Consider the following 125,551-nt stretch of genomic DNA (forward strand, 5'->3'; position numbering starts at 1 on the left):
TGATCTTGCAACCTTTCGGTTACCAGTCCAACACTAACCACTAGGCTACCTGCCACCCCAGAAGCACCCCGGAAGCAGTTTGTTCTGAGAAGTTAAGGCTATTCCATGTGAGAAATTGCTGTATGTATGTACTTGTCCTCTTGCTCAGTTGTGCACCGGGGCCTCCCTCACCTCTTTTTATTCTGGTTAGAGCTAGTTTGCGCTGTTCTATGAAGGGAGTAGTTCACAGCTTTGTACGGGATCTTCAGTTTCTTGGCAATTTCTCACATGGAGTAGCCTTCATTTCTCAGAACAAGAATAGACTGCAGAGTTTCAGAAGAAAGTCCTTTGTTTTTATCAATTTTGAGCCTGTAATCAAACCCACAAGTGCTCCAGATACGAAACTAGTCTAAAGAAGGCCAATTTCATTGCATCCTCAATCAGAATAGTTTTCAGCTGTGTTAACATAATTGCAAAAGGGTCCTCTAATGATCAAGTAGCCTTTTAAAATTATAAACTTGGAATAGATAACACAACGTGCCATTGGAACAGAGGAGTGATGGTTGCTGATAATGGGCCTCTGTACGCCGATGTTGATATTCCATTAATAATCAGCTGTTTCCAGCTACAATAGTCATTGCAACATTGAGATTGTCTGCTCTGTATTTCTGATCAAATGGATGTTATTTTAATGGACAGAAAATGTGCTTTTCTTTCAAAAACGAGGACATTTCTAAGTGACCCCAAACTTTTGAACGGTAGTGTACTTCAGCCATAGAGAGCGGTGACAGCGTGATGGGTTACTGAAGGAATGTGTGTCCTTTGTCCCTGCAGGGAATCTCTATTTTTCTCTCTCTCTCTTCTTTCTATCTTTCTCTCGCTCTCTCGCTTTTTCTCTCTCTCTGCTCTAGCTCTTTCTCTCTATCTCTTTATTTCTCTCTCTTTTTTGCTCTCTCAGCTCTCACTCTCTGTGTCTTTCTCTCTCTTGGCCCCTTCTCATCCCTGTCCCCAGTCACCTGTATTATTCATGGAGAAGCACTCTGCTAAGTCGTGCAGAAATGGTGATCATGATGATGTAATAATGGCTGTGTGTGGGTGGAGAGCATCAGTTGGGAAGGCTTCACATGATTGGAGGAACGTGGCCACTGTAGAGATGGTCCCTCTCTTACAATGATGGTGGCTAGTGTAGTTAGGCCCCTCTCCAATTATTCGCTAACATTTACAGCCGAATACTAAAGTATCTAGTTTGAGAAGGTCGAAAACTTGTCCAAACTCCTTGGCAGTCATCAAATTATTCACCAGCCAGGCATCAACATGTGTCCAAAGATGAAGATGGAAGTGATTTGGAGCTCCTGTGTGGCGCAGCAGTCTAAGGCACTGCATCTCAGAGCCAGAGGCGTCACTGCAGACCATTGTTCAATTATGGGCTGTATCACAACCGGCTGTGATTGGGAGTCCAATAGGGCGGCACACAATTGGCCCAGCGTCGTTAGGGTTTGGCAGAGGTAGGCTGTCATTGTAAATAATAATTTATTCTTAACTGACTTGCCTGGTTAAATAAATACATAAAAAAAAAATGTGTTGAGCAGCTCCCTATTCATCAGACTGATCCTTTATCCACAATCATTCACATATTATTTTATAACATTGGGGACTGCTAGAAGGAAACCAGGGCATGAATAGAATACAGTCCATTTTGTGAAGTTGGTACTTGATACAAAAAATGGCCGAAGGTTAGTACTGAACCCAACATGGCCAACCTATCAGGCCTAATGCAATGGTACTATACTACCATCTAGTGTTGGTGGCCTGTACTACAGATATTCCCTGCACAGTCCTGCAGTAGTCTGGTTAAATTACAATAATGAAACGTGGTGATAAATCAATATGGCAGAGTAATTTATATCCACTTGAAAAATCTTAGCAGTCAGTAAAGAAGGCGAGATAATAATAATTTATACTGTCTCTTTCCAGTGTCCACCTTCCTCTCCCTTAAGCATTCTTCTCTTGACGTCTATTATTTTAGTAAAACCTTCAAATAAACTTTGCATGACAACAACAACAAAAATATCTTTAGTGAGGGAATTCCATGGTCCTGCATGAACTGAACTTTTACAGCTTCGATTATAGAAATAATAGTCGGTGTTGTGACAGTTGGAAATATGGGAATTAACCAGTGATTTACATCTCAGTTGAGCTCTGCTATCCAAGACATTGTACATCGGGTTAGGGCCGTGTTGGGCCTGTTTTTCATCAATAACTGGGGTACACGCAGGGCTCAGAGATCACTAAATTGATCACTAACATTTTGAACCTGAGCCATTTACGTGTGCTCTGCTGCGCAGTACAGTCATAGCTGACTAAGTGTCACACCCTGATCTGTTTCACCTGTCCTTGTGATTGTCTCCACCCCCTCCAGATGTCACCCATCTTCCCCATTATCCCTTGTGTATTTACACCTGTGTTCTCTGTTTGTTCATTGCCAGCTCTTCTAGTTTGAAAAGTCAACCAGTGTTTTTGTTCTCAGCTCCTTCTTTTCCCAGTCTCTCTTTTTCTTGCACTCCTGGTTTTGACCCTTGCCTGTCCTGACTCTGAGCCCGCCTGCCTGACCACTCTGCCTAACCTGACAATGAGCCTGTCCACCATCCAGTACCATTGCCCCTCCTCTGGTTTACTGACCCCTGCCTGCCTTGACCTGTCTATTGCCTGCCCCTGTTGGAATATTAAACGATTGTCAATTCGACGTGTCTGGGTCTTACCTTGATTTCTGATGCTAAGATCATAACATGGTGTCAGAAGTGCTTCAACCTCGTCAAAAATAAGACAGGAGAAATGATTTCACCGAAAATAATATGGTTCCTTGAGTTTTGTCTGACTTTAGAGTGACAAAATGTAGCAAGCTGTTTACTGTTGTCTCATGTCTTTTAATTGAGCAGCCCAAGTGCAGCCATTGCTATGGATACTTATATACTCCGAGCCGACAAGAGCAGAGCACATGCAGAACGAGCTGAGTGCAGGGAGCAAGTGACAGATATAGAGGAGCAGTTAGAAGAATTACTCACTTTTTGATTTTGGGCTTCAGGTCGGGCCTTAAATTTGTCAGAAGCATTCGTGGCTGGGTAGGGTATCAGGGGCATTAAAATTTGTGCTCGCGCAGGGCAGGGCCCTATATCTCAGTGCTGTTGTCGTTTGCTGCTCTTCATTTTGCAATCTTTAGATAGCTATTGTAAATGACAATATACTGTAACTAAATGTTTCCATTTCAAATGCATCTATAACAACATGCTTATAAGCAACTCTGGCCCAAACACCCAAAGCAGCAAGCAAAGAAGACTTCAAGGACAAACTCCTCAAAAAGGAAGATTTCCTTCTCTAGTTGGCCAGGTATAAGTAATATATAACCATCAAGACCAGATCAATGTAGATTTCAATGTACATAAAAAAAAATGTAGGATTTGTATGTATATTGACTGATATAAACTGAATATAATGTATGCCACACTGTTAAAATGAATTGCTTTGTAACACTAAAACGTAACGTTATGACTATAATTAAAAAAAGACAGAAACAACATATGTAGTGTTGGTTGAATGATCAACTATCACACCTGACAAGGCCAATGAAATCCTTGCCTCGCGGGAAGCCCTGCCTTCCACAGGTGATAAGCGTGAGGCTCCAATTCATTCCTTCAATTTATTACGGCTCTTCACCAAGCACAGGAACGGGTGGTTCGGGGCCAAACAACCCCACGTCCAAGCAGACCAGATATTTGCTCCGACCACCCCAAACCATCTCCGCTTCCCGTGCATCGATCCCAGCCGAGGTACCGGCATCTGGGGAAAGTGGCCATTGGTAATTACAAGCTTCCTCAAGAATCCTACACGTCTTTCCAGGGAGTTTGCACGTAGTGCGTGGCAATGGGCACATGGACTGGTGCACAGGACTGGTTCAAGCGAGGACCACCTGAGCGTGATCCAAGCCAAGACAAACTGCTCATAGATTGGGAGTATCTTTCAGAGAAATGCTATAACCACATGACTGGGGGCACGTGCTTAACCCCAAACCCGTCTTAGGCAACACCGTCTCGGTCGTTTTCATAGCCATCTTACTCATTGCACCAGCAAATTTAATAATAACTAATTGTTTGTTTTAGTAGTGTGAATCGTTCCTGTTTGCACCGAGGCGAAGAGCGGAATAATTGAAGGACTGAATCTGAGCCTCATGCTTATCACCTGCGTGATTGTAGATCTTTCGACCGAAGTCGCAAGAGTGCGACTCCCCATAGTATGTTGTAATGAAGTTGACAGACTGAAATAGAACTAGTGGCAACTGAGCTGCCACCAATGTATAGGAGCGACTGACCCTATAAATCAATGAATCCTTTTGAAACAGCCTATGGGGCATCGTTATGAGTCAGAAACATTGATTCACGAGTCAAAATTGACTACAAAGTTTAAATAGGATAATTATAGTCATAAAGTCAGTATTGTCTAAAATGAAGTTTGGAACCTAAGTGTGTCACAACAAGTAAATTAAGGTTGGGTTTGGGTTACAGTTGTGTCAACAAATCATGCTCCCTTTTGCCAAGCTCCAAGTGCAAATTGCCCCTCTGCCCACTTCACTTCCCTTCATTGAATGGGGATCCTTTCTTTCATCGCCCCCATCCAACACATTCAAAGGATCACGGACATTTGAGACTAGCGAGCTGGCTAACATTAGCCTGCTTCAATATGACTTAGATTTGGCTTGGAAACACGATAACATTGCACAAGAAGGAAAATAATTAGTAAGGAAACCCTTTTCTTATGATTGTGATGTCGCCAGATTAACTTCAGATGCAGTATAACTTAAGCCAGCTAATTAAGATTGTGGGGACCTGTAGAGCCGGCTGAGGCGAGGGAACCTGTAGACCCGGCTGAGGCGCGTGAACCTGTAGAGCCGGCTGAGGCGAGGGAACCTGTAGACCCGGCTGAGGCGCGTGAACCTGTAGAGCCGGCTGAGGCGAGGGAACCTGTAGACCCGGCTGAGGCTTGTGAACCAATCAAGCCAGCTGAGGCATCCCCGATTGCTTCGGCAGCCGCCCTTGGACCCCAAAAAATTCTGTTCCTTCCCATTGGGGAGCCGTTATTCTGTAGCGTGTACGCTAATAATCGGGAAGCATGTACAAGGAGCGAATTTTATAAATAAACAAACATGGAACAAAACAAGAAACACGAGTAGTGTACAGACATGAAACAGAAACAATAACGCCTCAGGACAGAACCAAGGGGAGTGTCATATATAGGGGAGGTAATCAGGATGGTGATGGAGTCCAGGTGAGTCTCATAAGGCGCAGGTGTGCATAAAGATGTTGGCTGGTATGCGTAATAATGTGACTTCCGGCGCCAACAGAGATGGCCGCCACGCTTCGCGTTCATAGGAATCTATACGGTATTTTTTTTTTTACGTGTTATTACTTACATTGGTACCCCAGGTCATCTTAGGTTTCATTACATACAGTCGGGAGGCACTACTGAATATAAGAGCAACGTCAACTCACCATCATTACGACCAGGAATATGACTCTCCCGAAGCGGATCCTGAGTTTTGCCTTCCACCCAGGACAATGGATCGGATCCCAGCAGGCGAACCTAAACAACGTCGATGTAAAAGGGGCAAATGAAGCAGTCTTCTTGTGTCAGGCTCCGGAGACGGGCACATCACGCACCACTCCCTAGCATACTACTCGCCAATGTCCAGTCTCTTGACAACAAGGTTGATGAAATCCGAGCAAGAGTAGCTTTCCAGAGAGACATCAGATACTGTAACATTCTTTGCTTCACGGAAACATGGCTCACTCGAGAGACGTTATCGGAGTCGGTGCAGCCAGCTGGTTTCTTCACACGTCGCGCCGACAGAAACAAGCATCTTTCTGGTAAGAAGAGGGGGGTATGCCTTATGATTAACGAGACGTGGTGTGATCATAACAACATACAGGAACTCAAGTCCTTCTGACAATCAAATGTCGACTGCATTATACCCAAAAGAATTCTCTTCGATTATAATCACAGCTGTATATCCCCCCCAAGCAGACACATCGATGGCCCTGAACAAACTTTATTTGACTCTATGTAAACTGGAAACAACATATCCTGAGGCTGCGTTGATTGTAGCTGGGGATTTTAACAAGGCTAATCTGAAAACAAGACTCCCTAAATTCTATCAGCATATCGATTGTGCAACCAGGGCTGGTAAAACCCTGGATCATCGTTATTCTAACTGCCGCAACACATATAAGGCCCTCCCCCGCCCTCCTTTTGGAAACGCTGACCACGACTCCATAATGTTGCTTCCAGCCTACAGACAGAAACTAAAAAAAGAAGCTTCCGCGCTCAGGTCTGTTCAACGCTGGTCCGACCAATCTGATTCCACTCTTCAAGACTGCTTCGATAACGTGGATTGGGATATGTTCCGCATTGCGTCCAACAACAACATTGACGAATACGCTGATTCAGTGAGCGAGTTCATTAGAAAGTGCATCAGCGATGTCGTACCCACAGCGTCTATTAAAACGTTCCCAAACCAGAAACCGTGGATTGATGGCAGTATTCACACGAAACTGAAAGCGCAAACCACTGCTTTTAACTAGGGCAAGGTGACCGGAAACATGACCGAATACAAACAGTGTAGCTATTCCCTCCGGAAGGCAATCAAACAAGCTAAGCGTCAGTATAGAGACAAAGTAGAGTTGCAATTCAACGGCTCAGACACAAGAGGTATGTGGCAGGGTCTACAGTCAATCACCGATTACAAAAAGAAAACCAGCCCCAGACCAGGAAGTCTTGCTCCCAGACAGACTAAATAACTTCTTTGCTCGATTTGAGGACAATACAGTGCCACACAACCTTCGCAAGGCTGCAGGCCCAGACGGCATTCCCAGCCGCGTCCTCAGAGCATGCGCAGACCAGCTGGCTGGTGTGTTTACGGATATATTCAATCAATCCTTATCCCAGTCTGCTGTTCCCACATGCTTCAAGAGGGTCACCATTGTTCCTGTTCCCAAGAAAGCTAAAGTAACTGAGCTAAACGACTACCGCCCCGTAGCACTCACTTCCGTCATCGTGAAGTGCTTTGAGCGACTAGTCAAGGACCATATCACCTCCACCCTACCTGACACCCTAGACCCACTCCAATTTGCTTACCGCCCCAATAGGTCCAAGGACGACACAATCGCAACCACACTGCACACTGCCCTAACCCATCTGGACAAGAGGAATACCTATGTTAGAATGCTGTTCATCGACTACAGCTCAGCATTTAACACCATAGTAGCCTCCAAACTCGTTATCAAGCTCGAGACCCTGGGTCTCGACCCCGCCCTGTGCAACTGGGTACTGGACTTCCTGACGGGCTGCCCCCAGGTGGTGAGGGTAGGTAACAACATCTCCACCCCGCTGATCCTCAACACTGGGGCCCCACAAGGGTGCGTTCTGAGCCCTCTCCTGTACTCCCTGTTCACCTACACAGACAGCATTGTGTAGAAGGCGCAGCAGCACCTCTTCAACCTCAGAAGGCTGAAGAAATTCTACAGATTCACAATTCTATAGATACACAATCGAGAGCATCCTGTCGGGCTGTTTCGCCGCCTGGTACGGAAAACAGCTCCGCCCACAACAGTAAGGCTCTCCAAAGGGGAGTGAGGTCTGCACAACCCATCACCGGGGGCAAACTACCTGCCCTCCAGGACACCTACACCACCCAATGTCACAGGAAGGCCATAAAGATCATCAAGGACAACAACCACCCGAGCAACTGCCTGTTCACCCCACTATCATCCAGAAGGCGAGGTCAGTACAGGTGCATCAAAGCAGGGACCGAGAGACTGAAAAACAGCTTCTATCTCAAGGCCATCAGACTGTTAAACAGCCACCACTAACATTGAGTGGCTGCTGCCAATGTACTGACTCAACTCCAACTCACTTCAATAATGGAAATTGATTGAGCTGTCAAGGTTGTGTGGAGAGACGGACCAAGGCGCAGCGTGATTAAAGTTCCACATATTTATTGAAGCGAAACTTCCAAACAAAAAGAACCAAACAACGAACTGTGACATCAGAGGTGCCACATGCACTAACTCAAAACAATATCCCACAAAACATAGGTTGGAAAAAAGGCTACCTAAATATAATCCCTAATTAGAGGCAACGATTTCCAGCTGCCTCTAATTGGGAACCATACCAAGCACACAAACATAAATAAATATACTAGATCACCCCCTCGTCACGCCCTGACCTACTACACCATAGAGAAACAAGGGCTCGGACTCCGGTGCGGACTCCGGCCGCAATACCTGAAACAAAATGGGGAGGGTAGGGGGGTGATTAGTGTCGGAGGTGGCTCCGGTGCAGGTCATAGACCCCGCCCAGAACCCGGATCCAGCCATGGCACCGGGCTGAATGCCGTGCCTGGACTGAGCACCGGCGCAGAGGAATGCTCTGGCTATGGAGCTGGGTTGGCCGCCGGCACACCGTGCCGTGCCGTGCCTGTACAGGTAGCACCGGACTGGTGACACGCACTTCAGGGCGAGTGCAAGGAGGAGACACAGGACGTACCGGACTGGGGAGGCGCACTGGAGGCCTGAAGCGTGGGGCCGGCACATATGCGTGGGGCCGGCACAGAAGTTTGCGACTATCAAGATTCTTCCTAGAGCTGGCCGCCTGGCCAAACTGAGCAATCAGGGGAGAAGGGCCTTGGTCAGGGAGGTGACCAAGAACCCGATAGTTACTCTGAGAGAGCTCTAGAGTTCCTCTGTGGTGATGGGAGAACCTTCCAGAAGGTCAACCATAACTGCGGCACTCTACCAATCAGGCATTTATGATAGAGTGGCAAGACGGAGGCCAATTCTCAGTAAAAGGCACATTACAGACCGCTTGGAGTTTTTCAAAAGGCACCTAAAGAAACAAGATTCTCTGGTCTGATGAGACCAAGCTTGAACTCTTTGGCCTGAATGCCAAGCGTCACATCTGGATGAAACCTGTCACCATCCCTATGGTGAAGCATGGTGGTGACAGCATCATGCTGTGGGGATGTTTTTCAGCGGCAGGGACTGGGAGACTAGTCAGGATCGAGGCAAAGATGAACTGAGCAAAGTACAGAGGGATCCTTGATGAAAACCTGCTCCAGAGTGCTCAGGACCTCAGACTGGGGCGAAGGCTCACCTTCTAACAGGACAATGCCCTAAGCACACAGCCATAACAACGCAGGAGTGGCTTCGGGACAAGTCTCTGAATGTCCTTGAGTGGCCCTGCCAGAGCCCGGACTTGAAAATAGAGACCTGGAAATAGCTGTGCAGCAGTGACGCTCCCCATGCAACCTGACAGAGCTTGAGAGGATCTGCAAATACAAGTGCGCCAAGCTTGTAGCATCATACCTAAGTAGACTCAAGGCTTTAATTGCTGTAATCGCTTCAACAAAGTACACCTACTCTCTGGGTGTTGGCCCCCCTTCTCCCTGGGTTGTTCCCATCCCTCAATCTCCCTAGTGCAGGGAGCTAGGTAGATATAATGACCATAAGCTATCTAATCCCCTGTAAACACACACTTGACAGGTGAAAAAAGTAACGTGCATGTTTTTTTAACCGGCCGTGATTGGGAGTCCCATAGGGCGGCACACAATTGGCCCAGCATCGTTTGAGTTAAGCTTTGGCCGGGGTAGGCCGTTATTGTAAATGATAATTTGTGACTTGCCTAGTTAAATAAAGGTTAAATTTGAAAAAATAAAACATTTGACACTTGAATAAAGCAAGTGAAAAACTTGCATTACTAGTGTTTAAATCACCTGTCAACACACAATGGACAAGTGAAAAAAACACATGTAAAGAAAATGACATTTGACACTTGAAAAAAGCCAGTGAGAAATTATAATATGTTAAGATATGTTCCAGGTAAGACGATTTGAACTTTTTGGTTTCCATAACTCCTTGGCCAGAGCGTCCATTGTGTGCTATGAATGCTCTGAGAGTGAAACACTCTGAACTTACAAACAGACAATCTGACAATGCTCTGGATTCTCTCTGTGATTTGAAACTCCGGGCAGCTTCGACAATAGTCTTCCACGGCCCTCCTCATCCCGGGCCAGTGGAACCGGATGGCGATCCGTTCCCGGGTCTTCTCCATTACCAGGTGCGCACCCAACAGGTGTGGGCCAGCTGAAGAACGGTTCCCACGTACCGTCGGGGAAGCAACAGTACCTCTCGAAGTTCCCCCTGTTGGCGCAACAGCTGATACAAAAGGTTATTCTTGATTTGGAAACGGGGGTATCGCCAATCACTCACCCCCAGAAGTAGCTGTCCATCCACCGCTATCACTTGGGCTGCGGCGGCTTTCAAGTTTGTATCCTCCCAATGGGTCTCGACTGGTCCCTCGAAATCGAGGAGAGGGAGGATGGGCTCCTCCTCCAGTGGTTCACCAAGGTGGTCGGGCTCTGGCGCCCCGTTCCGACTCGGACTCCAGACACGTAGATCTGTGTTTGTCAACCGCTTGCTTCCAGGCCCTGCAGGCGACGGGTTGTCCGGCTCGTACCTTTTTCTACAGCTCGTGCCTCCACAGTTCCGCGAACAGCAACACCGGTACAGCACCCACCATCATCTTGCAGCTCCCTTGTGGTGTCACGATATTAGCTTGTACGGTTGGATACCACTTTGTGTCACAGTGGACACAGGAAATGGACATATCCCTACCACATTCGGTCCCCTGGTTCAGCAGGCTCGTGGTTACGAGCGTAACCATACTACCGTAGTCTAATAGAGCTTCTGTGTCGTGTCCGTCAACCTTCACCGGGACCATGGGTGCTGTTGGTTTGTGGTGCGCCCAACAGGAGGTGACGTAGTTCACTGCGGGACCCACCTTCGGGGGAGGGAGTCCTTGCTAGAAGCGGGACCGGTATCGTTTTTTTGACCATACAGACATACATACAGACAGGTCATATTATGTATTTTTCCATATCAAGTAATCTATGCATTAAGTTGATTGGAGAATCATTTCTTTGTTAGATATAAGAATAATAAACATTTTTGTTGCACCATATCCCTGGATGTCATTGAATGTTTGGCCTTTTGGAAACCTTGAGTGTGAACTGTATGCGTACCAAACAACCCCGCTTCAGGCCTTGAGAGTGGCTATGGTAAAGAGGAAAGGAAGCCACAACAAACTTGATCTGACCACGTTATCAGAATCAAATAAAATCACATTTATTTATAGAGCCCTTCTTACATCAACTGATATCTCAAAGTGCTGTACAGAAACCCAGCCTAAAACCCCAAACAGCAAGCAATGCAGGTGTAGAAGCACGGTGGCTAGGAAAAACTCCCTATAAAGGCCAAAACCTAGGAAGAAACCTAGAGAGGAACCAGGCTATGAGGGGTGGCAAATCATCTTCTGGCTGTGCCAGGTGGAGATTATAACAGAACATGGCCAAGATGTTCAAATGTTCATAAATGACCAGCATGGTCAAATAATAATAATCATAGTAGTTGTCGAGGGTGCAGCAAGTCAGCACCTCAGGAGTAAATGTCAGATGGCTTTTCATAGCCGATCATTAGGAGTATCTCTACCACTCCTGCTGTCTCTAGAGAGTTGAAAACAGCAGGTCTGGAACAGGTAGCATGTCCGGTGAACAGGTCAGGGTTCCATAGCCGCAGGCAGAACAGTTGAAACTGGAGCAGCAGCACGGCCAGGTGGACTGGGGAAAGATTGGAGTCATCATGTCAGGTAGTCCTGATCCATGGTCCTCGGAAGAAAGAGAGAAAGAGAGAATTAAAGAGAGCATACTTAAATTCACACAGGACACCGGATAAGACAGGATAAGTACTCCAGATATAACAAACTGACCCTAGCCCCCCGACACATAAACTACTGCAACATAAATACTGGAGGCTGAGACAGGAGGGGTCAGGAGACACTGTTAGAGGAATTAAATTCCTATATGTTTATTAACCAATTCAATTAATACACTCAGCCCATTTCTAAGGATTTGTAAGAAACTTATTTGCATAAAATGAGAGGAGACCAGTCTCAAAATCAAGCACTAGCGTTTATTCTCGAGAGTACTGAACATGATACAATTTACAACAGGTTATAAACTGAAAATGACGTCATTAGGTTTCAAACTGTCCAGTCCCTCCTCCATTCCGGTACAATGGCAGTATAGTTTATGACCAGGCCAAGGCCTTCCTGTGTAGATAAGCATTCTAGCCAGTCTGACAATAAGTTCATTAGTTTCTACCAAGGAACAGACAGTCATTGTTCTAATTCTTGATTATATTTACACACATACTAGGATTAAAATAAAATTCATACATGTATAAGGTAACAGAATAGTATTCTGATTAGTCAGTCCTGATTGAAATGTATACATAATTAGTCATTATTGATTAAAAAAATCCCTTAACAGACCCCCGGACAGGGCCAAACAGGAAGGATATAACCACACCCACTTTGCCAAAGCACAGCCCCCACACCACTAGAGGGATATTCAGTAGTTTAGTTGGAATAGGGTCCAGTATGCAGCTTGAAGGATTAGAGGCCATGATTATTTTCATCATTGTGTCAAGAGATATAGTACTAAAACACTTGACTGTCTCTCTTGATCCTAGGTCCTGGCAGAGTTGTGCAGACTTAAAGAGGAGTCCGTAATTTGCTTTCTAATGATCATGATCTTTTCCTTAAAGAAGTTCAAGAATTTATTACTGCTGAAGTGAAAGCCGTCCTCACTTGGGGAATGCTGCTTTTTAGTTAGCTTTGCGACAGTATCAAAAAGATTGTTCTTATTTTTCTCAATTAAGTTGGAAAAATAGGATGATCGAGCAGCTGTGAGGGCTCTTTGATACTGCACGGTACTGTCTTTCCAAGCTAGTCGGAAGACTTCCAGATTGGTGTGGCGCCATTTCCGTTCCAATTTTCTGGAAGCTTGCTTCAGAGATCGGAGATAGGAGATTTTCTGTATACCAGGGAGCTAGTTTCTTATGACAAATGTTTTTAGTTTTTAGGGGTGAAACTGCATCTAGTGTATTGCGCAAGGTTAAATTGAGTTCTCAGTTAGGTGGTTAACTGATTTTTGTCCTCTGACGTCCTTGGGTAGGCAGAGGGAGTCTGGAAGGGCATCAAGGAATCTTTGTGTTGTTTTATAGCACGACTTTTGATGCTCCATGGTTGGGGTCTGAGCAGATTATTTGTTGCGATTGCAAACATAATAAAATGGTGGTCCGATAGTCCAGGATTATGAGGAAAAACATTAAGATCCACAACATTTATTCCATGGGACAAAACTAGGTCCAGAGTATGACTGTGACAGTGAGTAGGTCCAGAGACATATTGGACAAAACCCACTGAGTCGATGATGGCTCTGAAAGCTTTTTGGAGTGGGTCTGTGGACTTTCCATGTGAATATTAAAATCACCAAAAATGTGAATATCATCTGCTATGACTACAAGGTCCGATAGGAATTCAGGGAACTCAGTGAAGAACGCTGTATATGGCCCAGGAGGCCTGTAAACAGTAGCTATAAAAAGTGATTGAGTAGGCTGCATAGATTTCATGACTAGAAGCTCAAAAGCGAACACCGCCATGTTTACCAACCTAGGTCGAGACACAGACACGGTCTCAATGGGGATAGCTGAGCTGACTCCACTGACTGTGCTAGTGTCAGACTCCACTAAGCTGGCAGGCTGGCTAACAGCCTGCTGCCTGGTCTGCACCCTATTTCATTGTGGAGCTAGAGGAGATAAGTAGATCATTTAGGTAGATAAGATGAGAGCACCCCTCCAGCTAGGATGGAGTCCATCACTCCTCAGCAGGCCAGGCTGGGTCCTGTTTGTGGGTGAGTCCCAGAAAGAGGGCCAATTATCTACAAATTCTTTGGTTTTCAACCAGCGATTGAGTTGTGAGACTCTGCTGTAGAGCTCATCACTCCCCATAACTGGGAGGGGGCCAGAGGGGGCCAGAGACAATTACTCGATGCCGACACATCTTTCTAGCTGATTTACACGCTGAAGCTATGTTGCGCTTGGTGACCTCTGACTGTTTCATCCTAACATCGTTGGTGCCGACGTGGATAACAATATCTCTATACTCTCTACACTCGCCAGTTTTAGCCAGCACCATCTTCAGATTAGCCTTTAATGTCGTTAGCCCTGCCCCCTGGTAAACAGTGTATGATTGCCGGATGATTCGTTTTAAGTCTAATACTGCAGGTAATGGAGTTGCCTATGACTAGGGGTTTCAATTTGTCAAAGCTAATGGAGGGAAGCTTCGGCGTCTCAGACCCCATATCGGGAGGAGTCTACTCCCTAGTCTCTCGTCTCTACTCTACAAGAGAAGCCTCTGCCTCTGACTGCGACTCTTTGCTTCAGGGGGAAAACCGGTTGAAAGGTTCAATATCTGTACTTACTGGTGGCACAGACGCTGTTTCATCCTTTCCTACACTGAAATTACCCTTGCCTAACGATTGCGTCTGAAGCTGGGCTTGCAGCACAGCTATCCTCGCCGTAAGGCGATCGTTCTCCTATATATTATGAGTACAGCGACTGCAATTAGAAGGCATCATGTTAATGTTACTACTTAGCTTCGGCTGTTAGAGGTCCTGACGAACCATGTCCAGATAAAGCGTCTGGAGTGAAAAAGTTTAATGAAAAAAGGTTGAGTGAGGGAAAAACTACAAATATAAACGGTAATTAAAAAGAAAAAAAAGAAAAGTTGTCAGGTAGCAAAGTAAGGTTGGCAACAAAACGCACAGCAACACGTAAACAAGTCTGCAAGTTGTGACCGGAAATGAGCGGAAATGCTCATGCAGAATACCCGAGTTCGCCACCACTTAAGGCAGACCAGGGGGTTTGGTCAAGACGTTTACACAGATCAGACACGGACAGAGTTGGGTTAGCTTGGTTTCAGGGGTGTTTATTTAAGTATCAAACAAAAAGAAAAGATAGGTCTCCCCCAGGAGACCTTCTCTGGGATACCGTCTTCTGGCCTCCGGGTCTTGCTGTATCCTGTGGGGAACAATACTGAACTCCTTCCGTTATCCCTGGGACTGAGCACACTATACAGGAGTAAACTCTCTTCCCCCAGTCCCCTCTCCCGTGTGCTGCCCTACCGGCAGCTTTATGGGACTCGTCCAGCTGGTGAGCGATCAGCCCCTTGATTACACACTAACCACAATCAGCCCAAATTAATCCAGGCCGGAGAGCCCATCGAGACCTGGCATGTCCAGTAGAGGGAGCCATCGCCTCGTGATGTAGACTCCGTCTGTCACAAGGCCTAGACGAGTCTTCCCCTGGTGGCTGACCTGCTGTATGCCACAATTAATTCAAATATTTTCTTAAAAATCATTGTCTATCAATATTTACACTATAAATCCTTTGCAATTTATAACCATTTGATTGTATGAGAGACTGCGGAAACATACTTTTTGTGTTTTGATGATGCCTTTTACATGCACTAAAACACCAACAACGGTTTTCACAGTCCTAACAAGAACATACCAACGTTCAGATTGATGGACCGCTGTCAGTGTTTCAGTGTACTTCCGTTCTGTTTCGAAATACATTCAGTGTATTATAACACTTACACTGGGGTTACATTCAAACACCCTCCAAACACCAGATCTCAGTTAAGGACACACTACTTTTCATGGTTTCACTACACCATCGTGGTGTTTTGAGTCTTTCTGTTTTCACATACAAGGACTATCTTTCTGAGAAGCACTATAAGTGATCCATCCACTGCTGAACTCTCATGGTGTCGTGCACTTCACACAGTAACTAGGACGACACAATATCTTCTCTATCTGCTTTATCTGTCGTTATCTGTCACTGTGCTTTCCATGGTTCCTCTTCCTTCCACCAGACACAAGACGAAAACAGAAGTATTCTCAGTAAAATACAAGACATTTATTATAGATGAAAAAATGTAACAGAAGCAACCAAAGTTAATGAATAAAAACATACAAAGTATGAATTTTCTGATGCTCTTGCAATGAGATCATAACCCTCTTGTATATATAAAAAAAATGTGTTATATTATAAAAATATCCTTCATATTTACAAAATATATTTACATAAAATCACCCCAGAAAATATAGAACTAAGAAGAAACAGGTAGCTGGGTCTTGTGACACCCGTGTCATTGATTTGGTTCTTGGTGCTGAGAGGAAAGATTAACAGTAGGTGTTGAGTTCAGTTTTTGACTGTGTACTATTCCTTTATATCCTGAGTTGTGATGACATCATTGGATTAGGCCTGTGAGGTCTTGATGTGAGACGCTTTGGTCCTAAAACAGATATAAAATGTCAAATGGATATCATTCATTTGTATTGTCACGGCTACAACCACACATTTAGTCTTACTGCTCTCTGCTCATGAGAATGATTCATACCCCAGTCGGATGACGTGCTCTATCACCCAGTTCTGATCAGGGTCTGCACACACATTATTACCCTTTTTTGTGTGGAACCTGGAAGAGACATAAAGCACAAGTTCATATTCAACTCTTTTTTTTTTACACGTACAGCATTATAGAATTGTTTGATTGCTAAAACTACAGTATAGTAGGCTATTTATAGTAGCTATAATGACATTCTTCTGGCTGTATTACTTGCCATACAATGCAATCAGATACTCCAAAGATACTCACATGATGGCAAAGATACGGCAGGTTTCTGATATGGTCTGTATGGTATAGCCTTTGATAACTGCGAAAGGTGTTTTACGAAGAGTATAACTCTCACAGCATCCTCTCCTACGACGTGCTGTCAAAAAGGAACAAATAAAGGATTTACGAGGAATGTTGAGGAACACAAAATACTACCCTATTTGTCCAGTTGTTTATTTCTGTTTTTCAGTAATTACACACAGAGACACACAGAGACACACAGACTAATATTTACGTCGTTTAGCTGCAGAAGTTTCCGTAGCAAAGAGCCCCAAAGCCAGTAGCACCAGCAGTACAATCACAGGGGCTCTCATCTGGGCCTTTTCTTCTTCTGTGCTGCTGTGGTTAGTGATGAGCTGAGTTGAGATGCTGTCTTGTCTTCAAAGAGAAAGCTTCAGTGGCTGTGTGAGGTCCTACTCTATATATATATACTCCGTCTGCAGGTGGAAACTTCCGCTTTGAGAGGTGAAATGGGCGTTCTTACCCACCCCTTAATGGCAACGTCCCACGAAAGAATTTCCCCATCACTATCCCACATTCATCAAAAAAAAAAGAACAACATTACTCGACAGAGGGACAACAAGGGATGTTTTAACACAACTTTTATTTGTTTATTCAAACATTTATCCTTAGATGGTTAAAATGTACTACAAAGTACAATGAGTTGATACTCTATCCCATGATCCTTTATGAGCTTGCCAAACATATTTCCAAGTGGCATTTTTTTTACAGTATAGACTATTGAGTGGTGCAGCGGTCTAAGGCACTGCATCTCAGTGCTAGAGGCATCACTACAGACCCTGGTTTGATTCCAGGCTGTATCACAACTGCCTGTAATTGGGAGTCCCATAGGGCGGCGCACAATTGGCCCAGCGTCGTTAGGGTTTGGCCGGGGTAGGCCGTCATTGTAAATAATAATTTGTTCTTAACTGACTTAAGAACAGTTAAATAAAGTTTAAATAACTTTGGAAGCTTTCAACTTTCCAGCTGAAATAATACATTTTATTAAAATATGATATACATGTCCTAAAGCTAAAATATACACAAATAATACATTATCTGATCAAATGGCTTTAGAAAGGGACACAAGACAGGGAAGTCCCCTCTCCCCCCTCCTGTTTGCACTGGCAATTGAACCGCTTGCAGAAGGAATTAGACAAACCCAAACCAAAGTATCAGTATTGGTAAAAGGGAATATAAACTAAACTTATTTAAAGATGATCTCCTGATATACCTGACAAATATTGGAAACTCAATGCCCCCTTTGCTAAAATTATTTTCAGAATACGTGGAGACATTTTTTTATTTTACAAGAACCAATATCACTCCCTAAAAACACAACCTTATGGAATAATCCTTGAATAGCTTTTCAGAATTCACAGTTAAATTGGGCCACATGGAAAACTATAGGCATAGAAACCATAAATGGAAATACATGTATTTCCATGAAAGCTTTAAAAAGCTATTTTGGATTGGCCATTGTAGATATATAGATGCAAATTAAATCACATTTTGACTTGAAAAAATTCCCAAATTTCAACTTGAATTTTTTTTGGACATAAGATCTTGAGGGAATTCTATTTGAGTCAGAAAAGGATATTCATATGATAGCTAAGCTATACAAAACTTATGCATTCAGTTTATCCAACTGACTCTTAGAAAAAAATGTAAACAAGACTTGAAAATAACTGACATTGACACAAGATGGAGAGAATGTTGGAACATAACTAACGAGATTATAGTTAAGGAAAATGTATGTTTAATACAGCATAAATGTATGTATAGAATTTATTATACAAAAGACACAATTCGCAAATTTTACAGCACAACGGCAGAGTCATGTCTGAAGTGTAAAACTAATAATGACGCAATAATCCATGCCTTCTGGGGATGTTAGAAAATCCAAAAGATATGGGTAGAGTTAGTGTAGGGACCAATGCTGGGAGACGAGAAGCAAGTATAGGGAGTGCACATTTAATGGATAATAGACAATAGACAAACAAGGACAGCGTCTGGACAGGGGAAAACGTAATGACATCAATGCAGACACGGGGAAGAAACTGAGGAAGTGACAGATATAGGGGAGGCAATCAATAAAGTAATAGAGTCCAGGTGAGTCCCATGAAGGGCTGATACGTGTAACGATGGTGACAGGTGTGCGTAATGATGGGCAGCCTGGTGCCCTCGAATGCCAGAGAGGGGGAGCAGGAGCAGGCGTAACAGTACCCACCCCCCCCCCAATGGGCGCCACCCGGCGTCCCACCTGGACGACTCGGCTGAGTCGGGTGAGTCCCATGAAGCGCTGATGCACGTAACGATGGTGACAGGTGTGCGTAATGATGAGCGCCAGACGAGGGGGTGCAGACGTGACAGATAGAAAGTTTACTTTTAATCCGTCTATCTGCGTCTATCTCCATATTTCAATACATGGCATATGATGGAACAGTGAGATACCCCATGACTTGGACGATACTTCTCATGTCAATCATCTTAAATAAACGTATACTTAAAAACAGGACATTAACCAATCCTCCATCAGTAACGCAATGGTAAGGTAAAATGCTTTATTATCTAAAAAAATGTAAGTTCGTGGGCTACCGTGAAAACAAAATGGTGGTGGTGGCAGTTTGAGGCCATGTGGTGTAAAGTGACGTGAGCATTGGATATGGGGATGTGTGCTAGTGGGTCTGGGCAGGTGTGATGGAGTTGATGTTTGTATGATGGTGTCGTTTGTATGTGTATGTTTTGTATTGTTCATAAAAACAATTACAAAATCTTACAACAACAAAAAAGTGTCACAGCACTTTTGGCCTCATAACCAAATCAAGGCCTATATTCAAACAGAACAACACTTTGGTCTGCAACGGTGTTGCAGTGATTTGTGTTCTACATGGAACCCAAAAGAGTTCTACCTGGAACCAAAGGGGTTTTTATCTGGAACCAAAAAGGTTTCTTCAAAGGGTTCTCCTATGGGGACAGCCGAATAACTATTTAAGGTTCTAGATAGCACCTTTTTTTTTCTAAATGTGTGTATACACATTTATCAGATGTTTCAGTTGATCTACCCCAGTGAGTAAGTAAGTTTTCTAAATGTGTGTATACACATTTATCAGATGTTTCAGTTGATCTACCCCAGTGAGTAAGTAAGTTTTCTAAATGTGTGTATACACATTTATCAGATGTTTCAGTTGATCTACCCCAGTGAGTAAGTACGTTTTCTAAATGTGTGTATATACATTTATCAGATGTTTCAGTTGATCTACCCCAGTGAGTAAGTAAGTTTTCTAAATGTGTGTATACACATTTATCAGATGTTTCAGTTGATCTACCCCAGTGAGTAAGTACGTTTTCTAAATGTGTGTATACACATTTATCAGATGTTTCAGTTGATCTACCCCAGTGAGTAAGTACGTTTTCTAAATGTGTGTATACACATTTATCAGATGTTTCAGTTGATCTACCCCAGTGAGTAAGTAAGTTTTCTAAATGTGTGTATACACATTTATCAGATGTTTCAGTTGATCTACCCCAGTGAGTAAGTAAGTTTTCTAAATGTGTGTATACACATTTATCAGATGTTTCAGTTGATCTACCCCAGTGAGTAAGGGTTCTGTAAGGCTATACAGTCATACCAAGGGATTGCCGCTGTTTGTGGCCTATGAAGTGGTGAATGGCAAATTTGAGATTGTGATATTGATCAGAAAATAAACTTAGCAAAAAAAGAAACGTCTCTGTTTCAGGACCCTGTCTTTCAAAGATAATTCGTAAAAATCAAAATAACGTCACAGATCTTCATTGTAAGGGGTTTATTAAACACTGATTCCCATGCTTGTTCAATGAACAATGAACAATTAATGAACATGCACCTCGTTAAGACACTAAACAGCTTACAGACGGGAGGCAATTAAGGTCACAGTTATGAAAACTTAGGACACTAAAGAGGCCATTCAATTGACTCTGAAAAACACGAAAAGAAAGATGCATGCTGCAAGGAGGCATGAGGTCTGCAATTGCAATTTCCGTACTGTGAGACGCCCAAGGCAGCGCTACAGGGAGACAGGACGGACAGCTGATCATCCTCGCTGTGGCAGACCACGTGTAATAACACCTGCACAGGATCGGTACATTAGAACATCACACCTGCGGGACAGGTACAGCATGGCAACAACAACTGGCCGACTTACACCAGACGAGGCACAATCCCTCCATCAGTGCTCAGACTCTCCACAATAAGCTGAGAGATGCTGGACTGAGGGCTTGTAGGCCTGTTGTAAGGCAGGTCCTCACCAGACATCACCAGCAACTACATCGCCTATGGGCACAAACCCACCGTCGCTGGACCAGACAGGACTGGCAAAAAGTTCTCTTCACTGATGAGTCGTGGTTTTGTCTCACTAGGGGCGATGGTCACATTCACATTTATCGTTGGAGGAATGAGCGTTACACCGAGGCCTGTACTCTGGAGCGGAATTGATTTGGAGGTGGAGGGTCCGTCATGGTCTGAGGCGGTAAACCAAATAAACAATAATAGCACCACAGAACCCGTAAGACTAGGAATTCAGGTTGAGTGTTGCACTGAAGATGAAGCTTACAAAAGGTATGACAACTATTGAACTGTTTACATAGACAAGATTACATAATGACCTCAGAGTTCTGATGTATGGTCCAAATTCCACACTACCGCCTCCCGAGTGGCGCACTGCTAGCTGTGCTTCTAGAGATCCTGGTTTGAGTCCAGTCTCTGTTGCAGTCGACCACGACCGGGAGACCCATGGGGCGGCGTCCAATTGTCCCAGCGTCGTCCGGGTTACGGGAGGGTTTGGCCGGCAGGGATGTTCTTGTCCCATCGTGCACAAGCGACCCCTGTGCCGGGCCAGGCGCAATGCATGCTGACACGGTCGCCAGGTGCATGGTGTTTCCTCCGACACATTGGTGCGGCTGGCTTAAGGGTTAAGCATTGTGTCAAGAAGCAGTGAGGTTGGCTGGGTTGTGTTTCGCGCAGCTCTCGACCTTCACCTCTCCTGAGTCCGTAGGGGATTTGCAGCGATGGGACAAGACTGCAACTACCAATTGGATGCCACGAAACTGGGGAGAAAAAGCTATAAAACATTTACAAAAATAAACAAATACAAAAAACAATAATTGTCCACACTATAGGATCCCTGCTAGAGCCTGTGGAGGATTGCGGAGTTATGAGGGACAATGTCATGTGTAACTTTGTTTGGGTAGTGCTGTAAATCTATACAGCACTGAAATACAATACACTGAAAGACAAAGAAAAGTAATATCTTATCTGTTCAATCTAATAGTCATGTCTGTGTGTGTGTGTGTAACTTGCATGGATGTGGGCTGTTGCATGTAGGTTGTCTTGAGGTTATTTTCTAGGTCAGAGGAACACATAGAAGTGATACTGTGACAACTAAATAGGGCATTATGAAGTGGTTTTGAGTTCTTCTTCATTTGTTGCATCATAGTTGTCCCTGTGACAACCACAACCTTTTTAACCATGCATATGTCACACAATGCTTTAATTGGGACATTTTATCATGTTCATATGAATACTGAAACATTTCAAATGTTGGTGTTGCTTTAGCACTACAAACATGTATTTGCATGGTTATTACAAGTTAAGCTGTTGTTACATACAACTTAACCTTAAACAACTACCATATAAAACTCAGCCTGGTCTCAATGACTAGACGTAACACAGTAAATGTAAATCCAGGACACTGAAATCAGTATGATATGTTGTGTTTGGTATGGTTACATAAGATAGAAGGCTATTTACACTCCCGTTCAAAGGTTTGGGGTCACTTATAAATGTCCCTTGTTTTTGAAAGGAAAGCACATTTTTGTCCATTAAAATAACATGAAATTGATCAGAAATACAGTGTAGACAATCTCAATGTTGTAAATGACTATTGTAGCTGGAAACAGCAGATTTTTAATGGAATATCTACATAGGCGTACAGAGGCCCATTATCAGCAACCATCACTCCTGTGTTCCAATGGCACGTTGTGTTAGCTAATTCAAGTTTATCATTTTAAAAGGCTAATTGCTAGCCCAGCTAGCCCAGCGGAAAACCGCTGTTCTGATTAAAGAAGCAATATAACTGCCCTTTTTTTGATTAGTTGAGTATCTGGAACATCAGCATTTGTGGGTTCGATTACAGGCTCAAAATGGCTAGAAACAAAGGACTTTCTTCTGAAACGCATCAGTCTATTCTTGTTCTGAGAAATTAAGGCTATTCCATGCAAGAAATGACCAAGAAACTGAAGATCTCGTACAACGCTGTGTAATACTCCCTTCACAGAACAGAGCAAACTGGTTCTAACCAGAATAGAAAGAGGAGTGGGAGGCCCCGGTGCACAACTGAGCAAGAGGACAAGTACATTAGAGTGTCTAGTTTGAGAAACAGATGCCTCACAAGTCCTCAACTGGCAGCTTCATTAAATAGTACCCGCAAAACACCAGTCTCAATGTCAACAGTGAAGAGGCGACTCTGGAATGCTGGCCTTGGGAATGTTTATCTGTTTAAAGGTCTTACTCACATCGGCTACAGTTAGTGTGATCGCACAGTCGTCTAAAACAGCTGGTGCTCTCATGCGTGGTTCAGTGTTGCTAGTCTCAAAGCGATCATAGAAAAGGTATTTAGCTCGTCTGGTACGCTTGCGTTACCGGACAGCTCGCAGCTGTGTTTCCCTTTGTAATCCATGATAGTTTGCAAGCCCTGCCACATCCGACGAGCAACAGAGCCCGTGTAGTATTATTCCATCTTGGTCCTGTATTGATCGTTTGCTTGTTTGATGGTTTGTCAACAGCGTAGTGGGATTTATTATAAACTTCCGGATTAGTTTCCCACTCCTTGCAAGCGGCAGCTCTAGCCTTCAGCTCAGTGCGGATGTTGCCCGTAATCCACGCGTGAGGTTTATCACGCGATTTTAACAGTGAGAAGGCAGAAGGCAACAAGGTAGAGCTGACTTTCTGCCCAGGGTGAGGGATTTTATTAGCAAAGGTGAAGATAATAGCCAGCGAAATGTACAAGTATTTACAAAAGAAAATAACTGGATCAAATAGCGTCCTTCAAACAAAATCCAGCAGCATGCCGACCTGTCTCTGTTTCCTTGTCTCCCTAAATGAAAATGACAGGTGCTTAAATAGGAATATCATGGGTAGGTGACTCACACAGGCTCACTAATCACAATGATCAACACTTTTTCTGTATAAATTGAACACTCCAGCTCATTTTAAGGTAACTGTACATCACATTATGTAACACAATCCTAACATTATGGAATCATCTAGTACAACAATAACTTCTTCCTTAAATTTGATCTGACACGCATCAACGTATAGTTGCTGTAAATTCTTGATGCAGACAAGAGTGGAAGGGGGTTTTGTATCAAGTTACCAACAATGCGGCCTGTCATTCTTCCATCTGAGAACTTTCCACCTTGTTCTTCAACCACTGAGTCTGCGGTCCAGAAAAGGCAGCATATTTCCAACTGTGTAAGTATTTAAACTACATTACAATGCCAGATCACTGTATCAGATTATCTTTGTATCTTATTCAGACAATAGAGTTACATGTATCTATCCAACTTTACTGCCTGCCTAGAACTCTGAACCTGACAAGATGACAAAGCTTCTGGTGACTCTCTCTACTCTGCATGTGCTGCTGGTGGCACTGATGACTCTGTGTGAAAGTAGTAAGTAGGACATGAACGGTCATTTATTGTGGGTTTAGTCATATTTTAGTAGAGAAAAGGTTGTGCATACCGTCTGTTTTGAGCTATGCTTTGTTTTTTGTTTTTACTTTGAAAATGATCATCTATTTTTACGTTGTCTTTTCTACAAATAAGTCTAAATATCTGTGATGCTGTCTGTCAGAATACACAGAGAAGGCTATCCCTGTGACAAAAGCTGAAAGAGTGCCGAATGAGACTGGGATCTGCGACATCAATGCTGTGATGCAAGCATATAGCTATATTATTTGTCTTTAAACAGTTTCAGTACATAGAGTTTTATTTTCATGTTTAAGTGACATTATTGGATTGATTGTTGAATCTGATGTAATGTTTCTAAAATCCACACCTCCTCTCTTTTATAAAGGTCTACCACTGTGAAGGACAGACATGTCTGTGCTGACCCAGACAGCAAGTGGGTACAGGACGACATTTAGCACATAAGTAAGGTAAACTTTGTTTTTTATTTTATTGATAACCCATCACAGTAGCAACACTTTTCCATTTTATTAAACAGTAACACAAAAATGTTTGAATTGTATATGATGTTGTAAATGACCAAACACTCTTTTTTCTTCCCATGACCAGAAGGACTGCAGCCTGAACGTGATGGCATCCACACAAACATAATCTGTTGGGTGATGACAGACGTGACACATGTCTCTTTCCCAGTTACGGTGTCTGTCTGTCCACTGTTAAGAACAACATTTCAATTACGTTTAATTTGTTATTGAATGTGTAGTTATGGCTGGAAAAAGTACTTCAATGTCAAGATGTAAATGTTCAGTACAAAAAGTTATAATGTAGCTATATTTTTGGAATCATGGTGTGGTTCACTGAACACTACAGGGCAATTGAATCCAACACAGAGCACCAGCTCAACACAAGGTAATATCTCGTTAAAACATCAATATGAGCGAAAATCACCCGCACAGCTGATCTCGATTGCAGCCATTATTGGCCATATTATCGCTCCCTGCAGATGATGTCGGTGTTTAATTTAAGTCCTGGTTGCTGCCAACATTTTTCAAGACTATTTATGCCTCTGGTGGGTAATATGTTCGGCATAAATGAAACCTAATATTTGAGCAGACCAAGTCCAAATTGAACTATTTCACATCATTTCATACAAGTGAAATAAGGTATTTCCTCATTTACCAGAGATAATCTACTGTGACAATGTACTCTACACATTTTATTAATGTAAAGCTTATGTTGGTATACTTACTTGTAATTTTCAAATAATTTAATCCATGAATAAAACCTTAATACAGTATGGTCATTTCTTATCAAAAGGGAAAAATAAAGTATTCCTGTATTGTCTACATCTAAAATTGGTAACTTATTGAAGACAATTATGATTGAGCTAATACTGGCAAATCTGTTTTCATTAAATTATAATCTACTCAAGGTATGTCAAAAGACAAATCAGTATATTCTAATGTGGCCCAAACATAGCTGTCTATAATGTACTGTATTGTACTTTACAGTAAACTCAAGTATAGTTCAGTGCAGTACAGTACAGGAAAGTACAGTACAGATCAGTGCAGTATAGTTCAGTACAGTACGTTACTCTACTTTTCTATACTGATTTAAACTGTACTGTACTGAACTATGCTCTACTTTCCTGTATAATCAAATAAAAATTATTTTGTTACATGTGCCGAATACAACCGGTGTAGACTTTACTGTGAAAGTCTTGCTTACGAGCCCTTCCCAACAATGCAGAGTTTAAAAATAAAATAGTAACACGAGGAATACAATAAAATACACAACAACAGAGCTATACTGAACTATACTGTACTAAATGTTACTGTACTATAGTTTCTTACAATTCACGGGGTCTATAGTCTTACAATAAACAGTTTTAAATAAATACTAGCCTTGCTTTTTTCAATGGTCCTGGTAGGTCGTATTTCATTGGGGCCTGGAGTAGAGAACCTAGACACAGCTGTCTGATATCAAACTCGTTTGACACAGTAACAACGGGAGATCAACTGATCTGCTTGTTTATTCTTGTGGGTTTTTTGGTTGCAAGCAAGTCTGTTTTAACACACAGGTGCATGTAATCTCCCATTAGTAACATTACAAGAAATACATCGCTAAATGTTCTGCCTGTTGGTTGCAATTGACCATTACTTGTTTTATGATGGACACACAAACAATGATACAGAACATAGACAGTACACCTTGGGATCAAAATGGATCTACAGGGTTATAACCAACCTCAACACACACCATAGGGTAATGTCTAAAAAACAATATATTCTGGATGTCATTGAGTCATCTCAGAGCTCTAGCAAAACCAGAACTTTACTGAGACTGTCTCATAGGAACCACTGTGGCACTGTGAAGGATGCTGTTTGACTAATTCCTTGTATCCAGATAGAAGATTTAAGATTGCTCTGGTAGGTAGTGATGCGTGATCGCACTGGGCCACTTTGGCCCCATCCAGTCTGGCCAGGTGAATCAGCATCTGGACATGGAGGGACGCTCCGTTGACCGACATCCTCAGAGCCCACAAGCTCATCTGTCCATCCAGCAGCATGGAGTTATTCAATTGAGTCAGTGCAAAGCTCAGGTTTACGCTCCACGTGCTGGATGTCACTCTTAAACTCTTCCTTGTTGCGTATGTGCATGAGGTGTCTCTTGAGGTACTCATCCATTTGGTCTCTCACAGCGGAGGCCTCTGCAAAGATACAACGCAGCAGATAATCTGTGCTATCCTCTGGGGGCTCTATGGATGCTACAGATCTGTCTATTACTATAGAGATAACCAGGGATGTATCCATGCTGCAGCATTTTCATTCGGTTCCATCTCTCTTTGTTTGTAGTGTTTGAGCAGCTTCTCCAAGGACTTACGACCTGAGAATTGCAGCAGAGCCTTGTCTATGCCCACACCTGGAAAGTATTTTTAGCTCATCTGATTATTGAGTTAATCTGATATCATTTGCCTTTCTTCCTTTATCTTTTATTCTGTACTCTTTCATTGACCCATGTTTTCTTTGTTCTGGTCTCTGGTAAAGGGTGTTAGAGTAATTTCCTTTGGTGTGAGCAAGCAGTCGTTGGTCTCTGTTGAGCATGTCTTGTCTAGGGCACTTAGACAGGTTCCTTCAGTGAAGCCCTAAAGAAAACGCAAAAAAGAAAAGGACCAATAAAAGGACCAAGTTCAAATCAGATTCAGAATACAAATCAGAATGAAATATCCTGTGTAGGGCAGTAGCCAGATCGTGTGCAAACACATATTAAGAAACAGGAGAGGGCATTGATCTCAAGATGATTAAGCACTTAACCGTGATTGCTCCTGTAATTCGGTTTGGATAAGAGCGTCTGCTAAACGTTGGCTAAATATTATTCTAAGTAGCCTACAGCAGTAACCCTCTTAACCTCAACCTGTTTTCTAATATCCAAACGTCCATCCAAGCAAAGCGAATGTTGCTATGTCGTGTGATGTGATGCCTGTCCATTCCAGATAAACCTTGTGTAATGCAATGTATAGCCACGGGGTGGGACCATAATACCAAAAACTCTCAAACTGGAAGGATTCGCATAATGAATGGGCCGCTTGCTGTCACTGTCCTTCCGGGAGAGATTTGGCAGGACTATATTCAGGTATTTGCCTGCTACGTTTCTTTTCAGAAATTTCTCAATTGTATTTATGCACTCTTATGGTAAAAATATGTGATTTCAGCGTTTCAAGTAGTTTTTATCATTGTCTAATAGCGATGTAAAACGTAGTTAGCTAACATGCCTAGTTTACTAACGTTAGCTTGCTAGCTGGCTAACGCTAAATAACTAACGTTAGCCAGCTAGCCATCATCCACATTATTTTAAAAACGCTGACTGCAGTGAACGATGCACGACTTTGGCAAAGAGCTAGCTAGACCTCTCACTCGGAGGCTGTAACCCAGGGTTCTTTAATGACTAGTCTGATATTCATTGTGTTTCTTCTCTATTGTCTCGGTTTGGGATTACCTTTATAGCTAGCCTACTACCAAAGATGTTTATAACCAACCCAAGATAGACCAGAGCCTGTCGTTTCCCATGGGAGCAGATGAATCATAGTAGTGGGCAGAACAAACAAGGAGGTGGGCAGAGCCAAGCGTGAGCTAGTGAGATCCCGTTGGCGCATTCCATCATTGATTTGCATGTATCCGTTAGGGAACGCCTCACTTGTAAAATGCGATTTCACTTAATTCGACCTTGCACTCCTAAACAACGCAATTAAAAATGTAACTAAACTTTGGCAAAGTGCCAAGTCTATAAAACGTAGTGCACTGTGTTGGTAATATATTTGTAGTTTTGGGAACCGAATTTATTTTGAGAAGATGTTTCATCGATGAGAAAATTAGCAGTTCTATCCTCTCCCAATACCCTCGACTGGACTTCCTCCCACTACCACATTCGGTGGTTAGAAAACCTTCTGAACGATGCTTCATCTTTATAGCCCCATGTGACGTGCCCCGGTTACCCCCTCTGTGCTTGCACTCCTAAACAACGCAATTTTTTAAAACTTTGGAAAGGGGTAAAGTCTACAAATCGCAGTCCACCCTGCTTGTTACACATTCTAGTTTTGGTAATGTAAAACTGTGGCCACTGGGCTTCCTCTCGCTACTGTATTTGTTGTTGAGTGGAAACGCCAACTGAATGCTTCACATTTAATTTACAGCCGGTGAAATATCTGTCTATTTGTTCTATCAGTGTTACTACTGTTCTCCTGAGACAAACTCCACTCCGTTGATCTACGTGCGTGCGTACACGTGTGATTTTTGGAGTAGCAGCAGGGTTGCCAAGTCGAGCAATAATTTATGACGCACTGACAACTCAACCCGCCCACAAAGCTTGAAAACTGGCACCCATTTTTTACGCCGCATGTGGAGTTTTTTATTTATTTTTATTTATTTCACCTTTATTTAACCAGGTAGGCTAGTTGAGAACAAGTTCTCATTTGCAACTGCGACCTGGCCAAGATAAAGCATAGCAGTGTGAACAGACAACACAGAGTTACACATGGAGTAAACAATTTAGCAAGTCAATAACACAGTAGAAAAAAATGGGCAGTCTATATACAATGTGTGCAAAAGGCATGAGGAGGTAGGCGAATAATACAATTTTGCAGATTAACACTGGTGATAAATGATCAGATGGGCATGTACAGGTAGAGATGTTGGTGTGCAAAAGAGCAGAAAAGTAAATAAATAAAAACAGTATAAAAACAGTATGGGAATGAGGTAGGTGAAAAGGGTGAGCTATTTACCAATAGACTATGTACAGCTGCAGCGATCGGTTAGCTGCTCGGATAGCTGATGTTTGAAGTTGGTGAGGGAGATAAAAGTCTCCAACTTCAGCGATTTTGCAATTCGTTCCAGTCACAGGCAGCAGAGTACTGGAACGAAAGGCGGCCAAATGAGGTGTTGGCTTTAGGGATGATCAGTGAGATACACCTGCTGGAGCGCGTGCTACGGATGGGTGTTGCCATCGTGACCAGTGAACTGAGATAAGGCGGAGCTTTACCTAGCATGGACTTGTAGATGACCTGGAGCCAGTGGGTCTGGCGACGAATATGTAGTGAGGGCCAGCCGACTAGAGCATACAAGTCGCAGTGGTGGGTGGTATAAGGTGCTTTAGTGACAAAACGGATGGCACTGTGATAGACTGCATCCAGTTTGCTGAGTAGAGTGTTGGAAGCCATTTTGTAGATGACATCGCCGAAGTCGAGGATCGGTAGGATAGTCAGTTTTACTAGGGTAAGCTTGGCAGCGTGAGTGAAGGAGGCTTTGTTGCGGAATAGAAAGCCGACTCTGGATTTGATTTTTGATTGGAGATGTTTGATGTGAGTCTGGAAGGAGAGTTTGCAGTCTAGCCAGACACCTAGGTACTTATAGATGTCCACATATTCAAGGTTGGAACCATCCAGGGTGGTGATGCTAGTCGGGCATGCGGGTGCAGGCAGCGATCGGTTGAAAAGCATGCATTTGGTTTTACTCGCGTTTAGGAGCAGTTGGAGGCCACGGAAGGAGTGCTGTATGGCATTGAAGCTCGTTTGGAGGTTGGATAGCACAGTGTCCAATGACGGGCCGAAAGTATATAGAATGGTGTCGTCTGCGTAGAGGTGGATCAGGGAATCGCCCGCAGCAAGAGCAACATCATTGATATATACAGAGAAAAGAGTCGGCCCGAGAATTGAACCCTGTGGCACCCCCATAGAGACTGCCAGAGGACCGGACAGCATGCCCTCCGATTTGACACACTGAACTCTGTCTGCAAAGTAATTGGTGAACCAGGCAAGGCAGTCATCCGAAAAACCGAGGCTGTTGAGTCTGCCGATAAGAATTTGGTGATTGACAGAGTCGAAAGCCTTGGCGAGGTCGATGAAGACGGCTGCACAGTACTGTCTTTTATCGATGGCGGTTATGATATCATTTAGTACCTTGAGTGTGGCTGAGGTGCACCCGTGACCGGCTCGGAAACCAGATTGCACAGCGGAGAAGGTACGGTGGGATTCGAGATGGTCAGTGACCTGTTTGTTGACTTGGCTTTCAAAGACCTTAGATAGGCAGGGCAGGATGGATATAGGTCTATAGCAGTTTGGGTCCAGGGTGTCTCCCCCTTTGAAGAGGGGGATGACTGCGGCAGCTTTCCAATCCTTGGGGATCTCAGACGATATGAAAGAGAGGTTGAACAGGCTGGTAATAGGGGTTGCGACAATGGCGGCAGATAGTTTCAGAAATAGCGGGTCCAGATTATCAAGCCCAGCTGATTTGTACGGGTCCAGGTTTTGCAGCTCTTTCAGAACATCTGCTATCTGGATTTGGGTAAAGGAGAACCTGGAGAGGCTTGGGTGAGGAACTACGGGGGGCGGAGCTGTTGGCCGAGGTTGGAGTAGCCAGGCGGAAGGCATGGCCAGCCGTTGAGAAGTGCTTATTGAAGTTTTCGATAATCATGGATTTATCGGTGGAGACCGTGTTTCCTAGCCTCAGTGCAGTGGGCAGCTGGGAGGAGGTGCTCTTGTTCTCCATGGACTTCACAGTGTCCCAGAACTTTTGGAGTTGGAGTTACAGGATGCAAACTTCTGCCTGAAGAAGCTGGCCTTAGCTTTCCTGACTGACTGCGTGTATTGGTTCCTGACTTCCCTGAACAGTTGCATATCACGGGGCTATTCGATGCTATTGCAGTCCGCCACAGGATGTTTTTGTGCTGGTCGAGGGCAGTCAGGTCTGGAGTGAACCAAGGGCTGTATCTGTTCTTGGTTCTGCATTTTTGAACGGAGCATGCTTATCTAAAATGGTGAGGAAGTTACTTTTAAAGAATGACCAGGCATCCTCAACTGACGGGATGAGGTCAATGTCCTTCCAGGATACACGGGCCAGGTCGATTAGAAAGGCCTGCTCACAGAAGTGTTTTAGGGAGCGTTTGACAGTGATGAGGGGTGGTCGTTTGACTGCGGCTCCGTGGCGGATACAGGCGATGAGGCAGTGATCGCTGAGATCCTGGTTGAAGACAGCGGAGGTATATTTGGAGGGCCAGTTGGTCAGGATGACGTCTATGAGGGTGCCCTTGTTTACAGAGTTAGGGTTGTACCTGGTGGGTTCCTTGATGATTTGAGTGAGATTGAGGGCATCTAGCTTAGATTGTAGGACTGCCGGGGTGTTAAGCATATCCCAGTTTAGGTCACCTAACAGAACAAACTCTGAAGCTAGATGAGGGGCGATCAATTCACAAATGGTGTCCAGGGCGCAGCTGGGAGCTGACGGGGGTCGGTAGCAGGCGGCAACAGTGATAGACTTGTTTCTGGAGAGAGTAATTTTCAAAATTAGTAGTTCAAACTGTTTGGGTATGGACCTGGAAAGTATGACATTACTTTGCAGGCTATCTCTGCAGTAGACTGCGACTCCGCCCCCTTTGGCAGTTCTATCTTGACGGAAGATGTTATAGTTGGGTATGGAAATCTCTGAATTTTTGGTGGCCTTCCTGAGCCAGGATTCAGACACGGCAAGGACATCAGGGTTAGCAGAGTGTGCTAAAGCAGTGAGTAAAACAAACTTAGGGAGGAGGCTTCTGATGTTGACATGCATAAAACCAAGACTTTTTCGATCACAGAAGTCAACAAATGAGGGTACCTGGGGGCATGCAGGGCCTGGGTTTACCTCCACATCACCCGCGGAACAGAGAAGGAGTAGTATGAGGGTGCGGCTAAAGGCTATCAAAACTGGTCGCCTAGAGCGTTGGGGGCAGAGGATAAGAGGAGCAGGTTTCTGGGCATGGTAGAATATATTCAGGGCATAATGCGCAGACAGGGGTATGGTGGGGTGCGGGTACAGCGGAGGTAAGCCCAGGCACTGGGTGATGATGAGAGAGGTTGTATCTCTGGACATGCTGGTTGTAATGGGTGAGGTCACCGCATGTGTGGGGGTGGGACAAAGGAGGTAACAGGGGTATGCAGAGTGGATCTAGGGGCTCCATTGTGAACTAAAACAATGATAACTAACCTGAACAACAGTATACAAGGCATATTGACATTTGGGAGAGACATACAGCGAGGCATACAGTAATCACAGGTGTTGAATTGGGAAAGCTAGCTAAAAACAGTAGGCGAGGCTAATCAGCTAGCACAACAAACAGCAGGTAAAATGGCGTTGACTAGGCAACTGGGCCGACAGATAAACAAACAAGCAGAATGGGGTACCGTGATTAATGGACAGTCCAGCGTGCGTCAGCTATGTAGCCAAGTTGGCACATGTTTCCAATTGGTGTCTCTATAATGACAATCTATGTAAATACAACTGGTAAAATTGCTCTAACTTTAAATTGTTCTCTTCATATCTGCCTTTGTTATTGGTTTACACCAAATGATTTAATATGAACTATAGAAGTGAAAAACCCCAACATTTTGCTATTTGTCTTTTATTGAATATTTTTTTTTAAATGAATGTGTGACTGCAGGCAGCTTGACGTACCAGTTATCCATCCCTCTGGAGCAAGATGGAAAGGAAAGAGCAAAAGGAGATCCATCACGAGTCCAGTACATCAAGAGTTGTATTCTACTATTAATCAATCACAACTATTATCATTTTACATTTACCGCAAGTCAGTTAAAAACAAATGCTTATTTTCAATGACGGCCTAGGAACGGGCAGAACAGATTTTTTTTACCTTGTCAGCTCGGGGATTCGATCTTGCAACCTTGCGGTTACTAGTCCAACGCTCTAACCACTAAGCTACCTGTCACCTCTGACTACTTAGTCAGTAATTAAGTTAATTGGCTCCTCTCTGTCCTCACCGCCGCTGTGCTCCGCACTGCTGCACGCTGCTCTCTCTCTCTCCTCTGACTTCAACTTTCTAGCCAATGTTAGCTTGCTAGCTTTTTTCATCACTGTCCCAGAATTGTCCTGTAGTGCAATTTAAATTGTCCCAAACTGAACATGAACTTCCCAAATTCAAATACGTGTTGATGTTTTTTGATATGCCAACATGGGTCTACTCTAGAACATATAGGTCATTCATTCATAGGGATGTAAACGACTAATAAGAAGAGCCTACTACTAAAATAAATACATGGAACTCTCAACTGAGCCAGAAATTCACATAAAATTTCCTCTAAAATGGCCAACAATAATATTGACATATATTGTGCATAAATATACATAAATAATTAGTCTACATGTAAAAGTGTAGCCTAGGTTATTTAAGCAATAAGGCCAGAGGGGTTGTGGTATATGGCCAATATACAACGGCTAAGGCTGTTCTTATGAACGGCGCAACACGGAGTGCCTGGACACAGCCCTCAGCCGCAGTATATTGGCCATATACAGTGCATTCGGAAAGTATTCAGACCCCTTGATTTTTCCCACATTTTGTTATGTTACAGCCTTATTCTAAAATGGTTTTAGTTAAATAAAATCCTCAGTAATCTACACACAATACCTACACACAATACCAAATACGTATCTGGGACACCTGCCAAATCTCCTGAGAGGGAAAAGGTTTTTGTCGTGCCCTCTTCACGACTATCTTGGTATGTTTGGACCAAGATAGTTTGTTGGTGATGTGTACACCAAGGAACTTGAAACTCTTGACCCGCTCCACTACAGCCCTGTTGTTGTTAGTGGGGGCCTGTTCAGCCCTCCCTTTCCTGTAGACCACAATCAGCTTCTTTGTCTTGCTCATATTGGGGGAGAGGTTGTTGTCCTGGCACCACACTGCCAGATCTCTGAGCACCATGTCTCATCGTTTTCATTGATCAGGCCTACCACCGTTGTGTCGTCAGCAAACTTAATGATGGTATTTGAGTCATGCTTGGCCACACAGTCGTGGGTGAACAGGGAGTACAGGAGGGGACAAGCACGCACCCTTGAGGTGCCTCTGTGTTGAGGATCAGCGAGGCAGATGTGTTGTTGCTTACCCTTACCACTTGGGGCGGCCCATCAGGAAGTCCAGGATCCAGTTGCAGAGGCAGATATTTAGTGGTCCTTAGCTTAGTGATGAGCTTTGTGGGCACTATGGTGTTGAACGCTGAGCTGTAGTCAATGTACCGCATTCTCACATAGGTGTTCCTTTTGTCCAGGTGAGAAAGGGCAGTGTGGAATGCAATTTGAGATTGCGTCATCTGTGGATCTATTGGGGCGCTATGCGAATTGGAGTGGGTCTAGGGTTTCTGGGATGATGGTGTTGATGTGAGCCATGACCAGCCTTTCAAAGCACTTCATGGCTATCGACGTGAGTGCTACAGGGCGGTAATCATTTAGGCAGGTTACCTTTGCTTTCTTTGGCACAGGGATTATAGTGGTCTGCTTGAAACATGTAGGTATTACAGACTCGGTCAGGGAGAGGTTGAAAATGTCAGTGAAGACACTTGACAGTTGGTGCGCACATGCTTTGAGTACACATCCTGGTAGTTCGTCTGGCCCCGGGGCTGTAAATGTTGACCTGTATAAAGGTCTTGCTCACATCGGCTACCGAGACCGTGATCACACAGTCGACCGGAACAGCTGGTGCTTTCATGCTTGCTTAAGTGTTGCTTGCCTCGAAGCGTGCATAAAAGGCATTTAGCTCGACTGGTAGACTTGCATCACTGGGCAGCTCGCTGCTGGGTTTCCCTTTGTAGTCTGTTTTTCAAGCCCTGCAACATCCGACAATCATCAGAGCCTGTATAGTAAGATTCAATCTTAGTCCTGTATTGCCGCTTTGCCTGTTTGATGTTTCATCTGATGGCACAGCGGGATTTCTTGTAAGTGTCCGGATTAGTGTCCCGCTCCTTGAAAGTGGCAGCTCTGGCCTTTATCTCAGTGAGGATGTTGCCCGTAATCCATGGCTTCTGGTTGGAATATGTATGTACTGTCGCTGTTGGGACAACGTCGTAGATTCACTTATTGATGAAGCCTGTGACTGAGGTGGTATACTCCTCAATGCCATTGGATGAATCCCAGAACATATTCCAGTCTGTGCTAGCAAAACAGTCCTGTAGCGTAGCACTGCATCATCTGACCACTTAGGTATTAAACAAGTCACTGGTACTACCTGCTTTAGTTTCTGCTTGTAAGCCGGAATCAGGAGAATATAATTATGGTCAGATTAGCCAAATGGAGGGCAAAGGAGAGCTTTGTATGCGTCTGTGTGTGATTGTAATGGTGGTCTTCTCTTTTTTTCTCTGGTTGCACATGGTTGCTGGTAGAAATGCTTGAAAAGTCTACAAAACTTAGTCCACTCTGTTCGGAACAGTTCTAGTTTTGGAAACAGAAAACTGTATTGAGCTCAAATGTTTAATCGGTGAGAAAAGTTGCCGAATGTCTCGCTCCATTTTCTCCCATTACCGGCCACTGGGCTTCCTCTGACCACCATATAAGGGTTACGTTAAATAAATAAAACGCTCCATCGGCTCCGTTTGCATATTCTGTGTAGACCCCTTTAGCTATGGCCATAACCAATGAAAAGGGGAATCACTATAGGATATGGTAATTCAAGAGTACAGGAGCAATGGTGAATCTCGCTAATACAGTTGTGGCCAAAAGTTTTGAGAATGACACAAATATTACATTTCACAAAGTCTGCTGCCTCAGTGTCTTTAGATATTTTTGTCAGATGTTACTATGGAATACTGAAGTATAATTACAAGCATTTCATAAGTGTCAAATGCTTTTTTTGACAATTACATGAAGTTGATGCAAAGAGTCCATATTTGCAGTGTTGACCCTTCTTTTTTCAAGACCTCTGCAATCCGCCCTGGCATGCTTTCAATTAACTTTTGGGCCACATCCTGACTGATGGCAGCCGATTCTTGCATAATCAATGCTTGGAGTTTGTCAGAATTTGTGGGTTTTTGTTTGTCCACCCGGGCCTTGAGGATTGACCACAAGTTCTCAATGGGATTAAGGTCTGTGGAGTTTCTTGGCCATGGACCCAAAATATTAATGTTTTGTTCCCCGAGCCACTTAGTTATCAATTTTGCCTTATGGCAAGGTGCTCCATCATGCTGGAAAGGGCATTGTTCATCACCAAACTTTTCCTGGATGGTTGGGAGAAGTTTCTCTCTGAGGATGTGTTGGTACCATTCTTTATTCATGGCTGTGTTCTTAGGAAAAATTGTGAGTGAGCCCACTCCCTTGGCTGAGAAGCAACCCCACACATGAATGGTCTCAGGATGCTTTACTGTTGGCATGACACAGGACTGACGGTAGCGTTCACCTTGTCTTCCCCGGACAAGCTTTTTTTCAGATGTCCAAACAACCGGAAAGGGGATTAATCAGAGAAAATGACTTTACCCCAGTCCTCAACAGTCCAATCCCTGTACCTTTTTGCAGAATATCAGTCTGTCCCTGATGTTTTTCCTGGAGAGAAGTGGATTCTTTGCTGCCCTTCTTGACACCAGGCCATCCTCCAAAAGTCTTTGCCTCATTGTGCGTGCAGATGCCCTCACACCTGCCTGCTGCCATTCCTGAGCAAGCTCTGTACTGGTTGTGCCCCGATCCCGCAGCTGAATCAGCTTTAGGAGACGGGCCTGGCGCTTGCTGGACTTTCTTGGGCGCTTGAAGCCTTCTTCACAACAATTGAACCACTCTCCTTGAAGATCCAATAAATGGTTGATTTAGGTGCAATCTTACTGGCAGCAATATCCTTGCCTGTGAAGCCCTTTTTGTGCAAGGCAATGATGACGGCGCATGTTTCCTTGCAGGTAACCATGGTTGACAGAGGAAGAACAATGATTCCAAGCACCACCCTTCTTTTGAAGCTTCCAGTCTGTTATCTGAACTCAATCAGCATGACAGAGTGATCATGTTGCAGGGTAGCCTAGTGGTTAGAGTGTTGGACTAGTAACCGGAAGGTTGCAAGTTCAAACCCCCAAGCTGACAAGGTAAAAATCTGTCGTTCTGCCCCTGAACAAGGCAGTTAACCCACTGTTCCTAGGCCGTCATTGAAAATAAGAATTTGTTCTTAACTGACTTGCCTAGTTAAATAAAGATAAAATAAAAAATGTATTTATAAAAAAAATGCCTTGTCCTTGTCAACACTCACACCTGTGTTAACGAGAGAATCACTGGCATGATGTTAGCTGGTCCTTTTGTGGCAGGGCTGAAATGCAATGGAAATGTTTTTTTTTAGGATTCAGTTCATTTGCATAGCAAAGAGGGACGTTGCAATTAATTGCAATTCATCTGATTACTCTTCATAACATTCTCGAGTATATGCAAATTGCCATCATACAAACTGAGGCAGCAGACTTTGTGAAAATTAATATTTGTGTCATTCTCAAAACGTTTTGCCACAACTGTAGTCTATATTTGCATCAAAGCTCATCTGTTCATCTGGCTGTTTGTTTTGATATGCAATTGCTGGCTACCAATTTATCTTGCCATTACAGTCTGTTCTGATTATTTTGAAGAAAACATAATGCTGTATCTTCAAGAATGGTGGGGTCATGAAAAACCCAGCTCCTTGGTTGTGGAGTAGAGGAGAAGTAGTGCATCGTGAGTGATTCACAGACAAGACAGGGAGGCGATGGAGGAAGATGAGCGGGGTAAGTTTGAGGGTGACAGTCTCTTTTTAGTAAACAACTGTTGGTAACTTGACATTACGTTGCCCCTATACCTGTGTACTGCTGTTATTAGCCTATGAATTTATTTTGCTTTACTGTAATGTTGAAGGATCAATTACAGTGGAAGTCGGAAGTTTACATACACCTTAGCCAAATACGTTTAAACTCAGTTTTCAGAAGTTACATACACTCAATTCGTATTTGGTAGCATAGCCTTCAAATGGTTTAACTTGGGTCAAATGCTTTGGGTAGCCTTCCACAAGATTCCCACAATAAGTTGGGTGAATTTTGGACAATTCCTCCTGAAAGAGCTGGTGTAACTGAGTCAGGATTGTAGGGCTCCTTGCTCTCACACAATTTTTCAGTTCTGCCCACAAATGTTCTATAGGATTGAGGTCAGGGCTTTGTGATGGTCACTCCAATACCTTCACTTTGTTGTCCTTAAGCCATTTTGCCACAACTTTGGAAGTATGCTTGTGGTCATTGTCCATTTGGAAGACCCATTTGCGACCAAGCTTTAACTTCCTGACTGATGATGTCTTGATTAGAGGTCGACTGATTAATCAAAATGGCCGATTTTCAAGTCTTCATAACGATCGGAAATCGGTAATTTTGGACGCCGATTTTTTTTTAAATTATTTTTTATTATTATTATTATTTTTTTTTTTTCTCTCTCTCTATTTTTTCCCACCTTTATTTATCCTTTATTTAACTAGGCAAGTACTTTAAGAACACATTCTTATTTTCAATGACGGCCTACGAACGGTGAGTTAACTGCCTTGTTCAGGGGCAGAACGACAGATTTTTACCTTGTCAGTTCAGGGATTCAATCTTGCAACCTTACGGTGAACTAGTCCAACGCTCTAACCACCTGCCTCACGAGGAGCCCGCTTGTTACGCGAATGCAGTAAGAAGCCAAGGTAAGTTGCTAGCTAGCATTAAACTTATTCAATCATAATCACTAGTTATAACTACACATGGTTGATGATATTACTAGTTTATCTAGCGTGTCCTGCGCTGCATATAATCGATGCGGTGCACATTTGCGAAAAAGGAATGCCGTTGCTCCAACGTGTACCTAACCATAAACATCAATGCCTTTCTTAAAATCAATACACAGAAGTATATATTTTTAAACCTGCATATTTAGCTAAAAGAAATCCAGGTTAGAAGGCAATATTAACCAGGTGAAATTGTGTCACTTCTCTTGCGTTCATTGCACGCAGAGTCAGGGTATATGCAACAGTTTGGGCCGCCTGGCTCATTGCAAATTAATTTGCCAGAAGTTTATGTAATTATGACATAACATTGAAGGTTGTGCAATGTAACCGCAATATTTAGACTGATAGATGCCACCCGTTAGATAAAATATGGAACAGTTCCGTATTTCACTGAAAGAATAAATGTTTTGTTTTCGAGATGATAGTTTCCGGATTCGACCATATTAATGACCTAAGGCTCGTATTTCTCTGTGTTATCATGTTATAACTAAGTCTATGATTTGATAGAGCAGTCTGACTGAGCGATGATGGGCACCGGCAGGCTCATAAGCATTCATTCAAACAGCACTTTCGTGCGTTTTGCTAGAAGCTCTGCTGTTTATGACTTCAAGCCTATCAACTCCCGAGATGAGGCTGGCATAACGATGTGATGTGAAATGGCTAGCTAGTTAGCGGGGTGCTAATAGCGTTTCAAACGTCACTCGCTCTGAGACTTGGAGTAGTTGTTCCCCTTGCTCTGCATGGGTAAAGCTGCTTCGAGGGTGGCTGTTGTCGATGTGTTCCTGGTTCGAGCCCAGGTAGGAGTGAGGAGAGGGATGGAAGCTATACAGTTACACTGGTAATACTAAAGTGCTTATAAGAACATCCAATAGTCAAAGGTATATGAAATACAAATGGTATAGAGAGAGTCCTATAATAACTACAACCTAATACTGGAATATTGAAGACTCATAATCGGTCGACCTCTAGTCTTGATGTTGCTTCAATATATCCACATCATTTTCCATCCTTATGATGCCATCTATTTTGTGAAGTATACCAGTCCCTCCTGCTGCATAGCACCCCCACAACATGATGCTGCCACCCCCGTGCTTCACAGTTGGGATGGGGTTCTTCGGCTTGCAAGCCTCACCCCTTTTCCTCCAAACATAACGATGGTCATTATGGCCAAACAGTTCTATTTTTGTTTAATTGGACCAGAGGACATTTCTCCAAAAAGTACAATCATTGTCCCCATGTGCAGTCCAGAGTCTGGCTTTTTTATGGCGGTTTTGGAGCAGTGACTTCTTCCTTGCTGAGCGGCCTTTCAGGTTATGTAGATATAGGACTCGTTTTACTGTGGATATAGATACTTTTGGACCTGTTTCCTCCAGCATCTTCACAAGTTCCTTGTGTTCTGGGATTGATTTGCAATTTTCGCACCAAAGTACGTTCATCTCTAGGAGACGGAATGCATTTCCTTCCTGAGCAGTATGACGGCTACATAGTCCCATAGTGTTTATATTTGCGTACTATTGTTTGTACAGATGAACATGGTACCTTCTGGCGTTTGGAAATTGCTCCCAAGGATGAAACAGACTTTTCTTCTGAGGTCTTGGCTGATTTCTTTAGATTTTCCCATGATGTCAAGCAAAGAGGCACTGAGTTTGATGGTAGGCCTTGAATTACATCCACAGGTACACTTCCAATTGACTCAAATGATGTCAGAAGCCATGACATAATTTTCTGGAATTTTCCATGGCGTTTAAAGACACAGTCAATTTAGTGCTTGTAAACTTCTGACCCACTGGAATTGTGATACAGTGAAATAATCTGTCTGTAAACAATTGTTGTAAAATGACTTGTGTCATGCACGAAGTAGATGTCCTCGCCGACTTGCCAAAACTATAGTTTGTTAACAAGACATTTGTGGTGTGTTTGAAAAATGACTTTTAATGCCTCAAACCAAAGTGTATGTAAACTTCCGACTTCAACTGTATATGTTGCAGGAAATTACATTTTATAAAATTGAATTGAATATCCCTTCTAGTGTTGATAACATGCTCCTTCATCACTGTTTTAGCTGTAGAATTCAAGGGTCTGTTTGAGGACCCTGCCTTCATCTGTGAGGACTCCCTGTTCTCAGACTACTCCACCCCTATCGCCAGGTTCCAGGATGACATCACATGGCTCCGGCCACAGGTGAGACCCGGGCCTACAACTTATCCAATCAGAATTGGCCTTAGGTATGTCAAAATATACAGTGCCTTCTGAAAGTATTCAGACCCCTTGACTTTAACATTTATTTTGCTACTTTACAGCCTTATTCTGAAAATGATTAAATAGTCCCCCCCCTCATCAATATACACACAATACCCCATAATTTACTGATTTATAAAAAATAAAAATTGAATGACATTTACATAAGTATTCTGACACTTTACGCAGTTCTTTGTTGAAGCGCCTTTGGCAATGAATACAGCATCAACTCTTGGGTATGACACAACAAGCTTGGCACACCTGTATTTGGGGAGTTTCTCCCATTCTTCTCTGCAGATCCTCTCCTGCTCTGTCAGGTTGGATGGGGAGCATTGCTGCATATCTATTTTCAGGTCTCTCCAGAGATGTTCGATCGGGTTCAAGTCCAGACTCTGGCTGTGTCACACAAGGACATTCAGATACTTGTCCCGAAGCCATTCCTGTGTTGTCTTGGCTGTGTGCTTAGGGTCGTTGTCCTGTTCGAAGGCGAACCTTCGCCCCCAGTCTGAAGTCCTGAGTGCTCTGGAGCAAGGATCTCTCTGTACTTTGCTCATTCATCTTTGCCTCCATCCTGACTAGTCTCCCAGTCCCTGCCGCTGAAAAACATCCCCACAGCATGATGCTGCCACCACCATGCCTCACCGTAGGGATGGTGCCAGGTTTCCTCCAGACCTGACGCTTGGCATTCATGCCAAAGAGTTCAATCTTGGTTTCATCAGACCAGAGAATCTTGTTTCTCATGGTCTTGAGAGTCTTTAGGTGCCTTTTGGCAAACTCCAAGCATGCTGTCATGTGCCTTTTACTGAGGAGGGGCTTCCGTCTGGCCACTGTAACATAAAGGCCAGATTGATGAAGTGCTGCAGAGATCGTTGTCCTTCTGGAAGTTTCTCCCATCTCCACAGAGGACGAGAGCTCTCTAGAGCTCTGTCAGAGTGACCATCGGGTTCTTGGTCACCTCCCTGACCAAGGCCCTTCTCCCCTGATTTCTCAGTTTGGCTGGGTGGCCAGCTCTAGGAAGAGTCTTGGTGGTTCCAAACTTCTTCCATTTAAGAATGATGGAGGCCACTGTGTTCTTTGGGACATTCAATGCTGCAGACATTTTTTAGTACACTTCCCCAGATCTTTTTCTCAACACAATCCTGTCTCAGCTCTACGGACAATTCTTTCGACCTCATGGCTTGATTGGACATGCACTGTCAACTGTGGGACCTTTATATAGACAGGTGTGTGCCTTTCCAAAACATGTCCAATCAATTGAATTTACCGCAGGTGGACTCCAATCAAGTTGTAGAAACATCTCAAGGATGGTCAATGGAAGCAGGATGCACATGAGCTCAATTTCGAGTCTCATAGCATAGGGGCAGAATACTTATGTAAATAAGGTATTTCTGTTTTTTATTTGTAATAAATTTGCTAAATTTTTTTTATTTTTTTTTGTCGTCGTTAGTGAAGAGGGTTCAGAATACTTTCCCGAATGCACTGTATATGCGATTTATAGTCTGTGTTCCTTCCATTCATGTTATTTTTTCCTCAACACCGTGTGAACACTTGATCACATAATGGAAACAAGCATGTCCAATCTGCTCACAATGATTATGTGTGTCTGTTAATGGTGACATATTTCTCTCTCTGTCCTTACAGGAGATCTGCCCGTCTCCTACACTCTTCCCTGACAACACCAATGACGGCCATGCAAAGCAAGGCCTCCTGGGAGACTGCTGGTTCCTCTGTGCCTGCACAATCTTACTGAAGTACCAGCATTTGATGAACAAGGTAAAGCTGCACAAATTTGTAAAGTATATGTGACCGACCGGCTCGATTCCGTCTTATGTAGCAACATTTGAAATGGTTTTTAACAAACACTTTTGAGAAAATGGCCCTTGAATGTTTTGGTACCTACTGGACAGCATCGTTCACACCCTTTTAAGCTTTAGCCCCACATGTGAGGCTATGTACTAAACAACCAAAGATGTCAATACTAAAGGCTGGTTTATACTACGGATGTGTTCGTACATTTTATTTGGAGTGGTGCCAGAGTGTGCTCTGACATTCGTAATCTCAGAGCGTTGTAAGATTCGCTCGTAAATTCAGAGCGTTTCGCTCTCGAAGTGTACGCTGGACGTTCTGGACGAAAAGTAGGGTTGATCCGAACGTTCTGTCCTAACAACAGCAGTCAAGCACCCAAGCTAACTGGCTAACATTGGCTAGCTTGCTAGCTACTTCTAGACACAAATGAGAGAACAGCTCACTCTGACCATTTTACTCGCCCTAGCAGAGCTGGTTAGGCTGTTTTTATGTTATCCCGAGCGTTGATGAATGCAACTGTGCTGCTGGCAACAATTTAATTAAGTTTTTTTTTTGCCAACGTTTACTGACACCGGCTATATTCAACAGGTGTTGAGCGTTCGTAAATTCGTCAGTTATTCTGCGCTCTGGCACACTCAGACGAGGGTGCTCTGATATCGGACTAGATAGCCAGAGCAAATTTCCCAGCTACGTCTATCGACGGTTGTTGCAGTGACGTCATACAAATTCTATTGGAATAGTTACTTGCATAGCGGAGTCTTTTGTTTAGACATGTAGCTAGCTAGCTAAACAATTAACCAAAATCCCAAGTCATAAGGTTACTTCTCTGCATGATTCTGCAGGTAGCTAACCAGGTTCAATGTTAGCTAGCTAACATTAGGCTATATCTAGCAAATGGCTCTGAGATACAAATAACATTACTACACAGATCATACACGTAACGTTAGCTAACTAGCTAGCCAGCTAACGTTAGCTAGCTAGCTAACTGTACACTTTAACTTGAAATGAAAACAACTTTCTGACAAAATTTGAAATGTGTAATATCTGAAAATGTAGCTAGCTAGACTCTCATACCGTATACATGGATGGACATTTCTCCCTATCTGTCACGGATGCCATGATTGCCCTTAGCTTGAAGATGTAATCCGGAGCCTTCTGTGTTCTCTTTTTGACGGCGTCTGCTTATTTGCAATCCAAACTCTGTCCCCCAGAAAGTGGAGAGCAACACTTATGCAGTTCTACTACGTGATATCTTTATAAATAAGCTGTATTAGAAAAGATTACCTACACATACTGTTATAGACAGAAGCATGCTACATGGCAGACCAAATCCAACGCATCTCTTGGCATGTCCAGCCCACTCATTATCTCAGTCAATCATGGCTAGCGGGAAGGTTCCTGTCTCTTTCCATGGCTAAACCAACTAGGCTTGTAACATAATTTTTTTTTTGTATTTACAGATTGCATACAAGTTTGTTATTAAGACCCATGAAATCAAATGGTACTTCTGTGAAGTAGCGACATACGTTTAGTTTCCTGAAACTGAAATTGCATTGAAGTATTTTGTTGCTTTTTGGTTTTGCTGTGAACAGTAAAACTACAACTGTAGGTTACTACCACATATTCAAGTCTTACAGCAAATACACTATGCTTTGCCACTGACCTAGTCCATGAAGTACTTGGTGACTTTTATCAATACCACCAAAACACTGTGATAAACCCAGTGCCCTGTACCCTTTCTGTCCCCCAGGTGGTGCCCCCTGCCCAGCCCCAGTGGGGGGAGAGGGGGTACCGGGGCTCCTTCCTCTTCCGTCTCTGGCAGCATGGCTGCTGGACAGAGGTAACCGTTGACGACCGGCTGCCCTGCCTCAGAGGCAAGCTCTGCTTCTCGCGCTGCCAATCCCCCACTGCTTTTTGGGTTGCTCTGCTGGAGAAGGCCTACGCCAAGTGAGTGACAGGTGGAAAGTTGAAATTGACTAACAGCGTTTCTGCATCTAGTAATTAATATTAGGTCTCCAAATATTCTATACTGTTCCAATCACATACCATTCCATACCATACAATACTCTAGTTAGGTTTTGTGACATTCTCTGATACACCCATGTTGTCTCCTGTCGCTACTCCTCCCCCAGGCTGCAGGGGTCATATGAGCGCCTATGGGCGGGGCAGGTCTCTGAGGCCCTGGTAGACCTGACAGGGGGGCTGGCGGAACGCTGGAGCTTGGGGGATTGTGGGACAGAGGAGGACCAGGGTCGGGGGTCATCTGACAGTGACTGGGTCAGGAAGAGGAGGCTGGATCTGGACCTGCTGCATGCGGTCAGAGAGGGCTGTTCAGTCAGCTGCTCTGTACACAGCGCCCCCGGAGGTAAGGAGGAAAAATGACTGGTCTGGGAATATTCTGCTGTTTTCACATTTTAAACACAAAAATAGCTCTGGGCTGTGCAGACCATTGTTCTCCAATGGAGAAGGAATGCAGTTTTATAAGAATCTTACTGAAAGCCTTCTATTGAAATCTTGTGACTGACCTTTCAAAGTAAGGTACTGGCACACCCCCAAGTCTGCTAATAGGCAAGTAGCTAAAATATTGTTTAGGGCTATATTTACCCCAACTGCCCCCTTATACCCTAGGTGCCAGTGAGTTGGGGCAGTTCCATGCCCTGAGTGTGATGGAGTGGGTGGACGTGAGGAAGGTGGAACGGGGAGGAGTACGTCTAATCAGGATCAGAAACCCCTGGGGCAGACGCTGCTGGGAGGGAGCATGGAGAGAGAGGTAGGGTGTTTGTGTTAGAGCTGTACTACCCGAGCCCGCACAGCTGCGGTCCCAGGGGTAATGTTCCCCCTCTCCCACCAGACCCCCCTTCTGCTTTTCTGCCCGTGTGTGCTCCATTGCTGTGACTTCTGTTGCACAGACAGCTTCTCGTTTGCAGCAGAATGTAGTGGGAAATGTGTAGCAAGAATCCTTTAATGATTTAATGTAGCAGAATGTAGTGGGAAATGTGTAGCTAGAATCCTGTAATAATTTACTGTCGCTGGAAGGGTCTGAAAACTCACTAGATATTATTACATTTGGGCAGGGCTGACTTTAAGGCCCAGGGCCTGAACACCGCGGACATGGGTAGGGCTTAAAATTCATGCCCGTGCAAGGCTCGCTCGTGTGTGTGTTCTTTTGTATCATTTTGAGCCTGAATCCATCTATAATTATTTTCTTAAGAACCTCTGTCTCAGTAATAAACTGGCCACTCTCACCTGGCAGTGGAGAAGGCTGGAACTCTCTGGACCCGGCCTGTACTCTGAACCTGCTGGGCCGGGCCCAGGAGGCAGAGTTCTGGGTGGACGAGACTGAATTCCTGTTGCAGTTTGATGATGTCACAGTGGGTTATCCTATCAATGAGGAGGGACACCTGCAGAGCATCTATTCTGGTATACTCACTCAATACTTCCTCATTATATAAGCATTAGACAAAGTTGAATAGTTTTGAATGTATGAGAACGTCTGACGATCTTTGGTTTGGGGGTGAACTATCCCTTCATAAAAGCAAAGCCAGTGTTGTTGTGATTGTGTGATTCACAGCCCCTGTCTGTCCAATAGGCAAGCTGCTGACTCATAGCCACCAGACCAGCGATCGCTGGGTCAAAGGTCACTCAGCAGGTGGTTGCCGTAACAACAGTAGCTTTGGCAGCAACCCTCAGTTCTGGCTGCGGGTGTTTGAGAGGGGAGAGGTGCTGGTGTCTCTGCTACAGCACAGAAGGTATAGCAGGAACACAGGACACCACTACATACAGTCACCAGAAGAGGGCAGCAGCACCACACAACACCAACACTACCAGGCCATCGCTTTGCACATGTGGAAGGTTGGTACTGCACTGTAACATTGTAGCTGATAGATGTTAAAATAAGAATGTGTGTGTGTGGCTTTTAATGATTTCATCTTTATCTCCGTGTGTGTGTGTGTGTGTGTGTGTGTGTGTGTGTGTGTGTGTGTGTGTGTGTGTGTGTGTGTGTGTGTGTGTGTGTGTGTGTGTGTGTGTGTGTGTGTGTGTGTGTGTGTGTGTGTGTGTGTGTGTGTGTAATACGTACATCTGTCTGTCTGTCAATCACCAGGTAGAGAAGAAGTGTTTGAACCTGTCTAGGACTCTGAACAGCCCTCCCTGTGCCTCCACACACTGCCACGCCTACGAGCGTGAGGTGGTACTACACACACACCTGGACCCTGGCTGCCACCTGCTCATCCCCAGTACCTTCCTCCAGGGGGGTGAGGGGAGCTTCCTGCTCAGGGTCTTCTCCTCTTCCCCCACCTCACTCAGGTCAGTAGGACGACTGTGACCATAAAGAGATGGGTCAAATAGGGAGCCAGGACCAGATACTGAATCAAAATGTATCAGAAGTTTTGCTTTTCATACATCACAAGTGGTTTATATATCATTCCATTTGTTTTGTAGATCATGTTGTCTTACAAGTCTAGGAAACTGGATCTATATGTTCCCCCATCCTCCTGCAGTGCTGTGAAGACCCCGGGACCCTCTTTGCCATTGGTAACAGAGGGGGAGTGGGAGACAAACTACTTACGGGGCGCATGGGTCACAGGGTCATCGGCCGGGGGGAGCAGGAACTTCCTGTCTCACTGGCAGAATCCAAGGTTCCCGGTCACCATGGGTGACAACATAGCGGGGTCAACAGGGGTCAATGTTAGGGTCACCCTCCACCAGAACTGCCCTGACACTGACCTCCAGGCCATCGGCTTTCACCTGTACAAGGTGAGCTGAGTTGTATTCATTAGGAAATACTCTAGCAAAACGTTTTGCAATGAAAAACACTAAATGAGTTTATTATTGAAGTCCAAGTAGTCCCTCCTTGTTTTAGTCCATTTTCTTCTGCTTGGTGCCTAATAAAATATGACCCTAGTTTATTAACAGTATGTGGTTAGCCTATCTAAAATATGTCCTTAATGTAGAATCTATGGTTTATCCTGTTGATATGTTGTTTTAATCCTCCTTTAAAATCTGTCTATATGAAGATGATTCTGTTGTGACAAGTTACATGTGAACCTCTCTGTGTATCCAGACTCCAGAGGGACAGGAGCAGGCCGAGTCGACAGTACCCAGGGAGGAGGAACCGGTGGCCAGCTGCATTCCTCACTGCTACACCCAGGCTGTCAGTCTGGCCTGCTGCCTTCCTCCAGGGGCCTATGTCATAGTGCCCTCCACCTACCAGCCTGACTCCCCAGGCCAGTTCACCCTCACTGTGGCTCGCAAAATACACAGGTAGACCTGGTTCTAATTCCACTCCCTACCCCCTTAATACCTTCTCCTAGCCCCTATGCCCTTGTGATTGTGTTCATTTTTAATTTTATTTTGGGGAATAATATGATGGTGTGTTGTACTTGTGTTTCAGGAGAGTGGTGAAGAGTCAGGAAAGACTGGGGAGAGCCGTTCAAGAGGTGAGTGAGTGTTGGGCTATGTGTACAAGACCTATACTTTGCAACAAACACACTTCCTAAACCAATTTGGTGTACCATAGTGCACAAACACTTTTCAACTGTGTTGAATGGCAGTATTTAATAACTGTCTGTTAGCGTGTGTTTGGGTCAGTTATGTGTTCCCCGCACCCTTCCGCAATTGCTAATAACCCATCCGCAACCGCCCGACTATATGATAAGGTGAACATCTGAGGTCCGCACCCGCCCGACTATATGATAAGGTGACCATCTGAGGCCCTCACCCGACCGACAATATGATAAGGTGACCATCTGAGGCCCTCAACCGCCCGACTATATGATAAGGTGACCATCTGAGGCCCTCAACCGCCCGACTATATGATAAGGTGAACATCTGAGGCCCTCACCCGACCACAATAACCCATCCGCAACCGCCCGACTATATGATAAGGTGAACATCTGAGGCCCTCAACCGGCCCGACAATATGATAAGGTGAACATCTGAGGCCCTCACCCGACCGACTATATGATAAGGTGAACATCTGAGGCCCTCAACCGGCCGACAATATGATAAGGTGAACATCTGAGGCCCTCAACCGGCCGACAATATGATAAGGTGAACATCTGAGGCCCTCACCCGCCCGACTATATGATAAGGTGAACATCTGAGGCCCTCAACCGCCCGACTATGATAAGGTGAACATCTGAGGTCCGCACCCGCCGACTATATGATAAGGTGAACATCTGAGGCCCTCACCCGACCGACTATATGATAAGGTGAACATCTGAGGCCCTCACCCGACCGACTATATGATAAGGTGAACATCTGAGTCCCTCACCCGCACCTAACCCTCTAATATAGAAAATGCGCTGTAGGCTACATTCAGAGAAAGCGGAACAATGTTTTGACAGGGGGTGCAGGATTCATTTAGCCTGATTTGAAATGTTTGTGTTTTTAATTTACTACATTTTGGTAGGCTATTTGTTATTCAACTATAATTAGATACATGTAGCTTCTCTTCTGTCATTATATGCTGCCCTAGAAGACAAAATAAACCCTTGGTCACCAGAATAATTTATAGAATCTAAAGTCTCTGCTTCTTTCGCAGAGCAAAATGTCCAGGAGTGTGCAGGAGTTTAAGGCTATGTGAGAGGTTACAGGCTTACAGTCAGTGTCCAGTCAGTTTCCATTTAACCCATCTGAACAGTAGACTATAGTTCCCCTGACGTTCCGTAGGCCTATATGAAGTCCCCATCTTGTGACTGCGCTTCACAATCATCACACATAACACTGCTATCATCCTCTTTTACCACATCACCAAGACTTTCCCAAACATACCCTTCTCTTTATTTTCAACTCTCCATTTAGCAGATTTTCTCTTATTGAATTAAACTCAGACGTTTAATTTTGCTCGTCCCCAAAGGCATTTGGCGATTGGCGTGGAGGCTATTTTGCGGATGTGCAGTTCGGCTCTAAAGCTTATTATAACATACTAATACCAGATGACCTCAAATAATTCAAGAAAAACCTCAATGTAGCCTGTAGATATATATTGCACAAGAATGATACATTTATGGATTTTATAAGTTGTGTCTCTCTCTCTCTCTGGCGACAGGTCTCTCACATATCTGTGATGCGTAGTTAGCTCTGGGAGCTGTGCTGCCGCTCTGCTGACGTGGGCTCACATCACTTCGGCCCTTGGCCACACATGAAAGGAGCGGGTCTCCCCCCCTCCTCCCCATGCCGAACACTGTGTGTGTTTGTGTGCGCACGCACGGCCTGGGCTCAGGGCCTTTATCCCCAGCCTGGCGAGGCTCAGGGAGCCGATCGGCATCTCTTCTTTCTGTCTCTCTCTCTCCCTTTCTCTCTCTCTCCCGGCTGCGATTAGCACATCACAGGTTGTCGTTGGGCCAGGCGCTAATGGGAGCTGACGGGGCTGGCCGGTGTAAACAAACAGCCGCCATTGAAGAGGCCCGCTCACTATGCTCACTCGCTGGCCCGTCGGCCTGGGACAAAGGGCCCACTCATGGAGCTCCTTGCTGGGGCAGAGAGGGCAGAAGCAAGGGGTCGGACCTCACCACACTGCAGTGCACCCACCCAGCCTCAGACCCAAACCCCAGGGCTGCCTGTGACTGAACTTTGCCTTCATCCATGCCCCCAGAGTAGATATAAGTTTCCCCTAACCAGTGATATTTTGTCATCCCCTTAATGTTTGAGTTTAGGATTAAGGGTGTGGTGAATGTGATTATAAATATGTGGTTAAGGACAGCTTTAACATCAAGCCCTTGTCCTCCGACCACAAACAGAGTAGCCCCCTCACCCCACAACCCCCACACCTGAGACTCTGCTGCAGCCCCCCCCTATCACCCTCACACCCTTAGAACTGGACCCGGACTGCTGTTTGAGGTGGCTGCATGATGAACAGTACAGGGGGCGATATGGGGCGAAGCGGCACTACTTAGGCAACAGATTCTTTGGAAGAAGCCGCCAGTGTTTTGGCTCTGCACGCAGTGGCTGAAAAGGCAGTGTGTGTGTGTGTGTGTTTGTGTGTTGCTGGTGTGGTAACTAACTTGGGGACCACTGCCACTCCAACTGTTGACTGATGACAATGGTTTTATTATCTGAGAGTATTACTGTGTTATTGTACTTTTGTTGTCAGTGTGTTTGTGTGTTTAAATATACAGAAGATGCAGTTGCTGATGGAACTATAATAAAGTTGTATCCTGCACACCACACTTCAGCTGTGACCATCATGATTGAACTATTTGTGTTATCTAATGATGATTTTTGGACCATGTCAAAATGCCACACAATGCTTTACATACACACAACATGTCTTGAGGATCACAATAACTACTCCATATACTCTAGTGTCCACAGATGAGGGACAGTACGTTTTCTGCAACACACCCAACTGTATTCTGCTACTGTGGGGCCATCTACTCATTAATCTGTAGGCGATATGCTCTCTGGGGCACGTCAACATCGCACGATACTGTAGCCTACGCGCGCGTGCCCCGCTTCGTTCGTGCGCGCCGCCGTTCCTGCGGAATTCAGGGAGCTGTGGTCGGACTCTGAAGACTCCCACCCCACCTAGAGAATAATGAACAACAAATTTGATGCGTGAGTAATCAAAGCTATTTTGAATATTTGGTGGACAATGGGCGCCCCGCTGTGAATGCAAATTCGTTGAGCAATTAGGGCTATGCCTTGCTCGTGGGTTGCTTGGAGAGAAAGAGGTGTGTCCGGTCTGGTCTGCATGCCTTGCAGGGACTGGGGGACACGCGAGTGCTTGTCACGTCTCATCGTAGTTACGCATTTCACATAACAAGATTCATGGTGACAACGAATCAATCGTTTAATAGGGAATGCTTGCCCCTTCTTGCGATAGCCCTTTTAGCCTTGAGGCCCCGCGGGCCGTGGATGAATCCTCGGCTTGCAAGTGGTTGAAAATCAGGGGCAGGTGCGCGCAGAGTCGGCTAAAACTATCCCCCATGCCCCTGATCACATTTAGTTATTTTAGGAGGGACAGATGGGGAAAGGTTTTTATTTAGCAAATGTTAATACGCTATTCCGCTTTGAAACGTTGACAGCGACAAGCAGCCGTGTGTTATGTGTATATTGGAACCACTGTGGAACCACTCACCAGTGCTACAATGTTGCACATGCTTATAAATGTCAGCACTGCACATTCGACCACATTGCTAGTGAGAGATGTTGACAAGACCCTGTTACTATACACAAATACGAAGCAATGAAAAGCGAATCACTTTCAGCTGTGACCTATAGTATTCACATGTATATAGTGATTGTTACAATGTAATAAATTAGTACATGTACACTGAACAAAAATATAAATGCAACATGCAACAATTGCAACGATTTTACTGAGTTACAGTTGATATAAGGAAATCAGTCAATTTAAATAAATTCATTGGGCCCTAGTCTATGGATTTGGGAATGCATATGTTGGTCACAGATACCTTAAACATTTTTTAGGGGCATGAATCAGAAAACCACCATTTGCCTCATGCAGCGCTACAAGTTGCTGGATATTTTCAGGAACTGGAACACACTGTTGTGCACGTTGATCCAGAGCACCCCAAACATGCTCAATGGATGACATGTCAGGTGAGTATGCAGGCCGTAGACGGACTGGGACATTTTCAGCTTCTAGGAATTGTGTACAGATCCTTGCGACATAAGGTGAGCAGATGAACGGCACGACAATGGGCCTCAGGATCTATGCATTCAAATTGCCATCGATAAAATGCAATTGTGTTCGTTGTACGTAGCTTATGCCTATTCATAGCATAATCACAACTCCACCATGGGGCACACGTTGACATCATTAAACCGCTTGCCCACACGACACCATACAGTACATGATGTCTGCCATCTGTCCGGTTTGACACCGCGATTCATCCATGAAGAGCACACTTCTTCAGCGTGCCAGTGGCCATCAAAGGTGAGCATTTGCCCACTGAAGTCGGTTATGATGCCGAACTGCAGTCAGGTCAAGACCCTGGTGAGGACGATGAGCACTAAGATGAGCTTCCCTGAGACGGTTTCTGACAGTTTATGCAGAATCTTTTTCAGTTGTGCAAACCCACAGTTTCATCAGCCGCCCAGGTGGCTCTCAGTTGAAGAAGCCGGATGTGGAGGGACTGGGCTGGCGTGGTTACACGTGGTTTTTCAGTTGTGAGGCCGGTTGAACGTACTGCTACATTTTCTACAACAACCGTAGAGTTGAGTAATTATCGTAGAGTAATTGACCTTAAATTCTCTGGCAACAGCTCTGGTGGACATTTCTGCAGTCAGCATGCCAATTGCACGCTCCCTCAAAACTTGAGACATCTGTGGCATTGTATTGCGTGACAAAACTGCACATTTTAGAATGGCCTTATATTGTCCCCAGCACAAGGTGCATCAGTGTAATGATCTTGCTGTTTAGTCAGCTTCTTGATATGCCACAACTGTCAGGTGGATGGATTATCTTGGAAAAGGAGAAATGCTCACTAACAGGGATGTAAACAAATTTGTAAACAAACATTTGAGAGAAAAAAGCTTTTTATGTGTATGGAAAATGTCTGGGGTCTTTTATTTCAGCTCATGAAACATGGGACCAACACTTTACATGTTGCATTTATATTTTTGTTCAATGTAGTAACTAATATTTGACAATAACCTAGTTAGATAAGACTATTCAAAGTGTGTACTCAACAAGGACCTTCATTGTTGTAAGTAATTACAGTTCAATATCATGCTTTGCTTATGTGCATGAGTACAGCATATCTGTGGGTGGGATGGATTACTCTTGTCATGATGTCCCATTGTATTTTTGATAAGGTTCTGTACAGTATCTTGTGGTCTTGTTCTCCTCACTGACTAGATATCCCATTTCCTCTCCTCTATATATTCTATCTATCCTGTTTATCCTCCATATATTCTGTCTGTGTACTGTTTATCCTCCATATATTCTGTCTGTGTACTGTTTATCCTCCATATATTCTGTCTGTGTACTGTTTATCCTCCATATATTCTGTCTGTGTACTGTTTATCCTCCATATATTCTGTCTGTGTACTGTTTATCCTCCATATGTTCTGTCTGTGTACTGTTTATCCTCCATATGTTCTATCTGTGTACTGTTTATCCTCCATATATTCTGTCTGTGTACTGTTTATCCTCCACATATTCTGTCTGTGTACTGTTTATCCTCCATATATTCTGTCTGTGTACTGTTTATCCTCCATATGTTCTGTCTGTGTACTGTTTATCCTCCATATGTTCTATCTATCCTGTTTATCCTCCATATATTCTATCTATCCTGTTTATCTTCCATATATTCTGTCTGTGTACTGTTTATCCTCCATATGTTCTATCTATCCTGTTTATCCTCCATATATTCTATCTATCCTGTTTATCTTCCATATATTCTGTCTGTGTACTGTTTATCCTCCATATATTCTGTCTGTGTACTGTTTATCCTCCATATATTCTGTCTGTGTACTGTTTATCCTCCATATATTCTGTCTGTGTACTGTTTATCCTCCATATGTTCTGTCTGTGTACTGTTTATCCTCCATATATTCTGTCTGTGTACTGTTTATTATCTCACAAGGTCAAATTCCTGGTATATGTAAGTGCACCTGGCGAATAAAGGCAATTCTGATTTTGATTCTGTGTGTTCAGTCTGAAAGATGATGACAGTGGGGACCACGACCAGGATCAAGGCTCACAGAAAGACTGTGAGAAGGAAAAAAATGACAATGATGAGGACAATGATCAGAACACTGCCAAGAAGAAGGTGTGTGTGTCGCCCAAATATAATGCCACAGTATGTATTGTTTGTTATGCTTTCTAAATTAGATACATTATAGATGTGACGGCTCAGTTTGTTAGAGCCAAGGTCGGACTACTGCATTTGGGGCCACGGGGCACCACCCCACAACCCAAAAAATAAAATATATATATGTGACTAGAGCTCGACCGATTAATCGGAATGGCAGTTTAATTAGGGCCGATTTCAAGTTTTCATAACAATCGGAAATCTGTATTTTTGGGTGCCAATTTTGCCTATTTAAAAAAGAAAAATTGTATACTATAATTTAACTCGGCAAGTCAGTTAAGAACACATTCTTATTTTCAATGACGGCCTAGGAACGGTGGGTTAACTGCCTTGTTCAGGGGCAAAACAACAGATTTACACCTTGTCAGCTCGGGGGATCCAATCTTGCAACCTTACAGTTAACTAGTCCAACACTCAACCACTTGCCTCTCATTGCACTCCACGAGGAGCCTGCCTGTTATGCGAATGCAGTAGAAGCCAAGGTAAGTTGCTAACTAGCATTAAACTTATCTTATAAAAAACAATCAATCAATCATAATCACTAGTTATAACTACACATGGTTGATGATATTACTAGTTTATCTAGCGTGTCCTGCGTTAGGTAACGTTAAAAGGAACCACCAACTTTAATATGTTCTCATGTTCTGAGCAAGGAACTCAAATGTTAGCTTTTTTACATGGCACATATTGCACTTTTACTTCTCCAACACTTTATTTTTGCATTATTTAAACCAAATGTAACATGTTTCATTATTTATTTGAGGCTAAATTGATTTTTATTGATGTATTATATTAAGTTAAAATAAGTGTTCATTCAGTATTGTTGTAATTGTCATTATTACAAATAAATTAATAAAAATCCTCCGATTAATCAGCTTTTTTTTGGTCCTCCAATAATCGGAATCGGTGTTGAAAAATCATAATCGGTAGACCTCTAAATGTGACCGACCGGCTCGATTCAGTCTTATGTAGCACAAATTGAAATGGTGTTTTTAACACTGGATAAAAGTATAAACTTCGAGCAAAACAATTGTATATCATACACTACAGTTGAGGAACAATGAAAAGTAATTCTGCTTTAAAAGTTGATAAGCTTGAAAACCCCACTTTTGAGAAAATGTCTCTTGGTACATTTTGGTACACCTACTGGAGAGGTCTTCTTTGTCTACACCCATTCAGCATCGTTCACACCCTCTTAAGCCTTAGCCCCACCCATCTCTTTAAGGAATCATGTGCTGCCATGTGCTAAACAGAGTGAGTAAGGTAGTGTACTAAACAACCAAAGATTTCAAGACTAAAGGCTGGTTTAAACTACGTGTATCGTCATGTCTGTAGACAGTTGTCACGGTGACATCATGAATGTTCTATAGTCGTCGGACATCAAACTTGTCATTATGAAAAAGTATAAACACAATGTTTTTTTTTCACCCGATCTGTCCAACTTATCACCTTTAAAATGTAAATAAAACACTATTTGAAGATTTGTGTCAAATTTGAATCAGGATTTTAGGGCTGCGCTAAAGTTATCTTCAGAAGTAAACAGCGGCTGTCACGGCTTTTGAGAGTCATGATGGCTTGCAGTGATGATGCAAAAAATGAATGCATTCAGTTGTACAATTGACTAGGTATCCCCCCTTACCCTGTCACTGTCCATTTCTTGTTTTTAAACGATGAGAGAAGTGCTACACCTGGTGGAGAGAGATTGTAAGACAGAAATAGTAGCTTTATGCGTGCTGTACGTTACGACATGACACGTCACGATGTAACGGAGGGTCAGTTTTTTTCAACTTTTCTCCAATACTATAGATTGGAACCTTTCCACATTTTGTTACAGCCTGAATTCAAAATCTATTCAAAAATGTTTATTTCTCACCTATCTGCACACAATACCCGATAATGACAAAGTGAAAACATGTTTTTATACATTTTTGCAAATGTATTGAAAATAACTACATAAATATTGAATTTACATAAGTATTCACACCCTTGAGTCAGTACTTTGTAGAAGCACCTTTGGCAGTGATTTCAGTTGTGAGTCATTCTTTTTTTTTGTCTGTCATGGTTGAAGTGTACATATGATGAAAATTACAGGCCTCTCATCTTTAAGTTTTTTATTTTTTTTATTTCACCTTTATTTAACCAAGTAGGCTAGTTGAGAACAAGTTCTCATTTGCAACTGCGACCTGACCAAGATAAAGCATAGCAGTGTGAACAGACAACACAGAGTTACACATGGAGTAAACAATTAACAAGTCAATAACACAGTAGAAAAAAAGAGAGTCTATACACATTGTATACATTGTGTGCAAAAGGCATGAGGACGTAGGCGAATAATTACAATTTTGCAGATTAACACTGGAGTGATAAATGATCAGATGGTCAAGTACAGGTAGAGATATTTGGTGTGCAAAAGAGCAGAAAAGTAAATAAATAAAAACAGTATGGGGATGAGGTAGGTAAAAATGGGTGGGCTATTTACCGATAGACTGTACAGCTGCAGCGATCGGTTAGCTGCTCAGATAGCAGATGTTTGAAGTTGGCGAATAAGTCTCCAACTTCAGCGATTTTTGCAATTCGTTCCAGTCACAGGCAGCAGAGAACTGGAACGAAAGGCGGCCAAATGGGGTGTTGGCTTTAGGGATGATCAGTGAGATACACCTGCTGGAGCGCGTGCTGCGGGTGGGTGTTGCCATCGTGACCAGTGAACTGAGATAAGGCGGAGCTTTACCTATCATGGACTTGTAGATGACCTGGAGCCAGTGGGTCTGGCGACGAATATGTAGCGGGGGCCAGCCGACTAGAGTATACAGGTCGCAGTGGTGGGTGGTATAAGGTGCTTTAGTGACAAAATGGATGGCACTGTGATAAACTGCATCCAGTTTGCTGAGTAGAGTGTTGGAAGCTATTTTGTAGATGAGTCGAGGATCGGTAGGATAGTCAGTTTTACTAGGGTAAGTTTGGCAGCTTGAGTGAAGGAGGCTTTGTTCCGGAATAGAAAGCCGACTCTAGATTTGATTTTCGATTGGAGATGTTTGATATGAGTCTGGAAGGAGAGTTTACAGTCTAGCCAGACACCTAGTTACTTATAGATGTCCACATATTCAAGGTCGGAACCATCCAGGGTGGTGATGCTAGTCAGGCGGCGATCGGTTGAAAAGCATGCATTTGGTTTTACTAGCGTTTAAGAGCAGTTGGAGGCCACGGAAGGAGTGTTGTATGGCATTGAAGCTCGTTTGGGGGTTAGATAGCACAGTGTCCAAGGACGGGCCGGAAGTATATAGAATGGTGTCGTCTGCGTAGAGGTGGATCAGGGAATCGCCTGCAGCAAGAGCAACATCATTGATATATACAGAGAAACAGTCGGCCCGAGAATTGAACCCTGTGGTACCCCCATAGAGACTGCCAGAGGACCGGACAGCATGCCCTCCGATTTGACACACTGAACTCTGTCTGCAAAGTAGTTGGTGAACCAGGCACGGCAGTCATCAGAAAAACCGAGGTTACTGAGTCTGCCGATAAGAATATGGTGATTGACAGAGTCAAAAGCCTTGGCAAGGTCGATGAAGACGGCTGCACAGTACTGTCTTTTATCGATGGTGGTTATGATATCGTTTAGTACCTTGAGCGTGGCTGAGGTGCACCTGTGACCGGCTCGGAAACCAGATTGCACAGCGGAGAAGGTACGGTGGGATTCGAGATGGTCAGTGACCTGTTTGTTGACTTGGCTTTCGAAGACCTTCGATAGGCAGGGCAGGATGGATATAGGTCTGTAACAGTTTGGGTCCAGGGTGTCTCCCCCTTTGAAGAGGGGGATGACTGCGGCAGCTTTCCAATCCTTGGGGATCTCAGACGATATGAAAGAGAGGTTGAACAGGCTGGTAATAGGGGTTGCGACAATGGCGGCGGATAGTTTCAGAAATAGGGCCCAGATTGTCAAGCCCAGCTGATTTGTACAGGTCCAGGTTTTGCAGCTCTTTCAGAACATCTGCTATCTGGATTTGGGTAAAGGAGAACCTGGAGAGGCTTGGGGCGGGTAGCTGCGGGGGGGACGGAGCTGTTGGCCGAGGTTGGAGTAGCCAGGCGGAAGGCATGGCCAGCCGTTGAGAAATGCTTGTTGAAGTTTTTGATAATCATGGATTTATCGGTGGTGACCGTGCTACCTAGCCTCAGTGCAGTGGGCAGCTGGGGGAGGAGGTGCTCTTGTTCTCCATGGATTTCACAGTGTCCCAGAACTTTTTGGAGTTGGAGCTACAGGATGCAAATTTCTGCCTGAAGAAGCTGGCCTTAGCTTTCCTGACTGACTGCGTGTATTGGTTCCTGACTTCCCTGAACAGTTGCATATCGCGGGGACTATTCGATGCTATTGCAGTCCGCCACAGAATGTTTTTGTGCTGGTCGAGGGAAGTCAGGTCTGGAGTGAACCAAGGGCTATATCTGTTCTTAGTTCTGCATTTTTTGAATGGAGCATGCTTATCTAAAATGGTGAGGAAGTTACTTTTAAAGAATGACCAGGCAACCTCAACTGACGGGATGAGGTCAATGTCCTTCCCGGATACCTGGGCCAGGTCCATTAAAAAGGCCTGCTCACAGAAATGTTTTAGGGAGCGTTTGACAGTGATGAGGGGTGGTCGTTTGACTGCGGCTCCGTAGCGGATACAGGCAATGAGGCAGTGATCGCTGAGATCCTGGTTGAAGACAGCGGAGGTGTATTTGGAGGGCCAGTTGGTCAGGATGACGTCTATGAGGGTGCCCTTGTTTACAGATTTAGGGTTGTACCTGGTGGGTTCCTTGATGATTTGTGTGAGATTGAGGGCATCTAGCTTAGATTGTAGGACTGCCGGGGTGTTAAGCATATCCCAGTTTAGGTCACCTAACAGAACAAACTCTGAAGCTAGATGGGGGGCGATCAATTCATAAATGGTGTCCAGGGCACAGCTGGGAGCTGAGGGGGGTTGGTATAGCAGGCGGCAACAGTGAGAGACTTATTTCTGGAGAGAGTAATTTTTTTAATTAGTAGTTCCAACTGTTTGGGTATGGACCTGGAAAGTATGACATTACTTTGCAGGCTATCTCTGCAGTAGACTGCAACTCCTCCCCCTTTGGCAGTTCTATCTTGACGGTAAATGTTATAGTTGGGTATGGAAATCTCAGAATTTTTGGTGGCCTTCCTGAGCCAGTGGGAGAACTTGCACAATTGGTGGCTGACTAAATACTTGTTTGCCCCACCCATATATATATACAGTGGGGCAAACAAGTATTTAGTCAGCCACCAATTGTGCAAGTTCTCCCACTGGCTCAGGAAGGCCACCAAAATTCTGAGATTTCCATACCCAACTATAACATTTATATATATATATACATTTATATATATATATATACATATATATATATATATACATATATACATTTATATATATATATACATTTATATATATATATACATTTATATATATATATATTTATATATATATATACATATATATATATATACATATATACATTTATATATACATATATACATTTATACATATATATATATATATATATGTATAAATGTGTATATATATATATACACATATATATATATATACATATATACATTTATATATACATATATACATTTATATATATATATATTTATATATATATACATATATATATATACATATATACATTTATATATACATATATACATTTATACATATATATATACATATATACATTTATATATATATACATATATATATACACATATATACATTTATATATATATATATTATCATCCATTGTAAATTCAGGCTCTAACACAACAACATAGAAAAAGGTAAGGGGTGAATACTTCCTGAAGGCTATAAGTGTGAATAAGTGGCACAGTGGTCTAAGGCTCTGCATCTCAGTGCAAGAGGCGTCTCTTCAGTCCATGGTTCGAATCCAGGCTGTATCACATCCGGCCGTGATTGGGATTCCCATAGAGCGGTGCACAATTGTCCCAGTGTCGTCCAGGTTTGGTCGTGGTAGGCCTTCATTGTAAATAAGAATTTGTTCTTAACTGACTTGCCTAGTTAAATAAAGGATAAATTACTTTAGGATAAAAGTGCCTGCTAAATGACCATATCTTGTCTGTCTCTGCTCTGTTGTTCAGATTGCAGTTCCAGGGGTAGGGGAGCACCCCCTCCAGTATAACTACTCCTTCTGGTACTCCAGACGCACCCCCGGCCGGCCTGCCAGCACCCAGAGCTACGAGTCCAACATCAAACAGATCGGCAGCTTCGCCTCCGTCAGTCCCTTTTGGGAACCATTGTTCTTTGCCTTTCACCTTTGCAGTTTCTAGACTCAGCGGATCTAGTTTAGTATATTTCTTGGGTTCTAGACTAAATCTGTCCTCTGGTCCACCAGGTGGAGCAGTTCTGGCGTTTCTACAGTCACATGATCCGCCCGGGCGACCTGACTGGCCACAGCGACTTCCACCTTTTCAAGGAAGGTATCAAACCCATGTGGGAGGTGGGTAGCAAAGATGGTGGATAAATGGAGATAGTTCACTCAGGCCGTTTACCATTGAACATCTTTTTCAGTTTCTGTCTACTTAAGTGGGTGGCTCTCCCATAGACACCAATGCGATAGCAGCTGGGTCTTGTCTACTTTTCATTGGGGGAGTGGGATGTCTCGCTTCCTGTATTCCTGTATTCTTTTGATCTATCCTTACCTTTATGAGCTCACTCAGCTGACCTTAGATCAGTCTTCACCTGTTGATACTGTTATACCATTACCAGGGTTGTATTCATTAGGAAGCAAATAGAAGAAAACAGACGTGATCAGGAAGGGACTGCCTAAACTAATAAGGAATGTTCATTTTCCTTTTCAATTGCAGAACATTTTGTTTCGGTGTGCCCTAATGAATATGACACATTTGTTTCCTGCCTAATGGCCTTGTCTATCTTCTCTCTGTGTCTCTCTAGGACGATGCTAATAAGCTAGGTGGGAAGTGGATCATCCGGCTGAGGAAGGGCCTGGCGTCTCGTTGCTGGGAGAATCTGATTCTGGCCATGCTGGGGGAACAGTTCATGGTGGGGGGGGAGATCTGTGGCGCTGTGGTGTCTGTACGCTTCCAGGTACACACATACATAGAGCCAGACGTGCAAACACACGCACACACACATTCACTGTTCCAGTGTCTATTGTTGCCAACACCATGCTTCCCTCATGTCTTTCCTCCAGGAGGACATCATCTCCATCTGGAACAAGACAGCCAGTGACCAGGCCACCATTACCCGGATCAGAGACACTCTACGTAGGGTCCTCAACCTACCACCCAACACCATTATGGAGTACAAGACACACACCGACAGCATCAAGTAAAAACACACACACACAAACACAGAGCTAATGCCTGAGCTACTAGGCTTTAGCTCATTAGGCTAACACCGCCTGTGATACCTGGGGGGGGTTCTGTCTGTTCTCAGGGCCTGGGAGGACTTCCATGGTCTGGTGAACGCTGTTGGTGGTCGCTAGTCTCTAAAGCTGTGAGTTTCTGCCAAGGGTAGGAGCGGCTATGTCTTAATTCATATTCCTACATGCACACACTGGCTTGCCTCATGTTCGTACCTCTGTTGTGCCTCTGGGCATGGAAATCATGACACTAGTCACGGTCAGTACTATTATTAGTCCTGCTGCATTAGTACGCTAGTAGTCAATTATAGGAACTGAGTGTTTCAATAACCTAACTGTCTCTGTTGATGTTTGTCTCTCTCTCATATCTCTAGATTTGTGTGTAGTGTCTTTTGGATGAAATCCGGAGGAATAATACCTTTAAGGATCAGTACTGTTTTACATGGCGACAGCGAGGGAGAGATAGGGAGATAAAAGAGAGGGGGGGACAGTGGCCTTCCTTTCTATGGCTCATGGAATCTACTGTACGGAACACGGAACCAAGCTGTCGGTTGGTTGGAGCTTTTTTATCTGCCTGTCAGTCAGAGATGAATGAAACCTCAGTGGATGTATTTTTTTCAAGTGACACTGTCCCTGATCTGCCAACAGAGGGAGACTGTGCGACAAGCATTTGGTGATTTGTCCAATGACTGTTGACGGAATCTTCTTCTAACAGAATATTAAACCAAACCCTTCCCATAAATAGGTATAGGCAGTATATTCATCATTGTGTAGCACAATCACAGTTCCCTCTGGTAGAGTTTTAAATGTACAGCAGAGAAAATGTATCTGTTTTTTTTTTAAACTCTGAAACTAAACAGGGTTGCAGGTGGAAGTTATTTTATTATAGTGCAGTATTTTAACTACAATGCCTCTAGTCATTTAAACTAGAAATATTATGGCGTACAAAAATATATTTCTAGAAAAAGCTATGTCCTTTTGAGAAAATCTATTTACTTAACGAGAATCGAGAACTTGATTCTTTACCTTTGACCAGAAAGTTTTCAACCCAAAGGATGGGGACCATCCTAAAGGGGGACCGTGGGTAACGTGAACCGGCCTCTTTAGAATGGACTGCCTAGCTGCCTATATCACTGTGCCTGGCCTCGAGACGGACCCAACCCAGATGAAACATTCTAAATGCCTTTCAAGATCCCACAGTGAAGATGGACATAACAATACAACTCTAACAACAATGTAACAATGTTGTAACAATGTCATCTGTGACAACATAATCTCTCCAGTGTGGAATGGTTGTAGCCTGAGTGTCAGTCTGTTTCTGCTCTCTTGCCAACTCCTCATGCAAAACAGTTTGGCTTGACAATGATCATGGAGTTAGTCAAAATCACCAACAGATCTGGGACCAGGCTAGAATGGTGGCCCTGCTGTGATATTTTCCCCGGGGTAGAAGGAGTCCCAGGCCAGAGCTTGGGGCTCCTTCTATCTTCTCCCCCCTGATGAAATACTGCCCAGGATTGGGTGGGTGGTGCTGGAAAAAGGGTGTCTTGTCAAAACGAGGAAAGTACTGTCTGATGGATATACACCTGATGGATTATAGCAATAAATGTTGATTATGCATCTGCTGCTAACCAATGGCTTTAGTGTTCTATTCTGTGATGTCACCAGTGGCGTATGTTGGATGAAGAAAACGTATCTTTCCAAACAAAGATAGTTTGAACTGATTGTCAGTCAGTCAAATTGTTGTGATGGGAGCATAAGCCAATGCAAGGTATCTATTAAGATTTATTGGATGTATCTCTTCTACTAGGACAACTAAATGAGAACTAAATAAAGGAAAGGAGGCCATGCCATGCAGGCTAGTACATCTTTGGTGTCGCTAACATTTGCACCCCTCCCCCAAACAACTGTCCATGTGTTCAATCTCTGATGATGCGTGGCATCGGGCGAAGCTGTGAAACTCGCCGATGGTCATTTGGCTTCTGCAGTTCTCATGGTCCACTTTTGATTACCTACATTTTCTCATCTCTGATTGTCTGGTGCCGGTTCAGCTCATCTCAAAGAACATATAATTCTAAAGAGAGAGAGAAAGGGAGAGAAGAGAGAGAGAGAGAGAGAGAGAGAGAGAGAGAGAGAGAGAGAGATGGAAGGATCAATGTAGGGAGCACAGAGTTTGTCAGGTTCACGTTGTATTCATTGATTCCCACAGTATTTTGTGGGAGTTTTTCTTTGTGCTTACCAGTAGGAACGTGGCCGCCAGCAGAAGAAGTTTGGTCTGTGATGTCATATCCTGTGGAACTGCAGGATTGAGACATTTTAGGAGGAGAGGGGGTTTTGCCGTGTTCTTGAACAGTAGATACTTCTATTTGTTTTGAAGATAAAGCTATTAAGCCAAGGTTTAACTATATGGCTTCGGGTGTAAACGAAGGATAACTCACCCTCTAACCCAAAGTATTCATGATCCATGTTGCACTCTTCGTTAAACCCAGGCCATTTCTTCCATATGGAGCCAATTTTCTCACCGATGGCTGAGACCACCTGATGTTTGACAAAGAGATAAAAATGCATACAGTAGAACGGAAGTGATGAAACAGATATTTGAATATGGCATAAATTACCTAATGAAATAATTATTCTAAAATTAATTAAATAATATGATAATCAACCAAATATCCGACCAATCAAAGTCAATCAGATAATGGCTGGTAATGACCTGAAATGATAATGACCTGGAATTCTTGGTTAGAGAGGCATCGGTAGGGGCAGCATGATCCCTGGATTCTTATAGTGGAGGTTCCATCAGAATCACACACTTCCAGGAGAGGGGTGAACATACTCCATCTGTTAACAGGTACAACTGGTGAACACACACACCTCCCTCCATACACACAACCCCTCCTGCACCCACTCACAGACGCTGATAAGAGACCAATCCTGGGTGATGATTGTTCTTGTTGTTTTGTATTTCTAGCGTGGGTTGATTGGTTGCATGGTCGGTTGGATGATTAAGGTTTCAGCTGGTCAGTTTTCTATTGCATTGCACCACTGAGACCATTTTCCACTTGGTGTCATAAGAGGTCTACCGGGGTGACCCCTCCATACTGTAGAATAGAGATACAACACAGATCTCATTTAAACTTCTACTTTGCTCTGAGCTCTGTTAATTAGATACAGTGATTCTGGTGGCCTTGTCTGCAAGCTCTACTAAATGAACACACAAAGGAGACCTCTTCTAGCCCTAGAGAAATACTTGGGAGAGAGAGGGAAAGAGAGGGGTTGGGCATTTCATAGAGAGCGAGGGAAAGAGAGATGGAACGCAAGAGAGAGTTTGGGCATTTCAGAGAGAGCGAGAGAGAGAGAAATAGAGGAAACGATGGAGAGGGGGTGGGCATTTGGTCAAAAATAACTCGGCCTACAGTCTTTTCCATTTTTTCCACTAAATTAGCCACCATTTTGATTGAGTGGTGTGGAAATGGTGATGTAATGAGGGGAAAAAATAGGCGCAGCCGCTGTTTTTCCGAGTAGGAATGTGTCAGAGTGGGCGCAACTGGTCGAAGGAAGTCAGGTGCAGGAGAGCAGAGATGAGTGAACACTTTAATCAGGCAGAGAGGAAAACAGCCAGACACAACTGCGTCACAACTCTGGCCCAAGGAAAAAGCGGTAGCGCACAAAATCACACAACATGGTAGAAAATAACAAAACCACGGGTTAACAATACCCGGCGCAAAACCAGCCTGTAGCGTCACACACATAACGAACAAACAAAACCACACACAGATATGGAGGGAACAGAGGATAATATACACGTATGGTAATGAGGGGATGTAAACCAGGTGTGCTGGAAAACAAGACAAAACAAATGGAAAATGTAATGGAAATGGCCGGTGACGTCGATCGTCGAACACCGCCCGAACAAGGAGAGAGACCGACTTCGGTGGGAGTTGTGACAGAATGAAGCCACATTCCTCCCCACCCAGGACACCAGCAACCCAGGTTATCCATCCAGACAGCTGTGCTAACTCCCCCCAGTTTATCCTCCCTAGAGACTGGGCAGGAGAGAGGAGAGAGGAGCATCACCCATTCTATTTACAGTCCTGGGTCGTATTCAAAAAGAGGAAACAGTCTGAAATGGAGGGACTATCTGAACATTAACAAACACTCTTTTCGTTGTCCGTTGCACAGCGTTTTGTTTCTGGAGTGAGTGGGGGTAGGGATAAATGTTAGAAGTATTCTGGGAGAGAGGTAGAGGTTGATTTCAGAATAGACCTACCGCTGTCGTACGCTCCCTATGAGCTGCCGTTTGGGGGTGTAGACCCTCATTTCCATCAAGCAGCAGCCAAGGCAGCACGCGTCCACCCTGAGGGGTCTTTCAAACAGGAAGACCTGGCGGGCCTGGCGGTCAAAACCTTGTAGGGAGCAGGACCGGGCCGGACCGCAGCACTGCAGACACATACAGGAACTCTCTGAGAAGGAGAAACACAGAGGGCCCAGTTTGAATAATGAAATGGTAACTAGAAAAATGTCCATCCCAGGTGGACAATAAAATTATATTCTATAGATACTATTCTATGGCCACAGCTCTGTCTGTCTGCAGACACATTACACTATACGTGTAATGGCTGTATGTTACTGTTAGTATTGTACCTTCTACAGCCACAAAGAGCTGCTCACTGCTGTCCCCGGTGGCAATGCTGTAGGTCCTGCGGGACACACATTGTGGACCTGGAACACAGCAGCATGACATGACCAGGTCAGAGGGACTATCACTAATACACACTCATACCGTGTCTGATAGAATCCATAGGCAAATTGTTAGCAGAAAATCATTCTTTAATCTGATGTAACTGTATATTTCACACATGAAGTTGCACTAACCTTGCAGCTCTGGCCTGGCTGTGATACGTAGTTGGCTGACTGCGTCCAGGAGAACCAGACCCTCCTGTCCACCCACACCATTCAACCACTGCTCCCCTGCTATCTCTGGCCCTCCAGAAGCCCTGGGCCTCATGTGGCCATTCTCCCCTTTACCCCCCGGACCTCCAGGGCCTAGGCCCTGCTGCTGGTCCTCTGAGCCCAGGTCAGGTGCCCCGTGGTGGGGTATGGAGCCAGGCAAACCCTGGGGATTGGTGGAGAGCCTCCTTTGACTGTGGAAGGCTCTGAAGAGCCTCTCGATGTGCTTCTCTCTCTCCAGACGGCCGAAGGGAAGGGGCTGGGTGGTCACTGCTGACATAGTCTGGGACAGGATGCAGGAAGTAATGACAGGAAGTTCTGTTCAAGGTTAGGGATTTATATTTATATATATAAATAGAGGACTCCAAAACAGACACCAAAATGGGACAGATACAAAGTAAAAAAGAGTCCTCTATCATTCTCTATGGGTCAATTACATTTTAATCCCAGTCTATTCTCAATTCAGGAAGTACACTGAAATTCCAATTGTCATCAATGCTCTTCAATGAGGAAATATTGGAATTGAGATGGAATTGTCTATCACTCACTTTATCCCAATATTATCACAGTATTAACCCCAATAATCTGCTAATTAGATCAGAACAATCCAAAGGATTGACCCCAAAATTAACAAAAAAACGAATGTCTCTAAACATGTGTCTGCCTCCACAGTCAACACATCCCTGGCACTAGGACAATCTCACCTCCCTGAAGACGGAGTGGGGAAGCAACACAGTGGCTCCTGGCTATTTCATATTCACGTCACAGCATCACTGAAACCACTACATCCATCTCCTATTGAAAACCTGTCACAATCTACAATACCACTGTCGATTCGTATTTGATGACACTTTAAGTTGCTCTTTACACTTTGTTTCTCAAACCATTGTAGTTGCACCGTAGTTACTCTAGTAACGCCATTTTATTAAGGTATTGCTTCCGTTGCTACTTGAGTAATTAGTGTAACTACAGAGGTATTAGAGCCATTTAGCATGTATCTAACCCATGTCTGAAACCGACTGCACATAGTCTGACTGGATGGACTCAGAGCAAAGTGTAGCACATTGCACAGTTGTTCCTTACACAGTCGTGGTGACACTCTGTTTGAAAGCCCTGTGTATTCCGCTCCAGAAGAACGCTGTTCAACGCTGGTCAATGGAATGAGATCAACCTCTCTGTCTGTCTTTCTCCTCATATGGTAAAAAAAAATATATACAAAATCCTCCACAACATTATTTTCATGATAAGTTACATAACAGCAAAGTATGTACAGTGTTGGTGGTTAACAATTAATATAGATGGAAGTAAGTATGTTTTTAAACAAATGTTGCCATTTGTCAAGCTCTTACCGTCTAAGGTCCACTCCCTGGTATCTCTTGATTGAAGTAAGTGTCTAGCAGGCAAGCATCTGGGTTTACAAAAAAGGGATGGGTGAAGTAGGCTTATATCTTAACATTCTAGTGTGTGGGGGTGTGTGTGTGTGTTTGCGAGGAGTGTTATGGAGGGGTGGGGGTGGTGGGGGGGGGTTCTCAACCCACTGGTCTCTCTGACTCTGTCTCGCCCCGTCCAGTTTCCATCCCAACCAGCCGGATTTTTCTTTTGTTTGGCCAGAAAGGCACCACTCACCCATGTAATTGAGATCCTGCTTCTGGGAGAGGGGGTGGGTGGTGGGGGTGAGGGGGGCAGGAGAGAATCGGGGGATGGCTGTGTGGGAGAGGGCGTATAGGGAGACACCCCCCATCTCTCTCCATGCCTCCGGAATTTGTACAACCCAAATGTGATTGGTTGGCATTTGGTTATGATGAATGGCATTGATCCTTACATTTTGGTTATGATGAATGGCATTGATCCTTACATGGAGGTTTGGCTGATTTCTAGAAATGATGTTGAATGTGTGAACAAAAAGTTGTTATACCATGACCTTTAATAAGAAAAAGTTAATATTTGAACAAAAAACACTATGTTCAACACACTAGATTTCAAGTAAAATAAAAATCATTAAGTCAACCATTTTACAAAAAACATGAAGAATGATGGTTGCCTTAAAGTAAGTACATATTTATTTTTTATTTAACCAGGTAGGCCAATTGGCAAAAGAGGTATTGTAGCCCAAGAATTAGCTGGTATACTTTGTCGGCTAGCGGGGAGATGGGCCAAGCTCGAGGCTAGCTCAAGGCTAACTAGTGCTTGCTTCGGGACAGAGGCATTAGCCACTCGGTTGCAGCTAGCTGCGATGATCCAGTGTAATGGTCCAGAGCTTGCGGCAGGAATCCGGCGATGTGGTAGAGAAAAGCAGTCCGATATGCTCTGGGTTGATATCGCGCTGTGCAAACTGGCAGGAATTGACCAAACTAAGGCTGGCTGGTGTCCGAGCTAAAGGTGAAGACCGCTAGCAGTGGCTAACAATGACTAATAGCTAGTTAGCTGGCTAGCTGCCGATGGAGGTTCCGGTAATAAAGTATAAAAATAGCAGATCCGTACCACATTGGGTGAGGCGGGTTACAGGAAAGTATATTTAGTTCGTAGATGGAAAGTGAGATGAAGATATATACGGAAAAACCCCAGAAGAAACAGACTATTTACATGGGACAAGACAAACACATGACTGCTGCGCCATCTTGGAATTGTTACCAGTGTGATAAAAATGTTGCATATTACTCCGTGGTAATATCTCTGTTTAAAAACACCTTCAACCATTGCTCTGAATCACACATATCATGCTTCTAGCATATAAGGCATCAGTGCCTATGGTCAAGCCCTCTGTACACAGCACGGGTATCTACTGCCAAAACCCTTCTCATCTCAGTGAATGAGCAAACTCATAGACTGCAAAACCTGTGACAGACCCACATGGTTTAGTTTCAGTCTCAGACCCCCAGTGCATACATAACCATAGATCTTTCAAAGCATTCTCTAGTCACACAAACCGGTGCTAAACCCCATTCATTACATGCCTCCTTGTTTATGTATATGTCATGCCCTTTCATATAGTGTTACCCCAGTAGATTTGCTCCAGTTTCATTCCTAGAGGGATTGTTATTCCCTATAAAGGAGGAAGGCACTTCCAATGGTACCCATGAGGAACGACAGCGCCATGGTGATCAAGCACACTCTGTCAATCACCCGTCCAACCAGGAACCACATCTTCTGGCACAAAACAGTAGCCGTGCATCACCCAGGTGGGTGCAACACTTTGGGGAGACTCACACTCTCTAAGTCATTTTGTTGCTGGGCACTCTCAGCGGTATGTTTGTAGGATGCCAAACACTGGCGCACCTCCGGTGAAGCCTAGGCCAGTCTGGCCCCCAATTCTTGGGTCGTACCCCCCTCCAGACCGATATATAGGGTCAAATGTCAAACAGAGAGCTATAGTGATAAGAAATCAACCGATACATATTGTTTGAAATGTTCTTGCTGCTAAAATGGAACATGTTGTAACATTTGACATGACACTGTCCTTATTAATGTGTCATTATTCCTGTCAGTACAGTGCAACAAGTATTGTAGGTACTCATTGTCAGGGGAGGACTGAAACAATCATTCCGGCACGGAATTTGACTCCATCCCAGGCCACCCTGTTCACACAAACCACTAGACCGCTAATTTTGTAGGCTAACCCTATTTGTTGATGTAACTGGGAAGAAAGTTATTCACATGACAAAATACAAACGTTTGGGGCTGACCAACATGTAGCCTCTCTGAACACTGAGTTCTCAAGGTATGCTATTGGCTATGGGTGCACCCTCAAACACTCTCTAGGAATACACCAATCATAGCACATACAAATGTACAAGGCTAGACACACAAAACTATTAGCCTACACTTTTTTTTAAAAGACAAGGAGATATACAGAGTTAGCTCAAATGTTCAAATGATTATCTTCTTATTCAAGCATCAAGCATAGCAAAAGTATCACACATTCACTGAACTTGAACACAAGCTACAACAAGTATAATACAAAAGCCGAAAAAGCACTCCTCTACATTTTTTTTTAGATTACAATGTTCACTAACTGGTGTCCATAAAGTAAACAGCACACAATACACACATCTATACACTGAGTCAATGAAATTGAACATTGGCTACATAACTGCAAGTATAATACGAAAGTCCAAAAAACATGCCTTAGAACAAAATCTTGAACTCACAGCAACTTTTATTTCACCTTTGTCAGAGTCATAGCATAGCTACGAGTAACCATTAAGTAATTACCACTACCAGTAGGCAGAGCAGCAACTCACTGCTCTCTGCCATCTTGTCAATGATGTCAGCTTCGTCAAGTCCCATAAGGATCTCCTTCTCTGTTGCCATCAAAAGGATGCTTCAAGGTTCTCTTGAGTAAGGGAGGTTCTTAGGCGGTTCTTCACGAATGTCAGGGTGGAGAAGGTCCTCTCGCAAGCCACCTGAGTGATGGATAGGGGAACTTGTAGCCCAAAATAATTATGTGATACGCATCCGTGAGCAGGAGAAGATGGCAACATATCGGGCAGTTTTTACATGTAGAACAACTTCTGCTCACCAACTCCACCCTTTCATCAGGATCCTCAAACCCTTCCCCTGATTCATCACTGGCAGCCCTGGTGTTGTACTCCTCCAATGCTGACTGTTTCAGTCTTTCCCACTGTTGTGCTGATCAGTTCAGCCTGCAATGCCTCAACAGGGGCGTGTTCATCAAATAACAGTAAGCATTTGCCGAGCTCCTTCATGGCTGTCTTTGGAAGGCCCTTTTCTCTGATCTCAGGAAAATGCTTTGGAGTCATGCAGGAGACGTCTGCAAACAGAGCTGCATTTGCTGCATAACGGCGGTGAATACATTCAACAACAGTGTCCAGTACCACATTGTGGATCTTGATTTTGTAGTCCATGTCTGCATTAGCAATAGGCTCGAAAATCCTGAGAAAAACCTCAGCTGTAGGTATGGTTTCATACTTTAGGAGAGCTTCCTTGTACCGTTTAGGAGAGCATCCTTGTACCCTTTAGGAGAGCATCCTTGTACCCTTTAGGAGAGCATCCTTGTACCCTTTAGGAGAGCATCCTTGTACCCTTTAGGAGAGCATCCTTGTACCCTTTAGGAGAGCATCCTTGTACCCTTGGGCTTTGCTTCGGATGGCAGGTTTAATGGTCACATCCTGCTCAATTCTTTCCATAGTGATGACCACATCCTCGTAAAGGGAACGGGCAGGCTTTGCAAAGCTTCCAAATACTTTCCTCAAGGCCTCGTCTTTGGCCCACCAGCCGTCTGTGTCTCCTGTCCTCACATCTTCGGAGTGGAATACATTGGGAATTACTCTTTGAGCGGTTTGTTTTGGGTGTTACTGAAAAAATAAGTCAAAATCCTTGGACTGAGGACGGGGAAAATAATCAATACATGTTTAGGTTTGTGCTCTTCAGTTGTACCTGAAGGTTCCTGCTCTGAGTCTGACTCTGAACTGACCATCATCTCCAGTTCTGCTGCTGCTTCCTCCTCCACCTTTCATTAGGGTATCAGTAGGCTACATTAATACGGCTCTGTAAAAAGGGGGGGTCTCTTCATTTTTCCCAGAGCGCTAAATTATTGTAGTAACTTGTAATGCGGGTACTAATGGTGCTAATGATCTTTGTCATTTCCTGTGCTGTGTCACACAGGCTACTTACTGTGTTACGTTCATGGATGTATCATGGTTACGTTACTGTAGCCTGTTTCACTGTACAGTGGATGTGCACTTTCTCCAGCTTATGTGGCATGAGTCATGACCGAGTCCTGGCAAGTCCATAGTCTAGGTTTACTATTTTTTACTCGTTGAAACATATTGCCTTCAATGTCATATTTTGATCGCTATGTTGCACTCATTGCTATGATGTAATTCCTGAAGACGTAAGACGTGCAAACTGTTTAGCCTACCGTCTGCTGTGTCACCATTATTAGCTAGGCTACTTAGCTAGCCATGCTGGGTGTCGTGTGTGTGTATCAGTGTGTGTGTTTTTGACTGACCTGGTCCCTTACTGGCGAACATGTCGCTTATTTTGCAGCATTTAGCTGCGTCTGTGGCAAGGGCCTTTCTCTTTTTATTCTCTCCCTCTCTGCTCCAACTTTGCTTTTCTGACCGTCCATTTCGCCGTGCAGCTTGTCTAAAAGGTAGAGAAGCAGGTAGACGGTTGCGATGTGCGTCACAGAGAGAGACCTGGTGTCCTTTTTGGCGCGGGGACACTGCAGCGAGAGAGTGAGAGGATTGAGAGGATGCGTGGATTCTAACTCTAACCTTAACCCTAACCCTCTAACTCTAACCCTAACCCTCTAACCCTAACCTTAACCCTAACCCCCTAACCCTAACCTTAACTCTAACCTTAACCCTAACTCTAACCTTAACCCTAACCCTAACCTTAACCCTAACCCTCTAACCTTAACCCTAACCCTCTAACCTTAACCCTAACCCTCTAACCTTAACCCTAACCCTCTAACCTTAACCCTAACCTTAACCCTAACCCTCTAACCTTAACCCTAACTCTAACCTTAACCCTAGCTCTAACCTTAACCCTAGCTCTAACCTTAACCCTAAACCTAGCTCTAACCTTAACCCTAACCCTAGCTCTAACCTTAACCCTAACCCTAGCTCTAACCTTAACCCTAACCCTCTAACCTTAACCCTAACCCTAACCCTCTAACCCTAACCCTCTAACCCTAACCCTAGCTCTAACCTTAACCCTAACCCTCTAACCCTAACTCTAACCTTAACCCTAACCCTAGCTCTAACCTTAACCCCCCCCCCCAGGGGTCATCTTTGGTGTAGTGACATGGCTATTTGGGGTGGGGGAGGGAAGAGGGGAGGTGGTGGGGGCCGGTGGAGAGCCACTCATTATAAATGTTTGTTTATGGTATTGTCCATGATGGATTTGCCATTGTCTGATAGCACTTATGATTGTTTTTTATTTAATGATTTATTTATGGATCTATTTACGGACCATAAAAACGATGGCACTTATTTGTATCATATCCTTGATCTTTTAGTGTGGTGTGGTTTTATTTGATTGTTTGGATATTTTATAGCACTTATTTTGAGTTTTGCCTTTGTTTGATGGAACTATGGAACTTTTTTGATTTACTTATTTATTTATTTTATTCTTGTACTCATTGGGTGGCTCACCTGGTAGACCCTAACCCTAACCTGAATTCTAACCTTAACCCCTAGTTACCCCAACCCCTCACCCTAACCCTGAGACCCTCATGCCTAACCTTACTTATTGAATCTAACCCTAACCCTAACCCTGACCTTAACCCTAATCCTGATCCTAACCTTAACCCCAACCCGAATGCTAACCTTAACCCCAAGTTACCCTAATTCCTCACCCTAACCCTGGGACCCCCATGCCTGAACATAACCCTAACCCTAACCTTAAACCCTTAGACCCTCATATCTGATTTTAACTCAACCTTGACCTGTATTTTAACTCGGACCCTTATGGTAACCCGAATTTGAATTTGGACCTTAACCTATGGCTTTCAAATCTTCAGCCTAATTTTTAACCCTAACCTTATGTCCCTACACTTCCATATCTAATTTGAATCTCTACATCTATTTTGAATCTCTACACTCTCTATATTTATTTTAATCCTAGACCACCGCTCTGAATTTGGCACTTGGCCTTTTTTCTTAGCTTAGAATTTCTGGCTTTTAACTTAAGCCTTATTTTAATGTCTTACTTTGGTCTTCCTTTTATAGCTTTCCCTAGTCACATAAAGTATATAATACATAAGTCTCACCATTTATCCTAAAGGGGTTGCCTGTGCCAGTGCACACCAGATTCGTCTGTTACTCATTTAACCTAACCCTAGCTCTAACCTTAACCCTAACCCTAGCTCCCACCTTAACCCTAACCCTAGCTCTAACCTTAACCCCAACCCTAGCTCCCACCTTAACCCTAACCCTAGCTCTAACCTTAACCCCAACCCTAGCTCTAACCTTAACCCTAACCCTAGCTCTAACCCTAACCTTAACCCTAGCTCTAGCTCTAACCTTAACCCCAACCCTAGCTCTAACCTTAACCCTAACCCTAGCTCTAACCTTAACCCTAACCTTAGCTTTATGTCAACATCCTGGTTCAACCCTTAACTGTAAGTGCAGGGTAGGTACAGTGGAACCAAAGATTCCCATCAATTCCCCATATTCCCCTGGAAAATATCCTAGTAACCCTACTCACAGGTCTTCTCCAGTGCAGATTTCATCAGGCTGTCCCTCTTTGAGCTTGTAGAACATGAGTTCCAACCGGGCTGTATTCATGGTGTATTCCTCCGCCTTGGGGATGAGTTCCAACCGGGCTGTATTCATGGTGTATTCCTCCGCCTTGGGGATGAGTCCCAGGGAGCTGCAGCTCTGGCAGGGGACTAGAAATATGTTACGCCCTCCGTTGGTACTGTGACCATTACTGGATCTGCATCCGGTCGGATCTGCATCCTCAGAAGCCAAGGCAGGAGGTTTAGCAGGACATGAAGTCAACAAGGTCAAAGGTCAACACCACCAGAGCAGCCAAACTTTCCTTTATGGCCTAACAACAAGCCATCTCATAATGCCCATGTATTATGAGATGTATTTGAGGCATGAACGCTTTCGACAAACTTGCTGATCACAGTCTTCCAGTCTTACCTTCCTGACTTTATTTGTCTTGATGTATGTATTGGCAGCCTGGTCTCATAGACTAGATTTAACATAGTAAAGTCAATTCGTGACTCTCTAATTAGTATGATATGTTATGTTTAGTATGATTACCGTAGATAAGTCAGATGGTTACTTAAGGTGGTTGGTCGGGGTGAATGGTGTGCGTCTAGAAACCCAAAGGTTGTGAGTTTGATTTTTTTTTTAAGCATTTTAAATCATTAGCAACAATTCAACTACTTCATACTTTTTAGCTACTTTGCAACTACTTAGCATGTTAGCTTCCCTTTTCCCTAACCCTAATTGTAACCCTTTTAGCTAACCTTTTCCCTAACCTTAACCCTTTAACCTAACTCCTAAACTAAATCCTGACATTAACCTTAACCCCTCACCTAGCTAACGTTAGCCAGCTAGCTAATATTAGCCATCTATCTATAATTTGTAACATATTGTAAGTTTTGTAAATTCATAACATATTGTACGTTTGGCAAATTCATAACATATAATATGAGTTGTAATTAGTAACATATTATATGAATGCCTGATGGACATCCACAAATTAATACATACCAGACGGAACGTGTCATATCATACTAAATTGCTTGTCTCCGATTTACATACAGGATGATATGAAATGCTCTGAGACAAGGTTGGTATTGGGGGTCCATAGAGACACTTTTGCACACGACTCAGTTCATTTCTACGATGGTGTTGACAGACATCACAGAACAGCAGGTACCTGCAAAGACATATACACCTTTATATTATCAGAAGCCATTGAGACAATACAGGTTCACAATGTCAATAATACTTCCCATAATAACTCATTTAATAGGATCTCTGTGGTTAAATTGGCCTTACTTTCCTATAAGAGCCTGGGAGGTTTCTAGAAGGATGAGGAAGACAGCCTGGGCCAGGAGGATCATGATGGACACGGTGCACTTCTGGAACCCCACAACCACAGAGAGAGTCAGTCAGTTGATGGATGATCAGGAAGAACACCCCTTCCTGGTACTCTAACTTATCTTTAGTGTAGAGCTGGTTAATCAGCTTCTTAGCAGGCCTGTGCTTGATGATCCACTCCCCATTCTCTGGCAACAGTAGAGAGCTAGAGTTCATATGAATAGTGTCATGACTTCCAGATATGCTGCTTAGAACAATTCTGGCTAGAAAGAGAGAGAGAACGAGAGAGAACGAGAGAGCGATAGATGTTGAGAGAACTTTGCATTTGTTTTTTTAGGGAATATATAGAGGATATATTACACAGTGATTTAAACAACAAGTATGAGGAAGAACAAGTTGGTCAACATGATAGACAGCTTACTGATAGGTAAAGGTCTGTGTTTTTGCATTCGTCCACCTGATCCTAATTTTTTAAAAACAGTCCCAGAAAATAACAACAGTTTAAGAAAGGAAGGTACTTTAATATTCCGATTTTTTTCACTTCTTCAATCTCTCCCTGTCAGCCAGGCCAGGGACAATACTCCTAACAAACATGCTAATGTCTCCTTTCAGCATGCTGTCTCGTAAACAGTAATGGACGACCGTGACTGTGTCTACGGATGTCTGTGTTCAGTTCCCAGACCTACAACGTTAACGAGATCGAACTAGTTCTCACAGAGGAGGACAACCAGCTTGTGGAGTGGGTGGTGATCGACCCCGAGGCCTCAAATCACTGAAGAGGTTGGGGGTATGTCTTGGCTAAGGGGATGTTTTTCTGATTGGGAATGTGTATGATGCCCACACCGGAAGAACATGGTGAAGTTCTGCCAGTCGAAGAGGAAGTAGTTGGCGATGATGGAGCGGGCGCTTCGGTAAATGGTATTTTAATTGAAAACAATCACATTAAGATACATAAATGTGAGCCAGAAATGATTTGATATTGAAATAAAAATAGCTGCATTGGACCTTTTACACTTCCAATAGGTAAACACACTGGCTTTGATTTGTCAGCTAAAGCAAAAACTACTTTGGATACTTTCCCCCAATGGTATAGAAATATACACGGAACTAAAAGTATCTATTAATGTATACTGTATACCCCACCCAAAACAGCTACCCCCCCATGAAAAAAAAACAACATTATTCATCTCAAAATACAGATTCCCTGAGGGCAACACACTGTAGCTCACATGGCTTTTTCATTCTAAGTATTTGTCTATTTATTCACTCTGAATCGAGCAAAACATGTCTGATAGCAATATTCTTGAAGCTTCGTTTAACTCATTGTTATTACACAACACGTCTGTCACACTCTCAGCTACTGATCCACGCCTTGACATTCCTCCCAAATACCAACCGAATTTCCTCCAATTAACAGCCATGCTAACAGGAAAATTAGACGCTAACATTCTTACCAGCGTTTATACCTTCATGTGGTGGTACAGAGCTATAGGCCTACAGTATGTTGATACGCCTGTGGCCTATGCTTTGTGCCTGGCCAGGTCTGTTTTAGCTGTCGCATAGTTGAGAGGTGTTCCTGTAAGTAAGCATTTCATTGTACTGCGTACACCTTGTGTATCCTGTGCATATGACAAATAAACCCAAACCTCTTTTGCTCTCCCTCTGTGCAGGCTTTTGTTTCAACCCATCAACTAGTTATGGTGTTCACAATAGATTAGTAGTTGAATCTTGAATGGCTCAACATCCATTTTGACTCGAGGCAACGTCCTCACAAAAGCAAGTCTGAGCCATTCCTTTCCCCAACCACCATCATTACCCAAATGTCTCCCATCAGGGTAATATCTAATCTGTAAACAGTTAGTCTGGAAACAGTTAACATTTGTCTTCTGGTCATTCATAAACAATTGCTTGTAGATAGTGTGTATACAGAATCCTCAAATCATCATGTCAGACCTGAAAGACAATCTCAGCTCTATGACCAGTGTCTGGGAATAGGGATAACAGTGAGAGAGAGCGAGAGGTGAGGAATTAGGAGACTCAGAGTGGAGAGGAGTGGGGTTGATTGTTACCCTAAGACCCAACCCCCCCACCATGGACCAGAGCAGCTGCTGTGTTGACGGGAAAGCTAATGTTAATGAGTCAGAGTTCAACAGAGAAGATTGAGGTCAAGGGTCATTACTTATTCCGCTTTAGTGTAGATGGACAAAATAAGTGAGTGTGTTCCCTTTACATAATATAATTCAACCTATTATCTGACCCCCAGCGGTAGCGTAGCCTAGTGGTTAGAGCGTTGGACTAGTAACCGGAAGGTTGCAAGTTCAAACCCCCGAGCTGACAAGGTACAAATCTGTTGTTCTGCCCCTGAACAGGCAGTTAACCCACTGTTCCCAGGCCGTCATTGAAAATAAGAATATGTTCTTAACTGACTTGCCTGGTTAAATAAAGGTAAATTAAATATATATATATATTTTTACAAATGAATGAATCCGAGTTGAAATGAGGACAAGGATTCTCTGTGTACTTCACCAGACATAGAATATATAACCAAGCACTACAGATAGAATAATAACAATTTTACTGATATTTTATTAGAAAAATACAAAGCAGTTCTCTATACAAATAAATATAGCAATGAAAAATAATATACCAATGTACAGTATGAAGGGGCCTACAGTCTGCTTGCTTCACAAGAGGCTCAACCTTTTGCAGAAAAACAGACATTTTGAATAACTTATTTATACAGGCTCATAAATTAGAATGGGTTGCGTCCATAGAGATAGATACATGGATATAACCCGTTTTAGCATGGCCATCGGCATTGAGGGCTTCCACCTTTTTAATGGCACAGGTACAAAAATGAGTTCTCTATCTATTTGTATGGCTGTCTCACTGCGTTACGCCAGCCATGTAAAAAAAAACAACTCATCTCCATGAATGGTTGCTAGGCAGGATGGTCTAATACATTCAGGGCTGTGTGTACATAGAGGTCAGGCTCTCAGGTGGGTTGACATGTTGTATAATGTCACTCTCCTGTCTGTTCTTCAGCGTGGGCCAGCAAAGTCACGCAGTGTGTTGTGTGTGCACTTGCGTCCATTTGCGCGGAGCGATTTCATACGCATTTGGACACATTGGTACAATACAAGAACGATACATTTGAATTTGAAACGAGTCGGTGCGATTTGGTTTGATTAGGGAAACTAATTGATGCAATTCGGTTCAATGCACTTCTTTGTCGTTGCATTGAACACATTCATTTTCCATTTTTAATTCATAACTGCTGCTGATGGGAGCTCAGAAGCTGGGCCTCTCTGTGCTGGATCTGTCTGAGATGACTTCTCTAAGCTGAGTGGCCCTCAGTGTGTGTGTGTGTCAATGGTGTGTAGACACCTGAGCAGACTGAGCATCCACCACCCCACTATCAGATTAGGAGTGGAGAAATGTATGCTTTTTCTCCCACCACTTTTATTTGACATCTGACATCACCATCGCCCACTGATTAACTTGTCATTTTTGCAGGTTAAACATGTTTCCAGCTAGTACTATGTCAATATTTATCTTTTAGAAATTAGCATGGTATTTAGCCAATTTATATAATGCAGCTTTGTATTTTACCCCGTCTCAAAAGGGAACGGTTTAGACAGTTTGGAGTTTTATGGAGACCTTCTCCATTCCGACCAATGAATCAACGCAACCATGCGCAGCTGGCAAAACCTATTTCTGTCCTTAATGAACATACCCTGTTCATGTTGAAATGACCAAATACAATGACTGTTTAAAGCAAAACTACCAAAACTATTTCTGTCCTTAATGAACATACCCTGTTCATGTTGAAATGACCAAATACACTGACTGTTTAAAGCAAAACTACCAAAACTATTTCTGTCTTTAATGAACATACCCTGTTCATGTTGAAATGACCAAATACAATGACTGTTTAAAGCAAAACTACCAAACTATTTCTTATAGTGAACCTGAACAATTAAATGAAATGTGAATGATTGAAAACCCCAAATCAACAGTTGGATGTGAGTTGTATCCATTCCGGTCGGCTACACAACTCCAGTAAAAACCACTTTCTACAGCTCATTTGGTAACAATGACCCGAAATGACCCAAATTACATCTGTTGTCACTCAACTAATAATGCCTATGATATGACATTGTGAAAGCCATTACAAGCATCTGAATGCAGATGTACGAATAGCCCATTAGAACAACTAGAGCAACCTCTCGTTGGCACGAGCAGCTGTCTCCAGCTCTGTACGCACAGTTGCTATCTCACACTCATACGCAGTTACGTGATAAATTCTGATAGGCTACTGAACTAAAGGAGCAGTTTTTTTCCCCGGAATAACACTATATAAAGTAAAAAACAGTTAACTGTCAGTTTGGAACATTTTAAATGGGTTTTCTGACCGATGCATACGTCATTTGGATCAGTTAGGGCTCCCCGCCCACCAATAACATGGACGCACTCAGCATCTTAAGCATTTGAACCGGACCTGATGTGCATTGGTGAATTGTTACATTCCTAATGTTTAGGTCTCCTAGAATGCCCAGTGCCTGTCCTCTCGCCTCCCATCTGAATGAGAAGTCGCCAGTTTCTAGGTCCCACGGGGTTCGTTCCCCCTCTCTGGTCTCCGGCACCACAAGCTGACGAGACCATGCCTTCGCTGAGCCACTGAGTCTTTGACGTGTGTTCGTTTTGTTGAACTTGATACTGTTTACGTTTTGAGAGCGTCCAGAGCCAGAGCAATGATGCGCGGCATGCTACGGTAGAAGGACTCATTCTCCAGACCCACCAGGCTGTAGAAGGTCAGAGGTCGACCCCCCACCACCGCCCTGACCCGAGCCTCGTACAGACCCCGTTCGTTCTTAGAGCTCAGGTCCACCAGCAACTGAGGAGGAGGAGGAGGAGGAGGAGGAGAAAGAGAGTGCGAGAGAGAGGGACATTGGTCAACAACGCAGGACATGACGACAGTAGCAAATTACTTGAATGAAGAAAAAGTGTTGGGAAAAAGTCTGATTGGTTTGAGTTTACTTGTCTGACATAATATGCACAATCTCAATATCTATATAATTATATCCCGCATAAATAGACCTTGTAAATATTGCTGTGCAGAGAAAACCTCACCTCCTGGAAGTTCATGTGGAGGTTCTTGGTGGGGATGCCCAGGATCCACTTGTATGTGTCTCTGATACCACTCACTTGCTGGGTGGACTCTGCTACTCCTGGACAAGCTGTTAAAACACCCACAATCTATTATTATGTTGCTAATATCCAATACCGATCATGTTAACATATACACATGCTATGAGTGAGGCTAGAGGTTTCTCCTGACCACGTGACCTGACCAGGAAAAACTCCAAGCCTTATGTTTAGTCTATCTAGGGCCCAGAGTGTTTCCTAGTCATGTCACATGGTCAGAAAAAAAAGAAAAAAAAATCAGGGTCGTAATAACGTGACACTGTTGATTACAGAGCTGTTCCATCTTACCATCACAGACACGTACAGTACAGACATGCAGTACTAGATTCGACACGTACCTTTAACCCCAGGGATCTGCCTCTTGCGGAGACTCCTGCGTCTCCGGTGGTCGAGGGACAGCTGGAGGGAGGGAGAACCAGGAAGTAGAGTCTGTCTGGAGTCAAAGGTCGTTGCTATGGGAGACATGGTGCTGCCGATGGTGGACAGAGACGGGAACAGGCGCTGTAAGGTTGTCTGTTCGGTCACAGCTTCGTTAAGCCAATCAGTAGTCTCTATTGAACTGACTGGTGTTGGATCTGAAAATGTATCCTCTTCAAACGATGTTACACTAATTTCTGCATCTTCTGTCGCCATTTCATTCTGTGTCCCAAATTTCCGGATTTCACTGATGAGGGCTGTGAGCGACTCTGACCCCTGAAGGGGGAATGAGGAGGGCGACTCTTCAGTGGGAACAGCATGAATGTTGGGAGAGTTTTCCTGGAGGAGGTCTGTATTCAGGTGCAAGATCGGAGGAGCAGGTCTGGAGTCCAGTTTGGAGTGTAAGGCTGAGATGATGGTCTGGTACTTCCCCTCTAGCTGATGCAGAGAGGGGTCCTCTGCCTGGAAATGACATCATCAAGAGGGTTAAAAATGGGTACAGTAAAGCACAGACTAACATTAACGTACAGCAACAGTATAGCATAGTACACCAGTAAAGCAAACTGTAGTGTTGATATAGCTACTGAATATAAAGAAAGAGTACAACACAGTCTCATAAGCCAGTGGTCAACATGGGAGAGGATCATAAAGACAGTTCAAGATAAACAAAGTGACTGAAAATGACCTTTACAAAGTGTTGGAAGAGTTGAGTTCACTATGGCCTACCTGAAGGAAAAGGCTCTCTTCTTGGCTCAGGGGTTTGGAGCCGTGTGTCTGTGTGTCCAACTCCACAGCAATGCCCCTGAGGTAGTTCTCCCAGTCAGCCACCAGGGGGCCTACCTTCTGGAACAACCCAGGACCAGTTTCCTCTGACCCTGACCGGACAGCACCCCATACCTGTTCTTTAATAAATAATATCCCTGTTACACACATACAATGGCCATGTGACACACACTTCTGGATGCATAATATAATACATACATACTATCAATAAATAGCATTTTAATACCTATAGAAAAAAAGCAAAGGTAGGCTGTGTGGGTAAGATTGTGTTTTTGGACATGGTTTTGAAGAGGAATGCGGTTGTTGTGGGGGTAGCAGGGGCTTACAGTACTGTGATGTGGAGTAGTAGGGTGTGTGGAGTAGTAGGGTGTGTGGGGGATAAGATGAATGTAGGTGATTAACAGAACAGGGAGGAATGGAGAGCACGAGGGGGCTAGAAAGGGTACAGTAGTGGGCTGTGGAGTAGTAGGGTGTGTAGGGGATAAGATGAATGTCGGTGATTAACAGAACAGGGAGGAATGGAGAGCACGAGGGGGCTAGAAAGGGTACAGTAGTGGGCTGTGGAGTAGTAGGGTGTGTAGGGGATTAACAGAACGGGGGGAATAAGATGAAAGGGTACAGTACTGTGATGTGGGTAGATTAACAGAACAGTACTGTGATGTGGGAAGGGTGTGTGGAGGTAGCAGGGGCTTACAGTACTGTGATGTGGAGTAGTAGGGTGTGTGGAGGTAGCAGGGGATTACAGTACTGTGATGTGGAGTAGTAGGGTGTGTGGAGGTAGGGGATAAGATGAATGTAGGTGATTAACAGAACGGGGAGGAATGGAGAGCACGAGGGGGCTAGAAAGGGTACAGTAGTGGGCTGTGGAGTAGTAGGGTGTGGAGGGGATAAGATGAATGTAGGTGATTAACAGAACGGGGAGGAATGGAGAGTACGAGGGGGCTAGAAAGGGTACAGTACTGTGATGTGGAGTAGTAGGGTGTGTGGGGGTAGCAGGGGCTTACAGTACTGTGATGTGGAGTAGTAGGGTGTGTGGAGGTAGCAGGGGCTTACAGTACTGTGATGTGGAGTAGTAGGGTGTGTGGAGGTAGCAGGGGCTTACAGTACTGTGATGTGGAGTAGTAGGGTGTGTGGAGGTAGCAGGGGCTTACAGTACTGTGATGTGGAGTAGTAGGGTGTGTGGAGGGGATAAGATGAATGTAGGTGATTAACAGAACGGGGAGGAATGGAGAGCACGAGGGGGCTAGAAAGGGTACAGTAGTGGGCTGTGGAGTAGTAGGGTGTGTAGGGGATAAGATGAATGTAGGTGATTAACAGAACGGGGAGGAATGGAGAGCATGAGGGGGTTAGAAAGCGTACAGTAGTGGGCTGTGGAGTAGTAGGGTGTGGCGGGGATAAGATGAATGTAGGTGATGAACAGAAAGGGGAGGAATGGAGAGTACGAGGGGGCTAGAAAGGGTACAGTAGTGGGCTGCCTGTGTTGTACCTGTTTCCTGTGGGATCTCCCTCCTCTCCCTCTCCTTGGCGGTGAAGGCTGTACTGTAGATGTGTTCCACCAGTTGAGGCAGGGTCTGGGTGAAGAAGGTCAGGTCTACCTTGTCTCTGATATAGTCCTCTGCTCTCTGGAGCAAGTCCAGCAGGGTCTGCAGGAACGAACGCAACTCTGAAGAGAGGAGAAATCAAGGATACATTATATAAAGAGCAGAGAGAGACTTGATTAATCTGAGTAATCTGCAGAGGATTAGCTCATTACAATTTCCAATATCCATCTCCACTACAACAATAGTATCATCATTATTGCTTTATACAATAGTCTTCAAGCTGTTCTTGCTCACGGACCCCATCCCAGGCAAACTGGCAACCCACCATCATACGTTAGCAAAAACAATACATCTCACATCTCGTCTTCTCAGGTGAACTAGGAGCAACATTTACAAATTAATAGATTTGTTAGATATTATTTTGACATCCCAACATTACAGTTGGAAGAGGAAGAGTAAACTCTAACATAGCCTATTAGCTAGAAAGGTAACTCTAAATTGTATCGCGAAGAGCAGCTGTTAAAAGGTTAGCCATAGGGATGGGGACAATTCCATTTAAATTCCAGTCAATTCAGGGTGTATACTGAAATTCTAATTATTTTCAAAGCTTTTCAGCACACTGGTAGCCTATTTGCAGGTGCTTTTCAAAGCCTTATGTCAGAAACTATTTTCTACATTGTAGAATAATAGTGAAGACATCAAAACTATTAAATAACACACATGGAATCATGTAGTAACCAAAAAAGTGTTAAACAAAAACATTTTATATTTGAGATTCTTCAAAGTAGCCGCCCTTTGCCTTGATGACAGCTTTGCACACTCTTGGCATTCTCTCAACTAGCTTCATGGAGGTAGTCACCTGGAATGCTATTCAAATAACAGGTGTGTCTTGTTAAAAGTTAATTTGTGGAATTTCGTTCCTTCTTAATGTGTTTGAGCCAGTCAGTTGTGTTGTGACAAGGTAGGGGTAGTATGCAGAAAATAGCCCTATTTGGTAAAATACCAAGTCCATATTATGGCAACAACAGTTCATATAGGCAAATAGAAATGACAGTCCATCATTACTTTAAGACATGAAGGTCAGTCAATGCGGAAACGTTCAAGAACTTTGAAAGTTTCTTCAAGTGCAATCACAAAAACCATCAAGCGCTATGATGAAACTGGCTCTCATGAGGACTGCCACAGGAAAGAAAGACCCAGAGTTACCTCTGCTGCAGAGGATAAGTTCATTAGAGTTACCAGCCTCAGAAATTGCAGCCCAAATAAGTGCGTCAAAGAGTTCAAGTAACAGACATCTCATCATCAACTGTTCAGAAGAGACCGCTGCAAAGAAACCACTACTAAAGGACACCAATAAGGAGGAAACTTGCTTGGGCCAAGAAACACGAGCAATGGACATTAGACCGGTGGAATTCTGTCCTTTGGTCTGATGAGTCCAAATTTAAGATTTGGTTCCAACCATCGAGTGTGTGAGACCAGATGATCTCCGCATGTGTGGTTCCCACCGTGAAGCATGGAAGAGGAGGTGTGATGGTGCTTTGCTGGTGACACTGTCAGTGATTTATTTAGAATTCAAGGCACACTTAACCAGCATGGCTACCACAGCATTCTGCAGCGATACGTCATCCCATATGGTTTGCGCTTAGTGGGAGTATAATTTATTTTTCAACATGACAATGACCAAAAACACCTCCCAAAACACCTCCAAGTTGGGTAAGGGCTATTAGACCAAGAAGGAGAGTGATGCATCAGATGACCTGGCCTCAACCCAATTGAGATGGTTTGGGATGAGTTTGAAAGCAGAGTAAAGAAAAAGCAGCCAGCAAGTGCTCAGCATATGTGGGAAGTCCTTCAAGACAGTTGGAAAAGCATTACAGGTGAAGCTGGTTGAGAGAATGCCTAGGGTGGAAAGGGTGGCTACTTTGAAGAATCTCAAATGTAAACACTTTTTTGGTTACTACATGATTCCTTATGTGTTATTTCATAGTTTTGATGTCTTCACTATTATTCTACAATGTAGAAATGAGTAAAAATAAAGAAAAACTTGAATGAGTAGGTGTCCAAACATGACTGGTACTGTACATACAGTGCATCCGGAAAGTATTCAGACCCGTTTCCTTTTTCCACATTTTGTTACGTCACAGCTTAACTCTAAATACCCACAATACCCCATGATGACAAAGCGAAAACAGGTTTCTAGATTTTTTGCAAATTGATAAAAAAACAAAAACAGAAATACCTTATTTACATAAGTATTCAGACCTATTGCTATGAGACTCGAAATTGAGCTCAGGTGCATCCTGTTTCCATTGATAATCCTTGAGAAGTTTATACAACTTGTTTGGAGTCCACTTGTGGTAAATTCAATTGATTGAATATGATTTGGAAAGGCACACCCCTGTCTATATAAGGTCCCACAATTGGACAGTGCATGTCAGTGCAAAAACCAAGCCATGAGTTCGAAGGAATTTTCCGTAGAGATCGAAGGACAAGATTGTATTGAGGCACAGATCTGGGGAAAGGTACCAAAAAATGTCTGCAGCATTGAAGGTCCGCAAGAACACAGTGGCCTCCATCATTCTTAAATGGAAGAAGTTTGGCACCACCAAGACTCCTCCTAGAGCTGGTCACCTGGCCAAACTCAGCAATCAGGGGAGAAGGGCCTTGGTCAGGGAGGTGACCAGGAACCCGATGGTCACTCTGACAAAGCTAAAGTTCCTCTATGGGGGAACCTTCCAGAAGGACAACCATCTCTGCAGCATTCCACCAATCAGGCCTCTATGGTAGAGTCAGACTCTCACAGTACCGTGCAAAAGTTTTAGGCAGTTGTGGGAAAAATGCTGTAAAGTAAGAATGCTTTCAAAAATAGACATGGTAATAGATTAGATTGATCAATTAACTAAATGCAAAGTGATTGAACAGAAGAAAAATCTAAATCAAATCCATATTGTGTGACCACCCTTGGCCTTCAAAACAGCATCAAATCCTCTAGGTACACTTGCACAAAGTCAGGGATTTTGTCAGCATATAGTCAGGTGTCTGATTAAACAATTATACCAAACAGGTCCTAATGATCATCAATTCAATATGTAGGTTGAAACACAATCATTAACTGAAACAGAAACAGCTTTGTAGGAGGACTAAACTGGGTGAGGGAACAGCCAAACTCATCTAACAAGGTGAGGTTGCTGAAGACAGTTTACTGTCAAAAGTCATACACCATGGCAAGACTGAGCACAGCAACAAGACACAAGGGAGATATACTGCATCGGCAAGGTATCTCCCAGGCAGACATTTCAAGGCAGACAGGGGTTTCCAGATGTGCTCTCCAAGCTCTTTTGAAGAAGCACAAAGAAACAGGCAACGTTGAGGACCGTAGACACAGTGGTCGGCCAAGGAAACTTACTGCAGCAGACGCGACACATCATGTTTACTTCCCTTCACAACCGGAAGATGTCCAGCAGTGCCATCAGCTCAGAATTGGCAGAAAACAGTGGGACCCTCGTACACCCATCTACTGTCCGGAGACGTCTGGTCAGAAGTGGCCTCCATGGAAGACTTGCGGCCAAAAAGCCTCCGACGTGGAAACAAGGCCAAGCGACTCAACTATGCACGAAAACACAGGAACTGGGGTGCAGAGAAATGGCAGCAGGTGCTCTGGACTGATGAGTCCAATATTTGGCTGTAGCAGGAAGCAGTTTGTTCACCGAAGGGCTGGAGAGGGGTACACGAATGAGTGTCTGCAGGCAACAGTGAAGCATGGGGGAGGTTCTTTGCAAGTTTGGGGCTGCATTTCTGCAAATGGAGTTGGGGTTTTGGTCGGAATTAAGAAATGATCATCAATTCAATGCTGAGAAGTACAGGCAGATACTTATCCATCATTATCCATCATGCAATACCATCAGGAAGGCATCCGATTGGCCCCAAATGTATTCTGCAGCATGACAACAACCCCAAACATACAGCGAAAGTAATTAAGAACCATCTTCAGCGTGAAGAAGAACAAGGAGTCCTGTAAGTGATGGTGTGGCCCCCCACAGAGCCCTGATCTCAACATCATCAAGTCTGTCTGGGATTACATGGAGAGAGAAGCACCTGAGGTCTGCCTAAATCCACACTACCAGCAGAGTACCTTCAAAAACTGTAACGAGAAGAATTGATGCTGGTTTGAAGGCAAAGGGTGGTCACACAAAATATTGATTTGAGATTTTTTGATAAATATAATCTATTAACATCTATTTTTCAAAGCATTCTTACTTCACAGCATTTTCCCCACACCTGCCTAAAACTTTTCCACAGTACTGTATATATACACATACACAGATCCCCGGTTGAATAACCCTGCAGTATAGGTGTTGGTTCATTTTTTATGCACTAAACGTAGGGCAGTTGAGAGTTCATGGTCCTCATGCTCACTTCACAGCAAAAAATGGCCGTGAATGTTACAAGTCAAACACTTACGACACTTCTTGAAGCGGCTGCGACATTTCTCCTCTACGAGGCGGTTGCAGGCAGCGCTCCCCTGGCTGGGAGGGCAGGTCTGGGCGTAGAAGCGACACAGGGAGATGAACTCCGACCTCTGCTGCTCCTCCGACAGCTCCGATGTCTTCAGCAACTCAGGGCACGTCGGCTCACGACTCCCAAAGGACTCTGGGTAAACCAGGGAGTGAATGTTAGAATGCTGGTTCAGTACTGTATCATGATTCACATCAGGGTATGTGATATGTTTTAAATGTTTCACTTCAAAAGCTTTAGAACCAATCATTTAAATGCGTGGCAAATAATAGTGGCTTTAAAAAATGAGTTACTCTGTATCTCGGCGAGTATCCAATCGGAGAAGGCGCTGACCCGTGTGTAGACCCCAGGTTTGCCCTTTTCCCCACAGCCGTCTCCCCAGGACGTGATGCCGTGCAGCTGGAAGCGACCTGATATACGGTCCTGGTAGATCAGAGGGCCTCCAGAATCCCCCTACAGGACACAGACAGTATTACAGCTATGAAGTACTCATATATATGCCATTCAGCAGGCATTTTAATCCAAAGCAATTTAAGGCGTCCGCATGCTTCCCAGTTCGGAAGAGTTTGTGCATACATAATGAAGACATTTTGTGATGTTTTTGTTCGTTTTGTACTTTTCTGGCTGTTTGTGCACACAACATTCTTTTTTGGAGGCAAGCCGGAGAGAGTAGCCGAAGTCTACGCCCCTTCGTCAGTGATTTGTCCACCGTAGGGATTCTTCAATAAGTCTTTGTTGTCATTCAATGAGAGACCTCGTTTTCATGCAATTTTTTTTATTTTGCACCAAACATCTTAGTTAGATGTAAAATTGCACAACCCAGATCTCCTCTGTAAAAATGAATGTCAGATTTCTTAGAAAATACACTTCCTGAAAATAGTCAGAATTTAAGGGAGTATGCGAGCCCACTCGTTTGGTTCGCATAGCCGAAGCATGCTGACACCTTACCAGTCATGCATGTGGTTTATACATGTTTTATGTATGGGTGGTCCCGGGAATCTAACACACTATCCTGTCATTGTAAGCGCTATGCTCTCTACCAACTGAACACCAGAGGACCTCACTCATCACAATATAAATGCACAGGAGCAAAGCTCTGGATTACATTTTGAATACATTTAAACAAATGCTAAGACAACCTTAAATCATAAATCTCATTAGTCTGAGTCAGTCCAATGTTAGGAAGGGACCTGGGAATGACATTATCTTAATCTCAGTCCATTGACATGGCAGTACCACCCACCTGGCAGGAGTCGATGCCCCCAGAGAGGTACCCGGCACACAGCATGGTGTTGGTGACCAGCTCCTTGCCCAGGGAGCTCTTGCAGGTGCTCTGGGGCAGCAGAGGAACCTTAGCCTCCATCACCACGTCCGCTGAAGGACCATCTGAGGTGAGACAGGAAGTAGTTTAATGAGTACATATCATACTGTGTGTGAAGGCTTCAAACAAAGTTCAATTTAGTCACTTCCTTTTGTCAATGCATTTGCTTTTCTATACAAATGAGGTCCATAACCTGGCCCAAAAATGTTACTTGAGAAACTGACAACTTTGTAACACATGAAATATAGAGTATTGTAGCTAACATTTACTTATCCAGAGTGACTTACAGTTAGTGCATAGTGCCACACGTCTTTGGTGAATGAATCATATATTAATGATGGTTAAAATAATAGAAGTACCTTCGTAGAGGGAGCCCCAGCCGGCCACCAGACAGGGGCTGCCAGTAGGCGGTTCCAGACCTGATGGCAGACACACAGGGGTCACGCGATCCGACAGGACCACCGGAGATGTCAGCTCCACCAGCGCTATGTCGTTGTTAAACGTCTTGGGGTTGAACTGCACAGAGAGGGAGGGAGGATTGATTAAGTTGATTGACCGACGTGATTGACTGATTTAGCAGTTAATTGATTCATTCAATTGCATTGCTCTAGCCGGGAACATGTGACCTTCAGAGAACAGACTGTGCTGCAACACTCAAACTGTAGTATAGACGCAGCTCTGAAGGCAGAATGCACAGTAAGAAAACATGTATGAGAAACACACCTTGGGATGGGAGATGATGCGGTTGACCTTGAGCACCTGCTCGTCAGGGTCGGTCTTGGTGATATCAAACTCTCCCACCACAGCCGTCCAGTAGCTATCACTGCGGCTGCTACAGTAGATAAACACAGAGAGAGAGCGGAATAAGGTCAATTATGCTGAACTTTTTACTCTGAGGGAAAACATTCAGAGAGACAAAATTAGAAGTGTCACACTCTCTCGGTTTAACAACCAGTACCAAACAACCAGTACAAAAGGACCCACACTTACACACTTACCCAGCGAAGCAGTGAGCGGCGGTCACCACCCAGGAGCTGTCCACCAGCACCCCTCCACACATCAGCCCTCCGTCCAGCTGCAGGTTGACCAGCCAGGGCCAGCTGCCAGGGAGGGCCGGGGAACCCCCCACAATACGGGAGCGGGGCTGGGTCACGTTCTGCACCACCGAGAGCCTCTGGCCACACACTGCTGCTGGGAAAGAGGGGGGAGGGACGACACTTATTTTTCATTGCAAAACATTTTGGTGTGCCCTAATGAATAACAACCAAATATAGTGCAAATTGTGTGTGTTGCTCACCCACCCTGTGTGCGTGTCTGTGTGGCAGGCTCCAGGCTCTGCATGGTGTTCAGGAGGCTACACTGGAGCACGCGGGCACTGCAGCTCTCGCCCATGATCCTCACACAAGCCTCCTTCTCCTTTTCGCCCGGCGGGCACCGCCGGCGGTAATACCCACATGCCTGGCTCAGCGCCCAGCTCCGCTCGCCCTCCTCCGGAACTTTCTGAGCCTTGGTAATGACGTCACAGCTGGGCTCAGCCAATGTGCCATCCAGAGAGGCTGTAAAGAGGAAGAGGAAGTAGAGATGAGGCAACGATTATAACCACAATGATTAAATGGCACCATGTACGAACACTTATTCTCATCTTGTGTGATTGTTATGAACTTCTTTAACTCCATCAAAAATTCTGTTTCCACTTACACAAAATCAGTACAACAAGACATTAAAACACTCTTAAGACCTAGCCTCATGTTGTCACATGGGTGATGGGGAGAGATAAAAGCTATGGATGTTTCCTTACAGCAGGGTGCGGAGCGCTGTCCGCAGTCCTGAAAGAGACAGGGTACACAGTCTCTACAGACTGCCTCGGCCTGACTCCGCTCCGACGTCGCCAGTTCCAGAGCCGACAGAGCACTGGTCAACGCCGCCTCCAGAACCACAGTACCCCGGTCCGATAGAGCTACAGAGAGAGAGAGAGACAAGAGAAGAGAGATGGAGTGAGAAAGGGATATGTCAACTTGAAGAACAGTATGACCAACAGCAAACGGTCAGTGCAGAAATGAACAGTAGAAAGTCAGCCATGTGACTCTCAGCACTAGGGCACATAAATGCAAATCTTTAAGACTACTCAGAACAGTTGAGACTGCATTTACATGGTCTTATACTGTTAGGGCATTGTGACAGGTTTGTATTCTCGGAGGAGATATAATTATAAGAAGCACATTCGGAGGACATGCACACGACTGACACATTCCTTAAGTGTGGGAAAGTCGCAGTAGTTGACCGCACTCTGTGTTTGTGCTTGTAAAAGTGAGTACGGTGAGTGTTTATGTGTGTGTGTGTGTGTGTGTCACTGTGTGGAGCCCCATTTTTCTCATGATGCTCTTGAGCCCTTTGGCAGCGCGATAGGGGAGCGAGCTCACGCACAAACACGCTGGCGAGGGCTGTGCGGACGCACTTCAATTGTGCCGCCGCCCCCGCGCCCCTCCTCTGTGCGCTCCACATCACAGGGCAGGCCGCTAGCAAACAACGACAATGCTGATTAGAAGACTTAATTAGATGGCAGAGACGGCCCGAAGCATGGAGGAAAGGGGACACGGGCTGGCAGGACAGGGGCGGCAGAAACCCTGCACTCTTGGAACCCTTGGTTCAAACCGCTACAAGCACTGTGCGCCACCATCATCATCACTTTGCTGTACTCAGCCTCCAAAGAGATCTGGGGGATCTCTACTCGTAGGATTCATGCCGATCAGGGTAGCTGCTGTAACAGCTCTGGGAAAGCTCAGGGAAGTGACCAATCCATTCCTTTTATAAGGAGGTACGGTAAGCGATTGTACTCATCAAGATGAGATTTGGCTGGATATGTGCCTGCATGTGCAAGGTCCATTTGACTGTGATACAACAATAAACACCTAATTCACTCACCGGTATGTAGATGTCAAGATGACCTCTGCAGTGAGCAGGATTAGAGAAGCCTGCTCCGACAAACTGTTTGATCTATCCTATGCTTACTCTGCCATCAAATGCTTACTGGCCCCGGTAATTGTTAAGTGTCTGCTAAATGGCATATGCTATTTATTATTTTAAAACACCGACACCAAACGACTTACTGCTGTCACTAATGTCTGGAACATGTCATTATGTAATACAGCAGTGTGTGTTCACTGTGTGAACCCAGTTCACCAATCTGCATCGGTTAGGCTTTTGACCTCAGAGAAATTGCTGCACAGGCCTATAGTTTATCGTGCCTTCGCAAGGACAGAGAGAATTTCCGATCAAAACACTAAATAGAATAGATCACCCTCGCACTACCAGGAAAGTCTTGCTTTACTTCAAGTGACAAGCTCAAGATCAGATAGATAAAGGCCAGCTCCTCTGAACTGTGGCAACCGTAGACTTGGATCGTGCTGCAGACTCAATGTGCAGAGTGTGAATGACAAACCAAGCATCATTAAAGTGAAAAAGTCATCACTACCACAGCATATATACAGTACATGTACTCTCTACATCAGTGTTTCCCAAAATGTGTCCAACTGATTGAAATTATCAGAGCATGAGGATGAGTTGGTTATTTGAATCAGCTGTGTAGTGCTAGGGCGAAACCCAAACCGTGCTCCCAGGGGGGACCCTAGGACTGTGTTTAGGAAATCCCGGTCTAGATCATCCACACTAAGTGACATATTATTCAGTGAATAGCCAAGAAGTTGACATGAGAAACGCAACCCTCGCAGTGTGCAAAGGTATGACACAAAGAGACACGGTTTAAAATGACACACAGACCAGGCCTTTTACCTTTCAGAGCACTCTGAGGCATCCTGTACACCTCTCTCCCGGCTGGCGCTCCAAGGCAGCAGTCCATCGCCATCAGCAGCAGTGACACCAGCAACATGCCGTCAGATCATCAGATCACCACTCAGCGGTGGAGAAGAAAAAAAAAATCACAACAAAAAAACTCAGAAAAGAAGAAATGGGCTAGCAGTAGTAGTAGTAGTCGTAGTAGTAGTAGTAAACGTCTCTGTCCAGCAGCACCAGCTATTGTCTTGAGACTTGTCTCTATCGTGGCTGTCTCTCTGCACTCTCCCACACACACTGTGCTACCGCGGGGCATCTGTCTGCAAGTTTCCTTAGAGGAACAATAGGAAGGAGTAGAGTGGTCTGCGGTATATATAGAGTCCCTCGGGAAACACCAGAGAGGTGGAGGAGGGGCGAGAGTGAGGGAGGGGGAGGGAGGAGAGATGCTCCCATGGCCAATGCACAAACAGCTGAATTCATTAAAACTGTGACAGCAAATCTGAGTACTACTTGCCAAGGCTGGAAATTACAAAGAGGTTTGGTTCTGTGAAAAGGGGGGAGAGGGAGCCAGGAGGGAGGGGGTGGAGTGATGGGGCTTGGAGGCAAGGAGGGGGGTTTGAATTCATTAACATTGGAGGGAGAGAGTTAGTTGTGGAGCTATGGCTGTGTGAGAGAGTTAATGTTGTGAAAGGGCCGAGCAAAGCAGGGTATCAGTGACAGAGAGATAGGGAAGACAGCGAGACGGGGACGGAGAGATGAGAGGAAGAAAGAGAGAGAGAGAACATGGACAGAGAGATGAGAGAAAGCGGGGAGGGACAGAGCAGAGGACTGAGAGATGGGGGAGGGACAGTGAGAAGAGAGAGAGGAGCGTCTGCCATTCTCCCTGCCCGTCAAAGAGGGCATTGTGCTCGATGTCTCTCAGAGGATGCCCACTTCAAAGCCGTCCCCCGGGAATCACTCGGACACCGCCCCCATTGATCACTTACAGCCCTTTATCCCCCCCATTAAAATATTGTCAGTTCACATCACTTTTGTCTTTCTCAGATGAACTCACAAATCGTTATATAAAGATACATTATAAGAATGGTGGTCATCATAAGTTGTGTCTTATAGTAGCAAACCAGTAGGTTTCAATTGAAAAGTTTTCAATCTTGGTAACGTTTTGCTGTATGTCTATGCATTGCAGCTCCAGCATGAGTAGCCAAAACAGCATTGATCGTTATGAAGACTCTTCTTTGATGTGTTGTCGGTATGTAATTAAGACCAGATTTAAATCAAACCAAATCTTTGTTACTAACATAACTACTACCTGTGTACACACACACACCTTATTCTAAAAACCAGTAGGCCAATATCTGTGAGGGCAGTTTATGAATATTTCTACTCTACTGTGAACCGTTCTGCTATTCTATCTGGGAACAGGAAAAGGTGCATGCATCTTCATTTTTAATGCAATGTGGGTTTGAACTGAACCCCAATTTCAGGGCAACCTGGCTTAATTTGTATTTGACAAAATGTTTGCACCTGTTATTTTCTAGAGGAACTAACGCATATTGTAATAGAAGAACCAGGGTTTTTTCCCGCGCAGGTCACATGGCCAGGAAAGACTCCTGACCCAATCTATAAGGTTTTACAAATAAGTCAAATAGAGGTCAAGAGGAGAACGCAGACCTTGATTCTAAACAAAGTGACTTCCAAGTTGGATCTCAGTGTTAAGTTTTCATTTCCCTCTGAAAATCACAAGTTGTTCAGACACCCATCACCCAGGTTCTTGAGACTTCTGTAGAACCGACAACAAAATGTGACAATATCGGCGACCACAGAAGACCATACCACCAACACAGACACGATGTTCTGTACACCCATACACAGACTGTTATTGGAGAGAACGCGGTCTATGGTCACACACTAGCTAGACGTCCACATAAAACGAGGTCTAGATACAAAGCGCCAGTAAGCCAAAAGAGGGACGCAAATTGGAGTCATCTTTAAGCCAAGTGAGCGGCTGAACGATGAAACGCAGCGCGGCTCCAACAGTAGCAGGACAGCATCAAAGTGTGCCGCTGCAACCCTCCCCACAGGCCAATGCTGACGGCAGGGTTCACACTGCTATCAACAAACCCTTCCCTTTATCCACATTGTTACGTTACAGCCTTATTCTAATATGGATCAAATGTATTTTCTTCCTCATTGATCTCAACACAATACCCCATAATGACAAAGCGAAAACAGGTTTTTCCAAAATGTTAGCAATTGAATTTGGTTCGAATATAACTTCGAGACAGGATTGTGTCGAGGCACAGATCTGCGGACAAGGACCACAAATGTCTGCAGCATTGAAGGTTCAAGAACACAGTGGCCTCCATCAATCTTAAAATGGAAGATGTTTGGAACCACCAAGACTCTTCCTAGAACTGGCCGCCTGGCCAAACTGAGCAATCAGGGGAGAAGGGCCTTGGTCAGGGAGATGACCAAAAACACAATGGTCACTGACAGAACCCCAGAGTTCCTCTGTGAAGATGGGAGAAACTTCCATAAGGACAACCATCTCTGCAGCCCTCCACCAATCAGGCCTTTATAGTACAGAGGCTAGATGGAAGCCACTCATTAAAAAAGGCAAGACAGCCCACTTGGAGTTTGCCAAAAGGCACCTAAAGGACTCAGACCATGAGAAACAAGATTCTCTGGTCTGATGAAACCAAGATTGAACTCTTTGGCCTGAATGCCAAGCATCACGTCTGGAGGAAACTTGGCACCATCCTTACAGTGAAGCATGGTGGTGGCAGCATCATGCTGTGGGGATGTTTTTCTGCAGCAAGGACTGGGAGACGAGTCAGGATCGAGGGAAAGATGAACGGAGCAAAGTACAGAGATATCATTGATAAAAATCTTCTCCAGAGTGCTCAGGACCTCAGACTGGGGCGATGGTTCACCTTCCAACAGGACCACGACCCTAAGCACACAACCAAGACAACGCAGGAGTGGCTTCGGGACAAGTCTCTGAATGTCCTTGAGTGGCCCAATCAGAGCCCAGACTTGAACCCGTTCAAACATCTCTGAAGACCAGCCAGAGCGTGAGAGGATCTGCAGAGAAGAATGGGAGAAACTCCACAAATACAGGTGTGCCAAGCTTGTAGCATCATACCCAAGACCCGAGCCTGTAATCGCTGCCAAAGGTGCTTCACAACAAAGTGCTGAGTAAAGGGTCTGAAAACTTATATAAATGTGATATTTCAGACTTATTTTTTGTCATTTTGCAAAAAAAAATCTAGAAACCTGTTTTCGCTTTGTCATCATGGGTGTATTGTGTGTAGACTGAGGGATAAAAAATATATATATTTATATATTTTTTTAATAAGGCTGTAACGTAAACCAAATGTGGAAAATGTCAAGGGGTCTGAATATTTTCCAAAATAACTGTATGTGGACAGCTGCTCATTGAACATCTAATTCCAAAATCATGGGCATTAATATGAAGTTGGTTCACATTTGTTTCTATAACAGCCTCCACTCGTCTGGGAAGGCTTTCCACTAGATGTTGGAACTTGCTTCCAATTCAGCCACAAAAGCATTAGTGAGGTCGGCACTGATGTTGGGCGATTAGGCCTGGCTTGCAGTCGGCACTGATGTTGGGCGATAGGCCTGGCTTGCAGTCGGCATTCTAATTCATCCCAAAGGTGTTCGATGCGGATGATGTCAGGGCTCTGTGTACGCCAGTCAAGTTATTCCACACAGATCGAGACAACCATTTCTGTATGGGCCTCGATTTGTGCACAGGGGCATTATCATGATGAAACAGGAAAGGACCTTCCCCAAACTGTTGCCACAACGTTGGAAGCACAGAATCGTCTAGAATGTCATTGTATGCTGTAGCATTAAGATTTCCCTTCACTAGAACTAAGGGGCCTAGCCCGAACCATGAAAACCAGCCCCAGACCATTATTCTTTATCCACCAAACTTTACAGTTGGCACTATGTAATCGGGCAGGTAGCATTCTCCTGGCATCCGCCAAACCCAAATTCGTCCGTCGGACTGCCAGGTGGCGAAGAGTGATTAATCAATCCAGAGAACGTGTTTCCACTGCTCCAGAGTCCAATGGCGGCAAGCTATACACCCCTCCAGTCGATGTTTGGCATTGGTGATCTTAGGCTTGTGTGCGGCTGCTCGACCATAGAAACCCATTTCATGAAGCTCCCGACGAACAGTTCTTGTGCTAATGTTGCTTCCAGAGGCAGTTTGGAACTTGGTAGTGAGTGTTGCAACCGAGGACATGTGATTTGTATGCGCTACCAGCTTCAGCGGTCCTGTTCTGTGAGCTTGTGTGGCCTACCACTTCGCGGCTGAGCCGTTGTTGCTCCTAGACTTTTCCACTTAACAATAACAGCCCTTACAGTTGACCGGGGCAGCTCTAGCAGGGCAGACATTTGACAAACTAACTTGTTGGAAAGGTGGCATCCTATGACGGTGCCACGTTGAGAGTCATTGAGCTTTTCAGTGAGGCCATTCTACTGCCAATGTTTGTCTATGGAGATTGCATGGCTGTGTGCTCGATTTTACACCTGTCAGCAACAGGTGTGTCCGAAATAGACTATATATACACATTTGTGGATTTGGCTGTGTGAAGTGTGTATGACTGTGTGTATGACTGTGTGTATGAGTGGCTGTGCCGCAGTTTGAGTGAGTGGCCGACTTTGGCAACATCAGAGGGCTGTGCTTTGAAGTTGCGGCATAACAGAGAGAACGGGTGTGTGAGAGAGACACACATTGGGGGATGGAAAGAGAGAAAGGAGGAAAAAAGGAGGCCGACAGTAAATAAGTGTAAGAGGAGAAAGCTCTAATTTCCGCTCTCAGTACTTTGTGTGTGAGTGTGAGTGTGTGTAGTGACTGGGGGGGGGAATCAAAACAGTCACATATCGCAATATTATTTTGGACGATATTATGACTGATCAAAACTCATTCGCTCTCGTCTCCCTCTCTGCAGCAGACATATAGTGAGCAATATATTTGGAACATCGAACCGCAATATCAAATAGAATTGTGAGAATCGCAATAAATATAGTATTGGCACCTGAGTATCGTGATAAATCAAATCAAATTGTATTGGTCACATACACGTGTTAAGCAGATGTTATTACGGGTGTAGCAAAATGCTTGTTTCTATCTAACAATTTCCCAACATATACCCAACACACACAAATCTAATATTGTGTCGTGAGGTCCCTGCTAATTAGCAGCCCTGGTATGGTGTGAGTCTGTGTTGTTTCTAAGTTTGTAGTGTTGTGTTGGTACTGTAGTGTGTATGTGTGTCGTGTCCCAGCCCCCTCCATGCACCCGCGTGGCACAATGGCCCTGAGATCTGTAAGCCAGCTCAGGCAGAGCGGGATGGCATGGGACAAACGGTCGGCACGCTTTCATCCTATCCCTCCATCCCCTTTGATGTCCTTTGATTAATCTGGCCTCCGCTCACTCGCTCCTCCCATCCCTCCCCCTCGAGTGAGCATAGTGTACTGAAGCCCTCCCCCCCCTTTCTTTTTGACAGTCTATCGCTCAGTATTACACCTCTTTTACCAGTCTCAGTGGCACTGACCACACAGAGCTAGACCAGCAAGCAAGGTTGAAGAAGGGAGAGGTCAGCAGTCTTAGAAGGGAAAGTGAGAGATACTAAATGTAAAACGAGAGGTCAGCAGTCTTAGAAGGGAAAGTCAGAGATACTAAATGGAAGATGAGGGAGGACAGCTAGACAAACAAGTGGTTCAGGCATCTCACCTCTCTCGCCTCTTCTTGCTGTGACAGCACACCCGCTGCTCAAGACCTGAAATACATCAGAGAACATTAAATCAAGCCAAAGCCACACGCTTAAAATTGAACACACACAAATCCATAGAAAGCTTAACTTGAAAGTGCATTAATGTCCTGCTAAATCATGGCATGACTGACATCACATCGTATGGAGATGTTTTGGAGGCGTACTTACCAGAGCCATCTCTAGTCGGCCAGTTCAGCAGTCTCAAATGGCTACAAGGGTTACAGCTCACTGCCACAAGAAGTGCATTGCAGAAGCCTAGACAGGATTTGCTTTTGCCAGTCCATATCTCCATTGAGACAAGAAACCCAATATTTGGAGAATTGGGTTTAGGGTGTGTGTGTGTGGTGGTTCCTGCCCTAGGGATCAACGGAGGTTACCATGGTGCTGACATAACACACACAAGCCCTACAAAGACACTAGGCAAGGGTCTAATAAGGGTCACAACCTTAAGGGTCATAAAGTGGAGCAAAGTGAATGAGTTAGTAAGTGGAGCAAAGTGAATGAGTTAGTAAGTGGCGCAAAGTGAATGAGTTAGTAAGTGGAGCAAAGTGAATGAGTTAGTAAGTGGAGCAAAGTGAATGAGTTAGTAAGTGGAGCAAAGTGAATGAGTTAGTAAGTGGAGCAAAGTGAATGAGTTAGTAAGTGGCGCAAAGTGAATGAGTTAGTAAGTGGAGCAAAGTGAATGAGTTAGTAAGTGGAGCAAAGTGAATGAGTTAGTAAGTGGCGCAAAGTGAATGAGTTAGTAAGTGGCGCAAAGTGAATGAGTTAGTAAGTGGAGCAAAGTGAATGAGTTAGTAAGTGGAGCAAAGTGAATGAGTTAGTAAGTGGAGCAAAGTGAATGAGTTAGTAAGTGGCGCAAAGTGAATGAGTTAGTAAGTGGCGCAACGTGAATGAGTTAGTAAGTGGAGCAAAGTGAATGAGTTAGTAAGTGGCGTGAGAAAGGAAAGGTTTTGTAAAGGCTGTCAACAGGGACATTTGAGATCTCTCTATAAGAATAACTTTGAGACCCCAGGGTGAGGACAAAGTGTGTGTGTGGAAAGGGTGTTGGGCACTGAAACTGCTCGCTGGGGGAGGGCTGCATGAGTTGGTCACATAAAGGATGTGCACAACGCTCTACACACAATCATGCCACAATGAAGAACCCTTAACAACAATCCTGTTGAATAACACCCAGGTATTGTGTGTGGTTATGAAACCATTTTCTCCCATTGTCTCAGGCAGAAAACAATTGAAAACTAGGTCAGCGGGGTACGCAGGGCTGGGCAGGGGAGAGAAGGGGTTCCCAACGAGGCAGCAGACAGACCTAAAAACATACACTTCAGCCCCCAGACAATAACTCAAGCAAAAGCATCTCGTCTGTGTAGGGCTGGAGCGGGTCTTTCATTCTTGAACATTTAGTAGAACTCTTCAAAATAACCGGAAATTGTTTCCATTTGAATAATCACAGATTTAGATGGGGGACAGGATAACACTGATAAGATCAGCAATATTTCCTAAACTACATAGCAGTATGCTGATGAAACTTGTGTGCTTATTCAAGTGATGTTGCATTTGTGATAATGAAGTTCAATTCAAAATCTGAAAACATAGCTTTTAATATTTGCTATTAGCAAATAAAATGACAAAAATCGGCACATTCAACAGGAAATACATTCTCTCTTTATCCCATTTTTTTTTTAAAGACAAATTAGAAACAACCTTTTTATAAACAGGGGAAAGGATAGTGCCTTCAACAAAAGACTCCTAGTCCAGGCCACAAACCCATGGAATAAATCTCAAAAGTGTCTTACTCTCCTTGTCTCCTCCCTTTCAGTTGTTTGAAGGTAGTGCAGACTGAGGGAAGGAGACAAGGCGTGGAAGCACCTTCAGAACACTGAGCAGCCTATGTCTTAATAAAACAGTACATGCCCTTCTCAGGCTACAGTGGTCAGTGTCTCTGGTTGTTGAGGCTCTTGACCTTGGAGATTATCTGTAGAGGGGTCTGCCTGCGCTCGGCCCCGGAGCCTGCCATGGCCCCTTCCCCCTCCTGCTCCCCCAGAGGGTCCATGTCCTGAGTGGACGTAGACGTGGTTGCTGACATCATCCTGCGGATGTTACCCACCTGACCGAGACAGGAGAGAGACAGAGACCATATTAGAGACACATATTATCCTCAGATTACACAGACCCACAAAGAATTCGAAAAACAAATCCAATTTTGATGAACTCCCATATCTATTGGGTGAAACACCACAGTGTACAATCACAGCAGCAAGATTTGTGACCTGTTGCCACAAGAAAAGGGCAACCATTGTAAATACAACCAATATTTATTTTCCCTTTTGTACTTGAACTATTTTCACAACACTGTATATAGACATAATAGGACATAGACATAACATTTGTGAGTAAAAAAAGAAAAATCTATTTCACTTGCTTTGGCAATGTAAACATGTTTCCCATGCCAATAAAGCCCTTTAAATTGAAAGAGAGGAGGAAGGACAGACAAGTGACAGGGAGACAACACTAAAAAGCATGCACCACAGAGCACACTTGAAAATGGAGCACTTAATTCTTTCTGACCATCCACCTCAACCCTCTCTGAATGTTTCCCTCACCTCGGTCTCGATGTGATGCAGAGCTTTGAGGTGGCTCTCTCTGCAGTGGCTCACCCTGCCCACCTCCTGCTCTATGGACGCAGACATGCTCTCACAGTCACTACACCTGTGGACACGCATAAAGATCAGCAGAATCTATATGAGGACAGAGAAACAGGCATAAAACAAACAGTAGAAAAGCAGGACTAATGATACAATATTAATGATTCATCAGATACAGACAATGACATTTTAACATGGCTTTTGTTGGGGAAAAAACGACTCATAACCAGGTCTATAATCTCAAACATTAATATGCAGAACTCTTCTATACGTGGACACCCCCTCCCCCCCCCCACACCACTGTGTCAGTATGCTGGCGATGCGGCCCATGCCCTGGGAGCGGATGTCCCGGCCGATGCAGGCGTCCACCTCCAGTTGCTGCCTGCACTGGTCCAGCTTCCCCCGGATCACGTCAGCATACACAGCCTCTATCACCAAGTCCTCTAGCTCACGCACACTGCCCACCTCCAGGTCCTTCAGCAGCACTGAGTACGGGATCACCTGCACTCACCATGATAATCAACAGAAGTGTGTGAGAGTGATGCTGCACATTACACATTTGCAAACTGGTGCTGGACCAATAATGAACACCATGAATAAGAAGAAAGCCTACTGCTCTCGGTTTCTTTGATCAAACTGACTGCACAAATACAATACACAAACAATATTTAGGGTTGCTTCGGGTCTGTAGCAGTAGACAGTCCTGTACGGACCTGCATGTTTGCAGCCAGGTTGACAATGGTCAGATGCCTTAGTTTGTTCTTCTGGGTCTCAGTCAAGGGGGGTAGAGTATCCTTGAATGCTGAAAAGACAAATAGGACCAAAAATAATTGTATTTTCCTACTAGCATAGATTTAGCTGATCAATAATTGAGGGATGATGTAATTGCTACGACTGTGAATTGTAGGACCCCTTTAGGTATAATTTAAAAAAGCAAATATAAAACAAAATATTGAATTTGGCCTATACTACTATAGCCCATAGAAACACATTGAATACTGACTGTCAACTAGCTTAATAAGGATCTGCTCCTTTTTTAAATTTTTCGCCTAAAATGACATACCCAAATCTAACTGCCTGTAACTCAGGACCTGAAGAGAGGATATGCATATTCTTGATACCATTTCAACGGAAACACTGAAGTTTGTGGAAATGTGAATTTAATGTAGGGGAATATAATTCCTGAGATCTGGCAAAAAATAATACCACGAAAAAACGTGTTTTTTTATGTTTGTACCATCATCTTTGAAATGCAAGATATCTGCATCAAGACGGCCCAAATGTGCCTAATTGGTTAATTTATACAGTTTCAAGTTCATAACTGTGTACTCTCCTCAAACAATAGCATGGTATTCTTTCACTGTAATAGCTCCTGCAAATTGGACAGCGCAGTTAGATTAACAAGAATTTATGTTTTCTGCCCATATCAGATATGTCTCCGTCCTGGGATTTAGTTTTTGTTCCTTACAACCTAGCCTATGTTAGCTCAACCATCCCGCACACCGATCCTGTAGAGGTTAAACTGATTGACTTTGATGGGGATTTTTAAAATAATGTTACTTAGATTGAAGCAATAGACTTAAGAGATGCAGAAATCACTCTGCCATTTTCTGCTTGCTAAAATTCTAATAGTTTGCATCATTTCAGTTTATGCGGTAAAACAAGCAAGTATTTTTTATTTATTTTTTACCTTTATTTAACCAGGCAAGTCAGTTAAGAACACATTCTTATTTTCAATGACGCCTGTTCAGGGGCAGAACAACAGATTTGTACCTTGTCAGCTCGGGGGTTTGAACTCGCAACCTTCCGGTTACTAGTCCAACGATCTTACCACTAGGCTACGCTGCCACCCCGTATAGTGTAGAGCAGGGGTCTTCAACAGGTTGATCGCGAGCTACCAGTAGCTCGTAAGCTTACATACGAGTAAATCGCTAAACAATTCTGAATGTACATGCAATTTGACATTTATTAGATAACGCAAGCTCCAAATACTATCTAATCAATGCAACATTGACATTATCCCACCCCTGGTTACCCACTATTGGCTCAAAAAGCCAAACCTAACAATATTTGCCGATTAAATTCCAGCAATATAGCCTGTCTGTCTGTGTGGTGCATGCGTTTTTCTATCACTCCGTGTGTAGCCAGTTGATGCAATAACCATCTTGTGGGTTGACAGAAATACTTTCTCCAAAATCTTCTCAATTAAATGGTAAGGCTTACCCGGCAGAAGTATATAATGAATAAGTATGTTATTTGTATCTATTATTTGTTATTGCAAAATTTGCTGTGAAATGAGCAACAGCAGTACAGAACCATCACTAGACACCCACATTTGAAAGCATATTCTTTGCTTGCTAGATGCATAATTAAAGGGCCAGATGCACAACTAAAGGGGAATTACGCAACAAAATGTTTTCTACCAGACCTGAATTATTATTATATATATATATTTTTAATACTCAGAACATCCAATTTCATTTTTTCTCTATGAACAATTGTAGTTGAGACTGAAAATGATTTTTTTTACTGAGAAAACAATCTGGAAAAATATAATCCAGAAAATATTGTGCACTACTTTCTATTGTACACTAAGGACCTGGGGAGGAGTCGCAGGGGAGAGAAGATTGTGTCTATTGGAAAGCTAGAAAAAAATGAGTAGCTCAAAAATGAGCAGCTTTAAAATGTAGCTCTCATGCTAGAAAAGGTTGGAGACCCCTGGTGTAGATAATAATTGTACCATCTAAACTGCTGTGAAATATTTTTCATAACCAAAAATATTTCATTTTCAGCTGTTTTAAGCTGGCACACAAAACAGAAATTAAATAGATGCAAAACCCAAACTTATGAACAGGATGCATAGAAATAGCACACATTATACAGATCTACCTCTTATTTGTCATGATTTCAATGAGAATGACAGATCTATAGAGTGTTCACAACATTTCTACGTGAATTTGGTCAGTCACCCAAAAAGTTACATATTGCAGCTTTAAGGATTTTTTAAGATGAATGCACTAATTGTTATTTGCTCTGGAGAAGTGTCTGCTAAATTGACTAAAATGTACAAATGTAAATAAATAAACCCGTGGATACTGTAGCACCATTACCGTGTAACATGAATAACACAAGCAGAAAAAAAACATGAAAAGATCAACTACCTTTATAATCATGGTATGTGCCATAGGCAAACATGTTGAGCAGTTGACTGTAGCCTTCATTGGGACCTTTTGACATCTACAAAGAGAGAGCAGTGAGTTGGGGGAAAATTGACAACATTGTACACAATCACATACCTTGAAACCAGTGACATCTAGTGTTGTGGGGTTAGCCACTACATTTGAGTGCAAAATGCCCTCCACATTCATACACAAGTCACTCCACTTGAGAAGAAAAAGAAGCTGGTTAGCTAGGTTACCTGTTGAATGCAGGGCAGCTCTAGGAACTCTCCGAAGACATATACCCCCGGAGCTTCCAGTAATTGTTTTATGAGGGTAATCAAAGCGGGTCCTTGCGAATTTTTGGCCAGCAACATGAACTGCTCCAGCTGGTTGCTGTGTTTCGGGTCTCCAGCCATCTGAGGAAAAACTGAGAGGAGCTAGCCAGAGCTAGCTAGCTAACGTTAGCGATGTCATTTTAGCTGGCTAGCAAACTGGCTTATATATTAAACCACAGCAAGGCAATAAAGTTGACTAGCAAGTTTATTTTGCTCCCAGGCAGTTACCGAAGTTTGCTACTGTAAGTACTCACATTGGTTTTGTTTATCTTGTCATAAATATTGTTTCGAGCTGCTTGACTAAATGCCAACTTGTTTTCAGGAGAAAGATGTGGGGGCGTGTCTAGGCAAATGACACACGCTTTTACAGGAGACATTAAAGGGATATTTCATCAACATTACAAAATTATGTGTTGGTTTCCTTAATCTGTCAGCAGTCTATGGTCATCGGGAAGTGTGCAATTTACTCCTCAGCCTGAAGTGTCGCCACTTGCACCGTTGGCTGACCAACTGGGTCATTCCTACAATGTGGGGCCTTTTGGACCTGATAACTTTTTTGACGAAAAGTATATATATTTTTTGTATTCTATCAGAAAATTGACATGATTGACTTTCAGAAGAAAATATTGGTCAAGTTCAGGCACTTAAATCAGGGCCGGTCCTAGCCTTTTGGGGGCCCTAAGCACCTTGCAGGCAAAACATTTTAGTGGTCTCCCTCTTGATGGTGGAGAGTTTTTAAGTACATTTCCTGCAATTCTACACATTTTGCCATGGGACTTAGAGAAAATGTTGTAGTTTTAAAGCCGTTTTCTGAAAATCTACACACTTTGCCATGGGTGGAGAGAAAATGTAGCAATTTTCTAACACATTTCATGCAATTCTACTCATGTTGCCATGGGGCCGTTCAAAAGTTTGCAAATGTCCTTGTTTTTGAAAGAAAATTTAAAAAATAACATTTTTTTTGTCCGTTAAAATAACATGAAATTGATCCGAAATACAGTGTAGACATTGTTAATGTTGTAAATGACTATTGTAGCTGGAAATGGCAAATTATTTATGGAATATCTACATACACATACAGATGCCCATTATCGGCAACCATCCCTCCTGTGTCCCAATGGCACGTTGTGTTAGCTAATCCATGTTTATCATTTTAAAAGGCGAATTAATCATTAGAAAACCCTTTTGCGATTATGTTAGCACAGCTGAAAACGGTTGTGCTGATTTAAAGAAGCAATCTAACTGTCCTTCTTTAGACTAGTTGAGTATCTGGAGCATCAGCATTTGTGGGTTCCATTACAGGCTCAAAATGGCCAGAAACAAAGAACTTACTTCTGAAACTCGTCAGTCTATTCTTGTTCTGAGATATGAAGGCTATTCCATGCGAGAAACTGTAAGAAAGTGAAGATCTCGTACAACACTGTGTAATACTCCCTTCACAGAACAGCAGCAAACTGTCTCTAAACAGAATAGAAAGAGGAGTGAGAGGTCCCGGTGCACAACTGAGCAAGAGGACAAGTACATTAGAGTGTCTAGTTTGAGAAACAGACCCCAATTAGTCGATTGGTGGATTGTTTGGTTGTTAGGCTGTTGGTCGACCAAGATCGTTTTAGTCAAGCAGTTACAAATATATATACAGTACCAATCAAAGCTTTGGACACACCTACACATTCAAGGGTTTTTCTTTATTTTTACTATTTTCTATATTGTAGAATAATAGTGAAGACATCAACACTATGAAATAACACATATGGAATCATAGATTTTATATTTGACATTCTTCAAAGTAGCCACCCTTTGCCTTGATGACAGATTTGCATACTCTTGGCATTCTCTCACCCAGCTTCACCTGGAATGCTTTTCTAACAGTCCTGAAGGAGTTCCCACATATGGTGAACACTTGTTGGATGCATTTCTTTCACTCTGCGGTCCATCTCTCTCATCCCAAGCCATCTCAATTGGGTTGAGATCAGGTGATTATGGAGACCAGGTCATCTGATGCAGCACTTCACCACTCTCATTGGACAAATGATTCCATGTGTTATTTCATAGTTTTGATGTGTTCACTATTATTGTAGAATTTTTTAATGTTTTTTTTTTTTTTAATACTTGAATGAGTAGGCGTGTCCAAACGTTTGACTGGTACTGTGTATATTTGCGCCCATCGGATTGACCATGTCCCAGATGCTGAATGCACGTCTTTCTCCAGAATTTGCTCTCTCCCACCAATTTGTGCACATTCATTGTTTCATAACTTCATTGTGTGAATTGTTAGTGTATATCAATTTCCCATTGCATACATCACCAGTAGTAGACTACATTTACCGTTAATTCCTATACTTTCTATATTCTAACGTTTAGTTGTGGTAATTATTTTAATGCATTCAATATTCTTATTCCTGTCTTCCCGTTCTCATTGTCTGAGTGGACACATTGTTGGCAGAGTGCACAACCTATGCTAGCTACACTTGTGAGAAACAAGTTTTAATTTATTTCATTCCATTTACGAGTTTTGTCAATTTAGTCATTGTCTTTTGTGTGGAGCGCTCCTGTCAATGTTGAGAAGGGAGGCGCATATAATAAGCGACCTGAAAAATATTTCCATCACTCAAGAGGAACAGGAAGTCAAGCAGTAGAACATTTGAAGGACCGGCACTCAGCTCCGGTGAGCTACTGCCCAAGTCAAACACTGCTTCTTATCCCTTGCACAAATAGGCTACAGCTGTGTCTGTCCGGTCCTCACTGGCGTGGAAACTCTGTGTGTCCAGAACATTTTATACAATGTTGCAAGTTCGCTAGCGCAAGCTCGGCGCTGGACCCAATTTAATAGTTTATACAATGTTTCTGGTTATCTAGATCTCTGGCGCCACCCGGAGGCAATTGTCTTATTTCATCAAACCATGAGCTTTAAGAATCAGACAAGCTCAATGCATATAGTTAATTTTATTAAAACACATAGGGTGTGTCTATATATGGAAAAATACACGTTTAACATTTCCAGGTTGATCCAAAGAACAGACGATTTTCGGACACCAAGATAGTTTTTAGTCGGGGACAGCCCTAAATTCTACACAGTTTGCCATGACTTATATCTATAAACACTGAACAAAAATATGAATGCAACATGTAGTGTTGGTCCCATGTTTCATGAACTGAAATATAAAATACCAGAAATGTTCTATACACACACAAATCTTATTTCTAGCCAATTTTGAGCAGGAATGTATTTTCATCGCCGTTAGTGACTATTTCTCCTTTGCCAAGATAATACATCCACCTGACAGGTGTGGCATATCAAGAAGCTGACTAAACAACATGATCATTACAAAACAAAGATACAGTACCTCTAGCTTAAACTGATACATTTTGGTGGGGATTTTTTTGTTATATAATTTATTGTAGATTGACACACCGGTGCGTCAATCGACTCTAAAGGGGGTTAAAGATATCTGAGTGAGGGTGAATTACAAAATCAATGGGGTCTTCCTGGAGGTCAGTGTCCCTGGCCACGTGCCCTGCGTGCCTGGTTGGTATTCATTGATGATTACTACAAGTTTAGATAGCTGGCTTGACTAATTTACCAATCAAAAAATTGTTAGCTGACATGGCTAATTGAGCGACTGTCAGTGACTGACCTCACAAGAGAAAAACTGCTGATGCACAACCACATTTTGAAATGGCACATTGTGTGTTCTACTATTCTAACTCTCAACAGTAAGTTGAGACCCTAGCGGCCCGGGTTCCTAAGTGACCTCTTATGTCACCTCTGCCTGGACTTAAATACTCTGCCTGACTTAAATGCTAATACCATCCGATATTTCCACCCTGTTAGGGACATACACATAAATATCTCAAAGTGTATGTATACAAGTAGATTTAGATTTTCTAAAGACATCAAAGGTTCATTTATTTCTTCAAATAATTATAAAACAATGATTATTGAGTGAAACATATGTTATTTTCAGGGGTCGTTGTCCTGTTGGAAGACGAACCTTCACGCCAGTCTGAGGTCCTGAGCGCTCTGGAGCAGGTTTTACAACAGGGATCTCTCTGTACTTTTCTCCGTTCATCTTTCCCTCGATCCTGACTAGTCTCCCAGCCCCTGCCGCTGAAAAATGTACCTACAACATGATGTTTCCCCCACCATGCTTCACCGTAGGGATGGTGCCAGGTTTCCTCTAGACGTGACGCTTGGCATTCAGGCCAAAGAGTTCAATCTTGGTTTCATCAGACCAGAGAATCTTGTTTCTCATGGTCTGAGAGTCTGTAGGTGCTTTTTGGAAAACTCCTAGCGGGCTGTCATGTGCATTTTACTGAGGAGTGGCCACTCTACCATAAAGGCCTGATTGGTGGAGTGCTGCAGAGATGGTTGTCCTTCTGGAAGGTTCTCCCATCTCCACAGAGGAACTCTGGAGCTCTGTCAGAGTGACCATCGGGTTCTTAGTCACCTCCCTGACCAAGGCCCTCCTCCCTTGATTGCTCAGTTTGGCCAGGCGGCCAGCTCTAGGAAGAGTCTTGGTGGTGCCAAACTTCTTCCATTTAAGAATGATGGAGGCCACTGTGTTCTTGCGGACCTTCAATGCTGCAGACATTTTTTGGTACTTTTCCCCAGATCTGTGCCTCAATACAATCTTGTCCTTCGATCTCTACGGAAAATTCCTTCGAACTCATGGCTTGGTTTTTGCACTGACATGCACTGTCCAATTGTTGGACCTTATATAGACAGGGGTGTGCCTTTCCAAATCATATTCAATCAATTGAATTTACCACAAGTGGACTCCAAACAAGTTGTAGAAACTTCTCAAGGATGATCAATGGAAACAGGATGCACCTGAGCTCAATTTAGAGTCTCATAGCAATAGGTCTGAATACTTATGTAAATAAGGTATTTCTGTTTTTGTTTTTTTATCAATTTGCAAAAAAATCTAGAAACCTGTTTTCGCTTTGTCATCATGGGGTATTGTGGGTATTTAGAATTAAGCTGTAACGTAACAAAATGTGGAAAAAGGAAACGGGTCTGAATACTTTCCGGATGCACTGTATGTACAGTACCAGTCATGTTTGGACACCTACTCATTCAAGTTTTTCTTTATTTTTACTCATTTCTACATTGTAGAATAATAGTGAAGACATCAAAACTATGAAATAACACATAAGGAATCATGTTAGTAAAATCAAAATCAAAAAAGTGTTTACATTTGAGATTCTTCAAAGTAGCCACCCTTTGCACCCTAGGCATTCTCTCAACCAGATTCATGGAGGCCACTGTGTTCTTGGGGACGTTCAATGCTGCAGAAATGTTTTGGTACCCTTCCCCAGATCTGTGACAAGCGTCACATCTGGAGGAAACCTGGCACCATACCTACGATAAAGCATGGGGGTGGCAGTATCAGCGACACTCCCCATCCAACCGGAGAGAGCTCAAGAGGATCTGCAGAGAAGAATGGGATAAATTCCCCAAATACAGGTGTGCCAAGCTTGTAGTGTCATACCCAAGAAGACTCAAGGCTGTAATCACTGCCAAAGGTGCTTCAACAAAGTAAAGGGTCTGAATACTTATGTAAATATGATATTTCAGTTTATTCTTTTTATATAAATCCTGAATCCTCCTCCCCCTCCCCCCCCCTCCTCCCTCTCTGCAGATGACTTCGTCAACCATTTTGAAAAGAAGGTCGACGACATCCGATCCTCGTTTGCTAAGTCAAACGACACCGCTGGTTCTGCTCACACTGCCCTACCCTGTGCTCTGACCTCTTTCTCCCCTCTCTCTCCAGATGAAATCTCGCGTCTTGTGATGGCCGGCCGCCCAACAACCTACCCGCTCGACCCTATCCCCTCCTCTCTTCTCCAGACCATTTCCGGAGACCTTCTCCCTTACCTCACCTCGCTCATCAACTCATCCCTGACCGCTGGCTACGTCCCTTCCGTCTTCAAGAGAGCGAGAGTTGCACCCCTTCTGAAAAAACCTACACTCGATCCCTCCGATGTCAACAACTACAGACCAGTATCCCTTATTTCTTTTCTCTCCAAAACTCTTGAACGTGCTGTCCTTGGCCAGCTCTCCCGCTATCTCTCTCAGAATGACCTTCTTGATCCAAATCAGTCAGGTTTCAAGACTAGTCATTCAACTGAGACTGCTCTTCTCTGTATCACGGAGGCGCTCCGCACTGCTAAAGCTAACTCTCTCTCCTCTGCTCTCATCCTTCTAGACCTATCGGCTGCCTTCGATACTGTGAACCATCAGATCCTCCTCTCCACCCTCTCCGAGTTGGGCATCTCCGGCGCGGCCCACGCTTGGATTGCGTCCTACCTGACAGGTCGCTCCTACCAGGTGGCGTGGCGAGAATCTGTCTCCTCACCACGCGCTCTCACCACTGGTGTCCCCAGGGCTCTGTTCTAGGCCCTCTCCTATTCTCGCTATACACCAAGTCACTTGGCTCTGTCATAACCTCACATGGTCTCTCCTATAATTGCTATGCAGACGACACACAATTAATCTTCTCCTTTCCCCCTTCTGATGACCAGGTGGCGAATCGCATCTCTGCATGTCTGGCAGACATATCAGTGTGGATGACGGATCACCACCTCAAGCTGAACCTCGGCAAGACGGAGCTGCTCTTCCTCCCGGGGAAGGACTGCCCGTTCCATGATCTCGCCATCACGGTTGACAACTCCATTGTGTCCTCCTCCCAGAGCGCTAAGAACCTTGGCGTGATCCTGGACAACACCCTGTCGTTCTCAACTAACATCAAGGCGGTGGCCCGTTCCTGTAGGTTCATGCTCTACAACATCCGCAGAGTACGACCCTGCCTCACACAGGAAGCGGCGCAGGTCCTAATCCAGGCACTTGTCATCTCCCGTCTGGATTACTGCAACTCGCTGTTGGCTGGGCTCCCTGCCTGTGCCGTTAAACCCCTACAACTCATCCAGAACGCCGCAGCCCGTCTGGTGTTCAACCTTCCCAAGTTCTCTCACGTCACCCCGCTCCTCCGCTCTCTCCACTGGCTTCCAGTTGAAGCTCGCATCCGCTACAAGACCATGGTGCTTGCCTACGGAGCTGTGAGGGGAACGGCACAGTACCTCCAGGCTCTGATCAGGCCCTACACCCAAACAAGGGCACTGCGTTCATCCACCTCTGGCCTGCTCGCCTCCCTACCACTGAGGAAGTACAGTTCCCGCTCAGCCCAGTCAAAACTGTTCGCTGCTCTGGCTCCCCAATGGTGGAACAAACTCCCTCACGACGCCAGGACAGCGGAGTCAATCACCACCTTCCGGAGACACCTGAAACCCCACCTCTTTAAGGAATACCTAAGATAGGATAAAGTAATCCTTCTCACCCCCCCCCCCCTTAAAAGATTTAGATGCACTATTGTAAAGTGGCTGTTCCACTGGATGTCATAAGGTGAATGTACCAATTTGTAAGTCGCTCTGGATAAGAGCGTCTGCTAAATGACTTAAATGTAAATGTAAATGTAATATACATATACATTTGCAAAATGTTTTTTTTTTACTCAGTTTTTGCTTTGTCATTATGGGGTATTGTGTGCAGATTAATGAGGGGAAAATGAAAATTAATGAGGGGAAAATATTCAATCCATTTTAGAATAGGCTGTAACGTAACAAAATGTGCAAAAAGTCAAGGGGTCTTAATGGCTTATATTTGATGAATATAACCGGGATACATGGCAAAAACGCCTACATACACTAAAAACAAAATGCCTAAAATTAACTTTGAGATCCATATCTTTGTGGTTTTTTATGGTAAAGGGACACCTAACTTTATATTTAAAGCCCTTTTGAATCCACATTTTACACTAAATGTGAGGTGATATTTCCTTGAGACAGAAAAGGCACCAGATTTTTTTATTTTCCACATATTTAAGGTAAGTTGACTGAGAACGCATTCTCATTTACAGAAACGACCTGTGGAATGGTTACAGGGGATAGGAGGGTGGATGAATGAGCCAATTGAATGAGCCAGTTCAGGTTATTGTAGGAATGACCTGACTGGTAAGGTTTGAGCCTTGGGTTGAGATGAATAATGGTGCCTAGTGTGTAGAAGTCCCTTAGATATTCATTTACAATTATATCGGTTTTATTGATCTGCCAGTATTTTCATTTAGAGATTCTGGTAAACTCTTTGATGTTTCCTTTCATGCATCCTACCAATTATTATTGGATTATTCACCACGGCAACCATTTGTTAGTATAAAAACAAAACGTATCTCTCAGTTTGGTTGGCTTTTGTGGAGATCAGACCATTTTCATTTGCAGATAAATGTGTGCGTTTTTGACCAAGTAACACATGTATACTCTGGTTCATCATTTAACTCAGGCTGGGCTTCTGTGTCTGTCATCCCTCTTAGACCAGTGACTTGGATCTACAGGTGCGCTCAGCTCAACACCGGGGTCACTGTTGAGTAAGGTTAAAGGGCGATTGTAGCACATTATCACAATGCAGCCTGAAGTGTCACCCTTATGCCACCGAATTGTTAAAGTCCTCCTCCAGTCTCCTTCTCAACTCATTTCACAAATGAATTACTTCGCAAAAGGCACATCTCAATAGGTCGTCCAGGCATGACATGACATGGCACAAGTGGAGGGGAGGTCCTTTCCTCTTTTGTTCTCCATTGGTCCTCTACTGTTCCTCAAGCAAGGGAGGAGGCTGATGACATCACTTATTTACCTTCAAACCTCCTCAGAACTCCTTGAAGTTTGCAGTTGTGTCTAAAAAACACTATTTTGCTCAAAACATATTTTTTAAATCCTTTAGTGATTAGAAGTTAAGATAAGGAGATACAGTTCCCCTTACTGCTCTGTAGACAAGCACCAGGGTATTGAAGATGATGCGAGCTTCGACTGGAAGCCAGTGAAGTGTGCGGAGGAGCGGGGTAACAAGGGAGAGCTTAGGAAGGTTGAACACCATGCGGGCAGTGGCATTCTGGATAAGTTGCAGGGGTTTGATTGCACAAGCGGGGAGCCCAGCCAACAGAGAGTTGCAGTAGTGGAGACGGGAGATAACAAGTGCCTGGATTAGGACCTACTCAGCTTCCGATGTGAAGAAACGTTGTGTTCTACGGATGTTGTAGAGCATGAACCTGCAGGAGCGAGTCACTGCTTTGATGTTTGCAGAGAACGACAGGGTGTTGTCCAGGGTCATACCAAGTTTCTTTGCACTCTGGGAAGGAGCCACTGTGTAGTTGTCAACAGTGGTGGAGAGGTTTTGGAGCGGGGCAAGCCTTTCTCGGGAGGAAGAGCATCTCCATTTTGTTTGAGGTTGAGCTTGATGTGGTGGGCTGACATCCAAGCTGAGATGTCTGCCAGGCACTCAGAGATGCATGTCGCCACCTGAGTGTCAGAAGGGAGGAAGGACAACAGTAGAAGAGTGTCATCCGCATAGCAATGATAGGAGAGACCATGTGAGGGTATGACAGAGCCGACAGAGTCAAGTGCAGACACAGATCCACTCCACGCCACCCGGTAGGAGTGACCTGCCAGGTAGGATGCAATTCAGGAGTGTGCAGAGCCTGAGACACCCAGGTCTGAGAGGGTGGAGAGGAGGCAGAGCCTGAGACACCCAGCCCTGAGAGGTGGAGAGGAGGCAGAGCCTGAGACACCCAGGTCTGAGAGGTGGAGAGGAGGCAGAGCCTGAGACACCCAGCCCTGAGAGGTGGAGAGGAGGCAGAGCCTGAGACACCCAGGTCTGAGAGGTGGAGAGGAGGCAGAGCCTGAGACACCCAGGTCTGAGAGGGTGGAGAGGAGGCAGAGCCTGAGACGCCCAGCCCTGAGAGGTGGAGAGGAGGCAGAGCCTGAGACACCCAGGTCTGAGAGGTGGAGAGGAGGCAGAGCCTGAGACACCCAGTCCTGAGAGGTGGAGAGAAGGCAGAGCCTGAGACACCCAGCCCTGAGAGGTGGAGAGGAGGCAGAGCCTGAGACACCCAGCCCTGAGAGGTGGAGAGGAGGCAGAGCCTGAGACACCCAGGCCTGAGAGGTGGAGAGGAGGCAGAGCCTGAGACGCCCAGCCCTGAGAGGTGGAGAGAAGGCAGAGCCTGAGACACCCAGCCCTGAGAGGTGGAGAGGAGGCAGAGCCTGAGACTCCCAGGTCTGAGAGGTGGAGAGGAGGCAGAGCCTGAGACACCCAGGTCTGAGAGGGTGGATCAAATAAAATAAAATGTATTTATATAGCCCTTCGTACATCAGCTGATATCTCAAAGTGCTGTACAGAAACCCAGCCTAAAACCCCAAACAGCAAGCAATGCAGGCGTAGAAGCACGGTGGCTAAAAACTCCCTAGAAAGGCCAAAACCTAGGAAGAAACCTAGAGAGGAACCAGGCTATGTGGGGTGGCCAGTCCTCTTCTGGCTGTGCCGGGTGGAGATTATAACAGAACATGGCCAAGATGTTCAAATGTTCATAAATGACCAGCATGGTCGAATAATAATAAGGCAGAACAGTTTAAACTGGAGCAGCAGCACGGTCAGGTGGACTGGGGACAGCAAGGAGTCATCATGTCAGGTAGTCCTGGGGCATGGTCCTAGGGCTCAGGTCCTCCGAGAGAGAGAAAGAAAGAGAGAAGGAGAGAATTAGAGAACGCACACTTAGATTCACACAGGACACCGAATAGGACAGGAGAAGTACTCCAGATATAACAAACTGACCCTAGCCTCCCGACACATAAACTACTGCAGCATAAATACTGGAGGCTGAGACAGGAGGGGACAGGAGACACTGTGGCCCCATCCGAGGACACCCCCAGACAGGGCCAAACAGGAAGGATATATCCCCACCCACTTTGCCAAAGCACAGCCCCCATACCACTAGAGAGATATCTTCAACCACCAACTTACCATCCTGAGACAAGGCTGAGTATAGCCCACAAAGATCTCCGCCACGGCACAACCCAAGGGGGGGCGCCAACCCAGACAGGATGACCACATTAGTGAATCAACCCACTCAGGTGACGCACCCCTTCCAGGGACGGCATGAGAGAGCCCCAGTAAGCCAGTGACTCAGCCCCTGTAATAGGGTTAGAGGCAGAGAATCCCAGTGGAAAGAGGGGAACCGGCCAGGCAGAGACAGCAAGGGCGGTTCGTTGCTCCAGAGCCTTTCCATTCACCTTCCCGCTCCTGGGACAGACTACACTCAATCATATGACCCACTGAAGAGATGAGTCTTCAGTAAAGACTTAAATGTTGAGACCGAGTTTGCGTCTCTGACATGGGTAAGCAGACCGTTTCATAAAAATGGAGCTCTATAGGAGAAAGCCCTGCCTCCAGCTGTTTGCTTAGAAATTCTAGGGACAATTAGGAGGCCTCTGTCTTGTGACCGTAGCGTACGTGTAGGTATGTACGGCTGGACCAAATCAGAGAGATAGGTAGGAGCAAGCCCATGTAATGCTTTGTAGGTTAGCAGTAAAACCTTGAAATCAGCCCTTGCTTTGACAGGAAGCCAGTGTAGAGAGGCTAGCACTGGAGTAATATGATAAAATTTTTTGGTTCTAGTCAGGATTCTAGCAGCCGTATTTAGCACTAACTGAAGTTTATTTAGTGCTTTATCCGGGTAGCCGGTAAGTAGAGCATTGCAGTAGTCTAACCTAGAAGTGAAGCATGGATTCATTTTTCTGCATCATTTTTGGACAGAAAGTTTCTGATTTCTGCAATGTTACGTAGATGGAAAAAAGCTGTCCTTGAAATGGTCTTGATATGTTCTTCAAAAGAGAGATAAGGGTCCAGAGTAACGCCGAGGTCTTTCACAGTTTTATTTTAGACGACTGTTCAACCATTAAGATTAATTGTCAGATTCAACAGAAGATCTCTTTGTTTCTTGGGACCTAGAACAAACATCTCTGTTTTGTCCAAGTTTAAAAGTAGAAAGTTTGCAGCCATCCACTTCCTTATGTCTGAAACACATGCTTCTAGCAAGGGCAATAACTACTTGTTGACCAACTTTGACATTTTTGGTCTTGATGGAGAACATCTCACTGGAAGGCAAAACTAACTTCTTTGAGAAGCGTGTAGGGGAGTACCAGAGAATGGGCGTGATGTCTGGCACCACGGACAACGCCTTCCGGCTGGATGCTGACATCTAAAGCTCTTACAGGCCCCCCAAGATGGCCTTGAAATCAGACTTTCTTGATTGACTGCCAATGTGTTATTTGCCCATATTTTGTCATAAAGAGCACATGTTCAACTTAATAAAACAAGACTTTTCCGTCTCGAGGTAAAAAAAAAGAAGAAAAATACTATAGTAATTGCCAAATAAAGTAACATGGTTGACGACTTCATCTTAAATCAGACAAAAATCCCCTTGTGACAGGGGAATGTGCAACAGGGAGGGTTAACTGGATACAAAGAAAAGGTATTGTCTATCTATGGGTAACAGGGTGGATGTGTTATGCTCGCCACGCTCAGTTTTCCACCACAAAACACTAGAAAATTGTCACGCGAGTTCAGTTCACATAACAGGGTTGGCAATGAGGGACAAAATGACTAGGACAGGCAAAACGTGTAGACATGTTGGGGTTAAGTGGGTTCAAATCTTCCTAGAAGTCATAGATGTAGAGAGAGACATGTTGGGGTTAAGTGGGTTCAAATCTTCCTAGAAGTCATAGATGTAGAGAGAGACATGTTGGGGTTAAGTGGGTTCAAATCTTCCTAGAAGTCATAGATGTAGAGAGAGACATGTTGGGGTTAAGTGGGTTCAAATCTTCCTAGAAGTCATAGAGGTACAGAGAGACATGTTGGGGTTAAGTGGGTTCAAATCTTCCTAGAAGTCATAGATGTAGAGAGAGACATGTTGGGGTTAAGTGGGTTCAAATCTTCCTAGAAGTCATAGATGTAGAGAGAGACATGTTGGGGTTAAGTGGGTTCAAATCTTCCTAGAAGTCATAGATGTAGAGAGAGACATGTTGGGGTTAAGTGGGTTCAAATCTTCCTAGAAGTCATAGAGGTACAGAGAGACATGTTGGGGTTAAGTGGGTTCAAATCTTCCTAGAAGTCATAGATGTACAGAGAGACATGTCAAAAGGCAGAATATTGGCACTTTGGCAAGTCTTTATTCCTATTAAAAGTCAGATTTATTAAATTGTCCATGTGGTCTATATTAAGGGGGAACTTCATTTAATACAACAAGCTTTTAAAATTCAATAGCCTATTTGTGCACTTTTTATACTTTAAATATCATAGGGAGGCAGAAGGTGGTTGTTTCATGAAACGACCCAAAGAATACTTTCTTTTTGGCCCATATTTACTTCATTTGTACTAGACGAATGTTTGCACCTAAAAACTCTATTGCATAATGAATAACTGTGTGTGTTTATTTCATGAAAATAACTCAAAATATATTTTTTATCATTTATTTGCCTGAGCCTACTTTTGCTCGTCATTGAATACTGTAATGTCATGCTGTGGGCCAAAAACTCCATCAACCCGAACAAACTGAAATTCCAGGAGTTGTTTTCAAAAAGCTCTTACACTAAAAGGGCATTATCATAATTTTCACAATTTCAGAGTGTTCTTTCAACCTCATAGTGTGAAAATATCAACAGTCTCTTTTGAAGAAATCAAAACTATGAAATAACACATGGAATCGTGTAGTAACCAAAAAAAGTGTATATTTTATATTTGAGATTCTTTAAAGTAGCCACGTTTTGCCTTGATGACAGCTTTGCACACTCTTGTCCCTAAATGTGTTAGGTACAGTGGGACCTTTTGTAAAAGCATTTTATCAAGCTACGTGACATTAGAGGGACGACCAACTCTTTGCAGGAGAATACAGTGATGAGTACTGAAATTGTCCCCCATAAAGTGGCTACTTTGAAGAATCTCTAATGTAAAATATATCCAGCGTGGCGCAGCAGTCTAGGCCACTGCATCTTAGTGCTAGAGGTGTCACTACAGACCCTGGCTTGATTCCAGGCTGTATCACAACCAGCCGTGATTGGGAGTCCCATAGGGCGGCGCACAATGAGCCCAGCGTCGTCCAGGTTTTGCCAGAATAGGCCGCCACTGTAAATAAGAACGTGTGCTTAACTGACTTGCCTAGTTTGATAAAGGTTAAATAATCAACCACAGTGTGTCATGATCAACTGCATCTAATGGCTTTAATGAAGTGGCAGCTGTGTTCATGTACAGGAAATGATGTCACCATAGCCTTGGAACGTCGACTGAATAATCTGCTATCTACTATGTAGCGAGAGGCAGGACCAATTTCTATAGAAGAAGCCCATTGTCACGAACTTATCAATATGCTTTTTAAGAGACAGCTTTTCATCTCTGTCCAGATTCCCAGAGATTTGTAAGCGGAACATGTTCAATATGGACACCATCCAAAGTACATATGCCTAAATCAATAATATTTATACGCTCTAGAACACAACATAAACCTTGTTTTATCTGCATTCAGGACTCATTTCGGGTAACGTTTTTCTGTAATAAGATAAAGGCAGGCTGTAGTTCAGATAGATGTCAACCATGAGGGCAATAGCATACAAAACAGTATCATCGGCGTGCAGGTTACAGTTGTTTACAGACGAGTCGATACTGTTCATGTAAACAGGACCCAGAATCGCCCCACGCAGGAGACCTGCCGTAATATCCAGGAAACCTCATTTAACACCATCAGTAAATATCTAATGTTTCAACCAGTTACATGCAGCCTGGTCTCGGCCAATTGAGGAAATCCTCTGAATTAGAAGTGAGTGATCAACAGTATTGAAAGCCTTTGACAGGTCAATGAAGAGGGCAGCACGTTGCTTTTTATCAGCAGAGATAGTGCTATGACCTGGTCTAAAACCTGACTGATGTACATTTAGAATAGATTTCAAAGATAAGAATGATCTTAGCTGATCATTTATTGGATTTTTTTTATCTGAATCGAGGATTCAAATATTTTAGCTGGTTTAGAAATAGGGCGATACTTATTTAGGTCGCAAGGGTCACCACCTTTGTGAAGGGGGAGTACGTGGGCCACATTCCAAACCTTGGGGATAGTACCAGATATAATCGGCAGGCTAAAAATAGGTGTAAGTGATTCAGCAATCAGTGGGACAGAGATGGAATGGATAAAGCATATCAGCCCCAGTGGATTTTTTACATCAATCTTAAGCAAGGAGTCGAGCACATCACAGACAGGAAATTGTTGAAATGAAAACAGATTCAGCAGAAGTTAACGGGTTAACCATAGAGTCAGCTAGAGGTTGGCAGAGGGAAGAGCAGTCGATTGACTGACCGACCAGGGTCAATTAAACCACTGTTTCTCTCAAATAAAAAGCCTGCTGAGATAAAAATGATGATTAAGAGCATCATTTATTCCCAGTTTTGATGCCAGAATCAGACAGAACTTGCTTCGGCAGGGAAGAAGAGGAATTTGTACGCTTCAGTGCATTGACTGTTTTCCTGAATGATTTCGCTTTCTTAATTGAGATAGTACATCTGTTTTTCATTTGGCTGAGAGATTGCCAGTCCTCTACAGAGTCTGTTTTTCCTTGCTCTGGCCCAGGCCTGATTTCTCATCTGAATGAGCTCAGATAGCGCTGAAGAAAACCAAGCGTTAGATTTATCTTTGACTCTGAATTGTTTAAAAGAGGTGTGTTTACCTGCCAGAGGAATAAATATGGAGGATACATTTTCTAGAGCCAACTCAAGGTCAGGAATACAGGAGACAGTGGCTAAATCAGAGTAGAGGCTGAGTAGAGATGACCTGACGAAGATACAACTCAGGGTCAGGAATACAGGAGACAGTGGCTAAATCAGAGTAGAGTCTGTCACGTAGAAACCCTTGAGGAGAACTTCTTAAAGTGTCTTTTCTTAATTAAACAAGGATTAGTATTTTGATGTTTTAAATCTGTAATACATACTATGGGACAATGACAACTGAGATCATATGCAAATACTACACCAGCCAAATATTTATGGGGGTTATTAGTAAGAATGAAATCGATCAATGAGGAGTTAACAGGGTTTTTCACACCCACGTCATGTGGGTTTTGACATCAATTGAGCCAGATTAAAGTCATTGCATATAATCTTACGTTGAGCTGAGGTCGGGGATATCCAATCCAGATCAAAATCCCCTAATATGACCAACACCAAGAATAGAAAAAGGGGTTAAACACTCTGATTTATCACCAATAGCATCCGCCATGTCATCGGTAAATCCCAGCAACAAATAAATGTGTATTCTGGTTTATGGACATATCTACAACCAGGGGCTTAACTTATTTCTTGCGAACATAAATATTTCAAGATTGGGCCGCAATGAAATGTGATTTATGTGATTTGACATAAAGTATATGGCCACTCCTCCCCCTTTCTGTAGTCTGTCACATCTAAACACATTGTAATCATTTACTTCAATGTCTTTGTCATGTACAGAATCATTTAACCATGTTTCTGAGAAGACCAGAATGTCTGGACACGAGTCCTGTACCCATATGTCAATTGTGTCCAGTTTTTTAAATCAAACTTTACAAATGTAGGTGCATTAGCCCAAGCCCCTTACAAGTCAGACGGGGTACTCAGCTCATTCCCATAAGAACTAACAGGCATAGGTCCATTCACAGACACATGAAGTCTTTTCTACACAGTATTTGAAGTTCTGTTGTTATTGTAATATTACATGCAACAGCAATAATGGTCCATGTTTTGAATAGAGATATGCACAACATTTGAATAACAATTCACTTTCATCATATTTTTGGAGCAGTGAAATAAAAATGCTCCGTTTTATATCATATGCATACAGAGAGGTTTGCATTAAGGCTTTGAGCCACACCTCTATGGTGTGAGAATGCGGTGTGGCGTTAGATGCTCGTGATGGATATCTTATCAGTGCTTTATTTGAGCAGCATGTGATAAACCTGACCACGTGTCTCCTCTCTTAAGTACTATCTCTATCTGTAGCTCATGAAGCGTGGTCCCAGAGATAGCTTGGAGGACGCAGTCAGCAGGGCTCGGACCAGGAGGCCCAAATCAGCCAAGGCCAGACAACGGTATCCTCCACCTGACCCAGACCCGTCTGTAAATGTGGTTACCCAACAACATGCAGAGGTAGTGTCAGTGTCAATGCGCCAGCACCGCTCTCAGACTCCACAAGGCATGTGTTGTGCAAACTTGAATACCTTTACTATCGCAGCTGCTACTGGTGCTGTGGTGCCATCTAGGCATCACCAGAGGGACCAGCAGAGAGACAGCTTTGCTCCACTCAGGAACCTAGGCGTCATGGCCTCCCCTGTAGGTAGGCCCATGTCCGCCAGGGGGTGCCGACGACAACAACAACCCGCCCATCCCACACCAGATGCAGAGAGGAACCAATCTCAAGTGGAAACCCATCGTCCACATGACCTGACTCCGAGTCAACCTCGAATGAACCAGGCATCGAAGATAGCCTCTGTCAACTGGTCTGGAGCTGGGGATGAGACCCCCTATGTGTCTCAGGATGACCTGAACAGAGGGAAGAGTAGCAGTTCCTTTGACCAAGACGACCCAGAGGTGAAAGGTCAGAGAATCAGCCCCAAGTCATCGAAGGGACGGCAGCGATACCCAGTACAACCACAACCTCAAAGTCAGGAGGACCAACCTTGGAACACACACGACACACAAGGACAGGGACAACATCGGTACCCAGTACTAACTCAAAGTCAGGAGGTCCATGCGGACGCAAAGAGTATAGAGCGGCCAGGCAGTCATGTTTATCCCGGTCATAATCAAGCAGCCACAGATATGGTGGAGTCCAATACAAATAGGATGCAGTCATACTCCTTGTCTACACATCCCCTCCTTGTACCTCGAGTATCCTGCAGCTCCCTCAACAAGTACAGTGTGTTGCCCTCCATCAGAAAGAGAGATGCTGAGAGTCTTTCAAAGAAGATGGACCAGTAGCCTCACCTTAACATGGATTTATAAACCTTTATTTTCAACAAACAAATATTTGTGTTGTTGTATGCTATGTGTATAGGAGGGAACTGAGTTATTGAATGATACTGCATATTTGTGTGGGGAATTGAATTATAGTAAATGAAATAAAGGTGAACTTGATCTCTCGTGTTGGTCATAAAACAGTCTGTCACGTGCTGCAGTCGGTAGTGAGAGAAAAACTCAGCAATACCTGACTTTGAATTCAACAAGTAGAGGAAAGTCAGGAAGAACAAATACGTTGTTTCTGATTATTTGTCAAAAGGCTTTGTCTTGTTTTTATCAAGGTACAAGCATGCTGTCCTCAATTCTGCAATCAATATTTTTTCCTTCAAGACAAACCCAATCAATGGGGATAGACATCTATAATCAATGTAAACAGAAGATAAAATCAATTATCTTAGCCATGATATGTATTTTGCTCACATTAATCAGTTAGTGTATAAACTTTGATTCAATGTGCTATATTTCGAAGTGACCTGTTGTCTGTGTGTTATTATCTGTTACTAAATGATGAATAATGTCTTATACACATGATCTATACTCACAGCCTGACCACATTCATCTACAGCCGCTATTCCATTCGTAAGGTAGCGTAATGTAACGTAACATATGACACTAAATGGAGGGATACAAATGTACGTCCCAAATCGAACGAAATGCCACGAGGCTAGGTTAATACTCAAAGTTACATCACTGCAATCATAACAATAATCACAGGTGCAACACCTGCCAGTGCCAATATAACTACATACTGTACCTGTTACCATGGTTCCTTCACAGTAACTCAGACTATCCAGACTTAGTAAAGGTCAGTGAGAGCACGTTCCAGGCAGGCATGTTCCATACCGAATAGACCTGTAGCAAGTGCAGTTAAAGAAGAGGGAGCCGGTTTAGACTGTGATGTAGCCACTGCTTTCCCTTTGCCAGTGTTGCAACTGATTTACGAATGTACATGGGAGAATAGCATTTCATTGATTCCTCAAATCTCTG

The 125,551-nt window shown here is 43.9% G+C and overlaps 6 protein-coding genes and 1 pseudogene across 19 annotated transcripts; 2 read left to right on the forward strand and 5 right to left on the reverse strand.

Annotated features, from left to right (window-relative positions):
• Positions 1–15,887: 15,887 nt before the first annotated feature.
• On the reverse strand, positions 15,888–17,070 carry ccl20a.3 (chemokine (C-C motif) ligand 20a, duplicate 3). The gene is made up of 4 exons (XM_035788914.1): positions 16,898–17,070; positions 16,645–16,759; positions 16,387–16,464; positions 15,888–16,281 (listed from the first exon to the last, which is right to left on the reverse strand). Exons 1-4 carry the CDS (start codon positions 16,974–16,976, stop codon positions 16,245–16,247), a joined length of 309 nt encoding a protein of 102 aa, XP_035644807.1. The 5' UTR covers positions 16,977–17,070; the 3' UTR covers positions 15,888–16,244.
• A 10,806-nt stretch (positions 17,071–27,876) lies between these two features.
• Positions 27,877–51,651, forward strand: capn10 (calpain 10). 8 transcript variants are annotated; one of them, XM_035788562.2, is made up of 15 exons: positions 27,877–28,020; positions 33,352–33,495; positions 38,285–38,419; positions 41,501–41,619; positions 43,318–43,449; positions 45,233–45,429; positions 45,615–45,847; positions 46,111–46,252; positions 46,736–46,902; positions 47,072–47,334; positions 47,585–47,787; positions 47,982–48,237; positions 48,545–48,744; positions 48,875–48,920; positions 50,534–51,651. In XM_035788562.2, exons 3-15 carry the CDS (start codon positions 38,401–38,403, stop codon positions 50,561–50,563), a joined length of 2,007 nt encoding a protein of 668 aa, XP_035644455.1. In that variant the 5' UTR covers positions 27,877–28,020; positions 33,352–33,495; positions 38,285–38,400; the 3' UTR covers positions 50,564–51,651. The 8 variants fall into 8 exon arrangements, with proteins under 8 accessions (XP_035644455.1, XP_035644457.1, XP_035644456.1 ...); XM_035788564.2 differs by having other exon boundaries at positions 33,352–33,441; XM_035788563.2 differs by having other exon boundaries at positions 33,352–33,430.
• Positions 51,652–51,931: 280 nt separating this feature from the next.
• On the forward strand, positions 51,932–64,286 carry eif4e2 (eukaryotic translation initiation factor 4E family member 2). 5 transcript variants are annotated; one of them, XM_035788569.1, is made up of 8 exons: positions 51,932–52,041; positions 55,112–55,256; positions 61,411–61,545; positions 61,665–61,769; positions 62,225–62,377; positions 62,484–62,620; positions 62,729–62,805; positions 63,029–64,286. In XM_035788569.1, the coding sequence occupies exons 1-7, from the start codon at positions 52,022–52,024 to the stop codon at positions 62,775–62,777; spliced, it is 744 nt and encodes a 247-aa protein (XP_035644462.1). In that variant the 5' UTR covers positions 51,932–52,021; the 3' UTR covers positions 62,778–62,805; positions 63,029–64,286. The 5 variants fall into 5 exon arrangements, with proteins under 5 accessions (XP_035644462.1, XP_035644466.1, XP_035644465.1 ...); XM_035788573.2 differs by having other exon boundaries at positions 51,960–52,041; positions 62,484–62,556; positions 62,729–62,788; XM_035788572.2 differs by having other exon boundaries at positions 51,961–52,041; positions 62,484–62,556.
• A 132-nt stretch (positions 64,287–64,418) lies between these two features.
• LOC118394912 (phospholipid scramblase 1) lies at positions 64,419–69,088 on the reverse strand. 3 transcript variants are annotated; one of them, XM_035788567.2, is made up of 9 exons: positions 68,951–69,088; positions 68,685–68,791; positions 67,527–67,884; positions 67,296–67,373; positions 66,922–67,114; positions 65,381–65,492; positions 65,090–65,189; positions 64,891–64,949; positions 64,419–64,725 (listed from the first exon to the last, which is right to left on the reverse strand). In XM_035788567.2, the coding sequence occupies exons 3-9, from the start codon at positions 67,879–67,881 to the stop codon at positions 64,699–64,701; spliced, it is 924 nt and encodes a 307-aa protein (XP_035644460.1). In that variant the 5' UTR covers positions 67,882–67,884; positions 68,685–68,791; positions 68,951–69,088; the 3' UTR covers positions 64,419–64,698. The 3 variants fall into 3 exon arrangements, with proteins under 3 accessions (XP_035644460.1, XP_035644461.1, XP_052319967.1); XM_035788568.2 differs by having other exon boundaries at positions 67,527–67,919; XM_052464007.1 differs by lacking the exon at positions 68,951–69,088 and having other exon boundaries at positions 68,685–68,935.
• A 1,485-nt stretch (positions 69,089–70,573) lies between these two features.
• LOC127907692 (acetylcholine receptor subunit gamma-like) lies at positions 70,574–77,347 on the reverse strand (annotated as a pseudogene).
• A 2,392-nt stretch (positions 77,348–79,739) lies between these two features.
• prss56 (serine protease 56) lies at positions 79,740–95,234 on the reverse strand. Its single transcript, XM_035788915.1, has 14 exons — positions 94,706–95,234; positions 92,715–92,873; positions 92,218–92,472; positions 91,915–92,104; positions 91,640–91,748; positions 91,276–91,432; positions 90,839–90,981; positions 89,889–90,048; positions 89,542–89,730; positions 85,026–85,202; positions 83,483–83,658; positions 82,678–83,218; positions 82,265–82,371; positions 79,740–82,028 (listed from the first exon to the last, which is right to left on the reverse strand). Exons 1-14 carry the CDS (start codon positions 94,800–94,802, stop codon positions 81,855–81,857), a joined length of 2,634 nt encoding a protein of 877 aa, XP_035644808.1. The 5' UTR covers positions 94,803–95,234; the 3' UTR covers positions 79,740–81,854.
• A 6,855-nt stretch (positions 95,235–102,089) lies between these two features.
• LOC118394915 (COP9 signalosome complex subunit 7b-like) lies at positions 102,090–107,024 on the reverse strand. The gene is made up of 7 exons (XM_035788576.2): positions 106,902–107,024; positions 106,570–106,749; positions 106,313–106,388; positions 103,865–103,953; positions 103,450–103,652; positions 103,110–103,215; positions 102,090–102,613 (listed from the first exon to the last, which is right to left on the reverse strand). Exons 1-7 carry the CDS (start codon positions 107,022–107,024, stop codon positions 102,440–102,442), a joined length of 951 nt encoding a protein of 316 aa, XP_035644469.1. The 3' UTR covers positions 102,090–102,439.
• Positions 107,025–125,551: the final 18,527 nt, after the last annotated feature.

The sequence above is a fragment of the Oncorhynchus keta genome, chromosome 15 (assembly GCF_023373465.1).
Source record: "Oncorhynchus keta strain PuntledgeMale-10-30-2019 chromosome 15, Oket_V2, whole genome shotgun sequence".
In the NCBI taxonomy this organism is placed as follows: Eukaryota; Metazoa; Chordata; class Actinopteri; order Salmoniformes; family Salmonidae; genus Oncorhynchus; species Oncorhynchus keta.

Coding starts and splice junctions, on each gene's coding strand:
- prss56 (XM_035788915.1), bottom strand. CDS start 94,802: ATGTTGCTGGTGTCACTGCTGCTGATGGCGATGGACTGCTGCCTTGGA. Junction 82,372..82,677: donor GCAGATCCCTGGGGTTAAAG/GTACGTGTCGAA, acceptor GTGTTTTAACAG/CTTGTCCAGGAGTAGCAGAG. Junction 82,029..82,264: donor TCCACATGAACTTCCAGGAG/GTGAGGTTTTCT, acceptor CCTCCTCCTCAG/TTGCTGGTGGACCTGAGCTC.
- eif4e2 (XM_035788569.1), top strand. CDS start 52,022: ATGAACAACAAATTTGATGC. Junction 61,770..62,224: donor GTATCAAACCCATGTGGGAG/GTGGGTAGCAAA, acceptor GTGTCTCTCTAG/GACGATGCTAATAAGCTAGG. Junction 62,378..62,483: donor TGGTGTCTGTACGCTTCCAG/GTACACACATAC, acceptor TCTTTCCTCCAG/GAGGACATCATCTCCATCTG.
- LOC118394912 (XM_035788567.2), bottom strand. CDS start 67,881: ATGTCAGCAGTGACCACCCAGCCCCTTCCCTTCGGCCGTCTGGAGAGA. Junction 65,493..66,921: donor ATAGGGAGCGTACGACAGCG/GTAGGTCTATTC, acceptor ACCTGTTAACAG/ATGGAGTATGTTCACCCCTC. Junction 65,190..65,380: donor TCTCTAACCAAGAATTCCAG/GTCATTATCATT, acceptor GTCAAACATCAG/GTGGTCTCAGCCATCGGTGA.
- capn10 (XM_035788562.2), top strand. Junction 45,848..46,110: donor TGTACACAGCGCCCCCGGAG/GTAAGGAGGAAA, acceptor CTTATACCCTAG/GTGCCAGTGAGTTGGGGCAG. Junction 46,253..46,735: donor GAGGGAGCATGGAGAGAGAG/GTAGGGTGTTTG, acceptor CTCACCTGGCAG/TGGAGAAGGCTGGAACTCTC.
- ccl20a.3 (XM_035788914.1), bottom strand. CDS start 16,976: ATGAGAGCCCCTGTGATTGTACTGCTGGTGCTACTGGCTTTGGGGCTC. Junction 16,465..16,644: donor TGCCGTATCTTTGCCATCAT/GTGAGTATCTTT, acceptor TGTCTCTTCCAG/GTTCCACACAAAAAAGGGTA. Junction 16,282..16,386: donor GAGCACGTCATCCGACTGGG/GTATGAATCATT, acceptor TATCTGTTTTAG/GACCAAAGCGTCTCACATCA.
- LOC118394915 (XM_035788576.2), bottom strand. CDS start 107,024: ATGTCTCCTGTAAAAGCGTGTGTCATTTGCCTAGACACGCCCCCACAT. Junction 103,653..103,864: donor ACCTGGCTGCAAACATGCAG/GTCCGTACAGGA, acceptor TGGTGAGTGCAG/GTGATCCCGTACTCAGTGCT. Junction 103,216..103,449: donor GCCAGCATACTGACACAGTG/GTGTGGGGGGGG, acceptor GCGTGTCCACAG/GTGTAGTGACTGTGAGAGCA.